The sequence below is a fragment of the Dermacentor silvarum genome, chromosome 5 (genome assembly GCF_013339745.2).
Source record: "Dermacentor silvarum isolate Dsil-2018 chromosome 5, BIME_Dsil_1.4, whole genome shotgun sequence".
Classification (NCBI taxonomy): domain Eukaryota; kingdom Metazoa; phylum Arthropoda; class Arachnida; order Ixodida; family Ixodidae; genus Dermacentor; species Dermacentor silvarum.
In genome coordinates this window covers 6,367,494-6,488,803 of record NC_051158.1, presented here as the reverse complement: position 1 = coordinate 6,488,803, position 121,310 = coordinate 6,367,494, and the positions used below count along the sequence as shown (strand labels likewise).

Genomic DNA, 121,310 nt, shown 5'->3' with positions numbered 1-121,310 from the left:
GCTCTAGATCGCTGCTCATGTTTTGGAAAACAAGAAAAAAAATGTGGCAGGGTAGGCTTATCGTGAAATATATAATGGAGTCACTACGATAACACGGTGAAGCCTTCATAAATAGTTTATCGACACTCCTTGTAATGTGCCCAAAGCATAACCTTTGTAGAAAGATAAAGCTTTTCGTGAGCTAAATAAAGGTGTAAACGCTGTGCATTGACAAACTCAATGTTTTCAAACATAAATGCATAACAACGGGACAAGAACAGATACTGCAAATAGCCATTGATGGAGTGTTTAGGCACGGCCGTGTTTTAGGAGAGGTTAATGGGGTAGGGGGGCGAGGCTGGGTCACTCATAAAAATTTCAGTTCACTCAAATTATTGTTGTCGTTAATGTAAGTTTCTAAAAGCCTAATTGTACACAGCAATTGTGCTTTCTCGTGTACAGGTTATGAGTGACACCCAGGCTTGACGCGCTATAATATGTATCTAATTCTTCTATCTAATATTCGTTAAGATACTCGTACTTCGTAAACCTAAGTAACAACTTTGAGAACACGCATATAAAATGCTACAGAGCGTTGTTAAAACTGCGATATTCCTTTCAAATTCACAAATGTACTTCAATCCTGATCACGGGTTTCTTTGTTAGAGAACTTCGGCGTTTCACGTTTCTTTAAAACATTGTCTAGCTAGAACTCCGCCTTAAAAGGCACTAAAAGTGAATAATATTGCCACGTGGTGCAGCAGGGCGAGGGACTGAACAAGAGGAGAACGAGGTTCATCTTGGCGCCGCCCGTACAACAAGAAAACAAAAATATTAACTTCAAATTTTAAGATAATATAGTATGAAAATTGATACTAACGATTAGAATTCATTTAATATCTCATTCTTGAATAAGAAGATCCTATTTAAGTATTCTTCCCTTTTCTACCCACTGCCTCCCGATTCATGGCTAATACCCCGCAGTGGGTTGCTATACATATACACAACCATGCATAGAGACCTAACCTAACCTAACCAAACCAAACCGTCGACGCTTACGCTTAGTTAAGTGCTAGCGCCTGGACACTCACGCGGCGTGTACTTCGACAGGGTCTACGCGACAGTTAAGCTGCACTGTTACGTTTCCCGAATACCGAAAAAGCTTAGTGTCATCTTTAGCAGAGCCTTTGAGAGGTCACGAAAGGCATAAGTACAAATAAAAAATGATGGTGGCTCACCTAGAACTACCCCTCTAGAACATCACAGAATTTTACATTGCCTTCTCAGGGATATTTAACAGTTTATTGATAAACAAGTCTTAGTTTGCGTTATAAAAGAACCAAAGGATGAGCAAACTGAGGCATGGTAACTTTTTCCTGCATCCTATATGCGCCCCAAACAAGCGAAGCTGCTGTGAAATCTGTGACGTCACACGAAGTGGCGGCGCCGAGATTTGGGACTGAAATTCAAAACTTTGCTCGCCGTTCTTCCAGCTCAACCAACCTCTTTTCGACAAATCTACTAAAACGAGGTGTCAAATTAATACTTCGTCAAGTGGCACATTTAAGTATAAGGCCGATCGCTGTGGTATTTTGTGAATGAATTGCTCTTCTCTCTGCTAATTTATTTTTTTAAAAACGAAGACGTTTTATGGGTACATGTCATAATGTTTCCGCAAGGTAGAATTTGCATGGTTTCGATTATTCGCTTCTTAAATTGTTTCCCTACCGGGAATTTTGATACACATTTGTAACAACTTCCCACTTGTTTGATACGCAAGAAAAAAGTTATTGTTCGGCTAGGTAGTTTTCAGTTGCTAATGAGGAAAATTAGCGCAAGCAAGAACACAGCGCGCGTGGGCAGTCTTTCTCTATTCTTCCTGTTAGCGTTTTTTTTTTTGTGCGCAAATTTTTCCAATCAGCTCTGATACAGAAGGCTTGTCATGGCACTGTATGGCCTGAGAGGCCGTTTCTCCATGAACGTCAAATACCAACAGACTTGCTTACAAGTGATCAATAATTTGTAAGATTTCTTTCTCGTTTTTTGTTGTGTGTGTGTGTTTATGTGTGTGTGTGTGTCTTTAAGCACGTGCGTCTGTACGCTTTTACTGCGACAACAGTTTAGTGCTAGAAACTGGTTTTGCGCTGTCTATTCTGTTGCTCTGACGACAACAAACATTTTCTTTTTTGCAGCGAAGCTGTATATGGCTAGTTTCCAGCTGATCGATGTCTGCAGACCAAAAATCCCGAAGATCGTGCAATACCGGACCGACACGCGGCGGAGGTTCAAGCACCCTGCCAAATTGCTAAAATAACTTTAATCATCTCGTGTCCAAATACAACTTGTGTCACATATTAAGCTGATAGGAACTGGAACTGCACTTTTACCTGCGTCGGCCATGTATACGTTCGCAAAAATACACGTGTACGCCATCCCGCGTATTCAAACTAGTGCCTACCAATCTGAGCGTCTTCTGTCTCCTGACGTCATGCTCTACGTAGGCTCTTTCCTCAGTTCTGATCTGACTGTGAAATTGGTAGGCCGCGTGTTCTACGGTCTGAAGAAGAACAGCGTGCCTACCAAGAACGACGGCGTGAACAGAAACGGGAATGGGCGTGGCGACGCTCATTCCCGCTCATCCTCGGAGACCACCGAGGGTGAGCGAGCCGCGGATGCCAAGCGTGCTGCCTGACAGGACAGCGATGCGGGAAAAAAAATTACACCATCTTCCCGTAGGGGAACCCTGAGTAGTATGCGAAGCAGCCATGGGGTCGACTCAAGTTCCCATTAGTTTTCAGATCGGCCTGCCGCCGCTGCTATTTCGCGGCAGCGGCTCGAGCCCTCTTCGCGGCGCGGTCCACGGCGCTGACACTGGCGTTGACGCTGGCGCTGTCCGTGGCACTGATCGCGGCGTTGCGGGAGGAGAATGAGATGACGAAGTGAATGATGATGAATGGGCGAAGCACCGGGGGATCATTCGGGCAAAACGCCGGAAGCAATCTCCGGAAGCCGGAAGCGGAACCGGAAGCGGAATCGGAAGTGTACGCCGCACGGCGGAGGGAGGGAGTGACATGACATAGCCCCGAGCATAAGATGCATCGCATATAAAACGCGAACCGTCCATGTGGTGCCGATCCCGCAAGCTTGGAACGTTTCATCGGAGCGACGGTCAATCACCATATACACTGCTTTGCTGGTCATCCACCTTCACAGAATGGAATGGCACAGATTTTTTTTTTCGTTGTCGGGACATCTTGTCATCCCAAGCTTCACCATTCCTAATTGGGAATAAAAATAAAGCTTATCCGAAACCGCAACCACTGGGATTCGAATCCGCGCGTTGTGAAGAAATGCGCATTTGGGAGTCGAGTGCTCTAACCACTGAGATATCGCGCAACGACGGCGTTACGCATTCAGTGGAAAGTGTTGCGCTGCGCACAGACTCTGCGAGTAGTGGCATCTGTAAATGTGTTTCGGAGGCCAGAACGAGCAATACTGTAATGGACGAGGACTGCATTATGTGCAAAACAGAAATTCTTCTTGATAAGATGCTGGTGTTCTTGCGTGCGATTCTTCGTTGCCATGCCCGTCAAAAGAGCGAGCATCGGCGACACAAAGGAGACGTACATGACAATGATGATAAGCATCGAACAAGGTGCATACTCACAATAGAGGATGCGCCGAGAATAACGTACGGGGTTGGCCTTATGGAGTCCCCTGCAGCTTCGTGTTGCAATTCAGGTGGGTCACATGTGTTTCCTTTCATGTATTTCCTCTACCTAGCAGGCATCCCGCAGAAATGATTTGCCAGAATAAGGTAGTTGTTGGAAAACAATGTCGACAGCCCAGACAACGTCATTGCGAACCGCGACATCGTAGCGACAACCCCGCGTAGTTGACACTTTCGCTCGCAGTATTCACAATCGCCAAGTGACCTAAATAGTTGTACTCCAAATGTACAAAGAAAAATGAAATCGCTCGAATCTCGCAGTTGTCACTGCGCGTCACTTCGTGACATAAGTTGTAGTAGAAATTCTAACCTCAGAGGTGCCAGGCCGAGTCAGCGAGCGCCAAAGGCAGGAAATATTTAACACAGCAACTGCCTCCACACCTGTGGCCTAAATATTAGTTTACACAAAAAGGCGACTTCATATTTCAAAGTCATCTCAAGTGCTACGCTGCGGTCGCGTCGGACGGGTAGTTTGTATAACGTTATCCTACTCAGCGACGGAAACAAACAAATGTCACTCTTGTACACAAACCGGACAGAAATAAACATGATGCATCAACATTACGTGAATTAAATATATTTAGGTAGCAAAATATTTACCCGCCGCGGACAAAAAAGAAGGATCGGCCGAAGGCTTTCGTCAGGCAACGGCGCATAAAAGGTTCTTCAAAGCTATGCATTTTAGCTAAATAAATATAGCATACCTAGAACTGGGGAGTCTGAGAGTGCTAAAGTCTGTCCATGTACTATCGGCGTCAAATGAAACTTGAATAGAGGTGCGTGTGGTACAGCTTGCGCCGTCATCATTACTGCGCCGTCATCTTTTCGTCGCTTTCAAATAAATGACAATCAGAAAGAAAACGAAAATATCACAGTATAGGGGCAACATCATCACGCAGTGCAGTCAAAGCGGATGTGCGCTCCTGTCAATAGTGACGACTGGACGGCGCGTCCTATACCTTCTGGTAGGCGCTCCGCTGTTCGCGTTTCCTTTGACGCCGATAGTACGTAGTGCGAATTTCACGACACGCATTACTGTGTTATATAGAAAGAAAGTTGGGACACCACGAAAAAGAAAACATCAGAATTTATTTAGCCCAGACAATTTTTTCTGTACTATTAGGTAATTATAGTTACCTTTGAAATATTATCTAAAATATTTTTATCCTTACATTGAAATATATAAGTTGTTATAAAGCCGCATGCCCATTCCCTACTAACAAACCATCATATAAACGCTGGATCGTCCAGTTCCCCGCAGGGGTGAACGTAAATGATTCAGGAAGATACAGGCACTTCAAAACGGATCCGGCAGAAGGGAGTTCATGCACACTTCGGGCTCGGTCAGCCCGGTTACTGACTATATGCGCCATAAACGGGAAACATCATCATCAAATAAGATGTTGGTCGTCGCTGGGGGAGAATGCTGTTGTTGCATTGAATTAGTCCAGAGCCGAAGAAATGGCTCAAGTAGTCTGCTGTCCTTTTTAAATCATGCTTTTGGCTGTTCCAATTCAAAAGCTATTAAATGCACTCAACTAACGCAGCTTCCCTTGCAAGCACGAGCTATGGGACCACATTTTGTGCTAGCAACCATCAACGCGAAACAAGAAACTAAGGTACAACTCTGACATTTCGATTTTTTCTTCGAAAGCATCGCACACTGCACGTACGAACAACAACCAGCAGCGTTTATTCACACACGAGTTCACAACTTCCTTTGCTTGCTTCAGAACAAACACCAGCAGCGAGTACAACGAAGGCGTCATCAACAACACATCGCAGAGACCAGCGCTTACAAACTCAGTTCACCCCGAACACATACGGCGCGCCATTTGTGGCGAGGAGGTTCACCAGAGATAGTAGGACCAGTAGATCAGCATGAAGAAGAAGAATACGGCAGGAAAGGCGATGCGGGACACCTTGTCCAGCAGGTTGGTCTTCTGCCACAGTTGGCTCAGTGTGAAGCTGCGCTGGAAGATGCGTCGCCGGCCGGTCTTGATAGGCCTGAGAAGTGAACACACATGGGCGAAAGGGGTTCAGTCGCCTTAACACGAAAGCTAGATCAGCGTGTGGGATCTTGTAGTGCATCACGGTAACTGCTATGCGATGTCGTTTAAGTTAATCGCATTCCCATTTCTACAAAGCAAGCTGGAACCTGTTTCCAGCGATTGAGAACACACGGCGAAAGGATGTGCCTTTCTATCTCTTTCTTTCAAAGCTATAAGCCTGCGCACTGTGCGAGACGATTTAACCCGTCTCTAACTACCCTCTCCTTTTGCTTCAATGCGATTCGCCTCCCTAGCGTGTTACCACCGGTTACGTCAATGCGATGCGCTGGAAACACGATGCGACAAGCCACTTGTCGCATTCATGTAAACGCCGCTAGTGAGCTGCATCATCTTATCATCAAGGTGGAGTTCCCTTAGGGACTTTACATAAAGGGACTGGTTAAACGTGCCGTGACACTACATCTCTGCACGACTACTTTTCATCGGAAAGTTACCCTGTTCTTCGTACATCAAACGACAACGCTGTGAAATCAGAGTTAATTTGATCGTCTCGAAATTTTAAAGTAAATTTTTGGTTCATTCACTCGTCAATGCTTTGTTAAATCTGGCAAATGGCGCAATGTGGAACTCCTGATGCTATATAGGCCTCTTCTGCATCGTCTGGTATAGCACCTGCTGACATTTGTTTACCTATTGTTGTATTGACGGGCACACCACAGGCTCACTCCCAATACAACCAGCTGTGCCGCGGACACTACCCTGGCGACGAAGCAAAGAACCCGAGAAACTGGCTAAAGAGTTTTGACACATTTTCTCTTCGCGTTTTTAATGGAATTAGCGCTCTTCCTGAATTTACCCACTTTGCGATATATCGGTCGTCTGCCTGTGATGCACGCCTAACTTCGATCAGGCAAACGTGGGTCACTAGGTAGTCTATGGTCTAATGGCTAGCACATCGGGCTGCCGTGCTGAGGAAACCCGGGTCGAAACCAACCATCGGACCAACTTGGGTAAATGCCCAAGTTGATACTTGGGTAAATGCCCAAATGTGACACTGGGTAAATGCCACTCTTCAAAGCACCTCTTTCACGCCAAATTCGATTGCTGGTTATGTGCCGTATGTGACGGCAACTTGGGTCGTTGAATATGTGTTGCTCTTCAATGAACCTCTTCGACGCCGACTTGGGCATGGCTATCTATGTTCGACAGGGCACATATACCGCCTCTTCAATTGCAAAAACAAATTCTTTAAAAAGTTGCCGCTGTTAGTAGGAATCAAACCCATGTCATATCTGTTCGGACAAGCTTGTCTGAATATATATTTAGACATGCCCCACGCGCGGAATTCGTGGCGGCGCCTATAGATGACGCAGCTTGTGCCGAGGAAAGCGCCAAATAGGAGCACGGTTGCAGTACCAGGCTCATACGCGACACGTTTAGGAGGTGACAATACGGTGTGTCGCTACATTACTTCAATGCTAATCGCATTGACATCTACATTCATCCTGAGATGGCTTCTGCCTGAATTGCTTTCTATATCTCTAGCCGAAGGCAACTATCCTATATTCAAAGAAAACTATTCTATAGTGTATATTTAAGCGTACGTTAAAGAACGCTAGGTGGTCAAAATTAGTCCGGCGTCCCCCACTGTGCTGCGCCTCACAATCAGACAGCGGTTCTGGCACGTAGTACCTCAGAATCATTCAACCTTGAATCCGAAGGGGTAAAACCGTGTCATTTAGGACAATCTGGCCTATGGATACGCCGTTCCCTGTTGCGTACCTTGATGGGGCCACGTTGTTGGTCTCGGGCCTGTGCACCGAGTTGGGCACGCTGAGGGTCACCACGGACGGCGTGACAAGGGCGTGGTTGTGGTTGTTGGCCGTCGCGCCGTCAGGAGGTGGCGCACCACTCCCAGAGGCCATTGCGGTGTCCGCGTGCGTGCTGGAGGACGGAGGTCGCGAGTGCGGAGGCGGGGCCGCCGAAGCCACGCCGTCGCTTTGCCACGCCTGCGGAGTGATGCGTGCAGAGGGCGCCACCCGTATCGCGGCCGGAAGTGATTCGGTCTTCCGTTTCCGCTCCTGCAGTTGGCTTGGATTTAGAACAATGCCAGAGCCGCGAGTCTATGTGATCACTGACTTTCATCATGGAGGAAGGAAAAAGTTAGGAGGGCGCAACGCGATTGAAGCCAGGCCTGTCGGCCCAACACGTGATCGTCACGTCCAAACGCGCGGTAATCTTTAGGGCTCCCGCTCTGAATGCCGGGCTGCGGCAGGGTCCCCTAACAAGTGCGCATGACAAGGCACCAAACGTCTCGGCAAATCTCGAATCGTGCTGCGTGATCTCGACCCAGAGGTCACGTGTTCGGCCGGCACTGTGCGAAGGGCTGACGTCACGGAGCGTTCGCTCGTCAATGCTAGCTGCGTGACGTAATGCTCTCTCCTAACTTTTTCCTTCCTCCATGACTTTCATACTATAGATTACGAGACACAAATCTGGAACTCTGACCGTTCAGCCAATGTGGCATTCATTCATAGATGGCGCCACCCGGATCAGGAGTTAATCTACAGATGCATGGATTACCAAACAGTTTTTCGCGCATTCGTTGGGAAAGAACATTTCAGGTTCTTTTATTCTTCGTTATTCGGTTATGTTGCATTCTAATCTCACAAGCTATCCTCCAAGCAGTGCTATAAATAAGCGTCACCAAGTAAGCGTCACTTGGTCGCGTAATTTCCAGCTCATAAAAAAGCTACGACAATTTTGAATGTGTACGTCATTATTGTTATCCTATGTTCGGTACGCATTACTCTACTGAAGCAAAGGTCGACTATCCTTTATGCATATTCTGATGAGTTCCCGGCATTATAGTAATTAAATCTTGATTTGCTTTGCAGTCCGTCATGTCGCGCTTTCTTTTCCATAAGCAGAATTGGATCCCCGTCTGAAAGCGCGTGCACAATTTAATTATTGGCTGCAGGCATTGCGTCGAAAGAAAAATCGCTTCCTTCGAGATTTCCTGACAGAAAGTGGTACGCGGAACATCCTGTCAAATATGGTAGTACGTCCCCTAGCAATGCTGAGCACACTGAAATTAAATGATGTCACATGGGGAAAGCCGAGTAGGGATACAAAACTCTCGCCAAAAGGACCATCGGATAATGCCTATATATAGTTCTTTCCAAACTATCAATGGTGTAAAAAAACACAACCCTGTCGATATAGTATACTACCGTAATACTACCATAATACTACCGAGAGCGACTTCGATAGTATTATGGTATTAAGCTATGAAACAATAGATAGTGTAGCAAAAATTACCTATTGTATAGCAGTATTGATAGCATACGACAGTCCGGCATTTACAGTGCCATGGACAGCTTTGCAATTTTCGGCTAGTGATAATGCCACAAATCTTGTGACAGCTTACGGCTAGCAACACTCAGTTCACGCAGTTAGGAACAGGTAAACGTAGCCAAGTTTATGTTGCAGTGTTCACGTGTTTAGCATCGCTAAATTTAACATTATCAATAGTGCACTATCGATGGTACTGTCTATAGTGCACTCGATAGTACTTTCGATTTTGAATAGAGCACGGTCGAGAGTATTATCGATAGTCTTTGTACTATTGATTGTTATTGTTCAATAATGACTCAACTATCGACAGGGGCAGGAGAGTGCGCCTCTTTAATTTTAGCACTTCCGTTGCTGCGCGTGGCGTGGCTGAGCGTGGCCGCGGGCCCTATCTTGGAAGTAATCTGCAGTGGGTGCAACGATTATGCGAGCCGAGATGGCTTGTGGCTTCGTGTGTGCTGTGTTCTCGCGCGCCTAGCGTTGGAGGTCGCGTAACCTCAAGTTTCGGAGACAATTTGAAGCTAGAGATCATGGGGAGTGCGGTCATTTTATAATCCGCTCCTGCCACTCTTCATCGTGTCAGCGTTCAGTTTTTTTTTCTTCCCCGCCACTGCACAAAAGGGGGGAGGGGGGGGGGAACAAGTCGCGTGCGCAAATGCTTATTGGTTATACTAGCTTGAATTGGTTATACTAGCAAAAACTGCGCATGCTGCATTTACTTCCTGGCACATCATACGCTTATGGAGTGTTTTTGGAGGTCTGCTAAGCTTGTTATACGGTAGAACCTCGTTATATAATGAAGTCGTCAGGACCGGAAAAGTATTCACTATCTCAGTATATGCACTATAGCCATAGTTCACCATTTTGCCTTTCTGTAACTACGACAAAATTTACTTAGGCACAACTGCTTGTTTATTAAAACGCAGATTTGCAGGCTGCTATCGTTACAAGTATGGATGGTGCCACTTGATAAGTAAGCTTGGCGACCACCCTTATAGGAATTCAAGGCAGCTAATGCAAGCACGAATAGGCGCAGTTGCTGAAATGGCGCACTGAGGTCATGGTGAGTGCGGTCATTGTATAATCCGCTGTCGTGAGGAGGTCACAGAATTTGGTGCCCTTCTTTTATTCTTTTTTTCATACGGTTTCCTCGATGGCACAGACTATTCAAGTAATTCCGAATATACTAAAGAAATCTATTTTTCTTCACTGTAGCCATCTTCTATATTTCAGGAAAAGAAAGTGGATGAACGCCGATGAGAGTGTAACGGATCCCGCCGATTTTCTTCACTATAGCCGTTATTTCACTATATGCGGTTACACTATGGCGACATTGTGCGGTAGTGGCCTATTGATTTTGTTAAGACCTGCGCATGCTCCGTATGTCGCAAATGGTAATTACATACGCGGACAGGCTATAAACTTCGGATTGTATAGCACAGACGGAACGACCACTAAAAAAAAACAAGAAAAAAAAAGGACACGACGAAACATTTGTTATTTTTCCGTGGTCAGGAAAAATAAACCGCTGTTGGTAGTGTGCGCTCCGTGTCACCGTGTCCTTCTTTGTTTTTGTGGTCGTTCCGTCTGCGCTACGCAATCCGAGGACCATGAACCTACAAGTCCAAATTTCCGCTTTCTCGGGTTATAAAACTCTCTGTTTAGGAAGTCGGTCTGTTACCAGGGCCAGGATCTTCTCGAAGTTGTAGGCGACGGCGTACTCGAGCAGCGAGGCGAACACCATGACGAGGCATACGAAGAGCCACACGTCGACGGCCTTCAGGTAGTCGACGGGTGGCAGGGAACTGCGGGACTGCACCACCTGTGTGGCCAGCGTCAGAATGGAGGTGACGCCCAGCGTGATCCTGGCGGGCACAGCCGACACGTCCAGCCAAAAGGTCAGCCACGACAGGCTCACCACGAGGCCGCTCGGGATGTACGTGTTCACGATGGACGCCGTCAGGACGGCGCACGAACGTGAAGTTGGCGTACAGGTACGTGTAGTTCTCTGCGAGGGATTTGACAGTGAATTGTCACGTGGCGACATTAAGACAGCCCCAAAATGTAATGAATGCGAAACGCCAAAATGGAAGTCGTATATGAACATAGGGTGGCTTGTTGATGCATGGTACTTGGTAAGGGTATACCAGCAAACGGAAAGGATAACCAGAAAAAAACTGTGAGGCAGGACGCAGATAGACCAGCACCCTTCTTGTTCCTTTCTTTGTGGCTTGCCTCACGATTTTTACTAGTTATCCTTTCCGTTTGCTGGCATACCCTTAGGAAGTCGTATGAACAAATAGCACGCTGGAAATTGGAGCGGGACAGAAGGAACTAATGATGGGGGAAAGTGCAGGCCGTGTTACAAGGGAGGTAGTTAATTTTATGCGCTGCTGTAAATTATAAAAACAAAATTGGTTTCCTGAGCATTGACAGGTGTTCAAATACGTTCGTGAGGCTACTTCGAGCGAATATGCGTCGCGAAAGGCGGATTTGCAATTATGGACGATTGAGCCTGCGTGCCGTCTATTTCTGTTCGTTTTAAAATGATACCATTCTTTGGTTCTTCTCCCCACATTGCGGTTTGGATGTTTCTGGCCGTTTATGACCACCTTGGGGCACCATAGATGTCACTCGTTGCCGCTAGGAATTTAGTGCGTAAAAAAAAAAAAAAATTGACAGCGGTGGTCCCACTCCGGCGGCACGAGCCCCCCGTTTTCAGTACTTTTGGAGTAACCATGGCGGCTCTTTCACTTAGGATATAAAGTTGTGGTATATGCCATGAAGAGCCTAATTCTTTTAGATTCCAACTATATATATAATATGAAGAAATTGATTAATGTGATTTAGAAATAAATGTTCAAGAACAAGCATGAGATACATGGTTTTTGCGAACTGTGTCTGAGTTGTGACCATATTTAGAAGAAACTACCGCACTTACTGCATTGCGGCTTGCTCTGTAGCTTTAGGACGTATTTATCTAGTTTCTAGACGTAGGAAAATAATTTTGAATTTTTACTTTTTGGATAATCTGCTTTTGAAAATTGCCAAATATCGCAATCTTCTGTTGTAAACACCCCGGCTACTACATGCTCAAGGAATCTAAATTTTGGCTAAAGTAGAGTTCAAGGAATTTCCATTTAGGACATTAAATTTCATTCATGTAACTTTATTAGTTTTAAAGCGCAACTTCGTAGCTGTATTACCGTCCCGCAAAAATGGGCAAAAATAAAACCAGAATTCTAAATATTGCTTATTTTCGGCCGCATTATTGGGAAACTAATAAAGTTACATAAATGAAATTTTGCGCCCTAAATGTAAATTCTTTGAACTCTACTTTATCCAAAATGTCGCTTCCTTGAGTATGTAGTTGCCGGGCTGTTTACAACAGAAGATTGCAATATTTGGCAATCTTCAAAAGCAAATTATCCAAAAAGTAAAAATTCAAAATTAATTTGCTACGTGTAGGAACTAGATAAATATGTCCTAAAGCTACAAAGAAAGCCGCAATGCAGTAAGTGCGGTAGTTTCTTCTAAATATGGTCACAACTAAGACACAGTTCGCAAAAATCACGTATCTCATGCTTGTTCTTGAACATTTATTTCTAAATCACACCAATCAATTTCTTTATAATATATATAGTTGGAAACTGCAAGAATTAAGATTTTTATGCTTTATACGACAACTTCATATTTTAAGTAGAAGAGCCGCCACGGTTGCTCCAAAAGTACTGAAAACGGGGGGCTCGTGCCGCCGGAGTGGGACCGCCGCCTTAAGTATCCTTACGCTATTTGAGTGCGAAAGCATTATGACTTGTCTAATTGGTTACGTCCATGATACGTGACGTCATACATTGGCACGTGTCCTTCACAACTCTAATTTAATCCACCTTGCTCTAATTTGTACCAGCCTTAACCAACCATATTCCGCTTAATCCACCTTGTTCTTATTATGCCAAACTTAATCACTTAATGCACCTTAATCCACCTTGCTCTAGAGCGAGTTGTACCAACCTTAATCCGCATTAATACACCTTAATCCACTTTAATCAACATTGATCCACTTTAATGCACCTCCATTCACTTTACTTCACCTTAATTCACTTTACTCCACCTTAAGTCACATTACTCTTACGTCGCTGCGACGTGACGTGTGCAAATACGCACGCACTATATGCACACCTTTAGTAAGTCAGAACCGTGGAGCCACCGTGGCGTCGGGGAAGTGTGCTTGTTTCGCGCCCCCGAGGCCCGGGTTCGATTCCCCACTTGGACCCAAATGTACCAAAGTTTCTTTTCCAAGCCATTAATTTACTTCGTTTACAGGAACCTCCCTCAGAAACTTGTCGTCAAAGCGAGCATTTTTCAAAAATGTTTTTACTCATTGCGCCGTCGGCCATCTTTTTCTAACCATCGCTTGATCACGCCGGATTTTCTGCCTCACGGGACATATACAAGGCTTTCGCATTAAAATGTCCCATGTCTAGTTTCGAACATTGGCCCCCCCCCCCTCGCTGTCCATGTGTGTTCTGCTGCCCTCCTAACATGACGCTTCGCTATCCGAGAGGACACCGTTCGAGGTTGCAGACCTGAGCAAGCTTTTGCAGTTCTGCTTGGAAAATACTTAGTTCGTTTTCCAAGGCTGCTTCTACAAGCAACGTTAACGAACGCCGATGAGTGCCTCTCTTTCGGTCACCGCTGCAAACCTAACGATGGAAGCAGTTTAACTCCGGGCTCCACCGACTTTCGTGCCGCAACCAAGAATTTTTATGAGGTATGTGGACGACTGCTTCTGCGTGATATAGAAGGATGCCCTGCATGCTTTCTTTTTTTTTGTCGCATTTAAAATCAATAGAACATGCCATAAATTTTACGGTTGAATTGGAGGGGGATCGTCGCTTGGCTTTTCTTGATGTTATGGTGCAACGTTTGTGACATCGTGCTTGCCACAAACCGTTCCGTCACCACATCGCTCACACAACGTCCGCAAGAAACCTGCAGCTCCCCTAAAGACTTGAAAAGTGACTTGGAAGTCATTCATCCTGAACTTTCGCGTAACGACTATCCTGCTTCACTTGTGGCTTCAGTGCAGCGTCACCTGTCCTTGCCCGCCTAGTGCTTCCTCCGCCCCGTTTCTTCCTCGTAAACGTGCTGCGATACCATATGCTCCCGGTACTAGCGAAGCCGTAGCCTGCGAACTTCGTTCTTTTGATGTGCACGTTGCACATATGCCAGCGTGAAAACTTAAAAACGTGCTTGTAAATGTCAAAGACAACCTTCTGAAAGAAAAGTGCCCAGGTGTTGTGTATAATATTCCTTGTGCAGACTGCAGTCACGTCTGCATGAGCGAGACGGGTAATTTTCATAGGCGCATCAAGGAACACAGTTATAAAGTTAAACAAGTGTTTTCTAACGCTCTTGCCGAGCATTGTGTGTCAAAAGAACATGATATTGACTGGGTTAGGGTGCATGTGCTAGTCACTGAAAGTAGTCTAACCTCACGGCTGCATCTCGAGTTATCACTAATCCAGCCCACTGATACCACGCTGAATCGCAATGACGACAACCTTTTCTTCCGTTTATGTTCGCTGTTCGCGCCATCTATTCACACGTATACATAATCGCATTCCCTCCTTTCGGTTGCTTTCATTGTGAACGAGGCCCCGTATGAGAGCCGAAACGTATTGTCTTTCTTCTCTATTTATGGTTTTGGTCGGTGTCCGTTTTACCTTTAAGTAAAAAAAGGCGGTGCACGATACAAATATAAAACTTCCGGTGTTCAGTCGTTAGAGGCGCGACGACCGAACACGGTAGATCTTAAGATCGTATCTTGCGCAGTGTTTCTTTTTTTTTTCTTATCTTTTGTCTCGTTCACCAGCTTGGCTAGCGTCAGCTGGTACATCCTATATAGTGCAGCGGCAAAGGGGGAGCTAATTTACTTTAAAAATCAATTGGGGACGCGCTCGCCTTCAAAACTGTCACATATGCGTATATCGAGCCTTTTCCTCTGATTTGTTGTTTCGTTTTGCCACTTGAAAGGCACTACTTGAGAGATATCAAATTTCCAGGTATGTCGGGACATCACTGCGATAGTGGCCGTTTAGGTTAAGAAAAAAAAAGAAAGCTAGAACGAAATGAGGCTTCATGTACAATAGTCATAAAAAGTTTTAGAGATCACCGGATCTGAGGTAAACGAGAGTGGCGGCGTGGCCTTGCTTGTTGTTCATCTTGAAACGAGCGAATCGTGGCGCGCGCAGGGAACAAGGACTCGAGAAGGGGCAAGACAGTTCACATACGTAGCGCTACGTCTGTGTATTCTTTTGTGCTTTCTCAACTCCTTGTTCCCTGTGCGCACTACAATTTGCTAGTTTCTGAAGTGAAGTTGAATGTTATTTGCGCAGCCTGAGCACGAAGTTTCGTATTTGGAGCTGCAACATGTGCGCGAAAAACATGCAAGTATACTGCTGCCGCCACTTAGTGACAACAGCCACTATAACTGCTCGCGAATTCGTCGTTGCCTCAGAGCTAGTGGTCAGTAAACATGTGACGCCTACTGTAGGTACATCCCTTTGATTTCTGAATTGCTTTTTTTTTTCATCACCTAATGTACGGTTATATAATTGTCAATTTAGATATTACCGATACTCTGGTATCTGGGGCATAGTGTTATGTTATTTGGTGAAACAAAACAGCCAAATAGATTTTTTAAAAAGGCTCGATGGACGAATGTCCGACTGCTTGGCAAAAGTCGCGGTTTCCCAGTATATCTTTAGCAGAAAGTTGCCGTTTCTCGGCGCTTCAGTTGGCACCTATTTTATCCTTCAACATTCCTATTAAGTGCTTTCTTTTTTCTTTATTTCTTGGAACGCGAGTACGCAAAGGAAAGTGGGGCAGTAACGAGTGATTGGACAGGAGGAAATATGCTCACACGCTCATGGAAGTCATCGCGAAACGCCATAGTGTAGCCGAATTGGCGCTCGTGTGTAATTAGGCTCACAAGGCTACCTTCCTCCTGGTAGGGAATGAAGCAATTCTCGTCACCACTGCCGTGAATACATACAGCCTTTATAGGCGTCGACTTTCGCGTAGCATTCAGGGAACGACATATTGATCATCGCTGTGGTACTCGTTCTCCCGTACTACGTCACCCGGAGCGGCATCCCGAGAAACAATTCGTCGCTATTTGCCCTCATGTATCCATCAGGACCCGAATCCCTTGCGTGTTTTTGCGCTCGCGCTCCTGCACGTTAAGCTGCGCCGCAGTGTGTTGTAAGCATCGACCAGTGGTCGGAAGGCCGGTTGCGCGGCGAACTTAGGAAATAGGCTCGCGACAACAATAGACTCGGCGTTCATCAATACTGCCGCCGCTTTGTCTCATGCCACTCCGTGGGCGTAGGTATAGAAGCTCTCGCGAGAGGGCGCCTAATTTCCGGCAACGACGCCCCCTAACGTCGTTTGCCCTTCGGCGCCGTCGTCGGCTTAGGTTAGCTTCACGTACAATTAATTGTTTGTGCAATGTACTCAATCACCGTGAATTGGGCTATATTCAGTAGTGTTTCATCAAGATTAGAGTACAATAAGTTCGCGCTCATTATCTCAAGTCCTTCATTTCACCAAAACATGTCGTATATATTGCTATGAGCTAAATATCAATTCTCACAAAGTGGATGGGAGAATGGCGCCGCGGTAACTCAATTGTTAAGAGCTTCGCACGCGTAATACGAAGACGTGGGTTCGTACCCACCGGCGACCAGTTGCTTTTTCATCCACTTGCATTTCACTTTACTGATAATTTCTTTAATTCAATTAAGGACTACAAGTAATTTACCCCATGCTGTTCTTGGTCTCATGGTTTGTTGGCTTCTTATGGTACGACTAAAAAAAAAAATATCGGGCCTCTCGGTTACCTTTCTTCTAGTTTATACTAGAAGTGAGGTATATATATATATATATATATATATATATATATATATATATATATATATATATAACACTGAGTGTTTTTTATCTCGAACAGAATTTAAAAAATCACCCATGGCATGCAGCCGAATTCCACTTCTTTAGCTTCATTACTCTTAGAGGCGGTCATTATTTGCACGATAAATCAAAATGAATACGTAAGTAATTAACACTGTGTCGCTAAATAAACTGTGAACTAATTGCCTTACCACACATCTTGCAATTTCCCAATAGTAGCCGGTGACTTACAAAGTCATATCCACTTGGAACGAATTCTCAGGATGACAGCAGTTTCGATATGTGCGCCCCCAAAGTTTGCTACGAAATGCTTTGGTGTTCTAGTAATTTTCAGCTTCGATCCATCAAAAGGTGGTTTATTATACATGTAAACAAATTTAAGTCAAGAATGAATTTTTACAGCAAGATTTACAGAAAGTCAAAGTGAGCAGCTCAAGAGCGCAACTGCCACGCCCTTAGCAGACGCACGTGAATGACGTAACTGCGCCCCACCGTAGGGTGAGCATGACGTAACCTGACTTGATCTGGACATGATGCTCGGCAACCTGTGACGTCACCCATGGTCTTTTATTATCACAGTTGCGCTCTTTGGCTATTTAGTTTTGCTTATCTGTGTGAAATTGGTCGGAACTGTTACGCTGTAACAAGTATCATCGTCAATGTTTTTCCTATGTTCGGAAATTTCTATGAGCTCCTCGAATGTCGCGCTAAGTATTCCATTTTGATCAATCGCGAGGTGTTCTTTTGAGTGAAATAATATAATTGATATAATTACTTCACTATTTACTACACCCAGTGGTATTCAAACGTATGACTCCATGGCAAAAACAATCTAGAGGAAATCATTGACTTTTCGCATCCTCTTTATTTTTAAAGGAATTTCGAACGCATTTCGCGAAACACCCAGCATACCACCCTCAATTTCGTTCCACACAATATCCAAGAAGTATAGGTAAAACAGCTCAATATCGTTTCGTGTATAGGCCTTACAAAGTTGAAACATATTTGCAAAAAAATGTACTACTTCAATGTAACTTATTCGAAACGGCATCGGGAGCGTAGGTTCGTGTCCTACAATAGCCCATTTGCTAATGTGCAAATCTTCAGCGTCAACAGCGGACATTCGCCAGCCAATGACCATCCGTTTTCCAAGTGTCCGTGCCACCTACCATCTGTATGTATATCTATCTATTAATGCGAAAGCATTATATGCCCTATTAAGCAGGAAATACGGCGTCCGTCCGACGTTAACGTACGATGGTACCAAAACCCACGTGACCAAATGGTGACGTCACATTCCCAGCGCTGGACCTGCTGCGGCTCGCACTTCGAAATCACACGGTGAACAGCCACGGCGTTGGACGGACGCCGTGGTTCACAACCTAAAAACCGACCTGGCCGACTCGCAAAATTGGAGTAAGGTGGATTAAAGTGGACTAGGGTGGATTAAAGTGTATTAGGGTGGGTTAAGGTGGATTAAAGTGAATTAGGGTGGAATAAAGTGGATTAATATGGATTAGAGTTGCTTAAGGGTGGTACAAATTAGACCAAGGGGAATTATTGTGGTTTAAGGTGGAGTTTTAATTTAAGGTGATAACTTATAGACAAGTCCTCATGCTTTCGCGTTCAAATCGCGTATGGATACTTAGGTGACTGTCAACTTTTCTCTGTCTAAACATGTCAACTTACCGAACATCCACGCTTCAGTGGCCGTATGTGCCACGGGAACCTTGAGGTCGAACTGCAGAGGCTTAATATCCTCCAGGAGGCGGATGGCAGCCGAGAAATTGCGTTGCGGACTGCCCGGATCATCCATCCAGTGCAGGGTGGCCGTGTCTTCGGGCGTGGACACTGAGAGCAGAGAAAAAAAAAATAAACGGTACTAGTGAAGAAAAAAGTTTGAGCTGGAGCCGATGATGATCATAAATGTAAGCGAATAGCAACACGCTTCAAGAAAACTACTTCTCGCTAATAAAGGAATGAAGCGTTTGACGAAGTGTATTTGTTGGAGCGAGGATATTTGAGTAACATTTTAGTGTTTCATTGCGTTATTTCGTAGAGAACACAGCCCTTAACCAGCACATTTGTCGCGGTATTATAGATAAGCCTGCAAGGACGTCTTTAAAAAAGGAGCATGTGGATACAACAGTTGGTCGACGGCATCCGGCAGCGAACTCGAGCGCACGTGTTGTGCGCCTGCATAAAGCGCCACCAACCACGAAAACGGACGGAAGAACCAAAGAAATCTATTCGCTTTTAAAAAAATGGTCATTTGGCTCCCGCACAGTCCAACAACTACGAAGGGCCAACGTTGTTCCAACGTGAGGCCGCATTGTCCCTGCATCGGACAACGCTGGCCGGACGCAGGGCCTACGCTTGCCTCACTCTCAGTGTTGTGTTACATTCAAAAGGCGTGCGAGTGGCGCCTTCTCGACATTCTACGGAGTTTTGCGAAAGCCGCGAAACATTACTACAGTTGAAGCGGGGAAAAACATTCTCTCGGTGCGCTACGATCAAAATCTCAATGTAGGGTTTAATGCCTCGACCAGTAGAAATTATTGTACTTATATATATATATTTTTTTTTTTTTGGGGGGGGGGAAGGTTTCCGGTCTCGAAGTCTTCTTCTTTCTGGGGTTTTGCGTGCCAAAGCCAGTTCTGATTATGAGGCACGCCCTAGTGGAGGGCTCCGGATTAATTTTGACCACCATTGGTTCTTTAACGTGCACTACAACGCAAGCACACAGGCGTTATTGCATTTCGCCTCCATCGAAATGCGGCCGCCGTGGCCGGGATTTGATCCCGCGATCTCGTTCTCAGCAGCGCAACGCCTTATCTGTCTGAGCCACCTCGGCGGGTGGTCTCGAAGTCACCGTTGCGGTCGTGATATAGAATTGTGTTAGTTATGCACTGGTAACTGTTAATTGTTGTGCCTTGCGTGCCAAGTGCCAGGAGATATAGCCCGCCTAATCTGCGCTTGCAGGCTGTATACACTACGAAGAATGACCTCAATGTCCGCACTCAGCATTCCCCAACTGCCATCCTTTGAACCAAGACACGACCTTTGCCCATGGACTAGCGCTGCCTCTGCATATCGCTCAACGAATGCACTTATTCTGTTTTCTTAGAGACACTGGTCTCAATGAGATACTTTAGTTGAGTGTCAAGTTCTATCTTTTGTGTTTATCCTATTCATTTGGGGTGGTATTCTGTAAGTGTCCACCTACCGTACATGTCCATTTCGTCTGCCGCTCAAGTTCTGATTGGCTGGGATGGGGTACGTGTCAGAAGGAGGCAGGGGCCCCCGGCCAATCAGCACTTCAGCAGCAGACGAAATGGACATGTCCACTAGGTGGGCACTTACAGAATAACCTCCCTGGACTAGCCAGCTAGGCATGCCGCCAGGCAAACCTCTTCAGCATCCGCTAAATCACGCTCTCTCTATATATCTCTCTCCCCTTCTCTCTCTGTCTCAGTGTTAACTATTATTTTACTAGACCGAAGTTCTGTATCTCTCATTGATCGACAAGTTTCACCATCACCATCATGCTTTGTTCTTCTACATAGCTGTTTGGTTGTTCACCTATAATTGATGCAATGTTGCTGCAGGTTACTAGGAACGTGACATTGTACCGAAATTTGAAATACCTTTCATAATGTCAAAAACCCCGAGGGCCATAAATGAATTAAAAAAGCTGCACAGTAGGTGAAGTGGGACGGAGTAGTGGAAGGCTCCCGATTAATTTGGTCACCCGGGTTATTTAAGTACACAAGCGTTTTCCAAGTCCGCCTTCATTGGAACGATACCGCCTCGGCTCGGAATTGAATTGAATTGATTGAATTTTATTCTCCTCGAACAAATACACAAGGAAGAAGTAGGGATAATCATTATCAACGAGAATAATGATAATGAATTGAACCCGCGACCTTGCGCTTCATGCAGCGCCACCACTACCGCAGTTGGTGTTCGCTGTGGTGTAGAAGGCGTAGCGGGACCATAAGGAAAGCACAACGAGTGCCTGTTCAAGAAAAATCCATTGGCTCGTGATATTCCTTGATAGAACAATCTCGTGTGCAGTGTACCAGCCAAATAATGAAGAGAGAACAACGATATGAGGTGAGCATTCGCGGAACCCGCATATAAAGTCGTGCGAACAGACATATTGGAACTATTGTCGTGAAAGTTTTTAATGATTTCGCGAAAAAGGAAAACACTACAAGGCGCCCAGCAGAAGGAGCACTTACACGTATACAACATGAAACAGGGTGATAATTTTGTACACATAGTGGTGGTGGTGGTGGTTGTGGTTGTGGTGCTTAGCATTATTATTAGTAGAAGTTAGTAACAGTAGTAGTAGTTAGCATTATTATTAGTCGAAGTTAGTAGCAGTAGTAGTAGTTAGCATTATTATTAGTAGAAGTTAGTGGCAGTAGTAGTCCCTTGTGTCGAAAGTGGCACAAAAAAGCCAAGAAGCCTGGCTCTCACATGGGCGTGGTTCTTTGCCCTTCTGGAATGCCTCTACGATTTCGCGTGTCATATTGTGCTTACTTCGCGTGTCCCTTTAAAGCCCGGAGGAGCCTTCGTGGTGGCTCGCTGAGCATGTTGTTGCATGTGAATGCGATGAAATGTGTGGGAAAAAATACACCACACCTATCACAACATAGACAGTCAGGCACAGTTTCAAATAGACGGAACACTATCACGTCGTTTCTATATTATGCCCGAACGCTGCAATGCTTGCGACACTGGCTTGATCGCTTCATGCTCCATACCTTGCCCATTGGCTGGCATCGAGGCGTCGTAGTGCTGAGAGCACCGAAGCGTTTAGGGCTCTGTTATACTCCGACGTTCACAACGCGCGCGCGCGCCGGCGTTCGTTTCGTCGCGTCACGTCGGCGAGGCCCCGCCAGGCGCAAATCCGCCTGCCCTATAGTCCAACGCGACGCGGCCCGACGTAGCGGCCGCAGCCAAAACAGCGCATGCTCAGTAGAGCAGAGCGCCGCGCGGAAAGTGAGCGCCGCGTGGAAAGAAACACGGACGCGGTGCAGTCTGGGTAACGTCGTCGGCGCGAAATGCAGCATGCTGCATTTCGCGCCGGCTGCCGCCGGGCCGCGCCGACGGACGCTGGTCGCGTCGGTCGCGCCGCGCGTCAGAGTATAGAGTGCTCGCGTTTTGCTAGCGTAGCGTCGCTGTGCCCAGCGTGCACGCGCGTCGACGTTACGTCGGAGTATAACAGAGCCCACTGTCGGTGCGCGTTAGTGTCATAATGCAGTACTTCTCTTTTCTGCTCGTAGGCGGCGGCACCGCCCCGAGCAAGAGCGCGGGTACACGGAGGAGTGTTAGATATATAAGGCGCGTCTGTGTAGCTCTCTGCAAATGCGTTTGTGGCCAAGAAGCCTGGCTCTCACATGGGCGTGGTTCTTTGCCCTTCTGGAATGCCTCTACGATTTCGCGTGTCATATTGTGCTTACTTCGCGTGTCCCTTTAAAGCCCGGAGGAGCCTTCGTGGTGGCTCGCTGAGCATGTTGTTGCATGTGAATGCGATGAAATGTGTGGGAAAAAATACACCACACCTATCACAACATAGACAGTTATGCACAGTTTCAAATAGACGGAACACTATCACGTCGTTTCTATATTATGCCCGAACGCTGCAATGCTTGCGACACTGGCTTGATCGCTTCATGCTCCATACCTTGCCCATTGACCAAGCCGGTCTACGAGTTATATTTGGTATGTGTCTGAGCAGCGCCGCGTGAAATCGGCGTGCTATATGAACCACTGGGGTCATTCTCGAAACTATTTGCAACGGGGCGTGCTTCGGGTTATGTGTGTTGCATGGCTGATTCTTTCGCAGTTAGCTGTGGTCAGCCATAACCATACATCTGTATCGCACGCATCTAGTATCGTGGCCTTCGGGGTTCGCGTGTTGCAGTGCCTTCGGGAATGGCGCAGCAAAGTCTGCCGTGCGTCGGGAAATCTTCGCACTGGTATATATGTACCCCCTTTATGACCGCTGGCTTTCGCGAGCATGTTTTCTTTGTGATATCGAAGCAGCGAACGCTGAAGGCGCGTCCATTTAGTAGGAACCCGAACACTAGCGCCACCTTCACGGAGCAATTCTGGGAGCGCCCTGCTACTGATCGGTGGAACGTACACAGTAGACGCGTATAAGCACCGTACCTGTAATCTTAGGAATAGAAACGCAGTGGTGCACTGTGCGACGCCGTGCGCAAACATTGCTCCGTGGGCCTCGATTACCCCTCAGTAACACGAAGAGCAGTGGAAAAAAAATAATGTAGTGAAAGAAGTCTATCTGTATGGAAAGGTGCTCGACAATGCACGTGGTGCAAACTGTGCTGGGCCGAACACATGTCACGGGACGGCAGCCACGGGTGGTCGCTACCTGCGTGTAGTTATTTTATTGAGGTGGACCAAACACAGTCCCGTGGAGATCGATTGCTTGATGACCGGTGCGCACGACCTGTCTACGCAACTATCATTCTTATATTTTCGTTTTCTTTTCCTTTTCATTATGCACCAGCACTCCATCATTCATTTTCCCATCTCCTTCCCTCTCAAGCATTCGTCCCTGTTTTTTTTTTTTTTTTGTCTTTCTCGGAACCAATCGCGCAAAGGACACATGCAGTACTCTGGAATCGAGCTTGAGGTTGTGCTGGGTAAGGGAGACGGGACATGTTAATCGACCGACGTACCACGCTTTGTCTATTTCCGGTGAGCAGTATAGTAGCTGCAGCAGCAGCACGAGGAGGAGGGGTTGTGGTGGCGTTAGAGGTCGATTGATATATTAATGCTCGTACGGCAGCTCGCGCTGCGCGTGATAGGCTATAGATGGTCATCTACGGCTTTATGGCCCCAGCGAACGCGCGGCTACTCATTGACGCGTGGACACGTGCGTCCACTGGACGTTGGCAGTTCAGCAAGCCTTCCCACAGAGGAGTCTACCGTATGCAGTTTTATCTAGGCCTATATAATCTTCTTTTTTATCGAAACAGACAGTTAGTCCAACCTGGCACTTGTTAGAAAAGTGACTGACGCTTAAAGCTGAGCAAACTGCAGAAATAAGGTCAGCGTGGCCATAACGTCGTTTCGAATATATATATTTTTAAATATGCAAAATGACAATATTTCTCAGAAATCCTTACGTTTCACAATTTTTTTCTTGTTTGTTTTACTTTTATAGCTGTTGAGGGACCTTGGATTTCAAAGGGGTCTATTCAAAGCATGGGTATGTAGTTTTGAAAGTGCTTTTAATCGTTAATTGCGTATCTTTGACGTCTGAGGATGCGCAGGTATATAAATATGAAGCGTTTGTACTGAAATAAAGTAATTGCAAGTGCAGAAAGTGTCGTGTATTTTTGTGTCTCTCCACCTTGTCCTGGTCAGTGCACTGCTTCACCAACACGGTATGATGTTCAAAAGTCATCATCACATTTCTTTGGCAGAACACCTCAGCAGATGACAGAACACCTCAGCAGATGGCAGAACACCTCAGCAGACGACACTTTAAACAAACCGTGAATCCTGCCAAAGTTGGCCCGACGTGGGACAACAATGGTCCTGGAATGGATGAAAGTGGCGACATAACATTTACATTGACCCTGGTACAAGTCCTATCTTGGATTCGTTTGCTCTCGACGAAGATTCTATCCGTGTCCAGGATGATGTGTGAACCACCGTGCCGTCATCGTCGTCGAGCCGTCGGCGGTTGATGATGGTGATGATGAGCCTCTTTTATGGCTCGTACACACTAATCGGGATTGGCCAAGAACGGGCGGCAGAAGGATGCTCAAGCAAATGCTTATTTGGAAAGGAGAAACGCAAAGTAAAGGGAAAAAAACAAGAGGGGATACTAAAATACCTAGACTAGTTTGCGAACGAGCAGTCACACCAACTGAACGGAAAATTTTAAAAGAGCTTAAAATCAAGGAGATAATAAATACAATGTTAATAAAGAGTGCGGAGAAACCAATTTCAGTGAAATTAATGCTGATCTGATAGGCCGAATAAAATTACACTGATTAGCAGGGTAATCGTTTTGTTTCAGTTAGAAATTCAAACACTGTGCAACAATCGTCTCTGTGACATAGCCTATGTGTTGAGACACCAAATGATCATATCACCGGTGTACTTATTCCTAACCTAATTTTGCAGAGTGGAGCTTCGAGTAATATCTTTCTCTGGTTTGAATATCGTCGGCATGATGAAAAATTCAATTTCCTTACAATTGTGGCAGAGAGGGGACATCGTCAGACCAGATCTATGTAAATAAATATTCAATTGCGCGAATGCGACAGCGTAATCCGGTGTATGCAACTTCCAATTGCCGATATGGAATTGCCGGCTACCATCGTCGTTGTCACCGTCGTTATGCCGTCGTCGTTATCGTCGCAATTGCTGCAGTGTCATCGTCACTGCGGTGTCGCCATGGAAACGAGCACGGTCGCCATCGCGGTCATTCCCTTTGTCACCGTTGTCGTTGTCGTCATGCCCACGTACTGCCACAACCCACCTGCTGCACTTAGAGTATCACCTAAACAAATGGATCGAAATGGCCCTGTGGAAGTGTTCCCCCTTTCGATGCCGGCTTAGATTCGAGGCCGGCCTGTATTCTAGAAAATACGGCAATACGTGCGAGCGCCGATGAAAACAAGAGGCGTGGTCGCCATGCCATCGAGATGTGACGTATTGATGTCCCTGTGGCAGCAGGTGTGAAAGCAGGTTGGAAGCAGGTGTGAAAGACTGGCGTTGCAGGCGGAGGGGAAGAGGGATATGGGATGGTGGGGGAGGGGGTTGAAGGTGCAGCAGTGGCTTTCCCACCCTTTTGTGTGGGCAGAGGGGCGGATTGCTAAGCTCCCATTGGCGTGCCTTCGTAATAAACAACACCACAGCTCGTCGGATGCCGTGACACGCTTGTCTTCTGTAGAGTGCGCAGGTTATCGAGGCGAAAGGACCAGCTCGTTTAGTTATCATCATCATCCCCATCACCATCGGTCAAAGTTCAAAATTAATTTTTCATTAACTTCAAATTTCATCTTTAATGACTGGGATTTCTACATGTCGGGGATGAGCGTAACGTACGTACTGAAAAAAATATTTAATATTTTACTGTTCATACTCCCGGCCAGGCACTCTTTCTGAGACATTTTACATCTTACCGAAACATTACTGCAACTGAAGCTAAATACCTGAGTATACACATTAAATGTTAGGGTAGACGGTCAGATTCAACAAAATGGTCGTATTTCAATAGTTATGCAAAAGTTTCGCTTGAGTTAACGGCTTACGCCGATGTCGCTCTTCTATAGTGATTTCTATGACGTTATTTGTCGCATCGCATCTTACGTCTTTTACCAAATCTACCTATTTAATACTGGCGAGAACCAACAAAAATGTATTGAATGGCTGAATAATAAAGTCTGCTATTCTGGGCGCATTTTAAAAATCGCTATTTCGCTTTACTGCTTAGAAATAAAGAATGTCACTGGTTTGAAAGAAGAACAACGTTACATCTTCATTTTTTTTTTTTCGTTTTTGGTATATTATTTGAGGTAGTTATTCTCACATAATTGTCACCTGGGCAGATACGTCAACAACAGCATGCCACACTTACTGAGTCCGACTTTGAGGAAGCAGTTCTGCGTGTCCATTGGGTACTTTTGAAGTTCCATCAAGCAATCCACTTGAAAGAGATACCTAGATGAAATAAATGAAAGTATGAGGGAAATGTGTGTACAGTTTTTCTGCAGGAGATACTCTTATGCTGGAAGGTAATAGAACATTTAGAAGGAGGTAAAATACGCTGTTCTTTACATCTTGCTATTCAACGTCCCGCTACCTTGATTTCAGCTTTCACGCGGTTTTTATGAAGTTTATCGATACGAACTCGCTTAGCTCACGGTAATCCTCAGCGTTACAACGTTACTTGTCAACAGACTAGACTTACTCAAGCACAAAACTTTGCCAATTTAAACGGTCATCATACAGCCTATCTTTGCTCGCAAGCCTTCTAACGTATGTTATCTCTCTCTCTCGATATATATATATATATATATATATATATATGAGTTATAAAAACACGTTTGTAAAATGCATCAGCGACTTATTTGTATAGTTAACAGATCTGGATATTTTTTAAAGTGTATCTGTAGCCCAAAAGAACACAACCACACATTTTTAGCAGCACATTAGGAGGCCTTTATAAACTGCGGGAAAAAAAACGAGGACACAAGAAAGAAAACACGCACGACACCACGAGCGTCGTGGTGACTCAGACATTGCTACGATTTCCCATATTCTTTAGGCGATGCGAGGTATTGTGCATGTACTGAATTACTACAGTGCGGAATCCATTTCCTTCTGGAAAGCATCTTTCCTTTCTTGTTTGTGTTTTCAACTTCTCCTTAGCTATAGATACTAGAACAATGTCAGGATAACCTGCTGACGCAAGTCGTGCCACTTGCCTCAAGGTGGAATGCCCCTAAGGGTCAATTGTCACTGAGAATGGCACGTGGCGAAAATCGGATGCGCTCTCCTTGCAAAGCAAGTTAAATCTACGAAAAGTTGCCGATCCCTTCCAAATACAAAATCCTGAAGAGGTTCTACTTTTTTTTTTTTTTGGGGGGGGGGGGGGGGGAATAACTTTGTCAAAGTTCTTTTTTGGCCTTACGTTGAACATAACGGATTTATACTGCTCCTTGCCACAAGCCAAACTCCTCCTTTGCGTGGAAGAGTGTGTAAATAGCTTTTGCTCTGTAGCATTTCAGAATACAGTAGGTTTCCATAGAAGGTTTCCTTGAACTGCTACGCTTTTATCTGAAGTATACCTACATCGAATGGGATGAACAGGTCTGCATTCAAAAGGAGGGGTTCTGTATAGGCTCATGCATAGCTATTGTTCTTAGTGATATATTTAGCCCATCGTGACCGACTAACAGGGGGAGGGGGGGGGGGGGGGGGGGGGGTGCCCTCCTTGCCCTACCAATAAGTGCGCCTATGGAGCGCGCGTAGGCAAACTGTGAGCAGCGCGCCCTGCTATCCCGCATACTACGTCAATTGGGCCTAACCGGTAGACGGCGCCACCGTACGTCCTTACGAGCAATAGGTAACTGAGGCGCCAGGCATCATGCTAAGAGATGTGTGGCTCAATTCCTTGGCATTAATCGGGACTCAGAATGAGTGAAGGAAAACAGGAAGAAAGAGTAAAGATGGGGAGGGAGGGGCTTCTTTTGAAGTCAGAGAAGCACAAAGCAAAATTAATCGGGACTCACAAGTATCTCTACATGAAAAGCGTGAGAATGGAGGAAGAGGTCAAGGAAGTTGGCAACCAAGTACAGGATAATCGAAACTGTAAATAGACAACCAGGGGTCATCAGAAAGAAAGTGAGAGAAATAGAGACCGTGAATTGGATGCAAAGAATGGGAAAAGGACAATGGAGATTTACAAGCTGTACGATAACACAAAGGGCAGTTTCAAGGCTCGAGCCGGTTGCCTAAGGACTATCGGAACAAATTTCGGAACTAGATGAGACATGTGTATGCTGTAAAGATCCAGAGACCACTCTCCTAATGGTTCCACCCAACGAGAACCGTCTGCAACTCCCAGAAGCGCTGGGTTTAAAGGAAGGAAACATAAACAGATCAGCCGTAAATCAAGTTAAATGGTGGAAAAAAAGCAGGGAAAGATGGATACGACCTGATCTCTTAAATCATAGGCAGCGGTAACTGAGGCGCCAGGCATCATGCTAAGAGATGTGTGGCTCAATTCCTTGGCATTAATCGGGACTCAGAATGAGTGAAGGAAAACAGGAAGAAAGAGTAAAGATGGGGGGGAGGGGAGGGGGGTGCTAAACTTTCAAATGCTTATTTTCGTGTCTCTGGTTTCTTCCCTGTGGATTAAATCAAGTTAAATCAAGTTGTTACTTTAGACTTTATATAAACATACGAATGAACCTTTTGCATTTTCGTGCTGCATGTTATTTTTCCTCGTAGGGAAGCACGACTTGGTGGGATAGGTCCTACAGCGCAAAACATAATTTACATAAACCATATCTTAAGAAATGTACGACCCTGAAATGCATGGCTCACACCTTAGCACTCTTTTACACTGTAAAATAATGTACACCCTTAAAAGTGAACAAGGGTGCACATGTGTATATAACTCCCACCCTAACACTCTTTTTGTTAGGGTGTGCATGATAGACACATTTGCACCCTTTTTCACTTTGAAGGGTGTAAATTACTTTACAGTGTGCATACTTCACTGCACATGGTAATTGTTATGCACTTCCCTTTCTCTCCTTCCCCCATTAGGAGTAGCAGGTGAGAAACAAAGCTTCTGCAGCCGATCTCCCTGCCTTTCCTACAGTAAAAATGTTCTCTATCGTGTATACTAACTATTCAAATGCAGAAAACAGTTTTATTTGTCGCATAAAGCAAGACCACGATAAAGCCAGCGAAGCGCGCATGTTTTTTTTTTTTTTTGCCTTATGATCTGTTCAGCTTCCATAATTTCGCGCGTTGTCATGTCATGACTTTTCACAATGGCAAATTCTTAACTTTGCCAAACAGTTACACGCCGCCGAAATCTTTACAGCGAACATCAAGATCGCATGATGTGGTTCTGTCCCGGCTACATTTGTTCTCGTTCGGCCTTTCTTTGAGACAGCGGCTTGTTAATTCAACGTGTACGTTCGCGGCTTGTTTTAGAGCGCAGCTTTTAAGTCTGTTCCACATGCAAGCGATTGAGCGAATGGAGCGAACAGCGGCAAGGCGCTGCGAAACTTTTCGCGAGGTTTCGTTTCACTTGCATTGCCGCCGCACATTTTTCACCTCTGCGAATATCGTCCTATGCGCACGCTTTCCCGCACTAGTCCTCCACTGGTCACGTGGCGAGGCGGGCCGCCATTGGTTTGGAAACGGTGCTGCCGCCCCTGCCGCCGCGATGAAATTCCAACTTGCTCGAACCTCGCCGGTCCAGCCGCTAGTGCCGCCGCTCGAAACAGGTTTCTGCGCCGCGGTGGCCAGGAATCGCGAGCGTTTTCGCTTGCACGTGAAACAGGCCTTTAGGCACCCGCTCCTGCGGCGAGCGGCGGCGGCGGCGTAACCGAGCGAATGAGCACGGCGAAAGATGAAAGCGAACGCGGAGAGCAGCGGGGGATGAAAGACGCGAGAAGAAAAGTGGAGGAGGCGGGTATGGCGAAGGGGTTAAAAGAAAAGCGTAGTGCGGTGACGATGGATACGAGATGGCGCCAGAATAGCGCCCACGCGTCACCCACGCGCTGCCTCTCGCGATCTTCCGATTATAGAGGCAGTCGCGCCCCACTTTTCTACGTTTGCAACGTGCCGCACGAGGACAGATTCTCCGCACGAGCCAATATATCGCAATATGAAAACACGTATAGAGCGGTGCTCAAATTTAGCATTAGGGAGTATCGTAATCGTGGGTGAATTCTTATGCGATAACAGGGCCTTATAGTACAGCGACAGAAAAAAAAAACGTTAAATTTCAAGGCACTTGCCTGGAGGACCGGTACAGGTGTCCGGTGTCCAGAACCTTGACGAACGTGTTGGGCACCGAGTGTTCGAACAGGTAACCGTTCTTGGAGTTGACGAATATGAGGTCGGGCTTCCAGAGAGCCGCGCGCACTTCGTCGGGGAGCACTCGGGACGCGTGTCTCTTTGGAATGCCGGTGCTGTTCAGAGATGTGGCGCCGCCTGCCGACGAGGCGATGTCGTCCAGGAAGCGACTCAGGTTAAGTCTGTCGTCACGCCAAAGGTCCACCACGAACATATGTATTCGGAACGCCTGCGCGTTGAATTGAGACAGATGACATTATGTGCTATTTGGATTTTTTTTGGTTTTGAACTTTGTTTTGTTTTCCAACCTCACGCTTTAACTTTACATTACATCATCCACTAATTGTCTCTTTTAATTATTTTCTGTGCCCACCAGCATTTTGTCTTTCCAGTAATGCTCATCACTCATAGAAAATTAGGCCACATATAAGTGCAGTTGAATAGCAGGACGCCTCTCCACCTGATACGCCAGCTAAATCTAACTGTCAAGATTAAGTTTAATGCACGAGTGGTTGTCTCATTCTGTTGTCCTGATTTTCTAAATTTATTTGACTCAAGTGAATATCAGCCCAACATTTGTTGTTTTTTTTTGTTCATTTGAGCCAATTCAGCTGCTGTGAAATGAGGAAATCTACCCTTAAATTGATTATAAAAATCATGGCATTCACTGTGCCGACGCTGCATGGCAGGCTGCGAGGGTCGCCACGCATCGTGGAATTCTCCAGGTTAATTTAGATTACCCGCGGTTCTTTTGAAACGTGCACCAAAGGCATCGTACATGTGCATCCAATACACGTCGTGCCAAAAGACAGCGAGCATGAAGATATCGGCCTTCTCGGCTCTTCCTTCCTCGCTTAAACCTTGCACCCGCCACGATCACGTGACCTCTAACACAGCGCGCAGGCCGCGCATGCGCCATGCGCGGCGAGACGGCACGGCGGCGGCTTTGTTGCGGCTAGTCCGGATAATCATTATTGCAGATAAACTGCAAATGGCGAGGAAGAGATACGTGGCAGGGGAGTGTTTCAGTATGTCTACGTACGCATGTACAGTCGTCATCAATATGAAAGGGAACAGCGAATATTTTTTAAACGACAATAACTCGTGATCCTTTGGTTCAAATCTAGGAACTAGACACATAACAATAAGTTTTCCTGTTGAACGTTTCGTATCACTGAACACTTTTATGGAGGACATGTGTGTTTAGGCCCTAAGGGCACTTCAAAAAAAATTTGGCGTTCCCTTTCATATTGAGGACGACTGTGTAGCCCTTCACGGAATAGCGGACTACTGGAGAGTGGAAAGCAGTAGCAACGGCGGAAGCAACATTTTGTGACGCTTTGTCCAACCGCAACGCGTTGGGAGCAGTTTTTGGGTCCGTTACATGGGTCTTCTCGTCGAAGGAGAACAAAAAAAATAATAAGTGCATGTCACCGATTGCGTCGCTGCCGAAGTTTTACGCCACCAGCTAGGTGAGTGTGGTTGGTCACTGCAAGAGAGAGTTTATTGCTTGTCCAGAAACTTAATACTCCATGCGGAATGCGGTGTTACCAGATGTGTGGCCGGCAGTATAGCAACGCTGGTATGCCACCTCGTGACGTTTCATTCAACTACAATGCCTTTGAAATTATTTACAGCGAAGCTTCTTATGGCTAGGCTTGCGTGCATTTTTCATGTGCGTGTGCAAAAATCTGGGCCGATCGTGTTAACAGTGCAGATAGGGTCCATACCCCTGTGGACTCCGGGTGGTGGGCTCCGGGACCTGTAACGCGCTCTTGAACTACCCTTGTCTCACCTGGGACCCAAAGAGGTCCCAGGAACAAGGGTAACAACTGAACAAAGGTACCAACTGGATATTAGCCCACCCGCGTCGGCCATGTCTACGTTCACACCACCCTCTCTTTGTCGGCGTTCCAACCGCTTGCGTGCCTAGTCTCCTGCCGCTCTCCCGGGGCGGCGGCACCGTCGCGTGCGTATATAAGACAACGTGCCGTCCTCCATTTAGAATTTCACTTCTCTCGTCGTAATGGGGAGGCCGCGTGTAGTGCGCACTCCCGGCAACGATTGCATTCTCTTCTCTGTTCCTGCGCTCATTCTTCATAGGCGCGTTACTCCTCGGGTGTCCAGACTAAACGCGACCTCCCCGTTATATGTCACCTCTGTGTCGTGTGTGAAACAGCTTCGCTCGTCATCCACCTTCACAGAGTGGAATAGCTTCTGATCTTTCTTTTGCGTAGCATGAGTGTTCTTGTCGAAGATAAATTATGAATGGATTCCACGTTGAACATTGTTGTCGCTACCGACATTTTACACCAGCAGTTCTGTATAATGTGGCCACTACAATAACAGCTCTGTGTACTCTCTGATTAAGCTCTGCCCCACAAGATGACGCCACCAACGTGACTGCCCGGATGCCAACCCAATTAATCAGATCATAACATTAATCAGCATCTGCATCATTGCCATCACTTCGCTATTACAACTCGGTATTCCGTGAAGGGTAACACGCTATGCGGAGAAGTTGAAGCTCTGTCATGGCTGCCACATTGTTATGCGACAAAGTACAAACGCGGGCGGGTTATCTCGTACTTACCATGTTCTCTTCGCTGATATCGTCGATATCCATGACCTGGAAGGACACATAAATTTGTACTGGGCCACCTGCGAGAGGAAGGAAGGAGACCACAAGACGTCGTTATCGCTTTTGGTTGTGCAGTCGCGTACATACGCATTTTTCACTAACTAGGTTATAAGTTCAGGAACCCAAGTTTGATATCGGCTAACCTAATGTATCAGTTATACCGGGTGCTTCAGCGAACACATTCAAAAATGTGTAAAGGATGACTGTGGCAGATAGCAAAATTCTAGTTCATGAGCTGGTCTACTCGAAGAGTTGGTTATTACTTGCACAACAAGTTGAAATGCCTAATCGAATAGTTTAAAAAATTCACTAATTAGCGTTTTAAGTGCTTTCAATGCATACAACGGCGTTTTGTTAAGAAAGTAACTGGAACGCCAATGCATTCATCTGCACAGTTCGGGAATTAATATCTCGAAACTGGTGTCATCCTGAGAATTTATTCCAAGTGGATCCGCCCTGCGAACTCCACGGCTGTAATTTGTAAATTTCAATATGAGCCATGAGGTAATTAGATAAAACGTAATTAGTGAATCTTTGTTAATTAGCCCATTATGCATTTCATTTTTTTTTTTGCTAGTAATGTCCGCCTCTTCGAGTAGACTGCCTCATGAACTAGAATTGTGCTATCTGCCACAGTCAAGATTTGAAAATTTTTAGAAAATGTTTGCTGAAACACCCTGTATTTCACTGCGATCAGTTGCTGTATTTCAGTAAAGTGTACGCGACATACAGTCAATATTATATCGCACAATGCACTGCAGGCCCTGTTTGATTTTTGCCGATTTGGTCCCATAGTGTGTTTGGAAACATTGGTTAGTAATATAAAATCGCAAAAGTCCTCTTGCAAAAACAAGATGGATCGAACACAGTCGTGGTGCGGTGGTTATGAAATTTTCGTACATATGTTAAGACTATGGTTTAGTAATATAAATCGCAAATACAAAAAACAAGGAAAGAACACGATCCCCCCGTGAAATTTGCGTATATGTTGTGACAAACATTACATGGGTGCTGGCTAAGAACAGCGTTAGCCAGGATTCTCTTCATATTTTTTTCCAGTGTCTGGTCTAAATTTTTTTCTTGCGCAGTTGTTTCGACCATATTATCAAACCAAATCACCAAGCTTTCCCGTTCTGGTTATAGTATATAATGCGAACCACGACCTCGTGGTAACGAAGCGAAGGAACAAGAAAGCAATTCGGTTTCCTCTAAGGGTATCTCGCAGCACTCCTAACACTATAAAGACGCTGCCCTTTATACTAGACGCGTTGGCCCGCAGTAATCACCCACTAAGACAAGCAAAGCACAAGTAAAAAAAATGAACAAACAAACTACGTGTGGTATGGTGCGGCAAAGCACAAAGGCATTGCAGGCGTCGTTCTGCTTCGAACCATGGTTGCTAGGCGGATGCCTAACAACCTGGCGACGTGGGTGGCCGTCTATAGGAACGAACTTCATAGGCTGTTGCTCGGTGAATGCGTTTGCGAAATGCGGCGTGGGCACTCCATTAGCGTTGTAAGATGGTTCTCTTTCTTCGGCGCTATACTCACTTTCTTGCTTTCAAGTTTCAGCCCATAAGTGGCACTCGAGGGTGTGTCTTTTTCCAGTGCCAAAGTTGGCAGCGGTATTTGCCTTTCCAATAAAGAAAAAAGAACAGTCGAAGTCCCCCGTTGTTCGGGGAACATAAACTCCGTTCAAAAGTGTTGTTTGCAGACCAATAAGTTACGTCATCGATCGGTTAGAAAGCGAAGCGCCATATGTAAGCGCCGGAAGTATGACGCAATTTCCGGCCCTCGTGACGCCAAGTTGAACCATCTTCGCCTTTATCGATGCAGTGTATTCCGATTCGCTTGAGACGGATCAAACAATATACTATCAGGAGAAAAGAACAATTTGATAAAATATGGAGAGGTTTGCTTAGTGACTGTTACAATCAACCCCTCAACATCGGCGGCTTCAACTGTCTAAACATGCCATTCATCTTGGCAGGAGATTCCGTATCTGTCGGTTATTCGATAAATCTTGAAAAAGCGGACGCAAGCCGCTTTTCGTATGCTAAAAGGGTCTTATCGCGTTCATAAAATATCGTCAGGGGCACTGATAGTGCAAGAGGTTATTTGTTCGCAGCGCAGATAACGGCCGCTTACTTCGGGTCCACTATCCTAAGATTCCCTATTTCTACAAGTCCCCATTCTTATGCTGGTTGCGTAGCGATCAATTACCTGCCGCTTGTCTGCGTTGCGAAGTACCGCAGACCATAGACTGTGTATTATTTCTGCATAATCTACATTAAGACCTTTAATTTAACTTTATAGGTGCGTCGTGTACCTTATGTACATTGTTGTAGACCATCTTGCCAAAGTAAATGTATGCTTATAAACGCGATGCTTTCATTGCTGTTGTGACAATATTGCAATTTAACAGGATCGAGGGCACGTCAGTTGCCCCACTGGCGCATTTTACTGTGCCTGCTTGGGCAGAAATATGCGTATGTGCGTATACGAATAGGCATAATGTATGTCAGTATGTGTATGTACATGTACATTTGTATTTATACATATTTCTTCTGCCAAAATAAATGCTACCACTAGTATGTCGTAATAATACCATATATACTCTAGGCAAAGCCAACCCAGGGGGATAATCCCGCATGTTACATCTACGACTACGGGAACATACTCATAGACATTGTGGCTGCTAGACTCCCTCTTTAATTTTAATTTTTTATTTGGGGTTGGTGGGAGGGACCTGCGCCTGCACATTGCGAGGCTATAATGGTGTAGATCAGAGCACAAACGGGGATAGCCGATATTCTAATTGACATTAAGAGAAAGAAATGGAGCTGGACAGGTCATGTAATGCGTAGGGTAGATAACCGGTGGACCATTAGAGTTACAGAATGGGTGCCAAGACAAGGGAAGCGCCGTAGGACGGCAGGAAACTAGGTGGTGTGATGAAGTTAGGAAATTTGCAGGCGCAAGTTGGAATCAACTAGCGCAAGACGGGAGTAATTGAAAATTGCAGGGAGAGGCCTTCGTCCTGCAGTGGACATAAACATAGGCTGACGATGATGGTGATAATGACCGTTGTGCACGCTTGCAGTAGGGACATTCTAGAAACCGGAAGTATACCTGTTGCGGATGTCGGTGCCTCGGAGCCATGGTAGTTTGGGGGCACTACTTCGTCCAGGATGGGATTCGATCGGCACCTGGTGAAAAACGACGCAGAGAATCAGAACCCATAAATGTAGGCCTGCGGTACAGGTGACTAACCCTTTCTAGAGGACACACATATTCAGCGTCACCTGCAAACGCCTAACCAGTCGATGACGACCGGCGACAAAACTGGCACAATGCGCTACGCGTTCGCTGTTGCTCTCTTTTCATTATCTTCTTTTGCTCATTAGAGCCGCCACCTGCTTCACCAAGTGAAGACACTGTAACAACCACAAAAAACTAACACCCCAAGAATGGCATGCCGCCTTTTAAAACAATGAAAAAGAAGAAAAAAACAATGGCCCCCATAGAAACTGGCCAGCCTCTTGGAGCTGTGCTACACCTGGTTGATAATTTTACTCACAGCACCCTTTGTCTACCACCCTGTGCGCTGGGACTCCGACAATAACTATGCGTTGATGGTTTGGTGCCACCAATTTTGATGCCATTGAATTTTCCGGACGGCCAAATTTTCAACCCATGAGCCATCTAAGGCTTTCGGCTTAATAACTATGCGTCCGGTCTGGACGTTCAGTAGACATACAGGATAAGGAATTCACATGGGCGATCACTCAGAGCACGCTTTATCGATCACCTCGTCCATCTGGGACTCGGATAGGACCTGTACGTCCGACATGGACGCACAGTCGCTATTGTCTGGTAGGGACGTCCGATGGCCACGGTCAATTGACGATTTGCAAACTAGTGAGCATCACCTGGCGTTTTATAACCATGTACTCTTGTTCACAAACTGCATTTCGCCCTCTGAGTCCCCCCCCCCCCCCACCTCGCCTTCTATCTAGAAAGTGCGAGCGCAAAAGCTTTTCAACAATTACTGTGAAGGTTCCACGTCCTCATAGTTATACCACAGGCTCTAGCTAAGTAGAGGCGTGTACAGAGATCGTCGGTGGTGGTAAACAGGAAGCTCCTGAATAGGAACAATGGTTGGTTCTGCTCGTCTTTCGTCGAGGTTACATGGTAAAAAAATAGCGTTGCTTGCGCATGCGCAGCAACATTTTTGCAAATGGTCAATTGGGACGTACAGTACAGCGAGGTATAGCAAACCAAGACTCACGGGGCCTCGCTAGCGGCCACGCAAACGTTGTCGTATGCCGCCGCCGCTGGAAATAGGCACGCCAGCCCCAGCAGCGACGAGACGACGAGGTACGAGAAGCAGCACGGGGAAGAAGCGGGAGGCAAGATGGCGCCCGACGCACGGGCGTCGAAGGCGGTGGCGGTGGTGCGCCGTTGGCGTTCGGGGCGTGCCCGCCACGGGCAGCTGATGGGCGTCACGGGACGCGCCAGGGCGTTACGGGCGTCGGCAGCGCGCGGCGCAACCTCATGGCGGCCGCCTGCTCGAGCACGTCTTCGTCGTAGTCGCCACTCGCGGGCCACGCCGCGTCAACGTTTCATCCGCCCCTTGTCTTCGTGGGACTCCCCCCGCTGGGCGGTTGACGTGGCTGCTGTGCCTAGCGCTGGTCAGCTGGTGCCGGCGTGTCTGCAAAGACGTCGCTGCATTCATTGTGGGGGCAGAAATGCAGGAACACCGTAAACTTATTTAGTGATCTTTTTGGCAATTAGTCAATTATGCGGTTCAATTTTTTTTGTGCAAGTAATGTCAAGTAATGTTTTTAGTGCAAGCCCTAAAAAACATTTATTGAGAAAGCATTGAAATACCATTGGTCAATGTTAAATACCGTATTCAAAAAGGCTTGCAATTGTTATGAATTTGTGTGTGCTATTTGCTTGTATATTTTCATGTATTCTTCACTAATGTTTGAAAAATCCCTGCATATCTGATGAATTTTGTATGTGTTTACAAGCTTGCATATTTTTGTGTATGCCCACCCTGCCATGATCTGATTTAAGATCTCAGTATCTATAAAGAAATAAATGCCCTCTCATTGCGAGTTTGCTCAGGTATCATTGGGCAAAGTGTTGCGGGCTCTTGAATATTGGCCACTGAAATTTCATTTAAACACCATCAGGTAAGTCGTGTGGAATATTTATTGAGTTTTCATTGCGAACACATTGTGACTAGGCAGTCTGTTGTGTAAGGTTTGTTTAATTGTGGTTGAGTTACCATTGATACAGTATTGAAATTGTGTTGCACCAGTTCTGTTGACTAGTTGAGTCATTGACACAGGCATTGAAAGTGTATTGTGTCCCAGTTAAAATAGCATCGAGATTTCAAAACTCGCGACTGAAATATGAAACACCACCACTGAAAAAGCGCTAAATGTATATCTCAAGCATATTGTCAGCCGGATTGGTATCCACTTTTGATTAGGTGTTCAGCTGCTGCGGTTTTATAATTTTAATGTGATGAATGCTGATTGCTTTGTATGATGTTAGTCTTCTATGAATGTACTGTTCGCTTTACCATGACTGCATACGACCATCAGGCTCTCGCACTACTGTATACAGTTTCTGTACACGCACAATTTTTACTCATTGTAATAAATTGCATGAAAGAAAGGGGGAAAAGTGGCTGAGAGGTAAGGCATCTGCCATTTTGTGGGAGTGGGGTTCGGATCCATGTGGTGCACTGCAAATTTTTTTTCTGGATAAAAATTCCGCAAAGCACTTTTGGGATTCCTGCGACACTGTGTGACGGACTCGATGAGCACCTTACTGAAAACTTGTAATTCTGATGCCACCTACAATTTTCTGTAACTCGTTGACTGACGTCTTGGCAGTAACAATAAAAATAAAAGTTGGCTAATTACTTTTTGCTAAATAATTGGGTGTCAGTAACTATATTGCATTGGAGGTTTCTCAAATGAACTCCCAAAAAACATGCACATGATTGTATTCGCGTAGATTGATCCGTCTTTCTTTAAATCTTCGCACGTTATAAACTGGCACACTCTCTAGATAAAAAAACATTGCAATAACGCGTCACATTCAGCAGTTGCTGCGGCTATACACAACTGTCTCGCTTAGAAGCTGGTGTTCGTAAATTATTCCACGACAGACGAAGAGCCATCAGTATACAAATCGTTGCCAAATGATCTCTCGTCACTTGCTGGCGAAACTGCTTAGCTTCGGTAATCTTCAGAGAACCAGCGTATTCAACATTACATGGCTGATGGCCTGCCGTTCAGAAGGGTCAATCGATCCTTAAATGTGCTTTAACAACCAACGTCTCCGTCTATATGCTCCAGTCACGCATACGTAACCGTCGTCTGTCAATCCATCTCGTGTTATTCTTTGCTGATCACGTCACAATCATCGAATGCTGGTCGATTTCAGAGCCACAAACATTGCGTTATATTTAAGCACACATAGCCAAGTAAAGTTATGTGGACAAGTACATGCCGTATAACTGAACGCTTCGACAAGAGCCGCAGCAAGTGTGCCACGCAGCTTAGTATGAACCAAAAAAGTAATAACGAACAAACTAAAAGGGCGCAAGGTTTTCTATAGTACAGTCTACACTGCACGTCGCATGCTTTGCCAGAAACCCCCGCCATGAAGTACACGCCAACTTATACGGCGACCGCTAATTTTGACTCGCATGTGCCGGAGAGCAAAACGAAAGAAAGAAGCGCGCTTCGTAGAAAAGAGTACTCAAAGCGATTTCAAAACAGCTCGATCAATATGTACACTCGGGCAGATTCTGGACACGTCAACTTTTGAAAGGAGTATATGTGGGTTGGGCGAGGAAGGGTGAGAGATGACGGGACTTCGTAGGAAGGCGAACCTTAGCGTGTGGATACGCGCACAAGGTTCGGGAGGGGGTGGGGCGGAGGGGTTCGATAGATCTGCTCGCAGAAGCGTTCGTCCGTGTGTGCGACGTTCGGATAGGCCATTGTCGTTCGATATCGCCACAGACGGCTATTTGCCTGCTACGCATCCTAGGCACTATCGTCCTGAATGTTGCATGCCTCATACATACACTCGCGCACACACAGAGACTCGCGCAGGCACGTACGCACAAATGATCGTTCCGTATGCAGCCCTTGACCACATATAAATATGCTATAGTTTGAACATGCCAGAGGATAGGTTTAGTCGCTAGCAAACGTGGATCAGTATGGTAAACTAAAAATAACAAAGGCAGGCCGCTTCGTAAGGTCAATCATTATGAAAAACAGACAATAATGGTATCAGCGCGTAGGTCGCTTTCTCTTGCCTTCACATATGAATGCGACTCGAACCGCGAGTCTTACGAACCGGAGTTTTATATCCCTAATTTATTTTCTCTGTCTAATGTGCGTCGATGAAAACTAGGAACCCTCTTGCGATTATTGCGAACTAGGAATCCTCTTGCGATTAAATCAATTTATCGCAGGGTGCGTCGAATAGAACAGGAGATGCACCTGTGACCTGTAAACAAGGCAAATGTACCTGCCCGTGACTTCCACAAAACAAAAAATCCGGTGTGAATCAAAGAAAAGACGCGGATTTTGGGTGACTGCTGCGCAGATAGTTATACTGGAAGTTCTTACATGGGAAGCATGAAAGCGCAATACGTCGTTCGAAATTTTCAAGAAAGGAGCACAACTCTCAGTTCGTCATAACTGTCGTGTTAGAGGGCGAATCAGAAAGTACTTGCTCGTATTTTTATTGCGACAGCAATTATATCGACACTTCAACCGCATTTCTGCCGTCGGCGTCGCCGTCGCCATAGCCGTCGCCGTAGCCGTGAGGTTCCCTATAGATAAAATCTTCGCCGCGCGCCGTATGCCCGAGCGGAAGCGTGCGGGGACGCGCGCTATCACGGAGAGCGAACGCACTCAATCTCCCACGCGCACGCAAGGAAGCAGGAAGCCAGCGCCGGAGAGAGAGGGGGGGGGGGGCGCACTTCTACTCTGCCAACAACCGCGCTCGTCGCTCGCTCGCACCGTCGCTTATCTCCACACGGCTCTGACCTTTACGCGCCGTGCATTCGCCGCTCAGTTTCCGTTGAAGCGATAGACCGCACGTACCTTCGCCCGCTGCGGCGTATCTGCGCTTGCTGCCAGCGTATTGACAGTCGTTGTCTGCAGTCATTCAGTGTGATCTATTCATGCTTGTTTGTGCGCGCTCACACCATGCCTGTTCAATCAGTTAGTAATAGTCGGGCCACATTTTCCAACGCACGCTACGCATGCAATGCTGCCCGGGTCGGCAGTGCAGCGCTACAGGTGTGTCCCTTCGCACGCGCTGCCCACGGGAAGCGCTTCTCATCAACACCACCGTTTCACACGCGCCTCCTCGTGGTCATCGAGTCTCTCTTCATGTCGGTCTACTTACGCCGCAGCACACCTGCTTACTTAATCAGCTCATGTTTACTACAATTCATATTGCTGCCAAGGCCGCTCACCTTACTTCGTATGACATTGCTGTGTTGCTATCGCATTCATTACTTCGCCCTTAGGGCGAGACTGTGACATTTTTTTTCTTCGCAAGCACGTTGTCGCGCAGGCACAGCGACGAAAGCGCGCGCCTGAATGCCTTTGGCGCCGAATTGGTCTTGCCTTCGAGGTATTCAACGACACAGCGTAGATCAGGAGCGGCGCGTTGATCTTGTGCGAAGGTGTTAGAGCTTATAGGCCCAAGGAAGGCATCGTCGTGATCGTCGCAGGGCGGGGCGGATTCAACAGGGGTTCTCGAAAGGCAGTCGGCGTCTGTGTGCTTTCGGCCTGACTTATACACGACGGAGTTCAAATGACACTCGTCCAGGAGCTCAAATGACACTCGTCCGGAGGAGCGGAGTTCAATTTAATAGCTGTTATGGCGCTGCTGCCTCGCGTGCTGTGTTTAAGGATATTATTGCGATAGCAATTATATGGACACTCCAAAGCGGATTTATGCCGTCGGCGTCGCCGTCGCCGTCGCCGTGAGGTTCCGTATGACGTAAATGGAGATGAAATCGTCGCCGCGCGCCGAATGCTGTTGTGCGAGTGAAAGGGGGCGAGGGACGCGCGCTTTCACGGGGAGTGAACGCACGGCGGAGAACAAACGCGCGTTCTGCCAACACCACCTAGAACTAGTTCTAGGTGGTGTTGGTTCTGCGCCGTGCTCCCTTCAGGGCTGCGGAAGTAGGCGTCTCTTTCCTCCTTTACAATAACCATATATGTAGAGCAAACGCGCCTTCTTCCGATGAGCGAAAGGCCTTGGAGGGAGGCGACGTTTAGCTGCGGCACCAAGTGCCTATTTATATCAGAGGCTCCGGCAACAGTCACCAACGCCGCACGCATTTTGTGGGAAAGCGGGCAAAACGCCGACGGCATCGACAACAGTTCTGCGTGTTGCCGGTGCTGCTGCATGTCGTAAAAAGTTTATACAGCTGATACAGCTAGTATCATTACTCCGTATAGCTCTCTACAAATTTGCTATCGCAATTGATGCTTCGCCTTTCAGGTGAAACTGCGGCAACTTTTTTAACGCGATACAGTTAAGAGCCCCGTGTCGCAGAAAATCCGGTGTCGGCGTCGGTCCCGGCGTCGGCGGAGTTTCCGTGAGCGCCAATTTTCGTATATATTGTCACGTAGTAGTGACGCTGAAGTAAACAGTCGTAAAACTGTGTATGACGAAACTGGTTGTTTATTGGACGAACCTGTGCCCACAAAAGCAAGCTACACTCAAAGCACAACGATAGCGGCGAACACAGTTGGCGATTGTCGAAAATCTGATCACTGGCAAAACGCGTCGGCTTTTATACCTGAGTCATCGAAGGTTCAAGAATAATCCCTGGTACGCGCGTGTCTTCCAGAAAGTTCTAGACAATTCGCGTCGCTCATACAATCAGATAACATAAGCGTCGGTGAAAACAGGCAACGGAAAGAAGCATCGATAACGTTCTAGAAGCTTCCGAAACAGGCGCGTCCTGCGCCGAGCGATAACGTTTAACATTTGTTAGCCGGTGGAAAGCGGCCATCGGCGAAAGATAAACATGTATACGTGTCAATACCCTCCCCTTAAAAAGCATCGTCCCGATGCTACAAACAAACGTGAAAGCGAAAACAAAACGACGCGTAATAAAAAAAGAAAATAACAAAGTAACAAAGTACCTATAAGCTCGTCAGCGGGCGTAGAAAGGCTTAAGACGCACCACGTGGATGACTTCAGGTCGTGCCCGGCGCCGCTGTGATTGCGAAATGCCGTCTGGCACGACCTCATAGTCCAGTGCGCCAATACGTCGGATTATCTTATATGGTCCGAAATAGCGACGCAACAGTTTCTCGCTAAGTCCTCGTCGGCGTATCGGAGTCCAGACCCAAACACGGTCGCCGGGCTGGTACTCGACGTAGCGTCGTCGTAGATTGTAGTGTCGGCTGTCGGTCCTCTGCTGGTTCTTGATGCGCAGGCGGGCGAGCTGTCGACCTTCTTCGGCACGCTGCAAATAAGTGGCAACGTCGAGATTTTCTTCGTCAGCGACGTCCGGTAGCATGGCGTCAAGCGTCGTTGCCGGGTTCCTTCCGTAGACCAGGTTGAACGGCGCCATGTGCGTCGTTTCTTGCACGGCCGTGTTGTATGCGAAGGTCACGTACGGAAGGATGGCATCCCACGTCTTGTGTTCGACGTCGACGTACATTGCCAGCATGTCGGCGATGGTCTTATTTAGGCGCTCAGTGAGGCCATTCGTCTGCGGGTGGTAGGCGGTGGTGGTGCGGCGATGGCTTGTCTGGCTGTACCGCAGGATGGCTTGAGTTAGTTCTGCCGTAAAGGCCCTGCCTCTGTCGGTGATGAGGACTTCTGGGGCACCGTGACGCAGGAGGATGTTCTCAACGAAGAATCGGGCTACCTCGGCGGCACTGCCTTTGGGCAAGGCTTTTGTTTCGGCGTAGCGGGTGAGGTAGTCCGTAGCGACGACGATCCATTTATTCCCGGACGTCGACGTCGGAAAAGGCCCCAATAAGTCCATCCCGATCTGCTGGAACGGTCGGCGAGGTGGCTCGATTGGCTGTAGAAGTCCGGCTGGCCTTGTCGGCGGTGTTTTGCTTCGCTGACAGTCTCGGCATATCCTTACGTAATGGGCGACGTCGGCAGAGAGGCGAGGCCAGTAGTATTTTTCTTGTATCCTCGCGAGAGTGCGTGAAAAACCGAGATGTCCAGCCGTTGGGTCGTCATGGAGAGCTTGCAGAACCTCCGGACGCAATGCTGAGGGTACCACGAGGAGGTAGTTGGCTCGGAGAGGCGAGAAGTTCTTCTTTAGGAGAATGTCGTTTTGCAAGAAAAACGACGCCAATCCTCGCCTGAACACCTTCGGCACAATGACGGTCTTGCCTTCCAGGTAGTCTACAAGGCTCCTTAGTTCCGGGTCGGCTCGCTGTTTTTCGGCGAATTCATCGGCACTGATGGGTCCCAAGAAAGTGTCGTCATCCTGGTCGTCCTGTGGCGGCGGTTCGACGGGGGCGCGAGACAAGCAGTCGGCGTCAGAGTGCTTTCGTCCGGACTTGTAAACGACGGTGATGTCGAATGCTTGAAGTCTCAGACTCCATCGTGCGAGGCGACCTGAAGGATCCTTCAAGTTAGCTAGCCAACACAAGGCGTGGTGGTCGCTCACAACTTTAAAGGGCCTGCCATAAAAGTAGGGGCGAAACTTTGATGTAGCCCAGATGATGGCGAGGCACTCCTTTTCTGTTGTGGAATAATTTGCTTCCGCCTTCGATAGCGACCGGCTAGCGTAACTTACAACCCTTTCTAGTCCGTCAGTCCTCTGCACAAGCACGGCGCCGAGTCCTACGCTGCTTGCGTCGGTGTGGACTTCGGTATCGGCGTTTTCGTCGAAATGCGCAAGTATTGGCGGCGATTGCAGGCGTCGCTTCAGTTCTTCAAATGCTTCGACTTGCGGCATCTCCCACTTGAACTCGACGTCGGCCTTCGTGAGATACGTCAGTGGCTCAGCGATCCGTGAAAAATTCTTGACGAAGCGCCTGTAATAGGCGCACAGTCCAAGAAATCTACGCACTGCCTTCTTGTCAGCGGGCGGAGGAAAGTTGGAGATAGCCGCAGTTTTCTGAGGGTCGGGGCGCACTCCAGACTTGTTGATGACGTTGCCCAAAAACAAGAGCTCCTCATATGCAAAGCGGCACTTTTCTGGCTTTAACGTGAGTCCGGAGGTTTTGATTGCTTGAAGAACTGTTTCAAGGCGCCGCAGGTGTTCTTCGAAGCTTGAAGCAAACACGACGACGTCGTCGAAATAGACGAGGCAAGTCTGCCACTTCAAGCCTGCCAGTACTGTATCCATGACGCGTTGGAAAGTCGCAGGTGCCGAGCAAAGACCAAACGGCATGACCTTGAACTCGAACAGTCCGTCTGGTGTTATAAAGGCAGTCTTCTCCCGGTCCCTCTCGTCGACTTCGATTTGCCAGTAGCCGGTTTTGAGGTCCATCGACGAAAAATACTTCGCGTTGTAGAGTCGATCCAAGGCGTCGTCAATCCGTGGGAGGGGGTATACGTCCTTCTTCGTGATCTTGTTGAGGCGATGATAATCGACGCAGAAACGTAGGGTTCCATCCTTCTTCTTCACTAACACCACGGGGGACGCCCACGCACTCTTGGACGGCTGGATGATGTCGTCGCGTAGCATTTCGTCGACTTGTTGCCTTATGGCCTCGCGTTCGCGCGCCGAAACTCGGTACGGGCTCTGACGGAGTGGGCGGACATTTTCGTCGGTTATGATGCGGTGCTTGGCGACAGGGGTTTGTCGAACTTTTGACGACGACGAGAAGCAGTCATTGTATTGCAGGAGCAGAGCTTTTAGTTGTTCTTTCTTATGCCTGGGAAGGTTCTGATTGACGTCGAAAGTTGGCTCAGGTACTATAGTCGTCGTTGCAGGTGCACTGGAATCCGTGAAGGCGAAAACACTGCTGGCTTGTACTATTTCGTCGATGTAGGCGACCGTGGTGCCTTTGTTAATGTGCTTGTATTCGGAGCTGAAGTTCGTGAGCATCAGCCTTGCTTTCCCTGCACGTAGCTCAGCTATGCCTCTAGCGACGCAAATTTCACGGTCGAGCAGTAAGTGATTATCGCCCTCGATGACGCCCTCCATGTCTGCAGGCACTTCGGTACCGACGGAAATCATTACGCTGGAGCGAGGCGGAACGGTGACTTGTTCTTCAAGCACATTCAAGGCATGGTAACTTATGCTTGTATCCGGTGGTATCGCGTTGTGCGTTGAAAGCGTTATCGACTTGGACCTTAAGTCGATGACTGCACCGTGTTGATTTAGAAAGTCCATGCCTAGGATGACATCCCTGGAGCAGTGCTGCAGGATTACGAAGCTCGCCGGGTAAGTGCGGTTGTTTACCGTGACTCGTGCTGTGCAGATTCCAGTCGGCGTTATTAGGTGGCCTCCCGCTGTCCGGATATCGGGTCCTTGCCAGGATGTTTGCACCTTCTTCAACTTGGCGGCGAACGGGCCACTGAAGACGGAATAGTCGGCTCCAGTGTCGACGAGAGCGGTGACGTTATGACCATCGATTAGCACGTCTAAGTCGGTAGACCGTCGTCTGGCGTTGCGGTTAAGTCGTGGCGTCGGATCACGGCTGCGTCGGCTTGCTCCGCTGCTGCAATGTCGCGTCGGCAGGTCTTCTTTCGGCGGCGAAGTGTTGTCGTCAAGGCTCTTGCCAGGCGGCGTGCTGATATCTCGTCGTGATGATTCGCGAATATTCTTCGATGGCGGCGGAGGATCTTCGGCATTGCGTCGTACAGCAACCGCACCTCCATCGGTTGCTGCTTTTAGTTTCCCGGATAGAGGCTCACGGACCTGCCCCTGGCTGGGCCAGTGTATGGTCGGCGCTGCGGTGACAAGTAGCGTCCTGGTGACGGCGAGCGTGAGGGTCGTCGTGGTTGCCACTGGGCTCCAGCGAGGTAGTCGGCGATGTCACGTGGCCGCTCCCCAAGTTGTGGACGTGGCGCGTTGACGGCGAACCCTCGTAGGCCCATCTCGCGGTATAGCCATCGGCGGTAGACATGACCAGCTTAACCGCAGTGATAGCAGAGAGGGCGGTGGTCGGGGGCGCGCCAAATGTCCGTCTTTCTCGGGTAGCTGCGCTGGACGACAGGCGGGCGTGCTGGCGGCGGCGGTGGTGGACGTCGGAACTGCGGCGTTACGGGGCCCTGGCGCGAGCGCGGAGGGGGGCCTTGACGACGGGCGACGGCGGCGTAGGTCAGCGCTTCCGGCTGGGGTTGCGGCGATTGCGGCTGCACATCGGGAACTCCAAATGAGCGTTGAACTTCCTCTTTGACGATATCGGCGATAGATGCCACTTGAGGCTGCGACTTGGGGAAGAACTTCTGCAGTTCCTCGCGAACGACCGCTCTGATGGTATCGCGCAGGTCGTTGCTGCCAAGTGCTTGAACGTCGATGTTGTTGGCGGCCAGCGTTCGGCGGTTATATTGCCTTGTCCGCATGTCGAGCGTCTTCTCAATGGTTGTGGCCTCGGAAATAAATTCAGCAACAGTCTTTGGCGGGTTGCGTACCAATCCCGCGAAGAGCTCTTGCTTGACACCCCTCATCAAGAAGCGAACTTTTTTCTCTTCTGGCATGTCGGGGTCGGCGTGCTTGAACAGGCGAGTCATCTCCTCCGTGAAAATCGTGATGTTCTCGTTGGGCAGCTGTACCCGGGCTTCTAGGAGAACTTCGGCCCTTTCCTTGCGCACAACGTTTGTAAAGGTCTGCAGGAAGCCGTGGCGGAACAGGTCCCATGTTTTCAAGGTCGACTCCCGATTCTCGAACCACGTCCTGGCAGCATCTTCCAATGAGAAGAAGACGTGGCGCAGCTTGTCGTCGATGTTCCAGTTGTTAAATACAGCGACCCTTTCATACGTCTCCAGCCAGCTTTCCGGATCCTCAAATGTTGATCCGCGGAACGTCGGTGGTTCCCGGGGGTGCTGTAACACGATCGGTGTAGGCGGCGCTGAGGCTGTCATGGTTGATGCGGTCGTCGTGGCCGTGCACTTCCTGGTCTTCTCGGGAAGAAGTCCGTACTCCGGGGGTTAGTTTTGTAGCCTGAGGCTAGCTCGATGCTCCAGGACGACGTTGGTACTCTCTTCGAGGTTCGGGCTTTTCGGAGGCGTCCGCTGCATGGACACAAAAGCACCTCCACCAGATGTCACGTAGTAGTGACGCCGAAGTAAACAGCCGTAAAACTGTGTATGACGAAACTGGTTGTTTATTGGGCGAACCTGTGCCCACAAAAGCAAGCTACACTCAAAGCACAACGATAGCGGCGAACACAGTCGGCGATCGTCGGAAATCTGATCAGTGGCAAAACGCGTCGGCTTCTATACCTGAGTCATCGAAGGTTCCAGAATAATCCCTGGTACGCGCGTGTCTTCCAGAAAGTTCTAGACAATTCGCGTCGCTCATACAATCAGATAACATAAGCGTCGGTGAAAACAGGCAACGGAAAGAAGCATCGATAACGTTCTAGAAGCTTCCGATACTGGCGCGTCCTGCGCCGAGCGATAACGTTGAACATTTGTTAGCTGGTGGAAAGCGGCCATCGGCGAAAGATAAACATGTATACGTGTCAATATTCAGGTATATGTATGTATCATGCCTTTTTCTTTCTTTATTGCCTTTATTAAATTCACACAGAAATACAGTGTACAATCATATCAGCACATCAAGGGCTGAAAAGAGGAACAATCAAAACTCGGGCATGTACATCAGCCCTTCTAACCTAGGAAGCCAGTCTGGTTCGGGTTCATGAAGTTTATACACTTGAACCATTCTGCTAACAGATTCGCGAAAGTAACTCCTTATTGGCCGCGCGTCAATATCTGCATGACGATAGGCCATTCTTGACAACCAAATACTATGTAGGCCCAGGAGCATTATCATGTCGAATGGGATGCCTTCGTCGTTATTGACCGGTAAAAATCTAATGCCGTAGCTATCTATAGGTAAGTCTTTTTTTAAAGTTCTTTGAAGTATGTCCCAAAAGAAGTAACCTCCGGAACAATCTAGAAAAACGTGTTCAATTGTCTCTGGTTTCCTACATATAAAACAGTGAGTGCCCCAAGGTACGAACATTCCTTTTTCTTCCATATATGTCTTTACTTCTAGCGTATTAGTATGCAGTTTAAAGAAGAAGGTTTTGACACCTCCCCTTACAGGCATGTTTTTTACCCTTTTTAAGATGTCTTGACCTGGACCATCATTGTATTGGGTTCTATACAGGGGAGCGGGAAGAAATACATTACATAGGTCTTTGTATAGTTTTTTCCGCGATACGCCATAGAGGTATTCGAGGGAGAAATGATTTTGTAAGATACGACACGAAAGGTACACTTCTCTCATATACCCAGAAATGCTACCTGGCATATTTTCTGACCACACAATTAAGTTTGGCAGGTGTTTACCTAACCTCACTTGGCACACAGTTCGTAAAAAGGGGTCCGTAGCATTGCGAAAAAACATAAAACGATTCACCAGCTGTCTAAGATACAGATGTGACAGGCCAAGTCCTCCTAGGCGGACACGTCTAAAAATACTTGTTCGTTTAGTTCTTTCCCACGTGGAACCCCAGACAAAAACAGCAAAAACACGATGCAATTTCTGAATGTTAACGCGTGAGCAATGTAATACTTGCAGCACGTACCAGAGCTTGCTAATAAGGAACAAGTTGCAAATTGTGGCGCGTGCAAATATAGATAGGTTGAAGCCTTTAAAACGCTCGGAGCTTTCCCGTATTGCGGCAACTTCTCCACGCCAATAGTGTTCACTGTCTCTATAATGCTGCAAGGGTACACCTAAGTATTTAACTGGCGTAGTCACCCAAGACATGTTTGCGAAAATACTTGGGGTTGATAGCCAATAGCCATGCCAGAACCCCAAGCTCTTTCCCCAGTTTATAGCGCTGCCGCTGACTCTACAAAAATGTTTTGCAATGTTCACAACTCTAAGCACGCTTTCTTGGTTCGAACAGAATACAGCTATATCGTCAGCGTATGCAAGAAGCCGTACTTCAGTTGCATGAAGACGGAAACCTCGAATGTTGGTGCTATTGATAACGCTTAGACAAAATGGCTCAATGTACAAGCAAAACAGTAGAGAGGAGAGGGGACATCCCTGACGTACAGAACGGTGCACTTTGATGCGCTCTCCCACTGTTTTATTGACAATAATTCGTGTTGTGCAACCTCTGTACGCCATGGCAACACCGTCTCTTATAACCGAACCAACGTTTACATGCTGCAAAATACACAGGAGTACGTCGTGAGGCACTCTATCAAAAGCTTTTTCTAAATCAAGTTGTATCATTGCGATTCCTTCGCCTGTAGTATCACAACATTCGAGCACGCACCTGGCCTTGTGAATATTCGTTAGTATTGTGCGACGTTTAATTCCACACGTTTGATGTTCTCCAACCAATTCGTTTATGACCATTTGCAATCTTTTAGCCAATACCTTCATATAAATTTTGTAATCCACATTTGTAAGCGCTATTGGTCTGTATGAAGAAACCTGTCTCAGGAGCCTGGCATCTTTTGTTTTAGGAATCAAGACAGTATGTGAAGTTAGGAATGACGGCGGGAGGAGACCTACGTCATAAGCGTTATTAAATAATGAAGTCAACACAGTAGCAACGCTATGTTTGATTGATTTATAAAACGCTGCTGTCAGCCCATCGGGACCAGGTGATTTGTTAGGGTTGAGCTCGTCAATTGCCATTTTCACTTCTTCAATCGAGATAGGCATTTCCAATAGCTCTTTAGCGTCATCATCTATGCTTGGCATTGAATGCAAAAATTCATTTTTAAACGCTTCAATATTGCCCGAGCTATGAGCAAAGACGTTACTATAATAATCGTAAAAAGCTCGTTGAATGTCACCCTTTTCTACGCAGATTACTTCTTGCCATTCAATTTGCGAAATGTGGTTTATATGGGCACGTTTTTTCTCTATGCCAAAAGATCGTTTGGTGGGTGTCTCACCGGCCACCATTCGTTCAGCCCTTGATCTCAATATGGCTCCACGGTAACGGTCCTCGTCAATTGCCTCTAGCTTTTGCTTCACGGCTAGGATGTCGTCTTTAAACATTCCTGGTTGTTGGCATTCTTCAGCTATTAGAATGCCCAAACACTCATGAAGAGATTTTTCTTGTTTCCTTTTTTCGTGCTGTATTCTACTCGCAGATTCGAGTGCTTTTAATTTTACCCCTTGTTTGAACAGGTCCCACTGTTCCCTCAGAGTAGTCTCGTCGATGGTGAGTAATTTTTGAACAGCTTCATTGATGTGCGCTGCAAAATCGTCATCATGCAGTAGTTTGTCGTTAAACTTCCAATTTTCCCATTTGAATTTGCTTCTTTCTTTCAATTTACCAATATCGAATTTAACTAGACTGTGGTCAGTAAAAGAAACGTGTGTTACTCGATACTCGCGGCAGAAAGCTAACAACTCTGCTGATACATACGCACGGTCTAGCCGCGCATGGCTAATTCCTTGAAAGTGCGTGAATCGCACGCATGCATTTAATCCGAAACACTCTCCCACATCCTCCAAGAGGTGTTCTTCAATGATTTGATCAAGAATGTCTGTACTGCTGTCTCTGTAGGGTGTAGGACTGGTTTTGTCACTTGCTGACAGTACGCAGTTAAAGTCGCCAAGTGCTATTATAAATCTATCTGTTTTAAGGTGTTGTTCAAGACTTCGAAAAAATAAATCCCGTTCATTCGAATTTGATGGGGCGTAAATGCACAGAAACCGCAATTTGCAATCAAGTAGAGTAAAATCGCAAACTATTAGGCGACCAGCATCATCAGTTGTAACAGAGTCAACACTACCTCCCAAACACCGGCGTATTAGCAAGAGACTTCCTCCCGACAAACCTCTTGCATGGCTTACACAAACATTATAAGTTCTGGTAAACCTCTGCACCATGCTGTCTGTCTGATCCTGTGATTCTATTTTAGTTTCCTGCACGGCAAGTACATCCAGCTCGTGCTCTGTTATCAATCTGTAAAGTTGATTCTGCTTCCTGTTGGAGGAAAGCCCGCGTATATTTAGCGTTGCTACTCGAATGTTATTGCTGATAGCCATTATAATGTTGATGGATCAGGCCGACAGCATAGTGCTTACCTTAGCCATGCGACGTCTTGCAGAGTGGCGCCAAAGCGGCGTTGCTATAGCTTGGCTTTGTCGTCGCGCTGAAGCGACGACGAACGCCGCGTGTTCGCGACGCATTTCTTTTTGCCGGTGACGTAGTTTCCTTCCTTCGCCTGTTGACGCTGTCGTTGCTCGCGCACAGGATCGACGCTGTCTTCGAGGCGACGCTTTATAGCAGGAACGTCCACATCCATGTTCGCAGAACTGCATTTCACGGCTTGCGTCGACGCCGCGTCTCCCCCGTTGTCCTGAGACGCGCCGCTCTTGTCGAACCCCGCAGTGTCCGCCTGCGTCGCGTCTCCCGCGTCGCTCTTGTCGGATTCCGCAGCGTTCGCCTGTGTACCGTCTCCCGCGCCGCGCGAGGCCTCGTCCACCACGGTGGTCTCAACAGCAAGCGACTGTTCCTGGACGCTGCTTTCTACTTCGGAGGACGCTCCGGCGTTTTCGCCGTCAGACCCGGCCTGCGTTCCTTCAGACGCTGCAACCCGCTCTGCGTCTTCCTCGTCCATTAAAAGTTCACCGCTGTCGCAAGCGGCGCTGCGACTAGCGATGCGAGCATAGGATCTTGAGCAGTCAGCTTGTTCGTGGCCGAAGGCCTTGCATTCCGCGCAGCGTGGAACTCTGCAGTCACGGCGAATATGTCCTGTGGTGTGGCATCTCAGGCATATGGGCGCACGACCCGGAACAACAACCAGCACCGTTCCTCCTCCAACTCGCATCTGATGGGGAATGCGCTCGAGGCTTACTCCATCTCGGAGGACAAGACGCACAACCCTGCTTGTCGAATCGGCGGATTCAAAATCAGCAGTCTTCCACTTGTCGTTGGTCACTTCCTTGACTTCTCCGAATTCCATGAAGGCGCGGCGTATAGCGTCGTTTGTGACGTTGAACGCCAGCCAGTGAATCTTCACGCGCACCTCCTGTTTTTCAGGATCAATCACTAGGCACACACGATCCTTAACAGTGATATGGCCTGCACGAAGTAGCGTCTTCTTAGCGTTTTCGGTCCGGAAATTTATCAACCAGACATGTGACATCTGGTAAGCACCGATTCCGCTCACCTGCTGTATTAAGTTGGCGTCCTTTAAGGGCTTGCGAAAATCGTCGATCCTGTAAGGCCGTCCTGCAATGTCGCAGTGCAGGACGACAGTGGTTTTCAGTCCGTCACCGGTGGGCAGAGGAGGCAGAACAATACGGTAGTCCTTGGGTACGGAGAAGCACGAGTTACCACGGCCGGCGTCGGCCGCTGTCACAGCTCGGAGAGAGCCTTCCATCCTGCGTCCGCACGCGTCGGTGACCAGAAGCAGAATGTATGTATCATGCCTTGCTATATGACATGCCATATACGCGGGTTATATTGCCATGCCATTCTATTTCTAAAGTTGCTCACGCCTTGTCTTACATTCTTGACAACGTTATTCCTCGGAAATTCGAGACTGACAGCCCACAAACAAATGTCATGAAACAAAACACCGACAGCGCATGCCTTTTATGTTAAATCTTTTCAGGCTGAAATGTTAAAAGTGCGAAGCAATAACAGAAACCTGAAAATTATGTAAATGTTTTGGCGCGGCTGTGCACCACCTCCGGGATCGGCCCACACAAGAGGCCGCATTTGTACGAGAACGCTCGCCTTCGTGCATAGCGTTCGCTGCCAGCGTTTCCCGGTAAACGTTACGGTTTCATCAGCTGCAGTCATCGGGAACCGTGAGAAGCAGTCAGGGATCTTTCAATCCTATCGCGTTCCGCTCTTAAAAGCGAAGCTTAAGTGTCCTTTTAAAAAGAAATGACTGTGTCGCGCCAACAGGTCACCCCGCCCGCGCGTTCGTAAAACACCGTCTTAATATTTTCAGCCCAATGCTAAACCTTCCTATCGTTTTTAATACTTTCCTCTTCAGGCGAAATCGCCAATTCCTTTTTTCTTCCATAAACGTTTCTAATCACCGAACCAAACCAGGGGTACAGGTCAATCAGTGGCTGTATAGGCATAACGAGGAAAGGACAGAAACGCCGAACGTTCCGCTAAACAAGGCAGTCTCTTTAGTAAAGTGGTCACGTGTAGCCGTGCGCTGCAGTGTACAGTTAACTTGAGTAACATGCAGTAAGGAGAGAGATCAACTGAGTGGTAGCTCAGTTTCCATTGTTTCTTTTTTATATAGGCACTGTGGCAGCAGTGCAGCCACGACCCCCGAAAACTTCCGGTCATGAATATTTGACAGTCAAGTTAGTCGAGAAAAAAGAAGTATTAACGCGAAAGCGTTAAGGGCCCCGTGTCTAAGAATATCTGGCGTCGGCAACCGGTGCGTGATCGAGGGTGGCGGAGAAAATAATCCAACCACATCGACCGCGTAGGACCTCCACGTGGTGCAAGGTTTTGGTGAACAAAAATTGAATTTCTCACGGTGAAATCCGTCAGAAAAATGGTAAAGTACGACTTTACCATTCGGCGTCGGATTCGCCGTCGGATTATTTACCAATCGGCGTCGGATTGTAGTTTGAATGTACGAGAAAACCCAATTATGCTACGAGGAAACTCAAACACAAACCCCTTTTCCAGCATTTCTACCAGACCTGCGCGCGTCGGGGCAATAGCAAGCAATTAATAAAATAATAAAAAAGGTGCTAGGGCCTTCACATTTTAATATAAGACCACTTATATTGCCCCTATAGAAACGTCTTTCCAGCAGTGCATTTCAATTTAAAAGTGAAGCTAACTTTAAAGGGATCGGTGTAAGCTTGGTCTTTGTAAGCTGGCTTTCCCACGTTCAGTGTTGCAGTGAATGAAGGCTACGTGCTGTATGCTAACGAGTCCCGATAACGCTATCGCGTTCTACTCTTAAAGGCGAAGCTTAAGCTTCCTCCAATTTCTTTATCTTATAATAAACTATAGGCAGATGTTCTTCATGCGTTCAAATATAAGGCAAGTGGCCCATGCGTCGAGCTAATATATTTAGTCTTCTAATTGCACTTAGCAGTAACACTCACTTATTAAAAATTCTTACTCTGCAGCAAAAGTGGGGCCAGCAGGAGATGTTGCAGAGCACGTGAGTGGAAATCTTTGGGGAGCTCTGTTTGTAAACACAGAAAGTAAAGCTCTCCAAATCAAACGCAATTTGCACAGATACTCCAGCCAATTAGGTTCGCTCATTTAGTTGATGTCAAGGGGTTTCGCATGTTTAAATGAATTCTTTTCCCTGTACAGATCGGTATTTGTGTCACGAGTTTCAGGGTGAAACTTGATCGTCTAGAGCAGATTTTATGGGTGATCCTTATATCAGTAGGGAGCCTACATTCAAGCGCTGTTTGCATGTAGGCTCCCTAGATATCAGCTTCAGCCAAAGGTACCATTTTTGCTAGGAACAACGCGTTCTTATTTTCCGATTCGCCCAGCATTTACATCCGCAGAGCAAAGTCATTAAGCCGTGAGTGGACTGCAGTTGGCCCGGCTCTTTTTTAGATGTAAAGAAAGGGTGCACTGTGTTTTTTGTGGATGAAGTTTTTTTGTAATTCTTAGGTTGTCACCTGCGACTCTTGTCCCGCAAGATACACAGAATCAGCAAAGACGAATGGGCGTCCACGAATGCGGACCCCGTGACTTAATCAGCTAGTGTTCTTAATATCAGGCTGAGACGTTCACAGATGACGCTGAGCCAGGTAAGGCTTAATAATTAAGGCAAACATCCTGACTGAACATTGAAAGTATCTTGTCAACTCCTCACACCCACAGCGGTCGCACAAAGGTGTGTCACTCATGCTGATGAACAGCGAATAGTAGCTCTTCGTGAGTGTCACATCGAACATCTCTTCCGCATGGGTCCCAACTTTGACGACCACCACCTGTTTACGTGTTACTCTGCGGTACGTTATACCACACGGATTCGAGATCATTCACCTGATGAAAAAACTCGTTGGGCCATGGCCACATGCCTCACATGCCCACAAAGCGGCACGTGCATTACTGCACTTCCAGAACTCGACAAACATTAGTGAGTGACAGTGTTTCGATATGAGTCAGTGGTCAAAGTCTTTGTATTGTAAGGAAGAATACGAACGCCATAGCGGGTCACGCTCTCCAGCCATTTCTAGTGGGTCGATCCCTCCTGCGTTTTCCTCGAGAAACGCCGCTCGTGCTTAGAGCTCGGACCTTCAAACAACGGACAGCCCAAACGGCTGGTGTCTAATAAACGCTTTTACAAGTGGTGGAGGTGCTGGGTACTGGCTGTGCGGAGGGACAGTCCAGAAAGGGGCGTCGTGACTTTCCGAAGTAGGCGGCAAAGCTTAGCGTCCATAATACATACGGCAGCTCCAGTGTCCACGAGTGCAGATACGCGAACACCGTCAATAAACACTTCGATTACATTTGAAGGACTGCGTTGAGGACTTTCACGTTTCGACGGCGCCGCAGCCCTTGCCTCTTGGACTGCGACGATTAGTTTTCCTCGTCCCGAGTTACGGGACGGGGTGGCATCGGCGACACTGAGCGACGGCGTGGAGACGGTGAACGGCGGGTAGTTGGCGTCGGGCGCAGAGTCGGTGACATAGCCGAATGGGGGTCGGAATGGACGGTTGAACTGGCTTGTCACGGCTGATGCGTCGCTAGGCGGCGGAACGCGATTACAATAACGAGCGATGTGACCGGCATGGCCGCATACAAAGCATATCATCCGGTTGTCGGATGTACGCCACCGGTTCGCTGGGGTAGGTCCCATCCAGGTAAGAGGTCGCGTAGTACAGGGCGGCTGCTGGTATGACGGCATGGCGGGCTGCGGTCGGGGCCTAGCCGGGACGTTGGCATAACCGAGAGGCACACGCGGAGAGGGTGAGACCCCTCGGGCCGTCTTGCTCGATGGGCACTTCGCCTGCAGGACTACGATGTCCGGGTGCTGTACCGCAACGGACGCCAGCATTCTGAGGCCGACGCCCTCTCGCGCTCTCCCTTGCCTGACAATGCCTGCTCCTCACTATCTGAGATTATTGTTTCTTCGCTCGACCTTAACACCATCGCTTCTGAGCAACGCAAGGACCATTGGATTGCCTCCCTTATAGACTTGCTTTCTAGTTCGTCGGCACAACCAAGCACTCGCACGTTGCGTCGCCAAGCACGTCATTTTGCCATTCGCGACAACCTGCTGCACCGACGCAATTATAACCCCGACGGGCGCCAGTGGTTGTTAGTGGTACCCCGCAGTCTGCGTTCCGGAGTATGCGCTGCTTTCCATGCTGATCCACAGTGCACACACTCCGGAGTTTTCAAGACTTACCAGCGCCTTCAACAGCGGTATTACTGGCGCGGGTTGTACAGCTACGTTCACAAGTTTGTTCGCTCTTGTCCCGATGGCCAGCGCCGGAAATCTTCACCCCGCCTTTCGCCAGCCGGTCTGCAACCTTTACCTTGCCCTACCCGGCCGTTTAGACGCGTCAGCATCGATTTGTATGGGCCCCTTTCCTTGACGTCGGCTGGAAATCGCTGGGACATTGTGGCCGTCGACCACCTGACGCGCTACGCCGAAACAGCCGCCCTACCGGCAGCTACAGCGCGCGATGTTGCCTCCTTCCGGCTTCGACGATTCATCCTGCGACATGGGCCACCTCAGGAACTACTCAGTGATCGTGGGCGTGTCTTCCTGTCCGAAGTAGTTGAAGCCATTCTCAAGGAGTGCCACTTGTTCATCGCACAACTGCGGCGTACCACCCCCAAACCAATGGCCTTACAGAACGCTTCAACCGTACGCTCGGGGACATGCTTGCTATGTACGTCACCTCGGACCACACTAACTGAGACGTCGTTCTGCCATTTGTAACTTACGCGTATAACACTGCCACTCAGAGCACAACTGGCTTTTCACCTTTTTTCTTACTCTATGGTCGGCAACCGTCGCACACCATCGACACAATTCTACCGTACCGTCCGGATGCATCTGAATGTGCGCCCATTTCTGACACGGCAAGACATGCTGAAGAGTGCCGCGATCTCGCACGGGTCTTTGCATCCAATGACCAAGAGCGGCAGAAGAGCACACGCGGTGACACCACTTCTGCACCCACCTTCCTTCCTGGAGCGCTTGTGTAGCTCTCGATTCCTTCCGCTACGCCTGGTCTCTCATCCAAACTAGTGCCCAAGTATGAGGGCCCCTACCGTATTGTCGAACGCACATCTCCCGTCAACTACGTGATCGAACCAGTTGAACCTTCTGCGGACCAGCGCCGTCGTGGGCGCGACACTGTCAACGTCGAGCGTCTCAAGCCCTACTATGACCTTGTCATAGTGACCAGCTGGTAGGTCGCCCGACGGCTCCCTCTTCGCTCCCGGGGTGATAGTAAGGAAGAATACGAACGCCATAGCGGGTCATGCTCTCCAGCCATTTCTAGTGGGTCGATCCCTCCTGCGTTTTCCTTGAGAAACGCCGCTCGTGCTTAGAGCTTGGACCTTCAAACAACGGACAGCCCAAACGGCTGGTGTCTAATAAACGCTTTTACAGTATACCTTTATTTCTCTTCATCCTAGCCCCCTTTCCCCTGTTCATAGGGTAGCAAACTGGATGTGCGTCTGGTTGAGTTCCCTGCCTATCCTTCACTTTTATTTTTCTCTCTCTATCTTCTCAACGAAATGTCCCTCTACCAACTCAGTTCCCAAAATCCATCGCAGAGAGCACAATAACATGTAATGCAAAAGTTCTGTACACCTATAGCTGCATATCAACAATTAGCGGCAGGAATTTGCTGCATAGCCCCTTCAGTCACGGCGTACACATTTGTGTACGCGACTTATTTTCGCAATTTCTCTGCAGTGGTGTCAAGGAATAGATCGCGAACATTAAGCTTACAATAACTTGAAAATTCCGTTTACCTAATGCACCTCCATTTTATTTCTGAGTGCAATGTGTCACTATAGACGACCGCTTTGGTGAAGGCACTACCGTGTTTGACGGGCTGTTCGACGTGAAGCGGTTTGGTAGCAGCTGTGAAATAACTTTTTTTTCCTTTCTAGTAATGCTTGCAGCGAATAATTAAATTGTGTATGTAATTCGAGTGGTTTACTAAATTTATTTTATGAAGAAACGTAGTATAACTGACTGATCACTAAGCAGATATTCGATAACTCCATAATTATAATGAGTCATCATAATATGCACAAGGAGTCCTTCCACTACCTAGATTTGCTTTCAATGGAGCATGCATTGCCTTGGCAAAAATATTTGTAAATTTCATACATTTATCGAAAGTCTATCATAATTCGTGACTGAAGGGGATAGACTCCAGAGCCAACTTTCAGGCCACGTGCGCTCGCCATATAGTGCTGACAAATGAACTGTCACGGCTGTTTTGACAGCCATTCCCTGTTTCAAACAACTGCAAGCTGTCTAGCTTTGGACACGACGCAATCTGCAGATTCACTTATCGTGTAATGGCGCGTCGCAGAAAGTAAATGAAGCCGGTATAAGCAAACACAGTGAACACAAGTTTCGAATCTGCTTTTGTTCTTGCTGTGTCTGTTTTTTTTTTCTACGTTCGATTACTTTCTGTGGCGACATCTCACCGGAAGTTAGCCCCCATACCAACTACGCCCAACTTTCTGTACTTCTGAAAGCGTTCCATAAATGTCGAGAGCTGTTCGAACATTAGAAGAACGAAGTTGCTGACACGATGTTTCCTATAGCGATGTAAACACGTGAAGCAAAAAAAAAAAAGCATTTCCATCACGGGACAACACGACGGGACTTATTACTGAGTTAAAAATTAAAGAGTACAAGAACCAAAACTTTCATAAAAAGGGCCTCAAAGCGATCCCAGGGTGCGTGACTACGTTGCTGCGTGCATGTTCTATCCAAAGAGCCTCGATCGAAATTATTGAAAGGCTGCCGTAAATGTGCGCTACATTCTTCCTCCTTAAAACCGTGCCCTGAGCCGATCACTAAACATACGCGTCTGAAAATAGGGTCTCGTTATCGAGGTGCTCAGTCACCATGAACAGTCATGAAGCTGATGATACGAATACAAAGCACCTGTTAACTTCTTTCAGAACTAAAAATAGTTAATTAGTTATTTGTGGTCGATTTTTTGCACCATCTGCATGAGATGTCCATGGTATAATGTCACACCGTTTTTTAATGTCGTCAGCCTGCTCATCTCCCTAGCCGACTGCGCTGTATATATAGCAGAGACCTAAAACGCGCGGAGGAACACACTCATTCATGACTGGTAAGATATGAAACATTCGCTGAGCATATGTTAAAATTAAAGAGGCACGCAGGTTTCTTAAGAGCGTGGCAGAGCGTAGGTGAACAAAATTTGCCTAAGCCTATGTTGCCTTTTTTTTTATTTAATCGCACGCTTTGCTATACAGCGTATTATTTATAACTAATGCGTGCAGTCCTTTTTCGTAAAGAAGCACTGCTTTTCCAGCAATTAAAGAGCGAGTGAATGTTTGTGCGTAACGTTCCAACACAATTTGTACGAACCGAAATGTCAGCATGAAATAGAAATACTGCCATCAACGCGCGAGTATACATAAGCTGCAGAGGAAACCCGTAGGGGTTCTCTCAAAAAAAAAAAGGCGTCTTAGTTTAAAAAATATTTGTCCTGGGATTGAACGCCGTTTGTGCTGCATTGCTCCTGTGTGTGGTCCTGGGGCAAAAACGAAAATTCGTTTTCTTGCAACACTTTTTGTGTGTGTATGTGTGTGTGTGATAAACTGGTGTTGGTTTCCAGCGCAGCTTCGTGGTTTACTCTAGTGTGAGTGGCAATTTTTGCTTTTCAAAAACTTTTCACGGCCTTGCAGATTTCAGTATAGAACTGATTTCCCCTAAGAAATGGGAATAGCTGCGAAAATAATTTAGGTCCGCCCGTTTTCTTGATTTTTTTTCAAGCGTGCCTTAGCCTCCGCGAAGCTGCACAGCTTAGATGGAGCAACAGCACACAGTTGTCGTGCTGTCCGGATCTTTGTCGCCCTTTCTATTTTGGATCGCCGCTGTCAGGCCGTCGACGTCATGGTCACCGTCAACGCTGAGAAAACTTGTCGCCCTGTTCGGGGCATTTTCTCGTTGTTCCCTCTCAGCTTTTGTCGTCCGCTCGCGCAGGTGAAAGCCTGTCCGTCTGTTCTCTTTGTCTCGTCTGCACCGCTTTCTCGTCTGCTCTGACACGTGACAAAGCGGGCCATTTCAACGAAAGCTTATGAGGCCTAACCCTTGTGCAGAGTCACTCATTTCGCTAAGTGCAATGTCGGGCGGCCGGCCGTAGAAGGGATGGTCAGGGCAAAAAATATATCAAATACTATGAGAGCGTTGGTGCTTTGCCAGGCTGAAAGAAGCGGGCGCTAAGAACTGCGCGATGATGGCGCCATCTAGCAAACGTCCACCCCTAAATGAAGCTTTCGACATTATCTTGGCTTTGCTCTCTTCATTGTCGTCTTTATATACTTATTGGGGTCTTTTATCATAGGGTTAGCGCTCTGCAGTTACCGTTACCGATACCGCCTACTACTGACTGCGCAAGTGCGGTGTTTACCACTCATTCGCGGTTAGGAGGAAACGGTGTCGGGAACTGTAGCGACCGAATGATAACGGTATCCTAAAGCACTATTCTAACTCATAACTTGACAAAAGGTTCACAGGAAGGTGAAGATTTGGACTGACCAACTGTAGTTTAACAACCTCAGGCTGATGCTAACGCTTTGACAAGTCTGACAAAGACTCGAGTAAACGCTTCCTCGAGCAGGGAACTTCTTTTTTCTTCTTCTTTTTCGTCAACCATTCTAACTTTCGTGAATGTGGTGATAAGAATGGGAGACCACATCACATGTATGAGTTTCAAGTTGTCAAACCTGTAGGCTTTGAAACCCATCAAAAGTGCTGGCATCAGATTATCCTTTCCTTTCGAGCAAAATGAAGTCAGTAGATCCGGGGACTGGCCATTGTCGGAATGGAACTGGAGGAGTTAAGGCCGGTTTACGCTCGAGCCGCCCATCCCCGCAAGCCGCACCGCACACGTGCGGCCGTGCGAAAAATTGCACGTATAGAACACTTGTACGCAAATTTCGGTTTACATTGCGTACGATTTACAATGTGTGCACAGTGTAAACCGAAATTTGTGCACCAGTTGTCCGATATGTGCAATTTTTCGCATGACCGCACGCGTGCGGTGCAGCTTGCCGCGATGGGCAGCTCGAGCGTAAACAGTCCCTTAGTCAGCTGGAAGGCCGCTTACAGCCTGCCATTTCTACGTGCGATTCACATTGTCGTACTTCTTTCTTTTGTAGCGATAGCTACATTACGCCAGGTTTTCGCCTCTTCGCCGTTGCCGCACTTTGAGCCACGGCCGCACTGTGACGTCACACCACGGCCCTCGATTCTCCAGCAACTCATCTCGTCGCGGTCGCCGCGCGGCCACCGCTCCTACAGGCGCGCGTCCGCCGTCGCCTGGCAACCGCCACAGCTGGCGCGCTCGCCGCGCCCTCTATGTGACGTCACACCACGGGCCTCGATTGTCCGGCAACTCGCCTCGTCGCGGTCGCCGCGCGGCCACCGCTCCTGCCGATGGTTTTACCAGTTGGTTGACCACGACGTCTGTCCTTTCTTAGTCTAGTGGGAAACCGCTAAGTTTAATAACACATGTCTAACTACAAGCGAAGCCTAAGCGCAGCCGGGGAACTGTAGCTATCGCTACTCGACTAGGTTTAACCAGAGCTAAACCACAGCCAATTTTCTTTCCTTTCTTTTTGTATCTCCTATTCCCTTCAATTCGTGCAGGGCAGTAAACAGGACAAGCTTCGATTTCATCAGGACGGAGATTTCGGCGCGTTGTAACACTTCAGTAATGACGGCGATCAGCGCACTACGCGAACAAAGGGCAAAGAAGCGAGAGAATATGAAGTTGCTGTATAAGGAAAATGTTCCTGTGGAAAAGAATAAAATGAGAAAGTGAAATAAGTTGAAGTACATGGAGCATGTAGCTTGCAAGCAGCAAAACAGTATTGAAGTGAAGCTTTCCTGGCCTACAGTGTACAGATATTTTGGTGGGCTTGAATTTAATTCACATAGTCAAAATCAGGGGCCGAACTTACTCAAAGTTTTGTTTGTAATATTCGTAATGTTCGTAATGTTATCTAAGGAGGACAACGGCGTTGATTACATCTTACGTGAAATCTGGAAGTATTTACGATTTACTTAAGTTTTGCTAAAGTCCCACGGAAAAAAATACATTAGTGATGTACTTGAGAGCTGCCTCCAGTAAATCAATTTCATCCGCTCTGAACAGCCTAATTGGCGTAGTCACACTCTTGAAGTATCTTTATTGTGAAGTTGTGAACCGAATGTTTGATTAAATTACTTTTTGCAGATTTTGTAAGGAAATTGAAGACCAAACGAAAAATGTGCCCTCAACCATCGGCAGATTTAAACTTGCTCGTTCAATTGCAACACAGGCAATTAAAAATTGATCAGGGAATGCTGAACGAAGCGATTTCTCCGTGCCAACGTATTTCCATGAGAGCTCACGAAGCATAAATTCCTCTTAACAACTCGGAGACATTTAAAACAAGCAAGACAAACGATCTTTGTGTTGACGCTTGTACGTTTTACAAATTGTGGAGATGGGGCGAACCTATTTCCGTGTTCAAATGATCATCCCATGAGTGGTGATATTCAAAATTCCGTAAGAAGGCTTCCCCTCATATCAAACTAGCCCTAACCAATATGACCACGTTCCCTCGAGTAGTACCTTTAAAGCCAGACACGATTTTTGAAAGCTCGGATGGCGCAGAGGATGGAGGTTGGCAGCAAAGATGGCACCAGCCTGAGTGTTGACAAGCATAATTGCGATTTCAGCCCGAGGTCCGCCATCTTGGTTGGGTCAAAGGACGTGTGTGGAGAAGCGCACTTGCAGGTTTCGCATAGCCCTACAAAGCTAACTATAGGTCGCATTTCACCTTAAACCAAACCAAAGCTTGAACTATTCTCTCATGACGAAACGAGAAACTCCATATTTCGCCAGAGTTGTTCTCCGTCGGCTGCCAGCCTTGGCTAATAATATGTCCAACACCAGAACTGGCTTAACACCTGCTCTTACGAACAGGTGTAGAGTAAGAACGTTTTTGAAAATACGAAGCGAAGCCTCTTTTCATCTTACCAAAGACGTTCTATTTAGTCCCTGTGGAAAAATGTCACTCGTATATACAAGCTAATGTTATAGACGTAAGAATGAGACGGCTTAGTTGCGTAATGTGAAGTGAGAAAGTGATGGTGGTGATGATAATGGTGTTGACAGAAATCTGTTGCATCAGGTTCGTTTAGCATGACAGTATTGACAGAGATTGCTGCCACTGAGTTACAATAGCACGCGCAAGAAAAAGAGCCAGGCGAGCTTAGCAACCCAATGCCACAGAAGCCAGCAGAGGGAACAGCAGGACTTCTCATCACCACATCTTGTTTTGAAGCACTCATTACATGAAGAAAGCACACCGGTGGGTCTCCCGCCCGTATAGCCTCGGAAACAACTTTTTTTCTCTCTCTGCATTAAAACGTATCACAGTCGGAGGAAGTCTTCTATGTCAGACACCCCATTACGCGTTCTTCCTTCATTAGCAGTTATCAAACAACGAAAAAGGACTAGTGACCTAAAACTGACAGCCGTACTACAGTGAGTGCTCGCGCATTTCCTATTATATGGACAATGCGAGGGTGGCTTCCCTGATACCGAAGCCTTTGAAACACATGTGTTACGTGGCAGGAAAGCACTACATATCTGAGACTGCAAGGTGAGCTAGTTGAACAGGATTCATGGTATAGCTGGCAGAAAAAGCAACACAAAGAAACACGTACAGTATTCGTCTCGTATCCTTCCGACCTTTCCTTCATCTTTGATTCATTTTCTTCAGTTTACCTGTGGTTCTTGTGGCCGTCAATGTAGTTTTAAAGCAGCGAAAAAAATTAATTACGTCGGCGTATGACTAAGTAGAAGTCACCGGGGAATGTCTTGAAGCAAAGAGTACGATAAAATAATTGATATGTGGCTGAGGGGTGGGGGAGAGTGGGGTAAGCTAGAAGGAATGCTAAAACACTGGATGTGTTAAAGAGTAGGACAGTGCCGACAGAAACTTTTTCTTTGCAGCAGCATTTCTCAAGTTATTCAGACCCGCCGTGGTTGCTCAGTGGTTATGGTGTTGGGCTGCTGAGCACGAGGTTGCGGGATCGAATCCCGGCCACGGCGGCCGCATTTCGATGAGGGCGAAATGCAGAAAGCACCCGTGTACTTAGATTTAGGTGCACGTTGAACAGCCCCAGGTGGTCCAAATTAATCCGGAGTCCCCAATAAGGCGTGCCTCATAATCAGATGGTGGTTTTGGCGCATAAAACCCAATAATTTTTTAAAGTTATTTATATTCCGCTGACCAGATAGTTCAACGGCACAGTACAAGTAATTAGGCGCCTAATACGATTGTGTAAACAACAAGTGAGACGCATGGAAGCTCAATATCGGGAAGGGGGCAACACAGATGGTGTAGCACACTCTGGTATAAAGGTTATGAAGAGGAATAAGTTGCGTTCGAAAGGCTGGCCAACATTTCGATGGGAGGACCTATCTTCGTCAAAGGCGGCCTTGTCATGCTCGGCAGGTTAGTTTTAACAGGTTAAACTAACGTGGTGAGGATTGCAAGGCCACCTTTGACGAAGATGGGTCCTCCTTTCCAAACGTTGGCCAGCCTTTCTGAAGTATCTTATACCTGTTTATAACATTTATACCACAGTGAGACGCATGGACCTTTATAATGTAGTCATTCATTTCGCTCAATTCTATTTGTTACTTGTCATCCACAGCTCAGGACAAGTCTATTCTGAGGCCGAGCACAAAGAGGAAAAGAATTGGTACGCAATTGTTGCGTTATTTTTGCCTTGGTGAGACATTCGCAATTGTGTCGTATGCCTATAAATCCTGATTTCTCTATAGTCATGTAGATTAAATTGAAAGCTCGAAAAAAAAGTTCATTTCAACCAAACTTGCAACTTCTACATCTCCAATAACTCTTAAATGCAGCACCGTCGTTTGTGACTACCAACATTGCCATTTTCATTGATCATAGATTACGACTGACGTACAAACAAATCACGTTGGCCACTATACTCCAGCAAGTGTGTCCATAGTTCGATGTCTAGTTTGATGTTTATACGTTTGCGTAAAGAAAAACAGCTAACGTCGAAAGGTGCTTTTCAGAGACCCCCTTGAGCCAGCCGTGAACAAGTCCAGATGCATGTCAAAGCTTAAATCTTGAGCATCACCCCTTCATATAGCACAGTGGCGGCGATATTATATTTTCACCGTGAAGTATTGGCGTCGTGCCAAAAGACTGCATTTCTTCTATCTGTGCAAATTGCGTCTTCTTCCTCATTTTATCATCATCATCATCATCATCAGCCTATATTTATGTCCACTGCAGGACCAAGGCCTCGATCCTCCCTGCGATCTCCAATTACCCCTGTATTGCCTTAGCTGATTCGACTTGCGCCTGCAAATTTCACTAACTTCTTCACCCCACTTAGTTTTCTGCAGTCCTCGACTGCGCTTTCCTTCTTTTGGCACCCATTCTGTAACTCTAATGGTCCACCGGTTATCCATCCTACGCATTACATGGCCTGCCCAGCTCCATTTCTTCCACTTAATGTCAACTAGAATATCGGCTATCCCCGTTTTTCGCTGATCCACAGCGCTCTCTTCCTGTCTCTTATCGTTGGACCTAACACTTTTCGTTCCACCGCTCTTTGTGCGGTCCTTAACTTGTGCTCGAGCTTCTTTTTCTGCCCCATATGTTACTGCCCATATGTTTCTGCCCCATATGTTAGCACCAGTATAATGCAATGATTGTACACTTTTCTTTTCAACGACAGTGGTAAGCTCCCAGTCAGGATTTGACAATGCCTGTCGTATGCACTTCAACCCAATTTTATTGCTTTGTAAATTTCCTTATCATGATCAGGGTCCCCTGTGAGTAATTGACCTAGATAAACGTACTCCTTTACAGACTCTAGAGGCTGACTGGCGATCGTGAATTCTTGTTCCCTTGCCGGGCTATTGAACATTATCTTTGTTTTCTGCGTATTAATCTTTAACCCCACTCGGTTAAGGTCCGAGAAAGTGTAAAATTGGGGTTGGAGCGAGTAATAGTGGGTCATTTATATACTACACTCTAAAAAACGTTTACACCCCTCCGGGTGCACCTTGTCTCCAAAAAAATAATGCTCATCTTTCCTGCTTGCTCGAACATTGCACGGCCGGCGGGCCGGGCCGGGCCGTCCGCAGCGTTTGTCGGCAGGCTCGGGCCGGGCCAGGGCTTAAAGCCGCGAGCCAATGCTGGACTCGGGCTTGAAGCCACGGGCCCGGTCCGGACTCTGGCCCGCTCATTAAAGGGCCTCAGTCGGGCCTTCGAACACACGCGAATGTTATATATTGCATAGTTCAAGGCATTCTGTGCCAAGCTGAAGTGGCACGTGCAAAAAAAGATTACTCTGTACATTTTATCAAAGAAAATAGGAAAACAGATGAAGTTCTCATTTTCTTCCTTTCCACAAAAACGAACATTGTTTCCGCGCAAGGAAAAATAAATTATACAAAAACCGATCCTCAAACCATTTTCATGTTACCGCTTTTGCGATTGCACTATTGCCAGTCTCAATACTATCGTAATATTTTAGCGCTAAGGCCACGGGTGTCTCTACTTGTGCATTTATTTTATGCTGTATGCTCGTGACTTTGGCCTGCTTATATATATATATATACAAAGCCACAAGAACGCGTTTGAAGCCCCAAGCACGAAGATCAGACAAATCCATGTAATACCCATCATATATTCGTATGCTAAATGACATCATAGAACTATATCGAAGAAACCAAGCATGCGCCCCAGCGGAAAAATAACAGCACAGGCAATGGGCCGGATCACTGATGTTCCCATGGGAGAAACAAACATTTCGGTCTTTAGTGCTTATATACTGCAGCTGATTAGACCTCGAGAAGGTGAGGCTGACACATGCGATACAATCTGTAAGTAAATTTTTTTTATTACAGACCGGGTCTGGTCATGCACACGCGCGCCCTAGCTAAGCTTAGTAATGAGCTCCCGGGCCTGGGCCAGGCCCGAGCTCAGTAACACGGGCCCGGGCAGAAAAATCAGGCCCGTGCGGGCTCGGGCCTGATTTGCACGAGCCCGCACCCGTGCGAGCTCGGGTGCTCTAGTGCCTGCGTCTCATTTCTTGAAAATTCTGCGTTCTGTACGTTCCTTTCAAGAATGCTATGTCATGCAGATAACGGACATGTCGTTCGTGACCTGAAAGTAACGGGCGCGCAGTTCTAAAAAAATGATTATTTAAATCCAGGGGCCGTACTTGCCAAAACCATGGTCTGGTTACGCCGTAGTGGAGGGCTCCGGATTAATTTTGTCCACCTGGGGTTCTTTGACGTGCACCCAATGTGCAATACACGAGCGTTCTTGCATTCCGTCCCCCTCGATATGTGGCTGCCTAGGCCGCGATTGGACCTGCTAACTCGAGCTCAACAGTGCAACGCCTTGACCTCTGGGCTACCCTGACGTTTGCAGTGTTCATGAAAAGAAAGGCCCGCAAGACAGATTAAGATCATTGTTTGTGGGACAAGATCAACACCGAAGGGTGCTGACGTTCCTTAGAGACACTAGCGCATTGTGTTGTCGTACCTGTGTTCTTCTTTAGTTGCGCGGAGGCTAAAACGTCATTTCTCCTTCTTGAAACACGCCTACTTGTGTTCCTCGAAGCGCTAGAGCGCTTTCCGTGATTCTCGATGCTCTTCGAAGATGCTCGGCAGATGCAAGTCTTGTGCATGGCTGCCTCCCGCAAGCAACGCTTACATCTATGTCAGTGCAATTCGTTCGGAGGAACACCATATAAACACACGACAAGCTTCGCTTACCCCCATTTCCTCGACAGGGGAGAGGCTACCGATTTTTTTAGATAACGCACAGCCATATGCGTACCGCTTCGATGAAAAGATTGAAGGCCACATCTAGTTTCTTCAAAAGCGCTGTTTGACAGTGTGCTTCATTTTCTGAGACATTGCCAGCGTTACAATGGCATAAAATTGGAGAATTCTTCTTACACTGCAGAAGTCTGTGGGCCTGATTCTAGTGCCAGGTGAGGCCCACCAATGCACGGCCCATCATAAGCTGCATAGTGCATCTGTCGCCTTATTTTATAGTGCATATTCTTCAACTTCTCCAAACAGTCACTCTTTCTTTGGTTGTGTGCGCTTTTCGAAAGTGAACAGTAAAAGTGTGCCATTTGCGTGGCCTTTAAACTTCCGATGTGTATGCATATGGCAGATAGAAAAAAATGGTGAAACAATGGAACCAAGAGGTAAGACGAATAATGTTACGGAGTTATACCTTTGTGAAATGAAAAATGGTCATTCACCCTAACTGCAGCTCAAAGCTACAAAGGAGACACATGCGTCTCATGACTTAAATGCAAACATTTGGCAAAGATATGTTTTGTTAGGCAGTAAAATCGGAGAAAAGTTGTAGAATAAGAAGAAAATGAATACAAGCACAAACACTTACAAAAGTAGTCCGGCGTTCGCGGACCAGCTCATTTCCTTCTAGAAGAGCAATTATGTTGTTCGAAAAGCGTCAAAGTTGAAGTTAAAAGGTCGTACCTCCTCAACAAATTCTACCACTCATTTGGGTGTCTAAAGCTTATAAGACTTATGCTACATACAGGTTTGGTGGCAGTACTTTTTTTTCCTCTGTTGTTCAATCGCTCTACACACCCCCACGATTTCCACGTTACCTAACTAAAGTTAGCATCCTGTTACCCATGACTACTTTCTTGTCAACAAATTGTTGCACTCTGCCTTTTCAAGTTCTTTTTTGAGTACTACTCTTCATCAAGCACACTACCTCATACCCACACCACACATGTCTTACCGGACAAGCCACCAGCATCAAGTTTCCCGTCCACCTTCGACAATATTAAGCTTCTTTTTTTTTTCGGACTGCAACAGACTAGAACGGCCAACCTGTCGATATTGCTTCCACCTCCAACCCGTCTTTATGATGAGTGACAAACCATCGTGAGCAAAGGTTTTTCTACGAATTTGTTTTCTTTCATACAAAACGAATATAATGCTGCTGTAACCAACCCTTCATTCTAATATTTCTACAACAGGGTATGCCGAACTTAAAAAAGGTAACTCACTTGGGTCGATGGATCGAGTTATAGCTAACCTATATCCCAACTTCGCTGATCAGGGAAATTAGCTGCAACAGAGGACAATGCACACTGGAAGGAAAGACGAAAGACAACCGCGCGTTGTCCTTTGTTGCACTCATTTCCCTCGTCAGCAATGTGAAACCAATTAGCCCAACAATTAACCCTTCTACACTATTTCAACTTCATTCCTTTTTGCCCTTATTCAGTTGTCCGAGCGATGCCCCGACTACGCATTCTCCAGTAAGGTACGGTCGCGACTTATCGCTCATAGGAAAGTACTCGAATCTAGGCAAAAGAATATTCACGTTACCCCGATCCTTGAACTAAACAATCTTCCTCGAACTTGACGCGTTTCGAAAGCGCTCATTTCGTGCAACGTTCAGTAACTCACATTTTGTCGATTGAGACTCAGCCGGACAGCGGGGAAGCGTCCACCGCGAGCTTCCACGAAGCCATGACCCGCTGGTCAGAGGGAAAGCGGCGCCCCCCCAAAAAAACGGTGCTGCGTGACAAGGTGACGGCGGCGTCACTATCGGACACCGTCGACTTCGACCCGAGCACTCGGGGTGGCCACGGCCGAGCGCATCCGAGGTTCTGACTCTGGCACGCGCTGACACCGACCGCGCTCGGGGAAGAGGGACGCTAAGGATTGGGGGGGAGGGGGAAGGGAGGGGTGGGGAAAGGGTCGCTGGACAAAGCGACGTGAGCGCTAACTGCCCGTCGCGGCCGCGGACGCGCCACTATCGACGCTGCAAGAAGACCGGCACGTGCTGCGTCACGCTCGACGCGTGGGAGCGCGCGAAAACGTACGGGTCGAACAAGTGAAGTTCCCGCAAAAACTACCGCGGGAAACTTTGGCGTTGCGATCGCTGAGCTACCGTGGGAATGACGGTGAATACGCGGATTTGTCTAATCTACGTACTTGTGACTTCCGACGTTCACGCGGCTTCAATTTTTTTTTCTTTTTTTACTTGATGACGCTTTCTTTCTCCTTATCAGCCGTAACGTTTAAGAAGGCGTGGGCGAATATTCCCAGGCGTCGAATACGCATCGATTATTACACACTAAAGTGTTCGTGTTCGAAAATGTAAACTACTATTCGGCATTTTTGAATATTCGAAACTAGCCAAACATTTCGCAACAATCGACCGTCACATTCTGGTTACCATTATCCGTGTGCTCAACAAAGTATCGCCAGTTATCCGCAGTGAAACAAGGACGAAAGTTTGCGAAGTAATGTACAAACCAAATGGGTGATGAAAACTTTGTTTTCGGTTAATTTTCGGGGGAAGCGTACATGACGGCCTGTTCATTTTGTCTGTAGTTTGTCATTTATTGTTTTGGCCAGTATAGCCAAATGCAGCATTTTAATTTTTTTCCGTTAAAAGCAGTGGCGTTTTTCTTGCAACAAGCCTTTTTACACGTGTCTACGGCGCACAAGTGTTTCAGATGCTTTTTCTGTTATTGTAACAGGTCTTGTGATATTTTTTTTCGGCAACGGTTTATTAATTGTTATTTGAAAGCTAAGGATACAGCTGTCATTCATTCTCGGAAAGCTTGTTTTGCAAACTGGCTCTAAAGATGCTGAGAGGCTATACGTGCAGCTTTTTAGCGACAATTAGTGCTCTTGTGCCTAAAACTGATTGTAACTGTCCCTGCAAGTTGCTGTCTTTTTTTTTCACTAGTGTGTACAGCTGTGGTACATAACTATATTGAGAAAAATGTTCCCACTGCAAGTGTATGCGTCTGCCTTTGACCATTCGATATTCGATTCTTACTTATACGCCTTTATATCCGCCTCCCTCTACTTTTAAGCAATCATACTTTTTTAACGCCCGTGAAATGCACTTATAACCAAATACGTTTTGTTGAAGTCGCTTGAAGTGAACGAGTACAAGGCGAGCTGAGGGCCATCTTATTTGTTAGCCAGAGTCACATGAAGCCGTCAGACAACGAAACCGAAGAAAGCATGAGGTAAATTACTTGTCTTGATTGAAATGTACAAGTGATAAAGTGAAAGGAAATGAAAGAGGACAAAAACAAAACTTGCCCACTCACGCCACTGTTTTGGCAGCGAGTGTCCGCGCTCATCGAAAACGAGGTGTGTTCATGTTTGCCTGAGTGTGTTGACATCATGCTTGTTAAATTAGTTAGTAAGCGATAATTTACAAGTTTATACGGCCGATAAAACTACTATGTTTACATCGTATAACTGTCTACTAATTCGCTATCGCAATCGATGCTTCGTCTTTCATGCGAAACTGCGGCTTTTTATTTCTTTATTTTTTTTACCGCCCATCGCGTCTTACTTGCCCTTGCCCGCACTGATGAGCACTGGCTGAATCGAATTGTCATCACAATGTAGTGTTTGTCGATAAACAACGATCCCATCGAGCTATAATAATAGGTCAACTACAAAATCTGGAGAGGGTTTCTTCGCACTTACGTCTTATTTTTTTTCTTTTTAGACTGTGTTTTATAATCAAATAACAATAGGGAAATGAAATTGGGGAAATGATTCGCAATAGCTTCGCAAAAAAAAACATTGTTATTGTCATAGTCTGATTGTCAAAAGACTTCTGAGATCCGCATTTAAGTTATAAAGCCGATATTTGGTTCTTTCGGGCGCCTTCAAGTCCATAATTGCAGTTCATTCTGCAATTCGTTCGTTTGTTCGTTCAACCGTTCACTCATTCGCTCGTTCCTTCATTCTATCATTGATTTGTTATCCACAGTTGATGCATATTTAGAGTACGCAAAAGAAAAAAAAAGCATTCGCTTGATTGATTCGTCGCGTTCTTGATCCCCTTCTTGGCATGCAGAACAGCAGTCTGGCCATGCAGTTACATTGTCAAGAGGAATGGAGTAAGTAAGCACTCGTGATGAATAGAGGGGAAATGAAATATGTTCTGTAAGGTGAGAGTTACCAAGGACTGCTGTCAACATAATATCCTGTTACACGGTTACCCCCCAAAAAAAGAACGACTATCATTGCTTATCGCATTCTTTGGTAGGTCTGTCCCAACTGTCATGCACCAAAATTTAAAAATATGTGAGTGCCCCGTAGCTGGACAGAACAAAGGTAAGTTGTTTGCCGTCGCTTGGACATATCGCGATTATTTTTTTCATTCCACCTAGTTACATAATTAGTCCTAATTATTTAAGCGACTTTTGAAGTATTATAATTAGATGAAAAGTGTCAAAGAGAAAATTGTCGAGCTACATGAAAAACTCCCGATAGAGCTTTCTGTTGCTCAATACGGGCTACATAAGAGTGTTTTTTCGAGCCTAAAACCCGCGAATACACGCAAAGTGCCTCGAGCGGCCAGTCGCGCGGCAATTTTGCGTGTATTCGCAGGCTTCTTTCACGCTCGGAAAAACAGATTGATGTAGCCCGTATTAAGCAAGAGAAAGCTGTGACGGGAGGTTTCCATGTTGCTCTGCAATTTACTCATTGACAATTTGCATCTAATAATAGTATTTCAGAAGTTGATTAATTAATTAAGACTAATTATGCAATTAGCCGGAAGGCAAGAAATCTCCAAGTACGTCCAAGCGACGGCAAACAACATTACCTTGACTCTATTCAGCTACGTGGCATTTGCATATTTTTAAATATTGTTGCACGATAGCTGGTGCACACTGTAAACCGTGGCTTCATTGCCACTTCCTGTAGCGTGCTTAGAGCCATCGATTACTTTCGATCAGAAAGAAAAAAAGAATTCCTGCATATCAAAAGCAAACTTTTGCTAAGCTCTGGCCGGGGAGACGGTTGTTCACGAAGAGGAGGGGGCAGGCGGCTTCAAATATTGTTTCGTGCCTTCGATTCTGGGCGTCTTTGCGGTCACGTGATCTCCATTCGCACGCCTTCGATTCACTTTTTCGACCGCCTTCCACGTCGATCGTCCTCGGCGCATCCTTTGACATATCGATACGGTGATTCAAAGGAACCGCCCCCGCCCGAAAAAAAAAATTAGAAACAAAGAAAACGTTCACCCTCGGCTCTGAACCCCATCGTCAGTGGACCTTGGACCGTAAGACGAGTTTGGCATACGGGATTGGTAAACATTGCTGATCGATGGACAGATCTAATACTCTCCATGGTTGAGGAATCGCTTTGGTTCAGAGGCCAAAAGAAGTAATCATGCGCTTTCTCAAAAGCATTTTTGCATTGTTTGTAAAACGATTTTTTTTCTGGCGCTTGGTGGTGCACAGACTTTGTGTGATTCCTAATATGAGTTTCCTACAAAAAAAAATAGAAAACTGATATCGCGGTCGTGTTTGAGGCAGTAGCTTCGCGAAGGTCGCCTGGTGTTCACGTGGCACCACCGCTAGGTTTGTAAGGTGATTTTTTGTAGGAGTTCGTACGGCATAATTAAACATATATTAGGACGAGCGAAATATCACGCCTATGATTTTGACTGCTTGAGAGTCGCGTAAGCTTTTCGGACGAAGAATGAATCTTTCTGGACGCGGTACGTTGCTGATTGCTTTGATTTCTGACCCTTTTTTTTTCAAGAATCATAAATATTGGAAGGCATGCTACGTTAGATTCAGCTGTCCTAATATCCCAGATTCGTTACTCAAGCAACAGTATACAGAAAAAAATCAAGCGCCATTCCACTGCCGTGAAGGCGGATTACCAGCGAAACAGTTTAGCACACGACATAGAGGTGACACAAAATTTAGATCAGAGGTACTGAGCAAATTTTATTTCTCTTCAGCGGCGACGGCGGTCATCCCGAAGAAAGAAACACGCAGACACATTTTTATTTTGATCAACGCTCTTGATCGGCAGCATGCATCCGCTTGGAAGAGTACCACCACCTCGGGGAGCGGGAGGAAGCTAGACATGCGCAACGGGACCGCCACGCCGGGAGAGGTGAAGGAAACTAGATACGCAAGCGCTTGGAACGACAGAAAGAGAGGGCGGTACGAGCGTACACAAGGTCGATGCGGGTCGCACAGCGGCAAATCTTTGAGAAACCATTATTATCTACGTGAGAGCTAGTATACCAATCTTTAAAATAGTGCCTATTGACAACTAATACCTACTGAAAATGCATATCCACTTGATGAGACGTACAAGCTTTTGCATAGAATGAAGCAATTTTGCATCAAATTCGGGAGTTGAATTCTTGCACACGCAGATTTGTTGACCGACACGAAAAATTCATGGAACCCTAGTCATAGACAGCTTCGCTGTAAAAAATAGCAAGAAGAAAATATCAACAAGCACTAACTCTCTACATACGAACACTTCGCAAGTAAATAAACATGGCCTCTACGGGGCACCAGCACCGTAAGCACATTCCAGTACCTATGGATGGTCATCCATCACACGGGAGTGAAAGAGCCCCCACTAGAACTTTCATGAATACATGTAAGAACAACGCGGCCATGACATCAACACGTCATATAAGAAGTCCATTGTAAAGAAGAGAAAACACGCAATGTCACTTATAGGCAGTCCATAAGATTAGCGCCCACTAATGAAGGTCGCAGTTTCACCCGAAATGTGAAGCATCGATTGCGATAACGAATTAGCGGACAGCTATACGAAGTAAGGATAGTAGTTTTATCGGCTGTGTAAACTTGTAAACATAGGCATACTAACTAAATTAACAAGCATGGTGTCACGCTCGCACAAGCAAGCATGAACATACCTCACTCGATGATCGCGGAAACTCGCTCTCAAAACGCTGCAGAGACGAAGCGCGGCAGCAGCAGCGAGCGAATTGACCTTCGTGCTGCGTCTCGCATCAACGCGAACTAAGCTGCTAAAACACAGTGCACGGTGGACTGTGTCCCCGTCGTAGATGGCTTTCAAGATATAGCGGCCCGGCCGGACGCGCGCGGCCGCCCTGGCGCCGGATACAAAACGCATCTCCCCCCTCCCTACCCTCCCCCCGGAGCCTTGCGTGCGACGGAAGACGGCGCGTTTCCTTCGCGCTTTCCTCCCTTGCGTACGGGAGATTGAGCCGCGATCACCGGCTCATCCTCAAAAGCTTTCACTTGCACATACAGCATACGGCGCGCGGCGACGATTTTATCGCCCTTGGATTTCATACAGAGCCTCACGGCGACGGCATAAATGTACCTGGAGTGTCCGTATCATTGCTATGGCAATATAATCGCGAAGGGAGCATACGGCATACATCTCCTCATCAGGGCATGGTCAAGGTTCGCGTACTTTGTTCACTTTGGGAGGGCACCTGTAAAAAAAAAAAAAAAAAAAAAAAGTGGTCGCAGTTTCACCTGAAAGGCGAAGCATCAATTGCGATAGCAAACTTGTAGAGAGCTATACGGAGTAATGATATTAGCTTTATCAGCTGTATAAACTTGGACATGCAGCAGCATCGGCAACACGCAGAACTGTTGTCGACGCCATCGGCGTTTTGCCCGCGTTCGCTCAAAATGCGTGCGGCGTTGGTGACTGTTGCCGGAGCCTGTGATATAAATAGGAACTTGGTGCCGCAGCTAAACGTCGCCTCCCTTCCCTCCCCCTCCCCCACGGCTTCTCGCGCGTCGGAAGAAGGTGCGTTTGCTCTACATATATGGTGATTGTAAAGGAGAAAAGAGACGCCTACTTCTGCAGCCCTTATTAAGCGAGCACGGCGCGGAACGCGCGTTTGTTCTCCGCCGTGCGTTCACTCCCCGTGAAAGACGCGCCCCTCGCGCCCTTTCACTCGCACATACAGCGTTCGGCGCGTGGCGACGATTTCTTCTCCAAATGACGTCATACGGAACCTCACGGCGACGGCGACGCCGACGGCAGAAATCTGCTTTTGAGTGTCCATATAATTGCTATCGCAATAAAATGTTAAAAGGGTTACGCAGACGAACCCGCTGCTGTTCATGTCGTTTATATTGAGGCCATTCTACGATAATATGCTCCACTGAAGCACCCTAATTGTCGCAGAAACTACACAGCGGGGCATTCTTCTTTTAACACGACACAAGAAGTGACGCATTTAAGCTGCGTCTAAGCTTAGACGATGGAAAAGCGTGTCTAACGCTGTGTGCATATTTTTCTGTATGATAGATATCTATGTGTTGTAGTAGTAGTAGTAGTAGTAGTAGTAGTAGTAGTAGTAGTAGTAGAGATGTAAGCGATTGAAAGCACATTGAAAACTTCAGGAACAAAACATTTTTTTTTGTTTTTTTTTTTCAACCGGGATAAAATTTTTAAAAAAACGTGTAACGTCACAGAATACAGAACCAGCAAGGGAATTTGGTCAAAAGAAGGAATTTGGGAGTCTGCGAAGCACCTGGATCCATCCACATGGGGACAAGGACTTTGCTTCGACAACAAACCCAAGACCCCTTACCTGTCGCGTACTGCAGATTCCCCCTTCTTCGGCGGCATGTGAAATAAACTGGTCCGAGTTGGGAAATGTGCACACCAAGCTACGCAGCAGGCTCGCAGGGGATCGCGTGCAAAAACTTGTGCACGTGCACTCGAACCTCAATGTCCGGAGCGCTTCGTCCGCTGCACCGCGAAGCGTTGACGCGTCAAGCGGAAATGAATCGGACACACAGATTGATACAAACGTCGGTCTTGACGCTTCTATGTGAAATCAATACCTTGACGTGTAGAAGAAGAACAACAAAACTTCATTTGCACAAAGGACTTCGTTGTCCCTAAAATGGGGCAACGCCGCGTGGTCGGCCCCTATTCCAAGGCACCGCTGGCCCACGCCATCCTTTATGCCCTCCGGACCAGCCTGAACTGGTCCCCGAGGGCAGAGCTAGATAGCAATGCCTCCCACCTCTCTCTCGTGGTATTCTCCTCTTGCTCTTCTGTGTGAGCAGTGCATTCCCATGTGATGTGGTAGATATTCGGTGTGCACCCACACCACGGGCATATATCTTTGTATGCTGTTGGGTAGTGTATATTCCATCTATGGAGGCTTGTACATATATTCGTTTGTAGCGTACGTAACGTCACAGAGTCCACGGCTGAAAGGTTCTTGTGCGGTGCTGGGTAGAGTCTTCTCAATTCCCTGTAGTATTGCAAGATTGATTTATAACTGGGATCGATGGGTGTCGCGTCCTCTGCGATGTTGCCATCGGCAGCTCGGTAATTAGTGAAACCTCGAGCCACCTGAACGGCATGGTGGTTCCTAGTAACACCCTCGTGTCCCGGGGCCTAAGTTAATGTTCGGGTATACCTGACGTTGAGTTCTCGGCTGATTTCGGTAAGTATCCGGTGTGCCTTCGCGCCTACTTTTCCCTTCTGATAGTTCCTACATGCGGCCTGAGAATCTGTGATTATTGCGCTCCATGCCTTCTCTTATAGCTAAGACAATGGCTATCTCTCCTGCTTCTATAATGGTTGCTCGGGAAACCGAAGCACAGGCCGTGATTTTACCTTTTCGGTTTACGACAACTGCCACCATGTTCTTTGTGTTGGCCCGATATGGTGAAGCATCCGTGAATCTTGCAGTGTCTAAATACTTTGTTGTTTTGTCTATGTATTCTGCTCTAGCCTTTCTTCTTCCTGCGTGTAATGTCGGATCCATGGTTTGCGGAATTAGTGATACCCTATACAAATTTCTGATCTGGCAGGGTAGCTCTTTGGTGTTTTGGTATGCTTGTATGTACTCTCCAAGGCCGACTCTACGAAAAAGAGCTCTGCCGGCTGCCGTCTGCGCCAATCGACTCCTCTGCGCTATGAGTTGGGCCTCAGCCGGCTCATCAAATGTATTGTGGAAGCCGAGGGCTAGAAGCTTCTCATTTGAAGTGTTGCGTGGCAGCCTCTGGGCTGTCTTATATGCCATCCCTATTATTTGATCAGCCTTTTCGTTTTCCTCCCTATTCATGGCATGGTAAAGGCTGTAGTATGATAGTCTGCTATTGACCCGGCTTTTTACCAGTCTGAGGGTGTCTTGTTCCTCGATTATGAGCCACACGGGCTATCATCCGGTTACTCTGTTTCTCGTTTTTCTGATCGTGTTTAAAGTATGAAGACATATGTCATTCAATTGTAGCCACATCCCCCACACTCCAACTATTGACCTCTCCGGAATAATTTTCCCTTCCAGCCTAATCTCGAATTTGAGTCTCCGGTCAGTTCTTTGTTTTTTGTTTTATTGCGATAGCAATTATTTGGACACTCCAAAGCGGATTTCTGCCGTTGCCGTCGCCATCGCTGTCGCCGTCGCCGTTGCCGTCAGGTTCCATATGACGACAACGGCGATGAAATCGTTGCCGCGCTCCGGACGCTGCATGTGCGAGTGAGAGGGAGCGAGGGACGCGCGCTTTCACGGGGAGCGAACGCACGGCGGAGAGCAAACGCGCGTTCTGCGCCATGCTCCCTGAAGGGCTGCGTCTCTTTCCTCCGTTACAATCACCACATATAGAGAGCGAACGCGACTTCTTCCGTGGCGCGAAATGCCGTGGGGGGACGGGAGAGAGGGAGGGGAGGTGACGTTTAGCTGCGGCACCAAATGTGCATTTATATAAAAACGTTGCGAGGCGAGAAGGTAGGTAAGCTTTACGACGCTGCTCGACGAGTGTGCCATTCTGATCTCGTCGAAAACCTCCGAGCCGCCCCCAGAGGCACCGGAAACAATCACCAACGCCACGCGCGTTCGGTACGAACGCGGATAAAACGCCGACGGCGTCAACAGTTCGGCGCGTTGCTGGTGCTGCTGAATGTCCAAGTTTATACAGCTGATAAAGCTACTATCCTTACTCCGTATAGCTCTCTACTAATTTGCTATCGCAATTGATGCTTCGCTTTTCGGGTGAAACTGCGACAATTCTTTTTGTTAGGCGAATAAGTTCTGATTTCTTCGCCGAGCACTGGAGTCCTCTTTGTTTAGTAGATTTTTCTATTATATTGGCTGCCCGTTCGAGCTTCTCCTCTATTTCTCCCAAGCTGCCCTTGGTTATCCATAATGTTATATCATCCGCGTATAGTGAATGACGGATGTCAGGAATTTCTTGAAGTTTTTTGGCTATGTTGAAGAGTGTAGTCGAGATTACTCCACCCTGTGGCGTTCCTTTGTTAGGAGGATGGATGACTTTGGATTCATCATCGCCTACTTTGATAACTGCTGTTCTCTGGTTGAGGAAGCTTCGGATGTACTGGTACGTTCTTTGACTGCAGTTGGTCTCTGCTAGTCCATCCAGTATGCCATTGTGACTTACGTTGTCAAAGGCCCCTTTTATGTCGACAGCAATGACAATGTTTTCTGCTGCCTTGGGGACGTTGGTTAACACTTCCTCTCTTAACAGCAGGAGAATATCCTGTGTTTAAATATGTGATCTGAAACCAAACATGGTGTCGGGTATTAAGTTGTTTTCTTCAAGATGACGTTGGAGTCGAAGTGTTTACTAATCTATCGCACAGTTTTCCTAGACATGATGTGAGAGAGATGGCCTAAGGTTTTCTAAAGTCAATTTCTTCCCTGATTTTGGGATCATGATTATCACAGCTTGTTTCCATTGCTGTGGTATCGTTCCTTTGACCCAATGACCATTTATAAAGTTCGTGAGGGCTGTTATGGTTTCATCGTTCATATTTCTAATCATGGCATCTGATATTTGATCGGCACCTGCCGCTGTGTTCCGTTTTCTACTGGCGATTGGTGCTCTAACTTCTGCTTCCGTGAAGAGTTCATTCATTCCTGGGTGTGGGTGTCGACTGTAGTCAGCTTGGTAGGGAGATATCGGGACTTGGTCACCGAAGCATTTGCTATGGACTGCCCGAAGGAGTTATTCTTTTGTGCCTGGGTACGAGTGTAGCAATCTCTCCAAGTTCGTTTGTCCTTCGCGTCTGGTTTTGAATGGGTCAATTATTCCTTTGAGGACGTTACACGTTTTTGCTGTCCCTAGGGTTCCATTTAGTGATCAGCAGAAGCGTTCCCAGTTGGCTATTGCAAGTTGGTTAGCGTATTCCTCTGCCTGCTGTGTTATTTCTTTGAGTTTCATTTTCAGCTTTCTGTTGCGTTTCTGTCGCTTCCATCTTTTGGTCAGGCTTCTTCTTGCATCCCACAGGGGCAATAGGTGAGGGTCCACATCAGGTGTTTTTTCCCGTCCTGGTGACGCTTTTGGTACGTTTCTGCTTGATATTCCGTATGACTTCGCACCACTTATCTAAATCATTCATGTCGGTGATTTGCTCTTTAAGCGATTCTCCATATGCCCGCCAGTCTGTTATTTTAGCTGTACCTACTTGTTTTCCGATTAGGCCCGTGCGGATTGTGGTGCCTATAATGTAATGGTCACTTCCTAGATTTTCGAGGGTGTTGCACCACTCCGCATTTGGACAATTTTTGCTTATGGTTAGGTCCGGACTTTGTGTCCGAGGAGATACTATTTGCTGTTCTTGTTGGGATAACAGGGTCTGTTAAAAGGGTCATGCCGAGTGCTTCTATTTGTCCTGTGATATTCTTGCCTTTATTGTGCTGGGTTGGATACCGCCAGCTTGAGTGCCTGACGTTAAAATCCCCAACTATCACTAGAGTGCTCCCCTTGGCCATTTTTGCTGTCTCTTGAAATAATCTGTCGAACGTTGCTCTTTTATGACTCGGGGAGCTGTAGATATTAATTATGAGGACACGCTTTTCTCTGGTGCCTTTATATGTGATTTCAGTTATTATATGCAGCATGTCCGTTCCTTCTATGGGTTTGTGACATATTACTGTAACTTTCTTGTCCACCAATGTTGCGACCTTTCAGTTTTCATCTTCAGTACAGAAGGTCTCGTATCCCTGCAATTTTGGGTTTGTTCCGGCTTCTTGCAATGCTATGACAGCTGGCAACCTTTGTTGTGTTATCACCAGCTGTGACCGTTGTCCAATTTTACGCCGAAGCCAGCGGCAGTTCCACTGCCATATTTCGCACTCTTTTGAAGCGTGCTTTTGATGTTTAGGAATTGTTTGTCGCCTAAGTAGTGGCCGGCAGGCCTGGCTTGTTGTAAACTTTCTCTGCTTTTTCTCTTATGTTACTGCCTGTGACATGCTTTCGCAACGCTTTCGTGAATTCTATTTGTTGTGCCTGAATTTTGTTGTCCAGAACGTATACTTTTCGATCTACCTGTGCCATCACCTGCTCTGTAATTGTGGGTATCACTTTTTTATTGTATCTTTCAATATCGACAGGGTAATTACGGTGTCGCCTTCTAAATTCGGTAGTTTTTGCCTTTTCTGTCCTGTCTGGGCTGGTTTAGGTCCTTGTTCTGGTTGCTGCGTTTGTTGCTTTTTCAATTGCCTATTTTCTCTTTCTAGGTCTCCTATTCGCACTCGCATTAGATCTAATTCACGTTCTAGGCGCGTGAGTTGTGTTGTTGTTTGGTGTGGAGGTGATTGCTGCCCATCTCACCTTGTTTTTGGCTTCCTTGTTATGCTTCTTCTTGCTCTTTTGCTGCTGTTGTTTTGTTGTTTGGCCCCTCTCTTTTTGGTTTGGTCACTGTCCCTGGAGTTGGAGCGGTCTCGGGAGCGCACCTGGAACTGGCCCCGTCTGGTGATGCAGAGTCCTCGCGGTCCTTGCAGAACCAGCGTTTCTTGAGAATCCCGTGGGTATGTGGTCGGCTTCGACGTTGCGACAGTTGTGGCCAGCCCCTTTGGGGGACCCATTTGAGTTTCTTGGTGCGTTCCGATGACGCCGTGGGATGAGCCCCCCCCCCCCCCCCCACAAGGCACACTCTGGTTCACACGTGTGGTCCTCAGGAGGGTCCCTTAGCCAACAGTTGCTGCACGCCTTTACGGTTGGCGCTGGGCAAACGTCCGTTCTATGTCCCTGGCTTTTGCACAGTTTGCAGTATTGTCGGGTGGGGCGTTCAGGCACACCTGGCAGTTCCCCACCGTAATAGTAGACGAAGCGTGGCACTATCGGTCCATCGAACGTGATCACTGGTGGTTTCAGACTTGCCGAGCATCCGGGCTTGGACGATTGTCACTCCTTGCGTGCGCACTCGGAGATGTCCTTGGAGTGCATCTTCTGGGGTTTCGCGTTCCAGTCCATGTATCACTCCTTTAAGGTATCCTTCAGGGGCGGTTATGTAGGTGTTGATCGGATGTTTAGGGCCGTTGAGCTCCAGCGTTTTGATCTTCAGGATCTTCTCCGCCACTTGTTTGTAGGGGGTACTTGCAATAATTATGTTTGACCCGTTGCGGAGGCGAAGCGGAAATTTATGGCTCTTGCAGGTCTCCAGGGTCGCCGCTTGCACATTCTATCGCTCGTGCAACTTCGTAGGTTTTAAGTTCTTTCACAACTAGCCCTGGCTTGGGCTGCATGATAAATTTTATGCCGTTTCTGGGTGGCGGCGCTACGCGCGTTCGCCGTCAGTCCCTTGCGGACGCTCCCCCGCGTTTAGCTCGCCCTCCTGCAGGCGTTCTGGCGTCGCAACTGTTGCCCTCGCCTCCGCCTCGAGCTCCGCTGTCATCAGAGGCTGCTCGCACTTGTTTTCGTAAACTTTTTCGCTCACGCAACGATATTGCAAGTTGCCACTGACCGTTCTTGGCTTCGTCGTCTTCCCTCCTCGTCGTCGTCGCTGGTAGATTCCACCTGTACCACCTCGTCAGGTGAGAGGAAGTCTTCTTCAGCATCTGCCGCAGATCCCACTTCGGTTTTGATGGCTTGGTCATCCATGTCCATGGTGTCCTCGGCTAGTTCCGTGACGTTGTCCGTTGGGATTTGGGCCATCGCGGCGCTGCGCTTGGGCCGGGAACCAGCTACCGGGGTTCCGCGCTCCGCTCCGTCGTTAGGCTTAGCGTGGCGGGCCGGCATGCTGCGGCGGTGGTCTTATAGTTGTTAGAGTAAACCGGGTCCGCTTGTCCAAAATATGTGATATGAGCGTGATCCTGGTGTCTTCCTACACAGCTCCTGCAAATTTGGTGGTGGTCACGTGGTTTTGACCGCTGCTAGGCACGATAATTGACGGCGCCGATGCGAACACGTCTGCACTCCTCGACGCCACCTGGCGATCTCCTTGACGTGAAATCGTGCCTAGATTTTGAGCCCGGAAGTTCTGCTCGGACATTTGTGATTCAATAAAGTAACAATTATATTCTCTTCAGGGTTAAAGAAATAAACGTGTCGGGTTTTTCATAGCTCTGTGCGCAATCTCCTTTTCTTCCATTTCTCGTAATTTTCGGAAAAAAACATGAAAGAACGCAGTTTTTTTCATGCCCCTCAAAATTTCATGAAATTTTACATCTCTAAGTAGTAGTAGTAGTAGTAGTAGTAGTAGTAGTAGTAGTAGTAGCAGTAGTTGTCGTCGTCGTCGTCGTCGTCGTCGTCGTCATGAAGGACCATGGTACACAGTCGCAGTGGGTGATTGGCGAGGAATGCAGGGCCGAATTGATGAAACTTTTCATGCGTAACTGCTCTTTGGCATTGGCCGGCCGTCTTCACTAATCAGATTTCCACCATCCGGATTGGCCCGCACATTCTGTTACAAACAATTTTAGCGTAAGCATGTTTTGTGAACACGGACCCTGGTTTTGAGAAAAGCTATTGGTAAATTGTTTACGGTTCTCTGCATGAGGCTTACCAGCATTTCTTCTGGGGTTTCGAGGTCCGCGACCATCATTTAACGCAGGAATGTAAATGTCGAACATATCAAGTCAATACTTTAACAACTTTGCTTTGACAGCGCAGCTCCCCAAATGCAAGTCTGGCGGCGCAACAGCAATTCTCCTTTCAATCTCTTCCCGCCATTTCTTCAAGCTCACTTCAGTTCTGAATCTGTTGTAATTCTACATGGCTGGCTGTCACAGCCAGATGCCAAAATATGCTCCGTTATAAAAGCTAAGTACTGTGTTTTTTAATGGGATCCTCAAAAGAATGCCTAGCTGAGCAGTTTCGAGCTCCAATTAGTCATGTTGTGAGCCTCGGTGTGCGCCTCTCGTAGAGGTCGATGACCGCGCTGATGGCGCAATCGCCAAACGCATCCACACATGTAAGGTCACCCGAGGCATATGCGAATCTTGAGCGACGAGCACACGCGCTGCTGCCTCAGAAGAAAGGTCAAACACTATGATGTAGCGGCGTTGTTCAACTACGTGCGACAAACTCAAACACCGTCGCCAAACAAGTGGGCCCGCCGATAAGAAGGCAACGGCGGCGTTGCCCTGACAGCTGGGCGCCTTCGAGAACCCCCGCATGACATTCTGGCTGTGCATTTTCTTGACTGGGCTCACTGCGAGCTGTGCGCGATCCCGTTAGCTCGTTATTTTTCGGCGCATTCTTGAACACTGCACGACCACTCCGTCTTTCGTGCGCTCCACGAAATAGAGCAGCCGATAACCGTGGTTTCCTCGGTGAGATACGTTTCCTTACTCTTCTGTACAACTCAGTTTCATACCAAGCAGGTTTACGCAAGTACTGAAGTCACGTAAGCTTAACTCGGCGCGTTTCGCAGTGCAGCCTATGCCAACAGCATTCTTGGCATTCTCAGACCAGCTTTCTTACCGGCTATCGATTTAACCGCTCTCGTGGGCCCATCCCGAAAATTGTGCAGTCTAAGAATGCGTGCCGATTCCGCAAATAGTGCAGTTTGCAAACATGGGCCCATCCCGTCGGTAGTGACGTCTAAAAATGTGGGCCTAGCATTCTTTCACGGCACTCTTCAATGAAAACAAGAATCCGTAAAAATTTCTTCCCCTTCATTTCTGGCTCAAAAGAATGCTATCCGCATGCTTAAATAGTCGTCGTAGAAGGGTACAGCCTTTTCTTTTTTAATCTACGGCATTGGATCTACAGCGTTTGATTATTAGATTTCGTAAAGTCAAGCATTCTTTTCGCCTCTCTGTGCTTATATATACTTTGCGAATTACTATGCTGGATCGCGAGTGCTGTGGCCGCTGCTCACGGACACCTGCCACTCCACTTCTCTTGTGGTAAACAGGTTCACCTGCGACACGTTCCGTCTAGCAAATACGTACGTCATAGTTTTGCGACATACAGGTATGGGACTTGATGTTGCATCGATTTATATGACGCATACCTATATATTTCTTTCATATAATGTGACTTCCTATTTCTTGGTCACAAATGTTAGTATTGAGCAAGTGTCCCTAGAGCCTTCCTATGAAACATACTGAATGGAGGATAGTCCTGCAGAGCTAGCGTTTCTTTGATGAAACTGTCTCTTGGATTATCCAACCCTCGCCTTGAGATGCAAGGGTTTGAGTGGATGCGTCTTTCGTAAAATTTTCCGCAACAGTTCTGCTCTTAAAGCAATTTCGTTGTTTTTCATTTTGCTTGCTTTCTTTTTGTTTGTTTATTTGTGTGTTTGTTTGTTTAAGTTTGTTGATCTCAATTCAGGCTTTATGTGCAGATATAAATGTCCATGAGTTCTGGGACTAAAGGCGATCGAAAGTGGCTAACGGGGAGATCGGCCCCTTGTGTGCGTCATGCTGAGTGCGTCAAAGATTTAGGTGTGCCAAAAGTGAATTTGGCCCTAACGTATACTTGACCTTGTCTCACGTACTTGAGTACTATGTCGTTGAGGTTTAATCCCACGGCGGAGCCCCAGACATCTACAATGCTGGTAGAGACTTCTGGTGACGCACTGTCTAACCAGACAGCACGCAAAACTAATACTGCAGTGACTTAACTGATGGTGTAAAGCGTTGGTAGCGACATCGTTATAATGCCGTCCTTTTTCTATTGTCCTTCGACAACAGCACTGACGCAACACAAATATTGTAGCGTGAGCTACACTGGCCGAGGTTGAGCAGTTTTGCGTGGCTCCTGGAGAGCCGTGCTGCACATGCGCGGGGAGCAGTGACGTCACACGGCGCACAGCTGGCGCACCGGGGCAGCCGCAGCGCGCGCCTCGCCGGTCTGACGCTACGCCGGAGCCACTTGATAGCGTCTCTTATTCTGTGCGCATGCGCAGAGGAATCGGTGGGGGCATACATATAGCGGGGCGTTTGCCAGTGTGGTATAGTCATGGAGGAGAGCGAAATTGCTGCTCAGCGGCGCAGAAGAGCGGAGAAGCTTAACTCATCTGATCCCGAAGTAGTTGCCTGGCAATTAGCAGTTGAGCGTAGGAATAATGAACAGAAGAAGGCTAAACGTGCTGCGGAGACACCGGAGCAAAGGGAGGAACGTCTAGCACAGCGGCGTCGCCAGGAGGCTGAGCGACCTGCCCGACCGTCTCGGCAGCAGCAACAACAAGACGCCGTCGATGACGTCAAGGCGTATACCGTGTGTGTGTGTCATTGAAGCAGCAGTAAGCATGATAATCAGGCTAATCCTAGACAACCAGGAAAGCTAAGAATAACCAGCTGCACCTTAGCCCATGCTACGTATATCCTGGCATAGCCGAGCTAATCCACTGCAATTTTTTTTTTTTTCTAGCGCAGTGTTGTTGGAAAAAAGGCCACAAGACGTCAATCGACGCCTTGCGAATGTCGTCCGCGACTCTGATAACCTGTAATCTGCAAACGATATAAATTTCATTAAAACAAGTTTTTGAACAAGTCTCTAAAACTCTATAATGTCCACGTCAGCCCCTTGACCCCGAAAATGCATGACGTTACCATCTTGTGATGTGCACTCCCCGCAGCGAAGCGAGGGATTTCTCCCCGTGTGAATACCGTTTAAAGGACAACTCATCTTATAAATAAGATGAAGTTTGACTAATCTAGGGCATTAAGGTCGTTTCTTTATTAAGCATGGTATAACATTTATATTGCGGAGTTTCACGTCCTCAAACTGCACAGTGTGTCGCGAGGGACGGCGTTGCTCTGGGCTCCAACTTAATTTTCCCTACCTGAGCTTGTTTAACGCGCACCTAGCTGGCAAAAGAGAGCTCTTGCATTCCTTCTCCATCGAAATGCGGATGGGAAACGGATGGGAAACGGAAACGGAAACGGATGGGAAACGAACCCATAACCTTGCACTCAGTAGCCGAACGGAATAACCACTCAGCGGCCACTGCAAGTGAAAGCTCGCGAATTTGACGTCGTTTCTTCACCACGTGTAACACAACGCATCGTCACAATTTCAGCTCACTCAAAAATCAGAAGCTCCACCAGTGTCTGACAAAGATGTAGGAGATATTAAAGCTCTGTATTTGCGGACTATGTAGAAATGTATAGTCATAAGGATTGACCAAATCACTCATCGCATTACCATCATTATGTCATCATTAAGGTGCCGGATTCGGAAGTGAGAACCTGGGGCTCAATTCACAGAAGATAATCTTTTGTAAGTACTATTTGCTATCGGCCAGCCGCCACCGCTAATAATATTTCTAACATCAGGATTTGCGGAAATGTTCTCTTAGGAACAATTCTAGCGTAGAGCTTTTTTGTAAGTATGGGCCCTGCTGCTCTCGCAGTAAATGCAGAACTGGAGAAATCGCTGACGTATTCAATTCTTCCTTCCTTTCTTCCTTCCTTCCTCTATCTTCCCTCGCTCCCTTCCTTCCTTCCTTTTTCCTTTCTTTCTTTCCTTCCTTCCTTTTTTTTCTTTTTCTCGTTCTTCCTTTCTCCCTCTTCTTGTTTCCTTCAAGTATAAAGTCGATGTGGGCTGTTCGATGCAAATGTGGACGCTCCCCGCCCCACGGCTCGCTGGTGTATGTATGCATGCATATGTTCGGATTACTGCGGATATTACGGAAGCATCCGAGGAACAATCGAGCACTGGACATGGACAGCATGGTCGGCGCACCCAGACAGCGTTGCGGGATCGCTCGCGCAGCATAAGAACTGCACCGAGGCGAAGTCTCGAACGAGGAGAACGTGCGGAGAAAGCGACTGGCGACGCCGAGGCGACAGCGAGCAGGCAAGCGACGCGAGCTCGCGTATCCTTCGTTCCTCCTCGTTCAGGCGCTGCAGCTGTGGCCACTCCTTATACCAACAACGCCGTTTGCCGCTGCTATACGGCTGCTGCTGCTGCTGTTGCCGCTGCGTCGCTTGTCAAATGCACTCCAAGAGCGCGGCGCGCAAACGCGAGCTCTCTTCTGCTGGGCTTGCACGGGTCTGCTCTCGGCTCCCGCAGCACTCAGTGTTGCCGGAAGCGCATTCACTCCTACCTTACGCTGCAAGTGCGCTTTCCCGTCCAACCTCGAGGCAAGTCACCAGTTTTCGTATACTTTATCGTGGTCGTGTGTATGCTGCCCTTCGTGATTTCCTGAGATTCGGGTTATTTAGCGCTATATAATACGACGAGTTGCATATAGGCGCAAGTTGGAATCAGCTAGCGTAAGGCAAGGGTAATTGGAGATCGAGGGGAGAGGCCTTCGTCCTGCAGTGGACATAAATATAGGCTGATGATGATGACGAATACGACGAAACATTGTCACAGCATAAAAAACGCGTCTGTGTATTTATTTATTTATTTATTTATTTATTTATTTATTTATTTATTTATTTATTTATTTATTTATTTATTTATTTATTTATTTATTTATTTATTGTAGCTGTGTGTTTCGGTGTTTCGGTGTTTTAGCTATACCGAACATGATTCCCGGCAAGCACGAACTGGTCCAAACCAAGATCCTGTTGTCTTGGTTCTTGTTAAGTAAGGTGCAAAGGTGGAGTTAACATAACTTTAAATGCGATTTGTATTCTCAGGACACTTCACACACTTTCTGGTATGTTTGTCTCTGCGCTCTAGCCGTCTTTCCACGAACTTGGGTCACTGGGTGGCATGGGACTGCTGTGCTGAGGAAACGACGCGTTCGAAACCAGCCTTTCGACTAATTTAGATCACAGAGTATCTGAGACGCTCTTCTCTGAACCTCTTTGATGCCACCTTGCGTCACTCAGTATGTACCACTGGGTGTGCTCCACTCTTCAATAAGACATTTTTTTTATTCCTCGGGATCTGGGCTGAATAGAACCTGCGTCTTATACATTCTGACTGAGAAATAATTTATTTATGTAATGACTCTAGGGCTACTTGGGGAAGTGGGTAAAAAGCACGGAACTAAGTATGGTTCGCTATGAAAGCTTCGCACTCGAAGCTTTACAGTGAGCAAAAAAGTGTCCCTTTCACGCTAGCCCATGGTGAGATTCAGTCCTCAAACGATGTCACCTCCTTAAGGCCGGTAGGCTACATATCCCGGAAGTTCATGACTCCCTCAAATTCCAACACGAGGTGGTGGACATTTGGAGTTGCCTCCTCTGAGCAAGCATAACACTTCACCTGCGCAGGTGATTGCGGACACGCGCCACGCGCGGACTTCGTGGCGGCATCGCTAGATGTCGCCGCGTGTCCAGGCTAGGTAGGTGAGTACTGAACTAGGACCAAAAAAGTAAGTAAGCTCTGTAGAAAGCAGTAGAACAAAATACTTGAAAGATAGACGAATACCAGACAGTTGGCGACAAAGTAGAATGAAGTTAATTTATAAAGGTAAGAGGGAGAAAGATAGAATCCACTCGTATAGACCGTTGACCCTTACATCGTCAATATACAGGTTAGCGATGCAGGCGATTAAATTAAAGGTGCAAGCATGGGCAGAGAATAACGGTATATAGGGAGAACTTAAGATTGGCTTCAGAATCAGTAGGCGTCTGGATGATAACTTATTTGTTCTTACTCAGTGTATTGAATCACCCAGAGAAGAAAGGAGACCGCTATGTATGGCTTTTTTAGGCGTTACCGGAGCGTATGACAACGTAGACCTCAACACATTGTGGGATATTCTGGAAGGGCAAAGCATGCATAGGCAACGACTGTATACAGCTTTTGAGAGAGATTTACCAAAATGCAGTTTTCGTTGAATGGGAAGTGATGAGGAGCGAGGTGCAAGTTGATATCAACAAGGGACTGAGACAGGGGTGCCCTCTATCGCCGCTGCTGTTTATGGTGCACATGGTAAGGATGGAAAAAGCGCTAGAGGGAAGCAATATCTGGTTTAATCTCTCACACAAACAGACGGGTACAATAGTAGATCAGCAGCTTCCAGGTTTGTTTTATGCCGACGACTTTGCGTTACTAGCTAACAACCAAAGTGATATGTAACGTCTGTCTAATATCTGTGGACAGGAAGTCGAAAATTTAGGTCTGAAATTTAGCGTTAAAAATTGGGTCTTATGGTATTCAATGAAAACAGTGAGTATACAATGTTAATACAGAGGTAGGAAATACCTCGGATAAAAGAATACAAATTCCCTGCTGGATGGATAAACGAAGACGATAGATATCTGGAAACACAGGAAAAAACAATAATAGCAAAGTGGAAGAGAAATGCGACCATAATGAAACACAGAGCGCTATGGGGATACAATAGGTACGAAGTGTTCCGGGGTATGTGGAAAGCTGTAATGGTTCCAGCACTTACATTTGGAAATGCGGTTGTTTGCTTGAAGTCAGTGGTACAATCAGGACTCGATGGTAACCAAAGGTCAGTGGGACGCGTCGCGAATGGGTGCTCTCACGGGAAGTCTACAAATGAAGCTGTGCAGGGTGATATGGTGAGTTTTAAAGTGAGGGTAGCTCAGAGTAAAATTGAATATTAAGAACGACTGAGGAATGTGGAAGAAAGTAAACTTACTGGGAGAGTGTTCAGCGCTGGAAAGCCATTGATTCACAGTGGAGGAAAAGAACCAGGAAGCTTACCAGTGAGTGTACGACCGATATGGTCAGCAACACGGCAACAGAGGACGTCAAACGCAAAGTGAGACAGGCTGAGACAATTTCATGGGCGGCGGCAATGGAAAAGAGACCTGCTATGAGCAACTATTTAAGAGGAAACAGACAATTTATGATAACTCAAAGGGAAGCTCTTTACTTTTCGAAGCGAGCTCAGGATGCCTTAGAACATGAATTTATAAAGCGAGATACAACAAGGAAGAAGAAACATGTGTTTGCTGCGCTAAAGCTAGGGTAACCATGTGTGGAGGAAACAACAACAACAAGAAACGATGGAACATGTTTCATTAGAATGTGAATATATTTGCCCAGCGGCCGATTTAGGCACCTCTGGCCTCCTTGAAGCCCTTGGGTTCAGCGAGAGCAGGGGGAAAGTAAACATTTCGGGAATACAGATTAGTAAATGATTATTAAGAAAAGTAGGCAGACGACAAACAACCGAGCATACAAAAACAAAGCTCCCAATAGGGATTTCATAGAGTTTGGTGAGGGGAATATTTCGTTTTTTTTTTCCCTCTTTAGATAGGTAGGGCATTAGGCAATAAAATAACAAGAGCTTGGTGGTGCAACCCACCGCCCCGTTCCAAAGGGGAGGCTCCTAGCATCCATCCATCTAGGAGGCTATTCGTCGCCGTCCCGTTTCCAAGGAGATGCCAAAAAGACATCATCATCATTAGCAGCAGCATCATAATCATCATCATTATCATCAATGCGCGAAAGTGTACCCCGGCAACAGCAGACGCCTCACACACGACGAGTTTCGGCAGTGGCAATACACGGTGTCTCGCTATACATTGCTTCTATGCTAATCGCATTAGCGTCGACATTCACCGTGAAGGGGATTCTGCCGAAATCTTTTTGCTTGTAAGCTGCTTGACATTGGCTGACCACTTTCGCTGATATTGAGTCCGCCATCATGATCGTCTGGCATCTGTTCTTACGAACAGTTCTAACTGAAGTTGACCAGAGCGGGCAAGGTTGACCATTACCACTCGATATAATGCATACGACCAGTGTGTGCCTTTCGTGTTCCTCTCATTGGTGCCTTTCGCGTTTCTTTACCATTTCTAACGTAAGACCTTATTTTATTTCGGGAATACGGCCGCGAGTTTGTACATTTTCTTTTCATGTTTAGTTCTTGCCGCCCTTCGTTATTTGCTTGCATGAAGCCACGCCCCCACTATCAGCAGAATCTGCCACGGACGAGAGAGATGGTTAACAAGTAGAGTTGAGAAAAAGATCAGTGAAAAAATACTGTCCCAGAAGCGGCATTGCCGGTTGAACTATCGGGGACACCTTCTCACTGACGTGACGTAACATTCAGCCTGTTGTCTCATGGGAGCGATGGGCCTAGCCTGTCCACTGGCCTATCCAACGAAAAAAAATTAAATTATGGGGTTTTACGTGCCAGAACCACGATCTGATTATGAGGCACGCCGTAGTGGGGAACTCCGGAAATTTGGACCACCTGGGGTTCTTTAACGTGCGCCTAAATCTAAGTACACCGGTGTTTTCGCATTTCGCCTACATCGAAATGCGGCCGCCGTGGCCAGGATTCGATCCCACGACCTCGTGCTCAGCAGCCCAACACCATAGTCACTGAGCAACCATGACGGGTCCTATTCAATGAACGCGCGCTGAAATTGATACTACCGAAACTGATAGGCCTAGAATAAGGCATTAGCATTGACATAAGACATAGCGCGTTACCAGCAGAAACGTTCACTTTCTCATTGTTCACAATATTTAAATTCTTCACAGGCTTTAGGATACGTTTGTGTCTGCCATGCCCTGGCATTTGAACGCCCAATCTTTTGTTTTAAAGGCTGATGCGTAGATAGCACTAGTATAAATAATTTTGAAAGTTTTCTTATGCATGGGACAAGCTGGTCCCTTCACAAAAGGACTGGCGAGCCGTTACTTCGGTATTTCTTGAATCGGAAGTATGAACCGCCGTTCTAAAGTGGAATTTTCTAAAGTGGATGCTCCCGCAGCTTCGTACCAACAAAGGTAAAGCCAGCACTTGCCCATCCTTCACCTCGTAAATAAGAGCCTTATCGGCTGGAGTCCACTCCCATGTAGATCAAGTGATTGTGCGGTGTTAATGTAAATGCTGACCTAATGAGAAAATAACAGCTGGTTGTTCCCGACGATGGTGTTATCTTCAGCTGGATATTGATGGCTTTTTTTTCAGTAAAGTTTGCAAGGGAGTTTAAGTTGCTCATTAAAACAAGTAGCACAAGGACACACGTCGGCCAACTCAATTCGAGTTATCATTTGTAATTAGTACACAACACCATTTCTTCATGAAATCTAATCTTAGTCCTCCTCTGCTATCTGTTCGACGTGTAATTGCACATCTAGTACTCGTTCATAGGCTTTATCATCATCCTACACTGCACACGCAATTCTTTACAAGACCCCATTGTGTATCACGCCGTGTTGATCACTGTCACAAAGTTGCGACCTGTCCATGTAACACAAAGCATTTTTCCCAGTCTCTTTTCCCTCGCACATGCATGCATAGATCGGAACCACCTTCCCGCTGATATTGTAAATATGACTGATAACAGCCTTTTTCGTGAAACTTTAGCTAACATTGCATAACCGGGATTTTTTTGTGTGTGACACAGCAGCTAGCATTGTATAGAAAGAAACTTTTGGTAATCTAACAATGTGTTTTGTACATATTAATCACTGTGCTTTGTTTACTTCCGATGTACCAAATTTTCTTTCATACCACGCTACCCTATAATGCCTTTGGCCAGGAGGGTACGTTAAATCAATAAATGAATATCTGTACAGCAAAGCTACCCATCTTAAACTCGTGGAAAGCTCGGGGAAAGCGCTTCTTTTTCTGCGCTAGTAAGCTAGCAGACACGGAGTAGCAGGCAGCAACTCATTTTTGCGAGTATTATAATGTAGCTTCTAAAAAAAAAGCACGTAATCACTGGGTATGTACTGCAATTAGGAAAAGTTCGTCAAAGGACAGGGTTGCTGTTTCTCTTTCTTTCTTCTATGTACGTACTTTTCGCTCAAGGCGTTCGATGGCAGTTTGAAGTACGTCTTCCAGAAAGCTGACCACTGCACCAAGCGACACTTATGTTCATTTTTACTATAGGACAATCAGCACAGCCGCATATTCCGAGACCGCGGCCTCACCCTTCCAAACACGATGCTAAACCAAGTTACGGCCTCTTGATCGCACACACAAATTGATTCGCACACGCAAATCACCCGGAAGCGCTTCAAAAAGGTCTTCAGCTGGATGTTCCTCGTCGTCACGTTAATTCTTAAAACAAATAGCCAATGACTTTATTTTTTCGCTCTTTCTTTTCTTTTTTTCTTTTAAGACGATATTTTTATATAAAATTTTAGCCCCTTATAATGGCGTTTGTCGCAGGATCGCCATCTTTATTATTAAACGAGTGAAAATGAGAATATTAGATATTTTATATGGTCAGCTATTCTATGATCCCAATTACACCCCTCATGGGAAAAAAAGGAAACCCAAATGAAACTTGCCACTCTCTTCCCTGAGGGAAGCTGTCGTCGTGGTCGTCATCGCTGTTGTTGTTGTTATTGTTATTGTTGTTGTTGTTGTTCTTGTCGGCGTCATCAACTTCACAATACATGGCCACATGCCCTAAATATAACCTACAGGTCTGTACATCAAATGTATTCAGCCTTCATAATCCGGCATATCAAGTGAGCAAATATTATCGGGTATGTCACAAGATGCTGTCCTCAGTGACAGAGCTGTTTGGAATATTACAAGCCTCAAGATTCATTGCCGAAGTATTCCGAAACCAAAGGGCCCTACAGAATTGATTAAAGAATTCTGCTACCATGCCGATCCCTTTATGGTCAACAAAAATATCAGACCATTCCTTTTCTCGCAGGTCACGTGGTTCGTTTCCTATAGTTATATGAGCTAAATATGTATCGGATGAACTAAGGTGACAGTAAGATAAGCTACAGCAGCGCACGAATAAAGTAGTCTGACACTGGTTAGATTTTCCATCAGCATCATCAGCAGCAGCAGCAGCTGCTGCGTATTTTTATGTCCACTGCAGGACAAAGACCTCTCCCAGCGATCTCCAATTGCCCCTGAATTTTCTATATCAGAACCCCAAAAATGTTCTTCCCACCCTACCGCACAATCTTTACGAGGACATGTGATTTGATAAACAGTGTTTAACAGTCATCACTCCTGCAGTAGAAGTCACTCATTTCTGCGAGTTTGAATAAAACCTTCCTTGTCACATTGTGCGGCCATTCAATAAACACAAACTCGTGTGTTAACTCTTTATGTATTCACGCAAAGCTTCGCTGTATATAGATTCCAACTCGTTGGATCTGCAGCATTTTTAGTGGACTTACTGATTTCATGACCAATGACTGAAATTACTTGATTAGTCTACTCCGTACTGTTCTACTTTTATTTATTTTCATGTCTTGATGTCGCGGCAGTGCTGTTTTTTTTATTCTTTATGCGCTAATATAGATGCTAGAAGTAGGCATACACGAAAAGTATTGTATATATGAAAACCAATGAGCCGGCTGATGAAAAAAAAAAAACACTCCATCGAAAAGAGGATGCGTGACTGCTATCTGCAACTACCCAAAGAGGAGTTATTGATGGTCGCTTTCATTTCTGTGACTCTAGCAGTGCGGTGATGGTTAAAATGAAGCGAACAGATCGTTTCTGAATTGGTTCAATGACTTGCATCTGGGTAGATTTCTGAAGGCAGTTAGGGAGAAAGTCAATATACCTCTACATAATCAATATACTTCTTCCAATTTTCCCAGCATTTACTAGTGACCGATAAAATCTTCAGACAGACCAAAGACAGATAAATTGTTCACAGACCAGGGGTAGAAAATTTTCATACACGCAAAAAAAGACGAAGTGTTGACAGTAGAAGAATCGACATTTGGGCAAGTCGGTAATGGCTGAACATCTTGAAAGGGCCGTTCCACAATTCTTTCCGCACATAGCAATCAGACTACGAGTGAGATTATTGAGGCCTACCATATCACGAAAGAAAGGAACGCGTTGTGTAAGCAGGCCTTCATTAATGTTGTATGACAGGGAATTTTCATTTTTAAACCGCTTCATGCAATAGCAATAAATTACCGGGTTTTGACGTTTGCCTGTGCAGTGATAATGACACCATCGATGGGAGATCACGTGGGTATAGGTGGTAGTACTTAAGTATGCGTAGGCCATGTAATGCGTAGGATGGATAACCGGTGGACCATTAGGGTTACAGAATGGATACCAAGAGAAGGGAAGCGCAGTCGAGGACTGGCAGAAAGCCAGGTGGGATGATGAAGTTAGGGAATTCGCAGGCGCAAGTTGGACTACGCTAGCGCAAGACAGGGGTAATTGGAGATCGCAGGGAGAGGCCTTCGTCCTGCAGTGGACATAAATATAGGCTGCTGCTGCTGCTGCTGCTGCTGCTGCTGCTGCTGCTGCTGCTGCTGCTGCTGCTGCTGCTGCTGCTGGCTGCTGCTGCTGCTGCTGCTGCTGCTGCTGCTGCTGCTGCTGCTGCTGCTGCTGCTGCTGCTGCTGCTGCTGCTGCTGCTGCTGCTGCTGCTGCTGCTGCTGCTGCTGCTGCTGCTGCTGCTGCTGCTGCTGCTGCTGCTGCTGCTGCTGCTGCTGCTGCTGCTGCTGCTGCTGCTGCTGCTGCTGCTGCTGCTGCTGCTGCTGCTGCTGCTGCTGCTGCTGCTGCTGCTGCTGCTGCTGCTGCTGCTGCTGCTGCTGCTGCTGCTGCTGCTGCTGCTGCTGCTGCTGCTGCTGCTGCTGCTGCTGCTGCTGCTGCTGCTGCTGCTGCTGCTGCTGCTGCTGCTGCTGCTGCTGCTGCTGCTGCTGCTGCTGCTGCTGCTGCTGCTGCTGCTGCTGCTGCTGCTGCTGCTGCTGCTGCTGCTGCTGCTGCTGCTGCTGCTGCTGCTGCTGCTGCTGCTGCTGCTGCTGCTGCTGCTGCTGCTGCTGCTGCTGCTGCTGCTGCTGCTGCTGCTGCTGCTCTGCTGCTGCTGCTGCTGCTGCTGCTGCTGCTGCTGCTGCTGCTGCTGCTGCTGCTGCGCTGCTGCTGCTGCTGCTGCTGCTGCTGCTGCTGCTGCTGCTGCTGCGCTGCTGCTGCTGCTGCTGCTGCTGCTGCTGCTGCTGCTGCTGCTGCTGCTGCTGCTGCTGCTGCTGCTGCTGCTGCTGCTGCTGCTTCTGCTGCTGCTGCTGGCTGCTGCTGCTGCTGCTGCTGCTGCTGCTGCTGCTGCTGCTCTGCTGCTGCTGCTGCTTGCTGCTGCTGCTGCTGCTGCTGCTGCTGCTGCTGCTGCTGCTGCTGCTGCTGCTGCTTGCTGCTGCTGCTGCTTTGCTGCTGCTGCTGCTGCTCTCTGCTGCTGCTGCTGCTGCTGCTGCGCTGCTGCTGCTGCTGCTGCTGCTGCTGCTGCTGCTGCTGCTGATGGATGATGAGATGATGATGATGATGATGATGATGATATGATGATGATGATGATATGAGATTTAAGTATGTGTATGCTTTCTGATAAAGTTAGTTGCGAGTTCAGCGCTTTCCTGGGTGTCTTTCTGGCTTTTTGTCTCAATCGTCTTGCGCTGCCCCTTCAAGAAGTGCTGACAGACCAGCGACTGACGAAACAATGAAAACCATGCGGAAGACTCCACAAATGCCGATAGGGTCACGGGGGCAGCTCGGGATTTCGAATCGAGGCCCCTAATATCGCTAACTGCGTTCTACTTTTCCGCAGTTCTCAGCGCCGCAGGCCCATAGCACGAGCAAAACACGTGAGCTTGACAAAAATAGAAAAAAAAATGAACAGCTGTGTGGCGCTCTGATAGATGCGACTGTAGCTAGAGAGCGGTGATGGGGAAGGGCTGCAGTAATATGAGTGGCAGCGGCATTTTTATTAGTATGAAGGTATGTACATGAAGCGGTGCAACGGCGCTTCTCGTTTATGCTTTGGTAAAGCCCGAAGTTACGAGACACGCTTCGAAACATTCGCAGAAACGCTGAAAACATCCACACTTTTCATTAGAGGATTTGGTGAGTTCAATTTCCAATCGTCGATGCAACAGGTCAGGGGCTATTTTGTTGACGCGAAAAGAGCTGGTTAGTGTAAACAGCATCGGGTTTTAAAGGTCATCTGAACTGTTGTGGAGATATCAGTTTCGGCACTTATTGCTATGGCTGTTTGCTAGATTGCGACTGTGGCTCGACGCAGTCGGGTAAAGGGACGCTACAGGTGAATGTTAACTAAGCCGTGTTCGTCCCTGGCTTACGTTTCAGCTGTAGGAAAGCCGGTATTCTTACAGGGCACCTGATAAGTCAGAAAAGCTGTAAACAACGAAATATTAACGGAGACGCTGATCTGACTGGGTAGTGTTTCTGGGCATGTGCTCAATCTTGGTCAATCCTCCAGAGAACTTTAAAGCGGCTGGACTCGAGACTGTTCTTTGAGTCAAAGATACTCGGACCGTGACCACACTCGTCACTGGCAAAAAAAAAACGATTCTTGCACTAGTACACTACTTCAAGTACGCCGGTTTAAGAGAACGCCTTTAGTGTCCCTGTGCAGCATGCCACGTGGCACGTGCACTCAGTGCTCACTCTCTCCCTCTTTCTATTCCCCCTTTCCCTTACCCCGAGGTAGGGTAGCAAACCGGACGCTCGTCTGGTTGACCTCCCTGCCTTTCCTCTCCTTGCTCTCTCTCTCTCTCTCTCTGCTCCAGAGTAGAAGGCGAGGAAGACGCCACACCTCAATAGAAGAAATGATCTCTCTCTCTCTCTCCAGAGTCGGTCCCTGAGTATTGCCCCTGCGCATGCGCTCATTCTTGGTCAATCCTTCAGAATGGGTATGTCCCACTGTCGCGCAAGTTGTATAAAATCCTAATGTATTTAAGTAAGTGTCGTACTTCTCTCTCTCTCTCTCTCTTAGCACACCTCTCCTCACAATTCCTCCTTCCACAAGCATCATACGTCGCCTTCATCCTCCTGATATGACTGCGTCGGTGCCTCACAATGCGCTCAGGATGTTGTCGTTTTACTTGTGCCTTCTTGTGTCCGGGTTACGTTTCACGTAGCATCAAAAGTGTTCCTCGCACTGTGCGTTTACCTGATTTGTGCTGTGTTTTACAGGCTCTTTAAGCTAGCCTTGCATTAATTTTTTCCCCAGCCAGCCGAAATGTAGTGCTTACAGCCATGGCTAAAGCCGACAGCCGTACTTCACGACAGAGACCGGTATGTCCTGACAGATTTTGACTGTTATCTTTGTTCTACGCAGCACGCAGTCTTTTGTGCGGGCCTCCCATGATCGACATCGCAGAGCAGACATCTTGGTGCCAGCGTCCGGACTGCGCCAAGAAGTGCGTGAGCAGCATGTGCAACGTCGCTGACAGATAAAGGTGGCCATTGTCAGGAAGGGTGAAAACAACTCACGCTCGAAAGCTGGCGCGTTCGAGCCGTCGCTAGTGCAAATCCAGCGAAAAGATAGCGATCACCCAGCATCCGCGCAGAACAACAACAAAGCTGATCAGGACAGTTAACGCCTTGCACCTTCACAGAGAGTCCGGATAGACCAGGGAAAAGACTGAGGCTGTCTTCGTGCTTGACTCAAACTTGGTATAGTAGTGTCTTTTTTTTTTGTTAGTTTGCTTGTTCCACTTGAAACTTGCAAGTATACATGCATACTCAAGCCCACCCATCGATAGTATTCGGATGAAGCTTCACTTCGGATTAATAGTATTGAACTTCACTGGGCAAGCTGTGAGGTCAACAGTCTTCGAGACCCCGGCAGGTCTGCAAGTCGCCTGTGCGCGAGTGATACACAGCTCGACCGTGAAAGAAAACGTGCTTCAGAAAACAAGAACTCCATGTGAAGTCAAGATGCTGCCATAAATTGACGGACGAGGATGTGCGCATTTGTATAGTTCGAGCCCTGTCGTCCCCTCCGACGACTCTGCATGTTACAAGCCGTTAAACCAAATTTGAAGTTCAGTTCATCTAAACAGGTGTGGTCGAGACAATCCGAACCAGTCGAGCGTTTTTAAATTATTACTGAATAGTTTCTCGTTGAAGCTGCTCGCCTCCACCAAAACCACCAGTGTTCATATACGTGTCAGTCTTGAGATACTACTGCACTACTCGTATTCATGTATACCTGTAGCTTCACCAGCAGCACATTAACAGGAGCTATATCGACGGTGAAAATCTCTCGAGGAGCGGATACCAAACCAACGACGTTGCTGCTCCTGCCAAGTACAACCGGGACAACAACCTAGCAAGAGCAACCCTCACGCGCTTGTAAGTCGTCGGAGTAAGTTCAAAAGGACAAGCACGTGTTCAACAGGCACTGAGAAGCCACCGTCGCCATGGCAACAACCACTACCGACGGTACCCTCCAAGCACCTTCCGCAGCGGAGACAACAACGGTCACCTTCTTGCCAGCCGACGAACCGGACATGACGTCAACGACCCGCACGGAGTTCTGGATGGCTAGCACCGGCATCCTTATGTCTTCTGTGGGCTTCTTCTGCGTCTGTCTCGGCCTCTCGTATCGGTTCCTGGTTGTGACCCTGGTGGGATACGTCATGGCGCCCGTGGGCGTCGTCGTCTTCGTCGCGTTCCTCTTCCTCTACCAGACGAGTCGCAGGCTCAAGTGCCAGGCGGCAGCGGAGGTCAGCGCGTCGTGGAAGTACGACAGAGTCAACAGCGACCAACTCGATCCTCGAGACATGCCGTTGGTCGCGGTGCGCACGACGAACGGCTTCAAGACGGTCGTCGCGACAGAGCCCGTAGTGCCGTGTGCACCGGACGTAGTCGCCGGAAGTGTGAACCGCCTTCGGGACAGTCATGTGTGAGGCTTGTTGTAGCCTGTCAAACTATTTCCGCGTCTTTCGCGATTGAAAAATTCATGTATACGCTTTGTCCCAATTGTGTAGGCCAGTGTGCGCGCGACCGGAACTTTTTCGATAACTAGACAAACAAGGGCTCATGTGGGACTCCCGTTGCGTGTACAGGTATCTTGGGGATCGTATCTAACCCGACAGACTTACCGTGAATGCATGGGATGGTTACGGCACTCTGCCGCCGATGAGGCTGAGAAGTGGCAGAGTCAATTCCTGGACACGGGGACCAAATTCCAGTGGTCGTCAAGTCTAAAAATATTCGGGTACCGTGCTAGGGGTACACTTTTAAGAACGTCAAGCAATCTAAGTCAATCCGGTGTTCTTCATTACCGCGCCTTTCATTGGTGACTCGCATTGATTTAGGAGGTGAATGCCCATCAGTGAATCACTGAGTAAATGAACCATTCAAGCCCTATCGGACTTTCAAATGCTGGGAGTACCACACGAGCAGAGCTTCGACTATGCTTCAGTCATTATCGTCTCAGTTCTTTAACAGGGCCCTGAACCACCCCTCGGGCTTGGTAAAATAACACAGTCCACGGCTAGCATACGCTGTTGTGAACATCTCAGCCAAGCTCGGCTGTCGTACGCGGTTCGTGGAGCTCGCAAGCGGAACGCGAAGTCACCTTTCTCTCAAACGCTCTCTTTTCAAAAGACCGCACGATCCTCGCTCTTTTCTGTGTGCTTTATTTCGTAATAAAGCACACTCCAATCAATACACGGTTGCTATTGGCCGCTGCAGTCAGCTACACCGCGGCCGCCGCGAGGTGCCGCCACGAGTCCAGTGGCTAAGCGCAGTGTGGCTCGCTGAGGACAACCGCGTTTGGCTTACGTTTAGCGTTTAGTAGGCACCAAAATAAGAAGTCCATAGTTAAACTTGAACTGCGCGCCACGGTGACGTTTCGGACTGCGCGCCAAGGTGACGTTTCGATAAAAAGTGGTTCAGGGTCCATTTAAGGTTACAGAATGTTGTGAAGTATACTAGCTGCGCTGTCAGAGAGCTCCCTGTGGCATCACTAATTTGTGCCTGGAGACATTGCGCTTGGAAGTTGTGACATCGTAGAGCGCAGAGATATGCTCCAAACGAGCCCCACCATGCAGCTCAGAGGTAACTCCGGTCGCGCGAGCATTGCGCTGTATACACCGTTGCCAGAGGTTGCAGCATCAACGTTGCTGAGTGAGATTTTGTTGGTGCTAGAGGTAATACTCATTTCAATACAGCAGAACAAAAGAAAATGCGTGCCTTCAGTGAAGCGTCAATATGCTTTCGTGTATACCTGTGAAATTTGCTTGAGATGTATAAATGCTGACTTCGGCGCAAGAAAAGCTGGTCCTTGCTGCATGTTTCATAACCAGTGCAAGGCGTGCTGCTTTAGAGGTCATCGCTTGTGATACCGGAGCACGTTCTCAGCGTAGCTTGAGAAAAAAGCCCCTGAAGTGGTTTGAGAAAAACCTTTGCCTATACTTAAAAAACAAACAAGAGGTTGTTGCGTACAGTTTACACGGGGTAGCTTTGACTTAACTGGTTAAGCGTACTCCCCGTAGTTGGCTTCGTGCTCGAAAACCTTCCGTTATCAGATGCGGTCGTTACACAGACAATACGCCTCTCCTCTGTCTTTCATGAAGTTTAACCTTCTGTTACTTTGGTCTCTAAGGCTAAAAAAGAAAGCAAAATATTAAAATCGAATGTCTGCCTCCCCACCTGCGACAACGTATAACATAGAGTACTCGACTAGTATTTCTTGGGTAATTAGCTGGACTTCCGGCATGAACCAACTAGGGGGGGGGGGGGGGGGGGGCGTCGCATTTTACATGCCTATACACAAGGTACACCTGGTACTGCTCAGATATTAGAAGGATGCTCTGCAAACTTGCAACCATTGCACCACATAGGAGTGGAATGAACCACATTTCATGCATGCTTGATTTTACACCTTGGATCCTATCCCGATCTATATAGTGCGACTCTATATTGTAGAGCCAGTCGCGTAGAGATTTAGAATGCACCTTACAGAAATGGCTCAAAGGAACAATGGACCAGAGTTACATAGCGGTCTGTATTTGCTACTGCACTCGCACTGCCTCAGGCTATAAAAAATTGTCGCTGGCGCATCATAGCCGTAGTCACTGCTGCGCCATTAAACCCTACATAACTGACTAGCTTCTTCCGCGATGTTCGTAAAATGCATTGGAGTGGAATGAACCTTCTTAATTCTTAACCCACCTACCTAAACCCATCCTCGTTCATCAACATTTACCGAAGGACGACTACATGTTGAATGTCTCTCGTACATGATTTCGACAGCGTCAAAATTTTCAGTGCGCCAGATATTCGACAAAGCTCAATTTTGCCGTGGCCTGTTTGCTCGTCGCCGCGACGGCCACAGACTGCGGTGTCGGCCAACCCATTGCGGAACGCGTAGGCATTGATGAACACGACGTCGAACCATAGCCTGAGCAAAAGGGTCGGGTCGCTTCGGGAAGTTCCTGGCGGAAGTCGAAGGCTTATGGTTGGATCCAGGGTGTAGATCAGGTCACCATGAAATGTGGTTCATTTCACTCCAATGTCGGGCAGTGTCGTGTAAATTTGGGGAGCATCCTTGCGGTATCTGTACTTTGACAGCAGGATTGTTAGGCGATGCTTTTCTACACGGGCTCAACGTGTAGATTGATTAGCTCGCTCATTGCCGGTTGACCGCAGTACAGCGTGCATGAACCATCGCTTTCCTTCGTGTTCAAGCATTTGGACGACAGGCCTCTGTCGGAAGAAAATTCTACATCGACGGGACTTAGCATTGTGTCAGAAGGCCGTGCAAGTGCTACACTGAGCTGATTGAGGTCCACCGGCCTGTGTGTACGCCTCAAGCTTGAACGCTCTTCCCGTAACATTTTTTAACACGAAAGTGTTTTATGCCGGGGTCCACCAAGACTTCACTGACGTATTTCCGCCACGGAAATACGTCAGTGAAGTTAGATCGCCGAGCGTTTAACCCATTGTGCCACAAACGCATTTGCAGAGAGCTACACAGACGCGCCTTATATATCTAACACTCCTCCGTGTACCCGCGCTCTTGCTCGGGGCGGTGCCGCCGCCTACGAGCAGAAAAGAGAAGTACTGCATTATGACACTAACGCGCACCGACAGTGAACGCTTCGGTGGTCTCAGCACTACGACGCCTCGATGCCAGCATTCGAAGGGACGCTGGCATCAAGAAGCACTACCAACGCGTTCTCGCAGAAGCACTACTAGTTGGCGTTCACCGTACTCAGCACAGCGGAGCGTGGCCTCCGCAATTAGCTCTGAAAATGTTTCTGAAGTTGATCGCGGAGGCTGCAATTACGACGCGCTGTACGCGCTGATTTGACTCGGTGACGATTCAGTTACGTGCTTTGTCTTGCGCGTTGTATTAGTGTGTCAGTTACGTGCTTCGTCTTTCGCGTTGTGCTAGCGTGTGCAGCGTAGTGCAGCTTCCATATGCACGACGGTTGCTCATGGTCATCGACGTTGGTAGTCGTGATGGAGGAGACGTGCCACCAGGCGTCAGCGTGGGTGCATCAACGCCTAAGGGCGCTTTAGCCACAAAACACCAATAGACATTATATATCAATGTGCAATAAACATTACACTACTTCTGTGAAGACACGTTTCACTTTCGTGTTCTATACCAATTCCTATATAAGAGGGATCAACCACATTTTTTTCTTTCTCTCTCTTTTTCTCTTTCCTCTTCCCAACCCCTATTTCCCCCACCCCAGTGCAGGGTAGCAAATCGGTAAATCGCATCTGATTAACCTCTCTGCCTTTCCTGTCAAGTGGAGTCCCCAACTAGTATGAGCTCTCACGAACTTTTTATTGCGATAGCAATTATATGGACACTTCAAGCGGATTTCTGCCGTCGTCGTCGCCGTCGTCGTCGCCGTCGCCGTGAGGTTCCGTATAGATAAAATCTTCATCGCGCGCCGTATGCCCGAGCGGAAGAAAGCGTGCGGGGACGCGCCCTATACCACGGAGAGCGAACGCACTCAATCTCCCACGCGCAAGCAAGGAAGCGGGAAGCCAGCGCCGGAGGAAGCGGTGGGGGGGCACTTCTACTCTGCCAACAACCGCGCTCGTCGCTCGACCGCACCGTCTCTTATCTCTCCCACGCGCAAGCAAAGAAGCGGGAAGCCAGCGCCGGAGGGAGCGGAGGGGGGGGGGGGGGCACTTTTACTCTGCCAGCAACCGCGCTCGTCGCTCGCCGCACCGTCCCTTATCTCCACACGGCTCTGATCTTTATGCACTGTGCATTCGCCGCTCAGTTTCTGTTAAAGCGATAGACCGCACGTACCTTCGCCCGCTGCAGCGTATGGGCTTGCTGCCAGCGTTTTGACAGTCGTTGTCTGCAGTCATTCAGTGTGATCTATTCATGTTTGTTTGTGCGCGCTCACACCACGCTCGTTCATTCAGTTGGTAATAGTCGGGCCACATTTTCGAACGCCCGCTACACATGCAATGCTGCCCGGATCGGCAGTGCAGCGCTACAGGTATGTCCCTTCGCACGCGCGCTGCCCACGGGAAGCGCTTCTCATCAACACCACCGTTTCACAGGCGCCTTCTCGTGGTCATCGAGTCATGTCGGTCTCTTGTCATGTTCTCTTCATGTCGGTCTACTTACGCCGCAGCACACCTGCTTAATTAATCAGCTCCTGTTTACTACAATACATATTGCTACCAAAGCCGCTCACCTTACTTCGTATGACATTGCTGTGTTGCTATCGCATTCATTGCTTCGCCCTTAGGGCGAAACTGTGACATTTTTTTCATTACACTTTTTTTAGAATTGTAGTGGAGAATTAAGTTAAGCTAAGAAATTAATTTAAGAAAATTAAGTTAATTAAACTGCACTTCTGCTATAGTAGAGCGACCAGCCTTTCTTCCTGTGAGAGGATGCTTGATGAGCTAGAAAAGAGCCAAAAACGAAACACGGGTGACGACAAGACGTTGAAGTTTTTTGCACCAGCTCTCCATGACGTCATAGATTTTGACGCAGCTGCTCCGGTCTGGTTAATTAAGAGTCACGGATTAGGAAATGCACATGGCTTGTGTTACGCAAGCTAGCCGCTTCGGTCCGCTAATCTGTGTGACGTTTATCTGTAAGTAAGGAGAACATTGCATTCTCGTGAAACCAAATTGATCCTCAACCCCATAAGTTCTGAGGATTTTCTTCTTTGCCCCAAGATATTTCAAATACTCCACCCATGATAGAATTCTCGGCAAGCCAGAAAATACGAGTGACGAAACTGTCACGTTAGTGCATCAACTTAGTTCATGCTCTAAGAAGTTGCCGTGACGTCAAAGATTTTGACACCTAACGGTTCGGGTCTAGTTTGTTGCTTTTCAGTATAACGAAGGGCGACGTCGCATTCCGAAAGAGCCAGAGATTCAACGAAGGCAAGTTTGGAGAGCATTCCTGGGCGTGAAATAAAGAAATACTGGGAAAATACTTTAAAATTTGTGACGTCACACTCATTACCTGCAGGGAGGTTGTGGCATAAGATTACAGAAAATTTGAAGTTGGACTTTCAGTTTTACCAGTAATAATCAAAAATATTTCTGCCGAATGAGTGAAAATAGAGTTTTTGAAAGAATAATTTTGCAGTATACCATAACTAATGTTGTTTTTTTTAGTCTACCTATGACGGCGGCGCACCCGAACTAAACGTGAAATGAGCATCCTCGAGAAACCAGTGTCTCGTAAATTTTGCCCCCGGCTGCGCGTACTGCCACGCAACTTTGATGCAGGTAATCTATAAAGCGAACCGAGCTTACTAGACAGCCCTGGCCCACGACTCTCGTATTAACTATAAATTTTACACCACCGGCGGTGCCAGCTGCCTCTGCGCGAAAGGCTAAGAGGACAGCAGACTGTATCCGCTTGACAGCTTCGGGCCTCGAGTAGCCAGGTGGGCGCAACGTTCGCTTGGCTTTTTATTCCACGTGAACGCCGATATGATACGTTATCGTCGGCGAGCGCTTTGGTCCTTATCGAGCTGCAATATGTGCCGTTCTGTACTCTTCTGCCTCTTGTAACCTTTCTCACATCTTCGGTTTCCGCCGCTATCGTAAATATTTCGTTCCGTAGTGCGTCTCACTTTGGCAAACATCACAAATGGTCCCTCCCACGACGGTTGTGTTCCGCGTCGTCAGAACCAAACGACGATAGCGGCTGACACTTCGAACAAACCGTACCTCCTCTGTATATTAGGTGACGCAGTCTCAGAGAAAGTGGGAGTTTCTCGCATACGTGGTGCGTTATGCTGATTGCTTCAGCAACATTATTAATTGGATACGATCGAAATTTGAACTAGGGCTGCTGTTATGATCAAGACTCCAAGAGTACTATATCATCCGCTCCCCAACGCACGAATAGAGTTGTCAAAAATGATTATTCGATCAATCGTCGATTGATCAGTTAAGTTATATATCCGTGATATGATATTACCTGCGTACATTAAACAAAGCTTGTGCAACAGGTACCGTGGTCCCATGCAGATTGGGGTACCTTCTACACGGCACACTTCAAAAACAGTTAACGGAAACAGAAGTTGTAATAGGCATAGGACAGTGCAAGTATGACAGTGTAATCAGGAAAGGAAATAACAAAATGCGGCATCCTGTATGCAAGCAATGGAGAAATACGCATAAGTAATGTTTTGAATGGTGAAGTTACGGATTTATTCTTGGTACGGGCTGGTCATGAGTTTCGGAGAAAGACTGCGTCCAACAAAGAAAAAAAGAAGAAAGTGATCTGCGCTATCTTGCTAACAGATACGTTAAATATTGCTTCGGGTGAAACAAACGAGAGAGCTAGGATGGAGCTAGGGTGGACAAGGCGAAGTATGGAAGTAAGAATGCAAGACAGACTTCCAGGCTAATCTGGTTCGCACAGGTGCAAGCGCAGCGCCATCATAATTTATTTCCACCAAGCCATAAAAAAGAAGAAAAAAAAAAGAGTTGGCCAGCAAGACTGACCGCGTTTAAACCCGAAGAAACACCACGACAAGGCCGAAATTCCGACCATCTGCTTCACGTCTGCCCTTTCCGGTGCGGAGCTCAGCGCGTTGATGCTGTATCGCTGGCAGGTGTCTTACAACGAGAGAGAGAGAGAGAATAAGAAGGGGAGGAGGGTGTGCGCACGGGAGAGGGAAACGCGCTTGTACTGTGGACTTCCACAGCGTCGTCGTGCCTCCTCCTCCTCGCCTCCTCATCCTCTCTCGCTTCTCTCTCGCTATGTCGTATACCGCCGCGATAGGCAAGACGCGAGCGCGCTACCTGCTGGACGGGCAGTGCGCGAATTTCGGGAGCAACGCATCAGACTTGAGTTTTAACTAGTCGGTAAATGTACTAGCGTTTGGTGGCAAACCGGGTTATCGTGGAGGGCCAGGGAGACAATAACACTGGTAGCGGCATCTACTGACACAGAGCCAGGCAGTACGCAAAGATAATACCGCAGTTACTTACATATTCTACTTAACTGCTTGTGAAAAATGTTGGTAGTGAAGTAGTGACGTAATTGTTAACGTGCAGTACAAAATTCTCTGTCGTTTTTTTTTTCCCGAGCCCCCACATCTCTACTTGTGTTAAAAAAAAGTTATTTTTCGAAATTTGAATTGCACAGCTTCCTCCTGTTTTTCACAGGCAGATTGCCACTGCAAAACAGTGACAAAAGAGTTGGCGGCTAGCTTTTATGATACACGACATCAAGGCCTAAAAATTATAGCTCTGGTTGTGAAATGAGCAGATTGAAAGTAGAAGCTTTTGAAAATTTTGTTATGGCTAATGCGTTTACATTAGGATTGCAAACTTCACACGGTACAGTAACTCAAAGAAAACATTTCTTACAAACAAACTCTCGATCTTTTTAACAGATTACAGGGCTCGATTAGATCATCTCTGTGTCTACTTGAGACTCCCACGTCTTTTCCTGGCGGATATAGAAGAGTCATCCACAAGAGAGAAAGTTGCAGTGTAGGCAGTAAGTTTTTGCTTTCGTGTTTGACCAGTGTATCTTTGTGCCTCCATGTCAAAGTACAAGGCAGCGGCGATAAGAGTTTTATCTCCCTTGTAGTAGATAAAACTCTTACACTAGTGTAGATCGCAAACTCTTGTAGTAGATCGCATATTTATATTACTTTCACTTTTTTTTCCTATGTGTGTTTTTTTCTATTTTGTTTAGTGTGGTATAACTGGCGTTTCAAGTTTACCTTCCTTTATTTTTAAAAATCTTGTGTGCCAGCTTCGTAGAAAAGACGCTACCTCGCCTTTTTTTTAAATTAGTTTCGAAAGAATTCCCATCGTAAAATCGAAATTTCTGCATTGCGGAGAACGCTGCACTTTCGGGCTTTTTACTTGCTGCTGCTAAATTCCTCCTTTTCCAAGTGACATCCATTGTGATAAGAAAAACTAATTGTTCAAAAAAATTGTTTACGTAAGCATGAAACATCAGAGTCTACATATTCATTGGACCATCCTCCATACTGGGCAGGTTGAACTGCATTCGAAGAGTGTGTGTCTAGCTGTTTCTTACTGGGACCAGTTCGGGCATATTTCGTTTGGTGTTATGCGGAACCTATATAGTCTCTCTTTTGTGGGGAGAATTTCCCTTTTTTCGAAATATTTTACTTCTGGCGGCATCGGTGACCTAAACCAGACTGACATTTTATAGGTTTTTGTTTTTGTTGTGCTTATTTTTCTAATGCAAAAATCTCCTTTATCCGCGTCGCTGGTTTTACAGCGAACCTGTATACCTCTACCAGCAAACGAAGCTTTCATGTCGGCGTAGGCAAAACACGGCAGGCTAAAAATTGAATACAAACAGCATATCTTCTTTGAAATCAGGCATACAGCATACAGCTCAGCACTCGTTTTCAAAAGAAAAACCACATAACAAGCATCAAAACCACATGATGGATGATAAGGCGCGCGTGAACAATGGGAACACCCTTCGACGCGTTCCGGTAAAGATTAGGTTTGCAGCTGCTTCGAAAGGGGTTGACGTCATTCAAAACCCTCGTGAAACCAGTGTCTCGGCTTTCACTCCTTATAGAGCCACGTGGGTGAATTCAAGTGACGTCAATATGGGTAATCGTTGTGGGTTTCGTTTACAGCGTTCCTTCTCCCGCGTGTGTTTCTCGGTAAAGATTACGGTTACGTAAGCTACTCCGACTGGAAAGGTACCCAACAGCATAGAAATCACGTAGTGACGTCACCATGGTCTAGTAACTCATTCAGTTCATTCCAGGCCACCATGGGTAGACCACGGAAAGTAAAGACGCCAGAAGAACAGCGTGAATATAATGTCGTTGTGAAATAGTAAAAAGTGCGGTTAATTAAGTACATTTCACTTGTCTCTGGTTTCCCTCTTTGTAGAGCCACGTGTGTGAATTCAAGTCACGTCACAATGGGTAATCGTTGTGGGTGTCGTTTACAGCTTCGCTGTCCAACCACTTTCACAGCGTTGGTTGGAGCCACAGTTTATTTTTTTTTCGTTTATGTTTATTTGTGCGAATTCCTCTTTCATTATGTTCTTCATGGTTGCTATAATACTGTAGAATGAGGATTGTTGTGTCGGTGCTCCATTGTGTTGTTTGGTGTCGAAGTAATTCCGGAGCGTGCTTAGACAATATGGCACAAGATCTCATCCTCGAAACGTGTTGTACTGATCTATGCTTGAAGTTGTTTTAGTGGCTAGTGTGGGCGAAATATTTTAAGAGTTTGGCAGGCTTAGTCCTCCCGTGTCTCTAGGTTATTGAAGTAATTCTTCTCTGACAAGTGGTGATTTCTCTTTCCATAAATATGTATTTACCAGTGTTGTGATTCGCGATTTACCGCGTTAATCCGTCTTGCTACAAATTACCGCGTTAATCCGTCTTGCTATAAATCCGTCTTGCTACAAAGAAGGCGTGTGCATATGGTTTTGCTTTGATAATGACAATTTTCTTTTCCGTTAGTGATTGGTCCGGTCTTGTTAAGTTTCTGAGTGTTGCTCTATTCTCTTTATATGACTATTTACCATAACTGTGGTGACATTTTTCCCGGCTAAATATTAACGCCTAGTATTCTAGCCTTTTGGACTATACGAATTTTTGGCGGGAGGTCTTATGAGTCGGCGAAAAATTAAAGCACTGCCTTTGCCTAAATTTAATTGTGTTACAAACAATGGGGCGCATTCATAAAATATTTCGATCAAATAAATAAAGCTTGATCCATTTCTTATACATATAAAGTTTCAGATGTTTTCTCGTCTGACATTTCGATTGTTCTTAGTAGGCAGGCAGGCGATGAACTTTATTTGATTGTTCTTAGTGTTCGCGAAAATTTCCTTTTGAGCGGCTGTGTATCTTCTATAACTTTCATTCTCTGCTTTTTGAAAGTATGTTATGTCACTGTAGTTCGGCGGAGTCGCAGTCTTTTTGAATTTGGCATATTTTATCCTTCCCAGGCAAAATTACGTTTTATCTTACGCACTCTATGCTTTCATTATGTTTTGAATGGTTGGATGCTATGAGCGTACCCTTTAAAGGGACACTAAAGTGAAATAAAAAGTCAAGCTAAAGTGATAGAGCAATGCTCTAGAACGTCTAAGGCGTCAATATAATCGCGAACAGAGCTTTAGTAATCGAGAAATTGAGGTAAATGTAGGACACGATAAGAGACGCCCCAGGGACATTCCGGTACTTACCCGATGATGAAGGCACTCCTAAAAAAATATGTCACTAGTACTCAACCACTCGTATTAAAAAGATTATTTCGTTGGAGTATTTATAAGACGGAAATAAATGCTACTTGTCTATTTCTGTTACATTCTTAGAAAAAATACTTTTATGACGTTACACTTGATAACGACGCGGGCGATCAAAAGGTTTCGTTTTCGCTACACTCTGCGCCGTGCTCACTTTCGAGTTTCAGAAGTTTCGTTATCGCGTAGTACTGCGCTGGTGTTGCTGACTCGATAAACTCGCACTTGAATTTGCTAGAAGCTTGAGAGTCATGGCGGCACGCCCAGACGGTGACCAGCTTCGTCGCCCGACGTCCTCGCTGCTTTCGCGCTCAGAAGAGCCGGTGTCGAGGCCGCCGTCATAGTAGGCAACGACGCCGGCAGCGCGAGCTCTCAGCAGTATGTCACGCTCATCGGAGCTTAAATCACGAAAATCGAGTCCATCATCGCAAGCCAATGTGTCGTTGTCAGGGTGGTCAACTATAGTTGGTCCATTGCGACGAGCGTCGACGATCACCGTGTTGAAAATTCGGCGCCCGCTTTACTTTAAAAGTCTATATATGGTGGCTAGCCACCATACTTCCGCTTTCGCATAGCCGTCGGCTCTGTCTTGGCTCTGTTTCTGGCCGCGCGTTTGCGCTTCTGCCCCCCCCCCCCCCCCCCCCCCCCAAAAAAAAAAGCCGTAGCGCCACCTGCGGGTGCTGTTTTACTCACCGGCGGCACAACGTCACGATATGGCCATGACGTCACCACTCCTCGCTCGGGCGCGCGATTTGAATTGCGTTAGAGGTACGCGGACGCTTCAGACGCAATTTTCTTTTAATATAAGTCTTTTCCTGGCACGAAACAAGTGTTTCGAGGTTTCTGGTACCATATTTTAACAGTCCACATTGAAATAATATTTGCCTTTAGCGTCCCTTTAAAACGGAGCGGTGGGTTGCGCCACCGAGCTATGGTTCTTATTCTGGCTACTGTCCTACCTTTCATTAACAAAAAAAAACACGCAGACAAAGAATTGCCAGCATCAAACTTTCTGAACCACTACTGGGAACATTGTCCTTGTACGCCTAGGTTGTTTTCGGTCTGCTTACTTTTATTGCGATAGCACTTATATGGACACTCCAGGCGCATTTCCACTGTCGGCGTCGCCGTGAGGTTCCGTATAAAGTCCACGGGCGATAAAATCGTCGCCGCGCGCCGTATGCTCTATGTGCGAGTGAAAGCATGTGAGAGTGAGCCGTCAAGCGCGGCTTGATCTCGCGCATGCATTGGCGGGAAGCAGGAAGGAAGCGCACCGTCTTGAAGTCGCGCGCAACGCCCCGGTGGGAGGGTAGAGAAGGGGGGAGGCGAGTATTACTCCGCGCCACCCGAGCGTTCCGAGGTAGGGTAGGGAGGGAGTAGGCCGCGTACAATGCCGCACGCTCAGGCTCGGGCGGCTGCCTCTTGAAAGCCTTCTGCGGCGGGGGCTGAGTCCTTCCTCCCTGCTCTGTGTTTTCCCGGCTTAGTTCGCGATGATGCGAGCGGCAGGACGACGGTCAATTCGCTCGCTTCTGCTGCCGTGCTTACTCACTATACAGCGTTTTTACAGGGAGTTTGGGCGGTCATCGAGTGAGATGCGTTCGTGTTTGCTTTGCACGCGGGACACCATGCTTGTTAGTTTAGTTGGTATGCATATGGTTACAAGCTTATACGGCCGATAAAACTACTATCCTTAATTCGCATAGATGTCCACTAATTTGCTATCGCAATCGATGCTTCGCTTTTCGGGAGAAACTGCGCCTTTTTTTCTGCCAGCAAACTTCCAATCACCTCTTACTAATCTCTACTGCAGACATGCTTATTTTCATCCTAGTATCCCTGAAACGAAAGGCTTCAAGTAGGCCTAAAAAAGTGTCGGGTCCATCTTCCATCAGGCGGGTTTCGATGGTGTTTAATGTACTTTTATTTGAACTATAACGTATCACTCGTGTAAGGGCCGCACCTTTTTTTCCGCAATTTTGACGAGGTGCGGCCCTTACACGGGGTCGAACCTTTTAGTCAAAACGATATCGGTGCAGCCAACGACTTCTTCACACCCCGGTTCCTCGGATGTACCATTGCATAAGAGGTCACGGCGCAGCTGTCACCATCTAGTAGCGGCAAACGGAAGTACGCAGCGCGCAAATATTCGCCGCTACGCTCACGCGCCATCGGGGCACCGAGCGCCATTTATTTATTTATTTATTTATTTATTTATTTATTTATTTATTTATTTATTTATTTATTTATTTATTTATTTATTTATTTATTTATTTATTATACTCTCAACGTACAGTTGTACATTGAAGAGTGGAGGCATAATGTAAATACAGAAGCAAATAACACATGGTTTACTGTAGAAAAAAATCTGTGGCTCCAATCCGCGCTGTGAAGGTGGTTGGACAGTGAAGCTGTAAACGACCCCCACAACGATTACCGATTGGGACGTCACTTGTATTCACACACGTGGCTCTACAAAGAGTGAAACCAGATACAAGTGAAATGTGCTTAACCACACCCTTTATTACTTCACAACGACATTATATTCACGCTGTTCTTCTGGCGTCTTTACTTTCCGTGGTCTACCTATGGTAGTCTGGAATTAATTGAATGACTTGCTACAGCATGGTGACGTCACTACGTGACTTCTATGCTGTTGGGTACTCTTCCACTCGGGTAGTTTACGCAACCGCAATCTTTACCGGGAAACACACGCGGGAGAAGGAACGCTGTAGACGACACCCACAACGATTACCCATTGTGACGTCGCTTGAATTCACACACGTGGCTCTACAAGGACTGAGGGTGGTCACGAGGGTTTTGAATGATGTCAACCCCTTTCGAAGCAGCTGCAAACCTAATCTTTACCGGAACGCGCGGAGGGTGTTCCCATTGTTAACACGCGCCTTATCATCCATCATGTGGCTGTGATGCTTGTTTTGTGGTTTTTCTTTGGAAAACGAGTGCTGAGCTGTATGCTGTATGCCTGATTTCAAAGGAGATATGCTGTTTGCATTAAATTTTTAACCTGGTGTTTTTCTGCTTACGCCAACGACTAGAAGGTTTCCTTGGTTGGTAGAAGTATACAGCTTCGCTGTAAAAAAAAATACTTGTACGCTTGAATTTTTTAGGGGCGAAGCTCCTTAGGGTGTGGGTCTGTCCTTCCTCTGTAGTATGTAGTAGTAGTAGTAGTAGTCGTCGTCGTAGTGGTAGGTAGCCACGTCTACATTTATGAAAAAAAAATTCCGAAAGTTGTGTCCGTACCGCGGAATAGAACCAGGGACCCCTGGCTTCCGAACGCGCGGCGCTAACCACTACGCCACGAAGCGCACATGGACGCACGCTCCACGATGACAATAAATACCCAACATTAACGAAAGACTGCGCGTTCCTAACGCGTTTGTGCTAGCGCGTTACGGCCCGTGTAAGAAGCTGGTGTAAGACGCTGTGGCCTCTCCGCCTTACCCCCGTATTCATAAACGCTGATGGCGTCGGCAAACGCGGTGCACGTTCCGGCATGTGTAAACGGCTGCGTAAGACGCTGTGGCCTCTCCCCCTTACTAGAGAGTACTGCACGTTTCTAACGCGTTTGTGCTAGCTTCCCCTTAAGCGGGAGATGGTGCAATTATAATGAAGGGCGCTGTTATAAAATAGGAATGACGTCACATATGGCGCGTGTCATTGGTGGAAGTCAATCGTTCGATTTAGTGCGGCGAGACTGGGAGAATTACACGGAAGATTCACGGTTTACCGATGATTCCCTCCGGAGCTCCGCCCACTCATCATCATTCACCCCGTGGATATGCGGTGTTTTTTTTTTTTTTTTCTGCAATATTTTCGGCTGGCAAGTGGATTCGTTGGGATTGTTATACATTTCGCGAACCTTGTGCGGTGCTGTAGACCCTATCCTGTCCTGCATAGCCGTCATCGTAGCTCGGACTGCCACATTTGTTTTAAACAAATTATTTATCCTGAACATGTTGGCAATGCAAGGAACTTCAGAGTAAACAAAGCATTTCGCCATAGGCATACGCTATTTAGTTTGGTTTTGTTAAATAGAAGAACCAAAGGGCGAAGGGCGCAATGCAGCCACACTTTCCCTGACAAATGTCGCTCTCATATATTTTCACTCGCTTCGCCAAGAATACAGTACAGTGATCTGTATAACCACACTTGGGGCCGCATAGCGTAAAACTATTTCATTCGGACTCTCTTCCCGTATCCTGACGTCAAATTTACGTAACCACCAACGCAAGCACCGGGCGCTGACCCGCAGCGTTGTTTGAGCAGCCTAATTAAACGCTCTCCTTGTTTATAGGAGGTCACTTTAGTTCGCTTTGAAAGCAAATAGCGTTGCTTACCTTCAGCTGGTTTTTCTTATCTAATTGGCTGACAAGATGCGAGGAGCACGCAATAGCTGAAAGGGTTTCGGTAAGTCCGAGCTAATACCGCGAAGGTAGATAACCGGATGAAGAGGGCGGTTGTCGGTGTCTGCAATTGGTCCGCTTCCCCTTGCGTAGCGTGCGCAGGCTGGTTGAAAATCGCGGTGACGTACAACGCAAGGTTTAAAATACCGCTAAAACGTATCCTCAGCAAGAAAGAGCTGGCAGAGCGATGTCGCTTACGTGCCGAAAGGGCTCGACATCTTTATACTGCCACGCAAGAAATTTTTATTATGCTAAAAATCCATTCCCGCCAGCAGCTCCGAGTAGCCAATGCCAGAGCGATGGGTGAGCAGCCATCTCTTATTACGTTCGGAACGGAACTGTCTCCGAGTGTTCCGGACATTTTCCAGTTTTCTTCGACATATTGATGCATGTTTATTGCGCAAACAACACACTGAAGAGATGACTTCTCGCGTTATGTGACGTCGCGTGGCAGGCAGGAGAAATGAGCTCAGCCCGAAAAACTTGGACCAATCACGTATAGGGTTCATGATGAATTAACAGCAGAATCGGAAGGAATTCTTTTAACGACGAAGCTGTTTAAGCCAACCGTAATGTGTGGTGCGTAGCCGTGGTAGCCATATGGCAACCCGGAGGAGGAAGAAAAAGATACCGCGTGCATGCGCACGCGTTCTCCTCCTCGCCAGCTCTCTGCCTTCCCGACCCTAAAGTCCCTAGATTTTCTGCCCTTTTTAAAGAAAGCAAAAAAAATATCTAGGGACTTTACCCGACCCCTGCCTCTCTTCTCTCCGCGGCGCGCTGAGCCAGAACAAAAAAATGGCGAAAGCTTGCACTAGGCCACGCAAAGCTCAAGACAAAGCGAAGCTGGCCGATTGATATCGAGCGGCTAACCTCCAACGCGTTCGGCGTCGGCAAGCAGCAGCGTTCTTGGCACTGTGCCAACCTTGGTTATCCTGCCTACATTTGTGGCATGCCAGGAACGCTGTCGCTCGTAGGCGCCCACGCGTCTAGCGCTAGTCACGCGAAATGTCGCCAACGCGTTCGGCGTCGGCAAGCGACAGCGTTGTCGGCACTGTACCAAACTTGGTTAGCCTGCCTGCATTTGTGGCATGCCAGGAGCGCTGTCGCTCGTAGGCGCCCTCGCGTCCAGCGCTAGTCACGCGAAATGTCGCGAAAGGGAAGGTACCTCCGAAAATGATCGCTCGAGAATACATTTCCACACGCGTAGTTAAGTTAAACCGACTTAAGACCTAGCAGGCAACCAAGTTCATACCTAGCAGTAGCAGCCAGTAGCTTTGCTCTGCCTAAGCTTTGCGCGACCGAGTGCAAACTTGTCTGATTTTTTTTTTTTTTTTTTTTTGGCATGCATAATCAGTGTGTGCACGTCATATCAGACAGGGAATTTTCGCCGTTTTTGTAGCGTCGCGCTGACAGACAGGAGAGGTGGGGACGAGCCGAAAATTTGTTTACCAATCGTTGAAGGCTAGTGGCAGAAATGGAAACATTGTCGCAGTTTCACCTGAAAGGCGAAGCATCAATTGCGATAGCAAATTTGTAGAGAGCTATACGGAGTAAGTGATATTAGCTTTATCAGCTGTATAAACTTGGACATGCAGCAGCACCGGCAACACGCAGAACTGTTGTTGACGCCGTCGGCGTTATGCCCGCGTTCGCTCAAAATGCGTGCGGCGTTGGTGACTGTTACCGGAGCCTCTGATATAAATAGGCACTTGGTGCCGCAGCTAAACGTCGCCTCCCTTTCCTCCCCCCCCCCTCCCCCATGGCCTTTCGCGCGTAGGAAGAGGCGCGTTTGCTCTACATATATGGTGATTGTAAAGGAGGAAAGAGACGCCTACTTCTGCAGCCCTTAAGGGAGCACGGCGCAGAACGCGCGTTTGTTCTCCGCCGTGCGTTCACTCCCCGTGAAAGCGCGCGCCCCTCGCGCCCTTTCACTCGCACATACAGCGTTCGGCGCGCGGCGACGATTTCATCTCCACTGACGTCATACGGAACCTCACGGCAACGGCGACGGCGACGCCGACGGCAGAAATCTCCTTTGGAGTGTCCATATAATTGCTATCGCAATAATAGAAACAAATTGGAATAGCTTTACGTTATCGGGCCCTTGTTGTCGCCTTATGTGTCAAAGCTAATGGCTTTCTTTGACTTTCTCACCCATTTTTGTGCTCGGTCGTCGGACTTTCACCTCACTACAAAAAGGCGCCGACGCAAAGGTCACGTGTGCTCGCTCAACTGCCAAACGCCAACTATTGTACCTCTTTGAGACGCATGTGCTGTTCACCTATGTTACCCCTACATGTACGCTGGTTAACGGCTCTGTTATCTACGGAATTGCGCAACTAAACAGCAAGAGTCCCCTAAATATTATTACTGCAACAAGCTTTCGCCGTCAAACACACTAGTCCTTTAATTTCTTTAAGCGTTGGGCTTACATTGATAATCATCCACGATTGTTCCTGCACATTTTTTCTTGTTATCTCAGTCTTATTAGGCCTCGCCACTATTATATGGCGACTAAATATCTTTAATTTTCCTAACAAAGAACAATTTTGAAACAACGCGCATGTTGGAAGTGATTTGAAGCGAAGGTTTCGTGAAGAGGTTAATGAAATGCTGCGAAACTAATGCGACGTGTACAGTAGGCTTTAATGTCGTCTTGCACGCGCAACATGTGATCTCAAGCAATGTTTGTTTTCATGTACTGCGCCGGTCAGAAAGTTTAACGCCATGCAATTAAGGTTTACGTTTATGGACTACACCGTTCACAAGCTACGCTTAACGCGAATATGCGGGTCATGCGAATGCACACATGCGAGCCGCCGGCGTGGTGAGGCGAAAGGAGGAAGGCTACTTCTTATGATTGTCGAGGGAAGAAAGAGGAGGAGAGGCGTATGGCTGGGTAGAATAAGACACGACGGTAAGCGTTAAGGTTAACTACTATTCGCCCGTTTCCCTTTCCAGCGTCTGTGCGTAAATGAAAACAGGCGCGTGCGCCTGTTTCATTTCAGACGCGATGGAGTATGCGAGCAAACGTACTCTGTCGCACACGTCATCTTTCGCACATGTGCGTCACAAACACGCTACAGTGACGTGTTTGTGACGCACATGTGTGTCACAAAAGTTGCAGCGACGTTTCACTTCGTGAGCGCACGTGCATGTTCGCGGCGTTCATGCGCTTGCGCGTAGTTCACGAAGTGAAACGTCACTGTAACTTTTTTTAAAGCAAGTCATACTTATCCGACCCTAGTGAACGTTACTGACAGTGGCTGCTCCATAGTTTCTGCTGCTGTCTTGCCGGGTAGCTACCGCGCAGAAAATGAAAATAATCACGTGTCCGATCGTGATAGCTCACCGACCGGGTGCTCGAACATAGCCTCGGAGATCGGGCGATGCACCCAATCTCGGAGGACATGCCTCGAGAGAACTCGCTCGAGGGAGAACCGCGTCGTGCACGCTGCGATTCCAACATGTGGGTAAAATTTGCGAATCTTTTTTCCCCCGACAGGTTCAGGCAAGGCTGTCCTTAATTACAAAACTTAGTGCCGCGCAGCGTAGAGTTACCAACTCTCGAATGGACGAAGTCTGTGCGAGGGAAAGGGGTGAGAAGGAGGAGGGGCGTGGCTGGCGAAGACCGACCCGGTCAGTGCCAAGAGTATGTTTGCGATGATATATGGCGGAAAGGTTGGCGGGGGGGGTCGCCTCGTAAAGCCCTCTTCTCTTTAAAGAATCCTGTTATTCTCACCTCATTTCCTCTTTATCACCAATGCTAAGTGGGTTCGTCCTGATACATACCAACACTACGTGCATCTTACCATAGTTGACCGCCAGTTCGCT

At 47.2% G+C, this 121,310-nt stretch overlaps 4 protein-coding genes across 5 annotated transcripts; 1 reads left to right on the top strand and 3 right to left on the bottom strand.

Annotated features, from left to right (window-relative positions):
- Positions 1 to 5,355: 5,355 nt before the first annotated feature.
- Positions 5,356 to 37,894, bottom strand: LOC119452728 (gamma-aminobutyric acid receptor subunit beta-like). The gene is given in 10 exon segments (XM_037714683.2): positions 5,356 to 5,716; positions 7,504 to 7,802; positions 10,757 to 11,038; positions 11,040 to 11,083; positions 18,742 to 18,903; positions 26,687 to 26,769; positions 30,594 to 30,880; positions 33,245 to 33,312; positions 36,424 to 36,500; positions 37,583 to 37,894. Coding segments are annotated over 8 exon segments (1,347 nt in total). The 5' UTR covers positions 33,278 to 33,312; positions 36,424 to 36,500; positions 37,583 to 37,894; the 3' UTR covers positions 5,356 to 5,559.
- LOC119452849 (uncharacterized) lies at positions 11,026 to 103,981 on the top strand. 2 transcript variants are annotated; one of them, XM_049667324.1, is made up of 2 exons: positions 11,026 to 11,069; positions 100,651 to 103,981. In XM_049667324.1, exon 2 carries the CDS (start codon positions 101,738 to 101,740, stop codon positions 102,224 to 102,226), a length of 489 nt encoding a protein of 162 aa, XP_049523281.1. In that variant the 5' UTR covers positions 11,026 to 11,069; positions 100,651 to 101,737; the 3' UTR covers positions 102,227 to 103,981. The 2 variants fall into 2 exon arrangements, with proteins under 2 accessions (XP_049523281.1, XP_037570730.1); XM_037714802.2 differs by lacking the exon at positions 11,026 to 11,069 and adding an exon at positions 85,948 to 86,060.
- On the bottom strand, positions 52,558 to 53,863 carry LOC125945507 (uncharacterized). Its single transcript, XM_049667322.1, has one exon. It carries the CDS (start codon positions 53,830 to 53,832, stop codon positions 52,576 to 52,578), a length of 1,257 nt encoding a protein of 418 aa, XP_049523279.1. The 5' UTR covers positions 53,833 to 53,863; the 3' UTR covers positions 52,558 to 52,575.
- On the bottom strand, positions 97,913 to 100,570 carry LOC119452727 (antifreeze protein Maxi-like; the record flags this gene model as incomplete). The annotated part of the gene is made up of 4 exons (XM_049667155.1): positions 100,565 to 100,570; positions 98,464 to 98,745; positions 98,160 to 98,357; positions 97,913 to 98,128 (listed from the first exon to the last, which is right to left on the bottom strand). Coding segments are annotated over exons 1-4 (702 nt in total), but the record flags the coding sequence as incomplete, so codon positions are not given.
- Positions 103,982 to 121,310: the final 17,329 nt, after the last annotated feature.

Coding starts and splice junctions, on each gene's coding strand:
- LOC125945507 (XM_049667322.1), bottom strand. CDS start 53,832: ATGGAAGGCTCTCTCCGAGCTGTGACAGCGGCCGACGCCGGCCGTGGT.
- LOC119452849 (XM_049667324.1), top strand. CDS start 101,738: ATGGCAACAACCACTACCGACGGTACCCTCCAAGCACCTTCCGCAGCG.